Source organism: Vigna umbellata, chromosome 3, assembly GCF_029865625.1.
Source record: "Vigna umbellata cultivar VRB3 chromosome 3, Vumbellata_1.0, whole genome shotgun sequence".
Lineage (NCBI taxonomy): Eukaryota > Viridiplantae > Streptophyta > Magnoliopsida > Fabales > Fabaceae > Vigna > Vigna umbellata.
Window position 1 is genome coordinate 9,324,963 of NC_142167.1, and position 144,179 is coordinate 9,469,141.

At 34.6% G+C, this 144,179-nt stretch overlaps 10 protein-coding genes, 1 long non-coding RNA gene, 2 other non-coding genes and 3 pseudogenes across 17 annotated transcripts; 7 read left to right on the forward strand and 9 right to left on the reverse strand.

Moving 5' to 3' along the window:
- Positions 1-7,152: 7,152 nt before the first annotated feature.
- Positions 7,153-8,950, forward strand: LOC148201588 (uncharacterized). Of its 2 annotated transcripts, none has more exons than XR_015785298.1 (3): positions 7,153-7,338; positions 7,891-7,950; positions 8,541-8,950. It is a non-coding gene; the product is annotated as an uncharacterized LOC148201588 (long non-coding RNA). The 2 variants fall into 2 exon arrangements; XR_015785297.1 differs by having other exon boundaries at positions 7,153-7,300.
- A 7,716-nt stretch (positions 8,951-16,666) lies between these two features.
- LOC148201589 (RNase MRP) lies at positions 16,667-16,915 on the reverse strand. Its single transcript, XR_015785358.1, has one exon.
- Positions 16,916-18,984: 2,069 nt separating this feature from the next.
- On the forward strand, positions 18,985-34,825 carry LOC124822154 (protein ZINC INDUCED FACILITATOR-LIKE 1-like). The gene is made up of 17 exons (XM_047294120.2): positions 18,985-19,272; positions 19,596-19,636; positions 20,057-20,117; positions 20,203-20,305; positions 20,419-20,521; positions 21,220-21,273; positions 21,363-21,425; positions 31,544-31,593; positions 31,690-31,768; positions 32,667-32,846; positions 32,932-33,019; positions 33,268-33,353; positions 33,748-33,855; positions 33,992-34,036; positions 34,117-34,205; positions 34,386-34,429; positions 34,614-34,825. The coding sequence occupies exons 1-17, from the start codon at positions 19,122-19,124 to the stop codon at positions 34,715-34,717; spliced, it is 1,449 nt and encodes a 482-aa protein (XP_047150076.1). The 5' UTR covers positions 18,985-19,121; the 3' UTR covers positions 34,718-34,825.
- A 1,484-nt stretch (positions 34,826-36,309) lies between these two features.
- Positions 36,310-36,536, reverse strand: LOC148201590 (RNase MRP). Its single transcript, XR_015785359.1, has one exon.
- Positions 36,537-36,986: 450 nt separating this feature from the next.
- On the reverse strand, positions 36,987-40,054 carry LOC124822153 (uncharacterized). Its single transcript, XM_047294119.2, has 2 exons — positions 39,450-40,054; positions 36,987-38,785 (listed from the first exon to the last, which is right to left on the reverse strand). The coding sequence occupies exons 1-2, from the start codon at positions 39,961-39,963 to the stop codon at positions 37,266-37,268; spliced, it is 2,034 nt and encodes a 677-aa protein (XP_047150075.2). The 5' UTR covers positions 39,964-40,054; the 3' UTR covers positions 36,987-37,265.
- Positions 40,055-41,965: 1,911 nt separating this feature from the next.
- Positions 41,966-45,136, forward strand: LOC148201591 (uncharacterized). Its single transcript, XM_088110677.1, has 10 exons — positions 41,966-42,705; positions 42,790-42,915; positions 42,998-43,671; positions 43,745-43,826; positions 43,901-43,990; positions 44,080-44,202; positions 44,281-44,409; positions 44,501-44,604; positions 44,689-44,779; positions 44,852-45,136. The coding sequence occupies exons 1-10, from the start codon at positions 42,094-42,096 to the stop codon at positions 44,951-44,953; spliced, it is 2,133 nt and encodes a 710-aa protein (XP_087966803.1). The 5' UTR covers positions 41,966-42,093; the 3' UTR covers positions 44,954-45,136.
- A 6,594-nt stretch (positions 45,137-51,730) lies between these two features.
- LOC148201592 (protein FAR1-RELATED SEQUENCE 5-like) lies at positions 51,731-54,273 on the forward strand. Its single transcript, XM_088108445.1, has 2 exons — positions 51,731-54,035; positions 54,121-54,273. Exons 1-2 carry the CDS (start codon positions 51,849-51,851, stop codon positions 54,271-54,273), a joined length of 2,340 nt encoding a protein of 779 aa, XP_087964571.1. The 5' UTR covers positions 51,731-51,848.
- Positions 54,274-58,433: 4,160 nt separating this feature from the next.
- On the reverse strand, positions 58,434-60,182 carry LOC148201593 (uncharacterized). The gene is made up of 4 exons (XM_088110689.1): positions 60,003-60,182; positions 59,211-59,840; positions 59,005-59,127; positions 58,434-58,919 (listed from the first exon to the last, which is right to left on the reverse strand). Exons 1-4 carry the CDS (start codon positions 60,036-60,038, stop codon positions 58,497-58,499), a joined length of 1,212 nt encoding a protein of 403 aa, XP_087966815.1. The 5' UTR covers positions 60,039-60,182; the 3' UTR covers positions 58,434-58,496.
- A 2,017-nt stretch (positions 60,183-62,199) lies between these two features.
- On the reverse strand, positions 62,200-63,291 carry LOC124838608 (histone-lysine N-methyltransferase, H3 lysine-9 specific SUVH1-like; annotated as a pseudogene).
- Positions 63,292-63,566: 275 nt separating this feature from the next.
- Positions 63,567-66,019, reverse strand: LOC124838617 (nuclear intron maturase 3, mitochondrial-like). The gene has a single exon (XM_088108207.1). The coding sequence runs from the start codon at positions 65,883-65,885 to the stop codon at positions 63,567-63,569; it is 2,319 nt and encodes a 772-aa protein (XP_087964333.1). The 5' UTR covers positions 65,886-66,019.
- Positions 66,020-71,414: 5,395 nt separating this feature from the next.
- Positions 71,415-75,686, forward strand: LOC148201594 (cyanogenic beta-glucosidase-like). Of its 2 annotated transcripts, XM_088110035.1 has the most exons (13): positions 71,415-71,589; positions 72,357-72,426; positions 72,660-72,718; positions 72,816-72,891; positions 72,990-73,067; positions 73,177-73,264; positions 73,441-73,696; positions 73,797-73,912; positions 74,514-74,722; positions 74,810-74,841; positions 74,926-75,028; positions 75,189-75,297; positions 75,375-75,686. In XM_088110035.1, exons 1-13 carry the CDS (start codon positions 71,422-71,424, stop codon positions 75,544-75,546), a joined length of 1,536 nt encoding a protein of 511 aa, XP_087966161.1. In that variant the 5' UTR covers positions 71,415-71,421; the 3' UTR covers positions 75,547-75,686. The 2 variants fall into 2 exon arrangements, with proteins under 2 accessions (XP_087966161.1, XP_087966160.1); XM_088110034.1 differs by having other exon boundaries at positions 74,810-75,028.
- A 15,035-nt stretch (positions 75,687-90,721) lies between these two features.
- Positions 90,722-94,297, reverse strand: LOC124844202 (histone-lysine N-methyltransferase, H3 lysine-9 specific SUVH1-like). Of its 2 annotated transcripts, none has more exons than XM_088108593.1 (3): positions 94,124-94,297; positions 91,691-93,845; positions 90,722-91,090 (listed from the first exon to the last, which is right to left on the reverse strand). In XM_088108593.1, the coding sequence occupies exon 2, from the start codon at positions 93,716-93,718 to the stop codon at positions 91,718-91,720; it is 2,001 nt and encodes a 666-aa protein (XP_087964719.1). In that variant the 5' UTR covers positions 93,719-93,845; positions 94,124-94,297; the 3' UTR covers positions 90,722-91,090; positions 91,691-91,717. The 2 variants fall into 2 exon arrangements, with proteins under 2 accessions (XP_087964719.1, XP_087964720.1); XM_088108594.1 differs by having other exon boundaries at positions 91,691-93,909.
- Positions 94,298-104,235: 9,938 nt separating this feature from the next.
- U11/U12-31K (RNA recognition motif and CCHC-type zinc finger domains containing protein) lies at positions 104,236-105,351 on the forward strand. The gene has a single exon (XM_047308885.2). The coding sequence runs from the start codon at positions 104,322-104,324 to the stop codon at positions 105,120-105,122; it is 801 nt and encodes a 266-aa protein (XP_047164841.2). The 5' UTR covers positions 104,236-104,321; the 3' UTR covers positions 105,123-105,351.
- A 1,889-nt stretch (positions 105,352-107,240) lies between these two features.
- LOC124834232 (zinc ion binding protein) lies at positions 107,241-114,604 on the reverse strand. The gene is made up of 8 exons (XM_047308884.2): positions 114,447-114,604; positions 113,281-113,565; positions 112,967-113,195; positions 112,512-112,657; positions 109,614-109,701; positions 109,369-109,515; positions 108,851-109,000; positions 107,241-107,758 (listed from the first exon to the last, which is right to left on the reverse strand). The coding sequence occupies exons 2-8, from the start codon at positions 113,550-113,552 to the stop codon at positions 107,687-107,689; spliced, it is 1,104 nt and encodes a 367-aa protein (XP_047164840.2). The 5' UTR covers positions 113,553-113,565; positions 114,447-114,604; the 3' UTR covers positions 107,241-107,686.
- A 14,272-nt stretch (positions 114,605-128,876) lies between these two features.
- Positions 128,877-129,705, reverse strand: LOC148201595 (ethylene-responsive transcription factor 5-like; annotated as a pseudogene).
- A 6,420-nt stretch (positions 129,706-136,125) lies between these two features.
- On the forward strand, positions 136,126-142,294 carry LOC148201596 (transcription factor MYB33-like; annotated as a pseudogene). The gene is made up of 4 exons (XR_015785007.1): positions 136,126-136,615; positions 137,446-137,813; positions 140,416-141,412; positions 141,702-142,294. The product of XR_015785007.1 is annotated as a transcription factor MYB33-like (transcript).
- Positions 142,295-144,179: the final 1,885 nt, after the last annotated feature.

Consider the following 144,179-nt stretch of genomic DNA (forward strand, 5'->3'; position numbering starts at 1 on the left):
TCAGGCATTGAATATCACATTGATTATGACATTAATTTTTAAGTGAACCAATTTTTTTTAAGACTTATTGGACATACAAGTGTTGTTCATGCATTGATTATCACATTTATATCAAACGTCATGCCCCAAGGAACCATTCTTTGTAAAACTCATTGTGCAGAAACAACACTGGAGCAAAGGCCAAATTAGTGGGGAGTTCAGGCAAATGTTATGCACATAGGGGTCAACTTTGAAAATGGCATATATTTTTAAGTGCACCAATTTTTTTTAAGACTTATTGGACATACAAGTGATGTTCAGGCATTGATTATCACATTTATATCGAACTTCATGCCCAAGGAACCATTCTTTGTAAAACTCATTGTGCAAAAACAACACTAGAAGCAAAGGCCAAATAAGTGGAGAGTTCAGGCAAAGGTTCTGCACATGTGAAAATAACATTGATTTTAAGTGAACCAATTTTTTTGAAGACTTATTGGACATATAAATGATGTTCAGACATTGGTTTCACATTTATGTCGAACTTCATGCCCAAAGAACCATTCTTTTTAAAACTCATTGTGAAGAAACAACATTGGGAGAGCAAAGGCCAAATAAGTGGGGAGTTTAGGTAAAAGGTTCTGCACATAGGAATCAACAGTGAAAATGGCATTGTTTTTTTATTATCACATTTATATCGAACTCCATGCCCAAGGAACCATTATTTATAAAACTCATTGTGTAGAAACAACACCGGGAGTAAAGGCCAAATAAGTGGGGAGTTCAGGCACAGGTTCTGCACACAGGGGTCAACAGTGAAAATGACATTGATTTTTAAGTGAACCAATTTTTTTTAAGACTTATTAGACATACAAGTGATGTTCATGCATTGATTATCACATTTATATCGAACTTCATCCCCAAGATACCATTCTTTGTAAAACTCATTGTGTAGAAACAACATTGGTAGCAAAGGCCAAATGAGTTCAGACAAAGTTTTTGCATAGACATGTCAACTTTCAAAATGACATTGATTTTTTAATGAACAATTTTTTTAACACTTATTGGACATGCAAATGATCTTCAGCCATTGATTATGACATTTATATCCAACTCCATCCCCAATGAACCATTTTTTGTAAAACTTTGAAATTGTCATTCATTTTCAAGTTCATAATTTAATTATTTGTTACGACTTACTGGACATTCAAGTCCTGTTGACCCAATTAATATGACACTTAAGGCAAGTATTTTGCACATGTTCATCAACATAGTCCATGCCATTTAGCGCTTAAGTTCAAAAAAAAAATTCAATATTTAATCAACACACAACCCTGTACATACCACATTGAACACATATAATGAGATACATTTCATGTGGACTGCAGTACAAACTTCCTACACAATACATGGTCATTGTTCTATTCAACCCTGTCATAATGAACACCAAATATAACACATTGATCATTCTTAACTTCAAATTTCTTTGATGATTTGTAACAAAAAATATGCACATTCAAACATAATCATTACAATTTCAAATAGTGATAAAAAAAACCATAAATGACATTCGTACAATCCGTTTTGTAACAACCCTAAATGTTGCAACACTTCATTCCTCCACACATTGTCAACATTCAAAATCCAATCACAAACATACTTCTCCCTAATCTCTTGTAGTTCCTCTTGCAAAGAAAAAAATTGCACACAATATCAATATAATGCCAATGTTCAATCAAAGGGACACACCATCAAAATTTTGATAACTTACACTAGTGTAATTGGACATTGTTTTGCCTTCATATTTCTGAACACCATCCCACAACTCCATAAATTTCAAAACAATAACTCTACAATTATATCTAGATCAAACAAAGTCCAAAATACAAATAATGAAATGCTACTTCTATGAACCAAACAAATATTATAATTAAAAAAACAAGATTAAAAACTTACGAGTTCGGTTGGATTAGAGTATGCACCTGTTGGACCTGCAAGGGCGGTTTGTTGTCATGGTAACAATTAAACAAATGTCCAAAAAACAATTCAAGATTATGGGCCTGCAAAAAGCCAAAATGAACTTTACTTTCCAAACTACTAAATCAATTTATAAATACAAAGTACACATCAATTACAAGACTTACAATTAGAGTGTCAATGAGATTTAGAACACCTTACCATAATTTCTCTCTCTCTAAGATAGTTAAGAGCAGCAAATAGATCATTCTCTCTAACAATAAACAATTACTATATTTAAAGTTTGAACTGATACCATGATATCAAAATATAATATTGGTTAAGAAATAAGGCATTAAAATTGAGAAATATTGAATTTGTGCACCGAAGATAAACTTGTAGGTTACCTCATGGACCACGGATCCAATAAATGCATATGAAACAGCTTTCCGATCAGCAGTAGCATAGTGATACTCCAATGTTTTCCAATTGACTGCATCTCTATTAGACAGAGTAAAATCATGTATGACTCTTGGTCGAAGATCAAGAGACAAAGTTTAAAGATGCTGCATCATTTGAAATGGGTTCCTCAATACAAGGCCTAAGCTCCATGGTGTGAGTATGAGGGGTTTTGATTCCATCTCTAGATAAACAAACAGAAAAGTATGGGTGAGTTAACGTTTACCGCCTATACACAAAGCATATACCATATCAAAATACAATAATTAAAGCATTAAAATCAATATCATTCATCTAAAATTTAAACATAATATCATCATTTAATTAAGAACACTTGAATATTCTTATCTTATAATATTAAATTAAGACCCCTATTTTACTTCTTAACAATTACTTTTGGATCAGACACTTATACATATAGCATAGTTTTAATTAAGATTGCACCAAATCCATTTTAAAACATTAATTATTATATTATTATTTTTTATTACGTTTCATTTCTTGCAAAGAAAACCAAAATATAATATATATTAAGATGACTTTCCAATATTAGTAAAATATATAATAATACTGGTGACATCAAACAAATTTTTCCTTATTTCTAATGTATACCATCAAGTAGCTCCAAACTCTATTAATGTGTACCCATAGTAATTGATAAGTACTGCGGTAATACTTGATCAAGACATCTGACTTGCACCTTCTATTTACGTAAGATAAATTGGTACTACTAACACTGCATCTAAAATAAGACAAATCTTCCTCCAACTAAAGTTAACCCCTCATGAAATATAGATGCAACCAACACTGTCTATCAATCTTTTAATTTAAAGAAAACTTACAAAAGTCTAACCCTTACCCTCAGACAACTCAATTACAGTTTAGGAATAAACTTGACTGTGAAATGGTTACAGATCAATTTGAATTCATTACTAAAATCAAATATCACCGAAAGTCAATGAAAAATATATTTAAGATCATTTGTTGAGTATATAGGAACAATGCATCATGTACACCATATGCACAATTCTCTTTTAACCGATTATAGTCTTAACTTATATATGTTACATGCATCATATAATCTTAACAACAAGACATGATAGCAGCATCATAAAGATGAAACCTTAAATTTACATGTTCAGCGATACAAAAGGAAAACTCATCTACACAATTGTACGGTGTGCTTCTCAAGAGTGACTCACGGTTTTATTACAAACAATCACTTACTTCTTCATTTTCCACGACCACTACATCATATAGGTAAATTAACCATCAAGGAAAAACTAGAAAAATCTAAAGAGAATGAGGATTTTAAAAGAACAATTACATTCCTTGTTGCCAATGATTTTGTAATTTCTGATTGAGATCAATGGATCTGTTTTGGCTTCATCAACTTAATATCACATCAGATTGAAGTATAAGTGAGTAAATCTTCCTTTGGTGCTAAACTAATTCTATCACACAACCATGCTCACAAGGCTATGGTATACATAAGAAAAGGAGTGGAGCAAGCATTTGGTTTTCATGTAAATACATCTGCAAAGTAGGATAGACAAAGGGTGATATTTCTCTTAGTTATTATACGAATTAATAAGTGATCAAGAAATGTAGGCTAAGATGAAGCAAGGTTGGTCTACTAACGTCAAAACATGGTAGCTGGTTACGGTTCTGTCCACAAATATCAAGTCCTTTCCTCTTAAATTGATGGCGTGATGAAGGGAAAAGGGAATATGGTTCTCTCAGTTTTTGACTTTTATTAGCAACACGCCTAAACATGGTCAAAAGGGAATATGGTTACCCATCAATCTATCTAGTTTCTTCCCCTTCCTTTCACTCTTAATAAAAACACAAATCATAGGATATAACATAAAACATAATTAAGTAAAACACTCTTTAGACTTTTGTCAGGAAAACATTTGTAGTAAAGGAAATTCACAAACTCAAAATCAGAATGCTAAATGTGACAAATTATGCTCTGACATCACTGGTTGAGTAGCTCTCCCAACTCGCTACCACAGCAGCTAAATGGAACTAACTGAGCACGGAGATAGAAAACAGATAAAAAAAAGACAATCCTTAACTTTAAATGAAAAAAAAAGTTTTCGGTCACAATCTTTCCCTAAGAGAGATAAAAAAGAAGTAGTTTTGTCCACCAATGATGACTGCAACATGTCCAGGAATTGATAATTTTTATTTGGTGAAAGTTGACTCTAGATCCTAGCATGTTAATGTTGGGTACAAACAAAGTGCCACATCGGATAAAATAAGAGATGGACATGGCTTTTTATACACATAAGATAACTCCATTGATAAGAGACCTTTTGGAATGGTACCAAAAACAAATCCGTGAGGGCTTGGCCCAAAACGGACAATAATAAATGGAACCAACCTAAGTCGGAGACAGTAATAGATGGAACCAAACATAATACAAAACCTAAGTCAAAATAACCAAACAGTTTCGATCCAAATGAATCTCCCAAAAACAAAACCCTCTTGTACTTCAATTCCCACCTCATTTTCAATTTTTTAAATCATTTTCCACATGGACCAATAGGAGAACGACACGTGTCCAGTGTCAATATGTTGTCAAATTTTGATGTCAAAATATCATTATTCGTAACCTTTTACTTGATTTTTTAAAGGGAAAATGATATTTTAACAAGTTTTGACAACATTTTGACACGGGACACGTGTCAAAATGAGAGTGGTGCACGTGGAAAATGATTTCAAAAATTAAAATGACGTGGAAAGAGAGTTGGGAGAAGAGGTTTCAAGTTTTGGGGGTTCAATTCCAATATTCAGATTTTGAATCTGAGACTTTAGTTGAGAGAGAACAGAAGCGACCTCCAACTTCAAGAATGGAGTGGCTTCTCGGTCCACAAGTGGCAGCGGAATGGAGTTTACGGATGAAGTTGGCGGTGCTTGCAAGGTGTTCGATGAAATGTCTGGCAGTGTTTGGATGTGGTGTGAAGTGAGTTTCTAACTCAGACGGCCTTCCAAAGGGGAAAGGAGCTAGAGGGAGACAAGCTAAAACAGCTTTAAGCAATGAACTTGAGAGAATGGCTGGATTTCAGCAGCATTTCATTATCAAACTCAAGTTGTTTTTACAAGAATAAGGAGCTCTCTTTTATAGAGTAAGAGAAGCATGGCTATCAAGCTAAAATATGCATGAAGCTACTGGACGTGTGCAGGAAATGCTTCCGGGCCGTGTGTTCCATGTGCACGTTATTGAAAACATGTTGAAATAGGAGAGCTACACGGTTGGCTTGTGTCTCACGTGATACATTTGTAAAATGTGCTTCAAAGGCAAGAAGATGCACGACTTGGCTGAAACATGCACTCATACTTGCTTCCTTTTCTCTCCTTTGCTCGGCAAACCTTCTAAGATGTATATGCATGGGCTCCCACCTTTACTGGTAACCTACAAAATAAGGTAAAGATATTTAGTTAAAGAAGAACATGCTAAGACTTAGAAAGAAAAGATTAAGTCCTTATTTAACTTTCCTTTCTTAGTCCTAGAGTGAAGTTGATACTTCTTTGGATAGAAAGTCCCTAAAGGGGTTGCCATCAATTTTGACACGGGACACGTGTCAAAATGAGAGTGGTGCACGTGGAAAATGATTTGAAAAATTAAAATAACGTGGAAAGAGAGTTAGGAGAAGGGGTTTCAAGTTTTGGGGTTTCATTTCCAATATTCAGATTTTGAATCTGAGACTTTAGTAGAGAGAGAACAAAAGCTTGGGAGAGAGCGCGAACCCTAGAGAGAAAATGTTCCCCCACACAACCTTTGCCTAAGCAGTTGCCTGAGCAGAAGCGGTCATTCACTGAATTTGTACCGTTCACCAGACCGTCGTCGTTCATCGAAGTCTTGTTTGTTGTCGTTCCACCGTCGTTCCACGGTTTCGAAGCCAACGAAAGCACTCTGTATTAGGTCATAGTAGATAACGCTTCTTAAGATAAGCACTATGACTATCGTGTTTCTTTCTCGTTTCGCTTTTTAGTGGTTCTTATTCATTTCTCTCCTTCGTGTTTCTTTTTCGTTTTGCTCATTCATGCTTCTCTTTGCTCCTTCGTGCTACTTTCGACGGCATTGCCTCAAGCACTATATGTATAGTGTTTCGTTCGTCTACTGGGATTCAAGTATCCATGTTCCTTCGTTCCCTCCTTTTCTTCTTTGTTTCTCCTTTGCCCTTTTTCATACCCTAAAAAAGCATTTTTTCTAAGTTTTCGAAGGTTAATTCAATTATTCTCTTCTTTTCTCTTCATTCTTTTTTCTTTTCTTTTTGCCCAAAATCGAAAATACCTAGGGTTAGCCAAAATACTTAGGGTTAGTCAAATTCGAGAATTAGTGTTGTGAACACGAGAAAGAGGAGGAGGGATCCTTCAATACCAAATCCCTAACAAGCGTGTTTGAGTGGTTTGCAATCCCGACCATCAAACTAACCTAGAAAGGCAATAGCGAGAAGTTCCAATATGCTGCAAGTTGCAATCTTCAATGACAACTAAAATTTTTCAATCTACAGTAGATGAAATCTCACAAACAAGGGAGAAGATCACGATAGCCTTACATGTCAAACTGTGATTTTGACTACAATGATTATTATTGTTTAATTTTTCCTGTCTGTTCATATTATCACCCTTGTTTTTTTGTTCATTTCCATTTTATATTAATTTGACAAAGCAACAACTTTTTAGAAACTGAACTACAATATAATTTGGAAATGCTTTAATTAAGTGGGGCATTACTATGACTGTGGTTTCCAGGTTAAAGTTTTCATTATACAAATACATCATACTTTATGATTTTCGGGATAGAGGATTCAATGTACAAATTAATTATGCTGAAGAACCTGTCCAAGACTACGTTTAGGCTGTTGTTTCAACGACACTCTTGATCCACGAGCGGGTATTTTAATCCCTTATAATGAGATGGAATAAATTCAAGTAATGCATTTTATATTTGAGGCATTTTAATTACTTCAGTTTAATTACATGTTTTGTTGCTAAGTGATTACATTAGACTTGATCATGGATTTTAAACTGAGTGTTTATTTGATACATATCATAGTAACTGTAATATAAATTTTGAAGAATATCCCTTGTATTTTCTCAAAATGTTAAACAAGTTTCATCAATTTTTATGTCACTTATTGTCTTTTTTTAAATTTTATACAAGTTGTTGTTTGTTTATGAAGAATTTAAAACATTAAAATTTTCAATATTTATTGGGTTGATAGTTTCCTAGTCATGGTACTGTATGAATTTTAAATTAACACGCTTTTATGTATTTTCTTCACTATTTCAGTTTATTATAATTTTCCAAGTCATTGTGGTTGATTCTAGCTGCCATCCTAGTAATTTTATTTTTAGAACTGTTCCCTTCACTCTTTTTTTCCACGTTACGCTGATTTCTTAGATGTCTTCAAGTGTAATTTTCTTTCATGCTTAGTAACAGATTTCTTATATTGAAAATTTGGTTGTGGCTCCAATATGTAGGGCCTCTGCTAAACAAAGAGCTGGTAGGGGTCGGTGAGTTTGACTAGGAAAGTGTTACAGGTGTTGTTTCAACTATTTACTAAAAATGTTTTCCTATAAAATATGATTTGTTATCCTAGTTGCCTCTTGCTTATGATATAAGAGATTGACTCTTATATCGAGTTATGGAATGTGACTCTGTTGATCTATAATCATCTTTTGATCTATGTAATGACAACATGCTTAACATTCCCCTTTTAAAACATTTTTATTATATATATTTGTTATTGTTGACTCATCATTATTCCTTCATGATTCATTCCCTGATTAAGTCCCATCTTCTTGCTATGTTATTTTTTCTAGATTTTCAGTTTGGTTGTTGTTTTAACTTTACATGAGATGTTTGCATTATATCATGTCCTTACTTGAGGTTATACACTTGGTCTTATGTTCTAATGTGTTACTAACACAACAATTAGTTGCCTGATTAGTGATCGACACAGTGGCTTCATATTACTTTATGTTCACATATTTATGATTTAATTGCCTTTTTTTCTCTTAGTAATTAGAAAAGTGCTTAATATGGTGTATTGACCAATCTCTTAACCACTCTTGTTTACAAAATCTTTCTTTATATAAATGATTATGTTAAAATTTTCAATTATTTTCAGGTGTGATCGTATTCTTTCGTACTACTTGGGAATGAAATTTCTTACATATGAAAGGAGTGAACTCAAATTTTCATACCACAGACCAGTGACGGTCACATACATGGTAGAGGTTGAGATTGAAAGTCCTGAATTTGATTGATGTAGAGATTGAAAACGAATAAGTCATGACAAATTTAGTTATAGTTGAAATTTGAACATATGCGAGGAAAATTTGAAGGGAAAATTTATGTATCCTTATAAAAATAAACAGAATGGAGATATATGTTAGATAAGTGACAAGTATTTTCCATATTTAGTTGTATGGAGAGATGATTGCAATTGCAACACACAAATAGGTGATACATATGTAGAATGCATAAGATAAACTTTCTTGTGTTATCTTGTTGTTAGTAAAAAAGATTTTAGTATAATTGTGAGAAAATTTTATAGTTTTTTGTTGTTATCAAATATGAGTATGATATTGATGAATTATAATACCTAAATATTGTAGTAAATTTTAATTTTTTAATACATCCTTTAACAATTTAATTAGGCATAACATTTTCATTGAGGTGTCAATATCAAGAGTTATAGATGACTAATTGAATACCGATTTGTAATTGTCATATTTTATTCATACACTAAAGTAATGAATATTTTTTTTAAACATTTGTTTGTCATATTTTTCTTAATATTTTACATGTTTTTTTATATAATAGAACTAATAAATATTATAGGTTTGTACGTAATAAAACTAATATTTTATATATTTTTTTTCAAAAACATATTTTATATTTTTTGAAATATTTTATTGAAATATTAATTTTGAACTACAAATTTTTTTTAACACTTATTTCACATATAAGTGATGTTCATGCAATGATTATGACATTTATATCAAACTTCAATCCCAAAAATAATTTTTTTAGAACCCTTGATGAAAAAACTACTTTAAAGACTAAATAAATAGAGAATTTAGGCAAAGATGTTGAACATGCAGGTCACCTTTCAAAATGGCATTGATTTTGAAGTGCATAATTTTTTAACACTTATTTCACATACGTGTGATGTTGAGGCAATGATTATGACAAGGCACTCCAAAATGAGTGGTTGACCCTCTATGCTAAACTTTAGCCTGAAGTACCCACTTATTTTGCCTCTGCTACCAATGTTTTTTATGCACCATGAGTTTTACTAAATATGGTTCCTTACCCATGAAATTCTATATAAATGGCATAATAATTGGTTCTAGATCACTTTTAAGTTGAAAAAATTATGAGAGATATATTAGGCACTCCAAAATGAGGGTTATCTTCGTAGTTGACCCTCTTGTGCAAAACTTTAACCTCAAGTACCCACTTATTTTGCCTTTGCTACCAGTGCTTTTTATGCACCATGAGTTTTACTAAATATGCTTCCTTGCCCATGGAATTCTATATAAATGGCATAATAATTGGTTCCAAATCACTTTTAAGTTGAAAAAATTATGAGAAATATATTAGGTACTCCAAAATGAGAGTCATCTTCGTAGTTGACCCTCCTGTGCAAAACTTTAGCCCAAAATACCCACTTATTTTGGCTTTGCTACCACTGCTTTTTATGCACCATGAGTTTTACTAAATATGGTTCTTTGTCCATGGAATTCTATATAAAGGACATAATAATTGGTTCCACGTCACTTTTAAGTTGAAAAAATGATAAGAAATATATTAGGCACTCCAAAATGAGTGTCATCTTCGTAATTTACCCTCATGTGCAAAACTTTAGCCTATAGTACCCACTTATTTTGCCTTCGCTACCACTGTTTTTTATGCATCATGAGTTTTACTTCCTTACCCACGGAATTCTATATAAATGGCATAATAATTGGTTTCATATCACTTTTAAGTTGAAAAAATTATGAGAAATATATTAGGCACTCCAAAATTAGTGTCATTTTCGTAGTTGACCCTCCTATGCAAAACTTTAGCCTTAAGTACCCACTTATTTTGTCTTTGCTACCACTATTGTTTCTGCACCGCGAGTTTTGCTAAATATGGTTCTTTGTCCTTGAAATTCTATATAAATGGCATAATAATTGGTTCCACGTCACTTTTAAGTTGAAAAAATGATGCGAAATATATTAGACACTCCAAAATGAGTGTCATCTTCGTAATTTACCCTCATGTGCAAAACTTTAGCCTAAAGTACCCACTTATTTTTTCTTTGCTACCAGTGCTTTTTATGCACCATGAGTTTTACTAAATATGGTTCCTTGCCCATGGAATTCTATATAAATGGCATAATAATTGGTTTCAGATCACTTTTAAGTTGAAAAAATGATGAGAAATATATTAGGGACTCCAAAATTAGTGTCATTTTCGTAGTTGACCCTCCTGTGCAAAACTTCAGCCTGAAGTACCCACTTATTTTGCCTTTGCTACCATTGTTTTTCATTTAATTTGATTATTGTAATAAAAAATAAAATTAATTACACAAATTTAATATATTTATAATAACACCGAATAGTTATTAGTGTATATATATAATCCTATGTTTATAAAATCTCATTTATAATCTTTTTGTATGTTTATAATAATACTTCAATTATTTTTACCAATACATAATATATATTGATGATACAAATTGATAAATGGTCTGAAAATATTTACTTCCCACAATAATGATGATCAATGTTACAAGAAAAATATAGTAGACAAGGTTAAAATTTTCATCAAGTAGAATGTACATTGTCAATCATACATAACTTTTGTTGATCAGTCATATGCAACTGGTCTTCAAAGTAGTAACTTGGTACATATATGAAGGAGAAGGTAGATTTGACACGTATTTGAACTGTTCAAGTGTACAAATTTTATCACTCAATTTGCCATGAGAGAATGAAAATATATTATAACAAAAGAAATGCCAAAATAAACACTTTGTGCTGCTTTTATTTCTCCCAAACAACTTTGAATGATTATGCCTTTCTTGACAAATGCAAATCATGGAAGATGAGAACACACTCTTTCAACTCAACTGGTTTGTAACCCGAACATTCAAACAAGAAAGAAGTCTGCAAAATGTTCTCAAAATTGAGTACTTGAAGAGCATTTAGATTATTCTTTTTAAATTAAAATTCTATCACCATCCATTATATATACTTACCTAAGGATGCACTTTAGGATCTATAAAAAAATCTGGCTAGAAATAAAGAGGAAGCTGCTACAACAGAGGGCAAGAATCTTATACAATCATCATCCTAGAAACTTAGCTCAAAAAAATACCAACCCAGAAATTCAATCTTCCAATTTGGAGTCTGAAATATAAAAAGAAAATGTAAAAACACAAAGCTTTTGTGACAATAAAAAAGAATGAGAAAACCAATTCAACTCACTTCTTGATAATTAGAAGTAGCACCAGAGAAAAACCTGAAACAATAATCACACCTGAGTTAAGCAAATTATATGAAGGTTAGATATTCATATTTGCATATAAAACTCCCACCTCAAAAATGTGATTGCAGTAGTCTAAGCATGAGGGACAACGTCAAATCAAAATATTGATAAATTCGGTAGGACTTGAGTTTCAAACTTGATTTATTGGTAGAGTTAAGAGAAAAAATAAATAAAATAAATAACAAGTCAAGTGAACAAACAAAGCCAATTTGGATTTACCTAAAAGCTAGATGATGATACCAAATCATGCATGCAACAGTCATCCAAATGGTTGTGTAATAGTTTTTCAATTGAATGCACAACCATAAAAGAGGACACAAATTAAATCTTTTTTTTAGGGAATTAGACTAAAAGCTCAACAACTTATAATTTAGTTAAAGTCTTTTCTTCTTCTTTATTATACCAATAGTTTCCATGGAAGAGGAACCATCTTCTTCTTTATTATACCAATAGCCTTATTTAATCTCTTTCACTCACTGTAATTTCATTTGATCTCTCCTTATCTCTGTGTGGATTGTAAGACTCAAACACGCTTGTTAGGGATTTGGTATTGAAGGATCCCTCCTCCTCTCTCTCATGTTCACAATGTTATTTCCCCCAATTTGGCTAACCCTAGGTATTTTTGATTTTGGGCAAAAAGAAAAGAAAAATAAAGAATGAAGAGAGAAGAAGAGAATAATTGAATTAACCTTCGAAAACTTAGGAAAAATGCGTTTTTAGGGTATGAAAAAGGGCAAAGGAGAAACAAAGAAGAGAAGGAGGGAACGAAGGAACATGGATACCTGAATCCTAATAGACGAACGAAACACTATACATCTAGTGCTTGAGGCAATGCCGCTGAAAGTAGCACGAAGGAGCAAAGAGAAGCATGAATGAGCGCAACGAAAAAGAAACACGAGGAGCGAAATGAAAAAGAAGCACTAAAAAGCGAAACAAAAAAGAAACACGGTAGTCATAGTGCTTATCTTAAGAGGCGTTATCTACCGTGTCCTAATACAGAGCGCTTTCGTTGGCTTCGAAACTGCGGAACGACGGTGGAATGACAGCAGACAAGACTCTGATGAACAACGACGATCCGGTGAAAGGTACAAATTCCATGAATGGTCGCTTCTGCATAAGCAACTGCTTAGGCGAAGGTTGTGTGAGGGAACACTTTCTCTCTAGGGTTCGCGCTCTCTCACAAGCTTCTGTTCTCTCTTTACCAAAGTCTCAGATTCAAAATCTGAATATTGGAAATGAACCCCCAAAACTTGAAACCCCTTCTTCCAACTCTCTTTCCACGTCATTTTAATTTTTCAAATCATTTTCCACGTGAACCACTCTCATTTTGACACGTGTCCCGTGTCAAAATGTTGTCAAAACTTGTTGTTAAAGTATCATTTTCCTTTTTGAAGTTCGTTTAAAGTTCCCTCAATACAGTAGTACTCTCTTTTAAACTGACACAGCTTTTCTTTGCTCTAAGCAGTGGTTCTCCTGCTTGTATATTGCATGTGCACAAGCATCTTTTCTTTCAAAGGTTCTCCACCATTATTTGATTGTGATTTTATGGGGATTCTTGATATAGTCTAAACTAATTTTCAAATAATTTATTGTGATATTTTAGTGCAAACTGAGACGTTACAGAAAAAGAATCAACAGTAAGTGTTAGAACTCATAAAATAGCCTGTTAAGAGTAGATAGATGTATTAAAGTAATGAGACCGAGAATTTGTGTTAAAATAAGCCAACCTTATAAATAGAAATTTAAAACACTCGGTTCATTAATACTTTTTATCTCTCTAAAAACACTATTATCTACTCTTCCTCTCCCTTCCCTCTAGATTTTTCTCACTAGAGATTCATCTAATCGACGATTAGAAGCTTCCTAAACGATCCAGTCGTCAAGAGCTTTCTATCCCACCGATCAATTTCGTGTTTAGAGTTGGTAAGTTTCGTTTCCCTAGAGTCTTGTGAAATTATGAAACTGTTAGCACATGCAAGCAACATTTCGGTTTGCATGTGTTCATCAGCTTTCTCTCCTCAATTCTGACTTCTTTCTTGGTCCTTTGGTTGGTCTCTTCTCACAAATCAGTGAGCTATAAGTGTTCTTAAGATTTTTTGCTGTTGTGAGCAAATTTTCTAGAAGGATAGAAGTTGTTCGGTTTGGCTAAGAGGTAAGGAAAGCTAATTAATTTAATTATGATTTTCTGTATATGAGATTGTTGTTTGGATGGTTACATGTGTGGGAAATTGCATGATTGATTGTTCTGCATTGCTTTTATGCTTGCTGAAATCTGTGAACTGGTTAGGAGTCTTCTGAGGTGTATTCTGTCATTGTTCGGTTCTGGTTTTAAGGAAATGGAGAGGTGAAAAGGAGACTTTGGGGTCGGGAGAGAATTTAGTCAGTGGGGAAAATCTAGGCAAGTTTCTTTAGACCTGTTAGAACCATTAAGCCTCTCTAAAATGTGTCAAAAGTGAAAAATGGATGTTTGGTCATTGAGTGGTGATTTTGCATAATTTGGAGTTTAATATGATACGAATTTCTTTAGGATGATGTTAGAAAGGTTGAGGTATCCTTGGATAGGTGTAATTTGGTATATGAATCATGTTTGGAGGATTAGAAGTTGGGAAGTGGTAGGAATTGGTGAAGATAGTGGTTGATATAACTATGCAGCTATTCTGCAGAATTATGCAGATCGCCGAGTGTCATTCATTGACCGCTTGACTTTCTTCTTGTGTTCGGTCTTAACTGAGTTCTACTTCTGTAGAGCTTTAGTTAATGACCGATCAGTCTTGTACTCGTATTCTGTTTGAGTCATAGCGATCGTTCTTAGTGAGGTGTGTGGTCTCTTACTAGCGATTGGTCTTAGTGGGTTGTGGGATCTCTTAGTAGCGATCAGTCTTAGTGGGTGTGTGGTCTCTTAGTAGCGATCGGTATTAGTGGGTTGTTGGTCTCTTAGTAGCGCTCGGTCTTAGTGGGTTGTGTGGTCTCTTAGTAGCAATCGGTCTTAGTGGATTGTGTGGTCTCTTAGTAGTGCTCATTCTTGTCATAGTGCTCGACTTGGTACTTATATTTGGTCTTAAATGCGTTCGGCCTAAGTTATATGTGTTCGTCTTAAGCCATAAGCGTTCGGTCTAAAGTTAGTATTTGGACTAGTGGTAGTATTCGGTCATGATGTGGTACTCGGAATCCTCTAGTTTTCGGTCATTAATAGCGCTCAGTTTTCTCTTCAGCTGTAGCTATTATTGACCGTTCGGTCTCCAACATTCACAGGGTGTTCGGTCTTGTTCCTATATGTTGATGATTTCTATTTGACCTATATTCTTAGTTATTCCAGTGTGTTATTTTAATTAATTGATCAAATTGCTTTGATAGCTTATGTATGCATTATCATAATGGTGTAAAAAGGAAAAGTATGGTTGATGGACATAATTCCATGATCCTCACGAAGAGGTTACATGGTGGTTCCTTTGTTGTGATTGACCGTATGAATGGCTGGAGTGTCTTAATGGGGTTTATCCTAACATTCTAATGATCATTCATGCTCAAGTAGAGAGTTATGAGTCATGTGGTGAGAATAGCAAAAGGTCCTAGCCTATAGGGTATCATAAGTGATTTATAATGGACTAACCTGGTGTGGCAACTGATGGGTTTCCAGTTACTTCACCACACCGGTGCATAAACCCCTGAAACTTGACATTTCATACAATCCGGATGGTCAAGTCACGTGGCCAGTCATTAATTGTATGATGTATTCGATCATTACCTGTATTGTGTGGTTATTCCTTGCATGCTTGAAATGTTCTGTTGTTACATGCTTATGAATTGGTTTAATCAGTATGAGTAGTATGATCAATTAAATTACTTTAGCTTACCCTTGTTTTTTTGTGGTTTGTCTTTGTATGTTATTTCTCTTTTGCGATGATCACCTTAATGGTATGAGCTTAGGGATGCGATCTTTTCAGTGGAGCAGCTGAAGGGGGGAAAAGCAAAGCTTGTAGAATAGGTAGTTATTTTTGTTCTTCAGGTAAAATTTTTATTCACCAAATATGTAGTTATTATTATATCATTATCCATAAAATGTTTTATTTTAGTAGTTTTATATTACTAAATTGGGATTTTTCATTAAAAATTTGTTTTGGATATGTATGTACAGGAGAATTATGATAAAATGTATGCTTATTTGAATTATTAGAAAGATGGCGTGAGTTTCTTGCTTAATTTATGAGGTAGCATTTCTTATAAAGTATATGCTGAGTTTCTGATATAGTGATTTTTTTGCACATATTGTTGGAAATAATATTTGTTAATGCACTTAAGAACCAGTATGTTCATGTATTGCTTAATAAAACCAGATATGAAAGTCCCATGCTTGGTATGAAATTTACTTATATACTGTTTTAATAATTTTTAATATCTCATTCTGTCATTGAAATGTGTTGTTATATATGTTCTAAGCTAATAAAAAACTTGCTTGGTGAACTTAGGACATTTTTGTTATATTCAAATTATCTTTAGCAAATGAAATAGTTTTTCCACTGTACTTTAAAGTCTTCAAGCTTGTTTCTTTTGAATCAAATACGATGCATGATTCTCATAATTGATTATATGTTATTACGTGTAACATAATATAAAATTGGACATCTTAAAAAAATTATATTTAATTTGCGGTGATTTATTGGTAATATTTATAAGTGAGAAATTAATTTATCAACTGAAAAAATTAAAAATTGGATTATGGGAGAGTAAGCCCCGTTCTGTTAGTCAAGATAGACCATGTGAATGACTGTGAAAGTGGCCAAATTCTACGGCAGGACAAGCAAAGGCTCCACACGTGTCTCAGCCCCTTGGCCCAGCGGACCAAGTCAAGTCCAGCTCGTAGTTACCCTATAAAGGGCCTGCATTTCTGCAGAGGAGGGCCCGGGGACTTTCCTAAGCCCAGCTATTAGCAAGGGCCAAATCACATCACCCCATATCCAAGAACTGACGTAATAGGGAGGCTACAGGTATATAAACATATTTAAACTTCTAATTTCTATCGATGTGGGACTTAACAATGCAAATCATATAACGAAAAAGATCTTTTGACAACGCTAAAAAAAGTTTTCTCTTTGTTTCTTGTTGCCATTGGTGTCATTTTGTGATATGATCTGCTCTCAAACTCTTCCTTCTTCATCATCCACTGCATGAAATTTTCAACGGCTTATAAATATGAAAACTTTGTAAACATTCTTATATGCAATGTTCTTAATTAGGTCAATTTTGTACACTTAATTACTTCGTAAAAGTAAGTTATTATCTTAGTCATGTATTTTCATTTTTGTTAAACTATTTCGTTTTGTAAAAGTTACTTCAAAATATAATTTTTAATTGATTAATTAGAATATAGATTTTTATATTGGCTAAAAGTTAAATTCAAAACATTATGGACTTTTTCCTATTTTTTGTCGTCACGTTGGTTAAAATTTTGTTGATTGCCTTGATTCGTGTATCATGATTGGAATCACTTTTCTGACGTGCTTTTAGCTTCATTATAGATGACATATGGAGCCAAGCCAAAGTCTTCGTTCATGCATTTGTCTATTTTCATATAAAGTGATGTTCAAATAAAAAATTATAAATATGTAGATTCCCTGGCAAAGACACGTCATCAATTTTGTTTTTTTACAATATAATTATGGCATATGAATATATTAAAAGAAATAATGAGTGTTATTAGAATTATATGGTTTCTTGAGAAAGAGAACGAAAGAAGAATTATTACATGCTAAAGTGTGTTTTTGCTGAAAATTTTCGAAGTTAGGTTTTTGTTTTATTATTGTCCTTCTAATTTTAAAATTCATTATTTCTAACTAAAGAAAATATAAATACTGTTGCAAATGTAGCTCAACATTTTTTTTTTCTAATTTTTGTTTCATAGTTAAAATATAATGTTTATATTAATTTTAATTTCATATATCTTTTGAAATAAAGTATATGTATCACTCATGTAAAAAAAATAAAGTAGACTGTATAATTACTTTTTTTTAGATTATTTTCATTTCTTTTTCTTCACTAATGTTCAACATAATATTTTTTTTTATTTTATATGGCAGTCATCCTTCGTTATAAGAATATTAAGATTAATTACGGAAAATGTCTCACTTTTGTTTACGTACTTCATACACTTTTGTGATAATTTTATAGGTTATGTTGGAGAGTGAAACATAGTTGGTTAGTAAAAATAAAATTTTGTCATTTTAAAATACAACTAAAGTTGAAATGAAAGAAATAATTTGTATAAAGATAATTATGAATAATGTAATTAAGAAAAACAAATTTGATTATAAAAAAAATTGTAGCACATCCATTTATATATTATATAATCTATCCTTATATTAGAGATCTTTAGCCATTGAAATGATAATTCTAAAATAGTTGGTAACATTGTTATTTATGAAAAATTGTGATTTTACAAAAGCTTAAAATAAAATAAAATATTATATTTAATTGAACAAAAACTTAAAATAAAATAACAATATTCATGGTTGTTAAATAATAATATAAAAAGACTAAAATTAAAATCAATATAATAAATATTAACATATTTTATTTTTAATATAACGGAAAAACTATAATTTAGTTCTTATCGAAATTTAGAGCATGGTTGTCTAAAAATTTATCTACAAAAAATTACTATAAAAAGTGATAGAGAAAAGATACTTTCATACTCTTTAGATTATATTCCATTTGACAATCTTTTAAACTTGTTAAATAATTTATAAAATAATAATAAGATGATAAATATTTACATTATTTTTGACATATATTAAAAAAATAAAATAGTTATAAAAGAGTAAATTTTATATTTTAAAAAAATAATAAAAAATAATAAAAATAATATCAAATAAATATAAAGTATTAATTGTTAAATAAATTAATATATGTAAAATATCATTTCGTAATTTATAGCATAGAAAGAAAATGTAAAAATAGTCTTTTTTTTCCAAGGTGGTAGGGTAAGGTAAAAAGATAGAAATTTTGAGCAGATTTTCTCAAGTGTGTGGTGATTCACTGTAGTGTTTGGCTTTAACTCTCACCCTTAATCATTGCCATTGTCAGGATCATGTTGTCTGCATAATATACTCATCATTTGGGGTGGTAGCAGTGATCTGTGTGAAAGAAGAAGTGAGGTTGTATCACAAAGATGGAAGAGGAGAGACTTCAAACTTCACCATTGTTGAAGAAAAAGTATCATGAGAACTGTCCTGGTTGTAAGGTGGATCAAGCCAAGGAGAACAAAAAGGATGTTTCCTTTATAAATCTTTCTTTCATATGGTTGGCTGTGTTGAGTGGCAGTAAGAACTTTATTTCTCTTCTAAATTTCACTTCTGGGGTGCTTTTGTTTCTCAGTGCTATAAAAATGGCTACAAATTTATCAAAACTCAACTTTTCTGCAACAAGTTAGAGTTTTCACCCTTTTCATCCCAAGTTTAAACTCTAGTTAGTGTTTTTCAAACTGTATTATTCTATTTTGGAAGATGACAAAACGATCTGAGTTAATCATTCTCTTGAAGAAACTGGTCGAACTCAATGATATGGTTTCTGATCTTTCTCTTGAATATCTGAAAATGGAGTGATTATATTTCTCACTGATATTTCTCTTTTTTACCAATTACAGCGTTGCCTGTGGCATCACTCTTTCCCTTTGTTTATTTCATGGTGAGTTTAAATTCCTATCAATCTTAATTTTTTCAATATATCAGGTTTTGCAAGTGGTGATTTGAATCCAAGACTAGGATATTATTATCACTGTTACCTCCTCCCATATGATGAAGATCTGATTTTAATGATACTGTTTTTTCTAAGAAGTTTCTCTGATTATGCAGGACATGTTTCTGTTTTCAATTTCAGCCTCTTAATAATGATTTGAACTTTGACTAAAAATGCAGCTTGAGCATCACTTTCTGAAAATAATAGCTTTTGTTGGTTTGATTTGCTATAAACTTCAGGTTGATCTTTTTTACCATTTCAAGAATAAACTCTGACCCCAATTCAGAGAACAGTAATTTTTCATTATATATTTTGAGTAAAAGAATGAGAATTCCTATATTGATAACAAGAAAAAATCTTTAATTTCAGGTGAAAGATTTTAACATTGCAGAAACAGAGGAAGATATAAGTACATATGCTGGTTATGTGGGTAAGATTTTTGTTTGTAGTTGAATCATGTGATGAAATACTTACATATTCTTGGTGGTCATCATGTGACGGTGGAAACGTTGTAGGATCATCAATGATGTTTGGTAGGGCTTTGACATCAATATTGTGGGGTATGATTTCTGATCGCTATGGTAGAAAACCTGTTATCATTATTGGGATCATCACTGTGTAAGTATGCATTTCACTGAGGTTGATAGATACTTTCTTTCATGAATCACGCTATTGTTCTACAATTATGTTTTTTTCTGCTAACTATTCTCATCCTTATTCCTTCATTTCAGTGTTATTTTCAACACACTATTTGGTCTCAGCACCAGTTTTTGGATGGCTATTAGCATGAGATTTCTTCTTGGAAGTTTAAATGGCTTACTTGGACCAATAAAGGTGTTGTTTTCTATAGCTATATGCATATAGTAATTAGTAAATAGGCTTAGTTACTCGCATGGTTTCACTTTGAAGTGCTGTGTTAATTGGCTTCTCATTTTAAAAGTTTCAATTTTGTTTCCAAATTCCTTAAAATGCATCATAAGTATTTCTTTTTGTTCATATCTTTGACTCATTAGACGTGCTTTCGCAATAAAGAACAATTAGCCGAGTTATCCAAATATTTTGTTCTTCTTCCACTTCTAATAAATCAAAAGGTAATATTTCACATTTTACTAAAGAAGAGATTAGAAAAATGAGTAAATCCATAGGTCGATGCCTCACATTTCACATTTTTTTTCAAACAGCTCTCAATTAGAACCATTGAATTCTGTTTGTTCTAAAAAAAATTAAATCAAAACACACTTATTTAAAAAATAAAAAATTTAATATTTATTTAATTTTTTAAAATAAATAAAAAATACAAAAAGTACTTCTAATTTGATTTTATCTTTATCTTTTGTGACTTCCTCACACTCTTAAAGTTTGTGAAAAACTAACCATAAAAACTTGATTAATAGACATTAACTAATTTGTGCATGAAATAAATTTTTTTTTTAAAGTGATAATCCAATCGATGCACGATTACTAAAATGGAGACCATCTAAATAATTAAGTCAGATATGTATATGATCTAACAGAACATTTTCGATCAACAGGCTTATGCAACTGAAATTTTTAGAGAAGAAGATCAAGCTCTAGGACTCTCAACAGTAATCAAGTCTCATAAACTTTTGTACAATATTCCTTTAAGAAATTATTGATTTTCAATGAGCAATTATTCAGTGTAATCTGATTTCAGGTGGTTGCTGCTTGGGGTGTAGGGTTAGTCATCGGTCCAGCGTTGGGAGGTTATTTGGCTCAGGTAACTTTTGTTGAGCTTTAAAATATTGTAAAATCCTTGATACTTCTTTTCATCACATGGGTATAAAGTTTCTTGTCAAATAAAATATATGAACATGAGTTTATATACACATAAAATATTTTTATTGGTAGGAGATTTTTTAAAGTGACACTGTCACGCCCCATTAATCTTTCTGCTGACTCACCTCTCTACTTTCATAAATGCACCTTGCCACGCTTACACCTCCATTGACACGCCCACCCTTCATTTAAAACGCACTCACGTTCACGATGCATGCATGCTGACAAGTGTCATTTTGGAACGTTCTAAAAACGTTAATGGAATCCAAGTGGCAGCAGACGATTGGACGATCGTCCTGCGTGGGGAAAGAAATGATTTTCTGGAAAACTCTTTCCTTTCTCTGTGCATTTCATCTTCTTCCTCAAATTTCTGATCTCCTAAATTCTCCATTCTCTCTCTAAAACCTTTCTTTCTTCTCTCTTTGGTAACTCACCATCCCTTGCTCCGTTCACGTTTCAGCACCGTGAGAAGCATCCCTGTACCGTGAGTTTCCCATCAAACCGATCGGTTTTGGATTCTGAAACGGGTAAGTTTCACGTCCTCAACCACTCTTCATTTTCAACATGCAAGCTTCGTTTTAATCTGCATGCACCTTCTCTGAACCAGTATTGGTTTTCTGTAATTTTAGTTGGAAGAGTTTTGGGGTTTTGAACGTTAAGGGTAGAAGAATATACTGGAATCTTGTGTTCTTTTTGAAGAACGAAAGCACGCTACTTAATCCGGGTAAGGGAAGCTTGTTAGAATTTAATTCACATGATCTCTGTACTGCATGCGCGTTACGTAATGTTTGAAAGTATGATTTATGATATTTGACTTTGGAGTTTAGGAATATGATTCTGAGATGATATATGAAAATGTTGCATGTATGTACTGGGAATTATATGCTGAGTGTATGAATGGTCTGTGACGTTGTACGTGGATGATTTTGATATTTGAATGTTAGTATATGATGTTGATTAAAAGCATGAGAAGCATGGAAAAATACTATGTTAAGATTGATTTAATGCATGAAAGTTTATACTGGAAAATGAGTTACTGTAAAAGAAGATTTATATGAAAAGTGCATGAAATTGAACGTTCGTATTGATACGGTCATTGACCGTTCGGTATTATCAGTAAATTCTTGTATTAGTCGGACCCTTTCATTTGGAAAGGACTCCCTTCGAGAACGAACGCCCTCTAATATATTTTTACGTTGTGCTTTCGGCCAGACGTAAACATCACGAGTGTTGTGTGAGAATTGAGAATTTTGATAATATCCCAGTGAACTTTTAGTCAAATTATTGAAACATAAACTTTAAATATCTCATCTTATATAAATCCCAATTTCTATGATTTTGAATTCAGCCAAGAGTCTCGATCTAAAAAAACGTACGTCCTAAGTAGCATTCGGTCTTAGACCGAACGTTCGTTCAAAAAGGCAAACGATTAGTAGCGCTCTTTCTTTTGTCGAGCGTTCGTCTTTGGTGGCGTTCGACCTTATGTCGAGCGTCCGTTCGTGATAGCGCTCGTTCTTTTGTCGAGCGTTTGTATTTGATAGTGTTCGACCCTTGTCGAGCGTACATCCTTAATAGCGTTCGTCTTCTGTCGAGCGTTGGTCTTTAAATAGCGTTCGTTCTGATCTTAAATAGCGTTCGTCCAAACAGTGAAATAACGTTCGTCTTTTTATGGAAGTGTAATTAAGAATGAAAATGTGATGTTGAGGGAAGTATAAATTGTGCGAACCATATATGATATGATATTATGATTTTGGAATTTGAACGAGCGTTCCAGGGTGGAACGACTCTTGACTGGATATTGATATTTGTAGTATGAACGTGGTAAGCTTAGATGGTGATCCATCCTGATATTCCGTGAGTGCTCGTTCTCAAGTAGAGAGGAGTAGGTCATGCGTGGGAATGGCAGGAGGTCTAGACCATAACTGTAACTTGGCAAAAAGACTAACCTCAGGTGGATACTGATGAGCATTCCAGTTACCCCACCTGAGTGCATGGACGCCTTAGCTACACAGGTTTCATACAGTCCGGACAGTCGGTCTAGTATCAGGGATTTGGTTGAATTAATGTATGATTTGAATGTATGTGTTATGAATAAATTGATATGTTTGATATGTATGAACTGTATGTTTGACTTGAATTAAATTCAATAAGCTTACCCTTGCAATTCCTTTGTGTTGTCTTGTCTATGTATATCCGTCTTGTCAAATGCAATGATCATCCGTGTGGATGTGAGCAGAGGGAGATATGTCTTTGGAGCAAACACTTGAAGGAGAACTCTTTGCTGAAGAAAACTTAGTGGACGTCGAGGTGAAGGCCGAACAGTAAAAGCGTTCGGTTTTAGTTAGTGTAGATAGGATGTCGAGCGGCTGTGAGCGAGCGCTCTTTTATCGTTTGTTATAGTTTGACGTGCGGTATTTATTTTGTAAACCGTTCGTCCTTATTTTTGTAAACGCTCGTTAATTTTTATATAACAGGCCGTTCGGCCATTTGTTTAATCTGTTCCTTTACGTTTAAAACTGTTTTGGATTATTAATACGTGTAATTATTCTAAGTATATAGTTGATGACTGTATAATTTTGGGATGTTACATTATTGGTATCAGAGCAGTTTTGTTCTAATAAAGGACACTGTAGGGTTATGAGTGCACTGTGTTTTGCTGTGTGCTTATTGCATGTTTAATGAGTTATCACTATTTTAACTCTTAGACATTACTAACGTTCGTTTGTTTTCTCTGTATCCAGAGAACAAATGGCACCTAGATTGCCTCCTCCTCCTCAACCGAATGAGTCCGAGACGTCCAGCAATGCTAGATTGTTGGAAACCGTGGTGGAAAGATTGCATCAACAGAACACCACGTTGCTGGAGCAAAACGCCACTCTGATGCAGCAAAACCAAGCTGCTATGCAAGGTTTGGAGGCCTCGCGTGTCAACTCTGAAAACACGCAGAGGAAGTTGATGGAGATCTTGGCTGCAACTAGAGGTGCGCCTGGAGCATCTTCTTCCAACGCTGCCCCGCCTACTGCCGAATGGAGCTTGGAGAGTTTCCTCCAACACCATCCTGCTAAATTCAATGGGAAGGGTCTCCCAGACGAAGCGGATCAGTGGTTGAGGGATATAGAGAAGATATTTAATGCTAAACGATGCCCTGATGAGAACAGGTTGGCGTACGCTGAGTATTTACTGACTGGAGAAGCGAGCCATTGGTGGTCGAGCGCTAGGGCTATTCTTACGGACGCGCAGCAACCGATCACCTGGGAAGTATTTAGAAACAAATTTTATGAGGAATACTTCCCTGACAGCGTGCGGTTTGCAAAGGAGGTGGAATTCCTACAATTGGTTCAAGGAAATATGTCCGTCTCGGAGTACACCAACAAATTCAAACATCTCGTCAGGTTCAATACTATGGCCACAAGTGAAGTGTGGCAGTGTAGAAAATTCGAGAATGGATTAAGGAGTGATCTCAAGGTGTTGATTTCCAGTCTATGTATCCGGACGTTCCCAGCCATGGTTGAAAGGGCTAAAGTACTTGAGAAAAATATGGCTGAGGTGGAACAACATAAGAAACAACAGGCGTCGAGAGGACCAGTTATGTCGAGACCTAATGTAAATCGGAACCGGACCCCATACGCTCGTCCAGCCCAGTCGAGTGGTTCACAAACTATGGTAGTTGCTGGACAAGCAAATCAACAAGGGCCGGTCAGATGTTTTCAGTGCGGAGGACCTCACTTTAGATCATCATGCCCTCAATTGGTTGGAGGGAAATATTGCACTCGTTGTAGAAGAAACGGTCACCTGGAGAACGAGTGTAATATGGGCGGACGTACAGTGATGAGGCCGCCGAACGCTGGAAGGACTCAGCAAGGAAGAGGTGGACGAGCCCAAGCTGTAGGGCGAGTATATGCGATCACTGGTGCAGAAGCAGCGAGCTCAGGTACGCTCGTTACTGGTACCTGCTTAGTTCATGGAATTCCTTGCTGTGTGTTGTATGATTCTGGGGCAACACACTCCTTCATCTCGAAGGCGTGCGTTGATAAGTTGGGGTTAACCGAGAGTGAGATGCAGTTCGACTTAGTGGTGTCAACCCCAGCTGCTGGAGAGGTTAGGACGTCTACCATGTGCGTCAGATGTTCTGTTGAAGTAGAGGGGCGTAGATACAAGGTAAACTTGATATGTTTGCCTCTCAAGGACTTAGAAGTGATTCTGGGAATGGATTGGCTGAATACCAATCGCATCCTCATAGATTGTGGGGCTAAAGAGTTGATTTTTCCTGAGGAATGTGAAGAAGAGTTAGGAGTGACGCTCAGTCAAGTTAAAGAAGATATCATGGAGGGCGCCAGTTGCTTCTTGATCATGACGCATGAAGACCGAGAGTTGGCGGATAAGAGTTGTGAACGTTCGTTCAAAAAGTACGCTGAAGGACGAACGGTTGTGGGTGAATTCTCGGATGTTTTCCCGGATGAAGTGCCTGGTTTGCCTCCCGTTCGTGAAGTTGAATTTACCATAGATTTGGTAACTACTGCGGCCCCTATATCAGTTCAACCGTATAGAATGGCACCCGCTGAATTGGTGGAGCTTAAAAAGCAAATAGAAGAGTTGATGGACAAGAGGTTTATCCGTCCAAGCGTGTCACCTTGGGGAGCGCCCGTGTTATTGGTGAAGAAGAAGGATGGCAGCTCTCGGCTTTGTATTGATTACCGTCAGTTGAATAAGCTGACCATCAAGAATAAATACCCACTGCCTCGCATTGACGATCTACTAGACCAGTTGCATGGAGCGAGCGTTTTCTCTAAGATAGACTTGAGGTCAGGCTATCACCAGATTCGGGTCAAGGAAGGAGACATCCAGAAGACGGCCTTCCGTTCGCGTTATGGACATTATGAGTACGTGGTCATGCCGTTCGGTGTGACGAACGCTCCAGCAGTATTCATGGACTATATGAACCGCATCTTCAGGCCGTATTTGGACAAGTTTGTGGTGGTGTTTATTGATGATATTCTCATCTACTCCAAGAGTTGTGAAGAGCATGAGGAACACTTAAGGGTGGTACTTGGAGTGTTGAGAGAAAAGGAGTTGTACGCTAAGTTGTCTAAGTGCGAATTCTGGATGAAAGAAGTACAATTTTTGGGTCACGTCGTGTCCGCTGGAGGAATTTCAGTTGATCCAGCCAAGGTACGAGCGGTCTTGGAATGGGAGAGTCCGCGTTCGGTTACAGAAGTTAGAAGTTTTGTAGGGCTCGCGGGCTACTATAGGCGTTTTATAGAAGGATTTTCTAAGATAGTAGCACCGTTAACCCAGCTGACTAGGAAGGATCACCCATTCGCTTGGACCGATAGGTGTGAATCCAGCTTTCAAGAGTTGAAGCAGAAGCTGACGAGCGCTCCAGTATTGGTAATTCCGGACACCGCCAAACCTTTCGAAGTTTACTGTGACGCATCTCACCAAGGTTTGGGGTGCGTTCTTATGCAAGAGAAACGAGCAGTGGCGTATGCATCACGGCAGTTGAAGATACATGAGAAGAATTACCCAACGCACGACCTAGAGCTAGCAGCGGTCGTTTTTGCTCTAAAGATTTGGAGACACTACTTGTATGGATCCGTCTTCCAAGTCTTTAGTGATCATAAGAGCCTCAAGTACCTCTTTGATCAAAAAGAATTGAATATGAGACAGCGGAGGTGGCTTGAGTTCCTAAAGGATTATGAGTTCGAGTTGCTTTATCATCCTGGTAAAGCGAACGTTGTGGCGGATGCTCTAAGTAGAAAGGCGGTTCATGTCTCGGTAATGATGGTGAAAGAGCTAAGTTTGGTGGAGAGTTTCCGAGACCTAAGGTTACAGTTCGAGCTGGGAACGAACGTTATCAAATGCTGTAACCTTAGTATTTCGAGCAGCGTGTTTGATCGTATTTGGATGAAACAACGAGAGGACGAAGAATTGGTGAAAATTTTTAGTGCGCTAGGTACGGATCAAGCCAAACATTTTAACGCTGGAACGGACGGCATGTTACGTTACATGGGACGTACGTGCATTCCGAATGATGGCGAGCTGAAGAGAATTATCTTAGAAGAAGGCCATCACAGCCGTCTTAGCATGCATCCAGGCATGACTAAGATGTATCACGATCTCAAACAGTCGTTCTGGTGGCCAGGGATGAAGAATGACGTTGCACGTTTTGTGGCATCATGCCTAACATGTCAACGTGCTAAAGCTGAATATCAAAGACCGGGTGGTTTACTACAACCTTTGGAGATTCCCGAATGGAAGTGGGACAGCATTTCAATGGACTTCGTGACTCACTTGCCTCGCACGGTCAAGAATCACGATTCCATTTGGGTAGTAGTGGATCGTCTAACCAAAAGTGCTCACTTCCTAGCGGTCAACTTGAAGATGTCCATGACCAACTTGGCCAAGCTCTACATCAAAGAGATCGTTCGTCTGCATGGAGTGCCGTCCAGCATCATCTCTGACCGAGACACAAGGTTCACCTCTCGGTTTTGGCAGTCGTTGCAAAGCGAGCTGGGCAGCAAACTCCAAATGAGTTCAGCGTACCATCCTCAGACGGACGGTCAATCCGAGAGAACAATCCAGACGCTCGAGGATTTATTAAGGACGTGCGTACTCGATCACATGGGCGTTTGGGATGAGGTACTGCCGTTAATAGAGTTCACCTACAACAACAGCTTCCAGTCCAGCATTGGGATGGCTCCTTTCGAAGCACTATACGGACGCAAATGTCGCACGCCACTTTGTTGGTTTCAAGAAGGAGAACACATATTGACTGGACCAGAGCTCGTTCAACAGACAACGGATAAGGTGAAATTGATACAAGAAAGATTGAGAACGTCCAGAAGCAGGCAGAAGTCATACGCCGATAGGAGAAGACGACCACTGGAGTTCAAAGCTGGCGATCATGTTTTTCTCAGGATGAATCCGACTACTGGAGTGGGCAGAGCGTTGCGTTCAAAGAAATTATCTCCTAAATTCGTGGGACCTTATCAGATTTTGAAAAGGATCGGACCTGTTGCATACGAGCTAGCCCTACCTCCACAATTGTCCAACCTTCATCCGGTATTTCACGTGTCTCAACTCCGGAAGTACGTATCTGATCCCTCGCACATATTGGAGCTGGAGAACGTTCGTCTTCGACAAGACCGAGCGATAGAAATGAAGCCGATACGCATTGAAGACGAACGCTCTAAATTATATAAAGGGAAGGACGTTCGACTGGTGAAAGTGTTGTGGGACGACAAGACTGGCGATTCTACGTGGGAAGTTGAAGATGCCATGAAGGACTTATACCCTCATTTATTTCCTGGTAAGTCTTCAATTTTCGAGGACGAAAATTTTTGTAGTTAGGGGGATTGTCACGCCCCATTAATCTTTCTGCTGACTCACCTCTCTACTTTCATAAATGCACCTTGCCACGCTTACACCTCCATTGACACGCCCACCCTTCATTTAAAACGCACTCACGTTCACGATGCATGCATGCTGACAAGTGTCATTTTGGAACGTTCTAAAAACGTTAATGGAATCCAAGTGGCAGCAGACGATTGGACGATCGTCCTGCGTGGGGAAAGAAATGATTTTCTGGAAAACTCTTTCCTTTCTCTGTGCATTTCATCTTCTTCCTCAAATTTCTGATCTCCTAAATTCTCCATTCTCTCTCTAAAACCTTTCTTTCTTCTCTCTTTGGTAACTCACCATCCCTTGCTCCGTTCACGTTTCAGCACCGTGAGAAGCATCCCTGTACCGTGAGTTTCCCATCAAACCGATCGGTTTTGGATTCTGAAACGGGTAAGTTTCACGTCCTCAACCACTCTTCATTTTCAACATGCAAGCTTCGTTTTAATCTGCATGCACCTTCTCTGAACCAGTATTGGTTTTCTGTAATTTTAGTTGGAAGAGTTTTGGGGTTTTGAACGTTAAGGGTAGAAGAATATACTGGAATCTTGTGTTCTTTTTGAAGAACGAAAGCACGCTACTTAATCCGGGTAAGGGAAGCTTGTTAGAATTTAATTCACATGATCTCTGTACTGCATGCGCGTTACGTAATGTTTGAAAGTATGATTTATGATATTTGACTTTGGAGTTTAGGAATATGATTCTGAGATGATATATGAAAATGTTGCATGTATGTACTGGGAATTATATGCTGAGTGTATGAATGGTCTGTGACGTTGTACGTGGATGATTTTGATATTTGAATGTTAGTATATGATGTTGATTAAAAGCATGAGAAGCATGGAAAAATACTATGTTAAGATTGATTTAATGCATGAAAGTTTATACTGGAAAATGAGTTACTGTAAAAGAAGATTTATATGAAAAGTGCATGAAATTGAACGTTCGTATTGATACGGTCATTGACCGTTCGGTATTATCAGTAAATTCTTGTATTAGTCGGACCCTTTCATTTGGAAAGGACTCCCTTCGAGAACGAACGCCCTCTAATATATTTTTACGTTGTGCTTTCGGCCAGACGTAAACATCACGAGTGTTGTGTGAGAATTGAGAATTTTGATAATATCCCAGTGAACTTTTAGTCAAATTATTGAAACATAAACTTTAAATATCTCATCTTATATAAATCCCAATTTCTATGATTTTGAATTCAGCCAAGAGTCTCGATCTAAAAAAACGTACGTCCTAAGTAGCATTCGGTCTTAGACCGAACGTTCGTTCAAAAAGGCAAACGATTAGTAGCGCTCTTTCTTTTGTCGAGCGTTCGTCTTTGGTGGCGTTCGACCTTATGTCGAGCGTCCGTTCGTGATAGCGCTCGTTCTTTTGTCGAGCGTTTGTATTTGATAGTGTTCGACCCTTGTCGAGCGTACATCCTTAATAGCGTTCGTCTTCTGTCGAGCGTTGGTCTTTAAATAGCGTTCGTTCTGATCTTAAATAGCGTTCGTCCAAACAGTGAAATAACGTTCGTCTTTTTATGGAAGTGTAATTAAGAATGAAAATGTGATGTTGAGGGAAGTATAAATTGTGCGAACCATATATGATATGATATTATGATTTTGGAATTTGAACGAGCGTTCCAGGGTGGAACGACTCTTGACTGGATATTGATATTTGTAGTATGAACGTGGTAAGCTTAGATGGTGATCCATCCTGATATTCCGTGAGTGCTCGTTCTCAAGTAGAGAGGAGTAGGTCATGCGTGGGAATGGCAGGAGGTCTAGACCATAACTGTAACTTGGCAAAAAGACTAACCTCAGGTGGATACTGATGAGCATTCCAGTTACCCCACCTGAGTGCATGGACGCCTTAGCTACACAGGTTTCATACAGTCCGGACAGTCGGTCTAGTATCAGGGATTTGGTTGAATTAATGTATGATTTGAATGTATGTGTTATGAATAAATTGATATGTTTGATATGTATGAACTGTATGTTTGACTTGAATTAAATTCAATAAGCTTACCCTTGCAATTCCTTTGTGTTGTCTTGTCTATGTATATCCGTCTTGTCAAATGCAATGATCATCCGTGTGGATGTGAGCAGAGGGAGATATGTCTTTGGAGCAAACACTTGAAGGAGAACTCTTTGCTGAAGAAAACTTAGTGGACGTCGAGGTGAAGGCCGAACAGTAAAAGCGTTCGGTTTTAGTTAGTGTAGATAGGATGTCGAGCGGCTGTGAGCGAGCGCTCTTTTATCGTTTGTTATAGTTTGACGTGCGGTATTTATTTTGTAAACCGTTCGTCCTTATTTTTGTAAACGCTCGTTAATTTTTATATAACAGGCCGTTCGGCCATTTGTTTAATCTGTTCCTTTACGTTTAAAACTGTTTTGGATTATTAATACGTGTAATTATTCTAAGTATATAGTTGATGACTGTATAATTTTGGGATGTTACAGACACCAAAAGTAAATCCGTGAGAACTTAATCGTAGACAATATTTTATCAGTATGGAAATATGTGTATGTTTGTTGAATCTTCCTACATTTATAATAATAAATTAATGCTTTTTTTAATTTATATGAATAATTCTATAGCAAGAATTTTAATTTTTTAATACTTTGGTATGGAAAGGAGAAAAAATAAGTTTATGTTTTATTACAGCCAGTGTTGAAATACCCAAATGTATTTCCAGCGGATTCATTCTGGGATAGGTATGTTCACTTTTGTTGTTTGGTAATTTTGTAGAACATTTAATGTTTCTGTCTATTCATTTTGGTTGTTTTGGCAAAACGTGAATCTCTGTGCAGGTTTCCATACTTCTTGCCGTGCTTCGTAATATCAGCTTTTGCGTTTGCATCAGCAATTGCTTGCATTATTTGGCTGCCAGTAAGTATTGCAAATCATCCCATATAACTTCATCAATTACTTCAATATTTTTTTTCTTATAAAATGAATGTTTTGCATAAAAAAACTAAAATACTAAGAATAAGTATGAATATATTTATTTTTAATATAATAAAAAGATTACAGTTATGGTATAAAAAAATTAATTTCATTATTTTTATTTAAATTAATATTAATATATAATTAATTTTAAATATTTTGAGAATTTTAAATTTACAAAACAAAATATGATCTAAGTAAATTTAATTTTTAATTTAAACGAATAATTAACATAAATTCAAAATTTTAAAAGAACAATTATATGATAATACAGATTTTTTTTTTCAATATTTTAACACAAGTATTATTTTTTATTTGATTTAGAATACATCGTTACAATATCAAATAAATAATGAATTAGTAAAACAATAAGATATAAATTGTTGACAGCTGCAAAGTTAATAATCCAAGTATTAATCTGGATTTTTGCTTCCTATACTTTTTAGTCGGAGAATTGCGAACTGTGTTAGCTGGGATTTGCATTTGTCACATGTACATGCTGATAAAAAAAATTATCTCTTCAAGTGTAATAAATATTTTTCATACATTTATCCAAATTCATATTTTAAGATGAAATTTAAGTTAGATTAAGTTAAATTAAACTTTGGTTAAATTAAGATAAGCTAGACTAAATTCCAACTCAAATCGAGTAAGATTAGATAAACTGTAAGTTAAGTTGAGTTAAATTAAATATAGATAATTAATTGAAGCTAGGTCATAAGTTAAATCACATTAGAATTAAGTCAAACCGATTAAATTATCTTATATATATATAGTATTAATTAATATATATATTAAGAAGGAATTTATTATTTATTGTAAAATGTTTGCATGATCGCAGGAGACCCTTCATAATCACAATGAATCCAGCAACAGTGGTGAAGTTTTGGAAATAGAAAGTTGTGGGACAGACAAAGATAAGATGATGCAGAAAAATAAAAGCATCTTTCAAAATTGGCCCTTAATGTCATCTATAATTGTATATTGTGTTTTTTCACTGCATGATGTTGCTTATCAAGAGGTAGTAGTATTTCCACTATAGGATTTTACCATTTTAACCTTCTCCCATGATACTACTAATAATACCATTCATGACTACCCTATAGGTTTTCTCATTGTGGGCACTCAGTCCTACAAGATTAGGTGGTTTAAACTTCACTAGTGATGACGTTGGTATTGTTCTCGCAATTTCAGGTACATTCTTCTTCTTATATATAAAAAATAATTCTGATACATAAATTCTTTATATTTACTTGATATTATTTTTTTTCTTCTTTATAAAAATACAAAAATTTATATTTTTATGACTATTATATTTTTTTTGTAATGTGTAAAATAAATATAAAAATATATGATGACAGTCCTCATGTATATATATATCTGTCACTAACATCTTTTAACATACATTTTGCTTAATTACTAACATCTTTTAACTTCATTAGGTGTTGCTATTACAATCTACCAGCTTAGCCTTTATCGATTAGTGCAGAAAGCTTGTGGACCTGTTACTCTGGTGCAAATAACTGGGGTTAGTTTTTAACTTTTATCAGTCAATTAATTTGAATTTCGATTTCATGTTCTTGAGTATATTCAGATAAACATAAGAGCAGACTCGTTAAAAACACTCATTTGACACGTCAAAGTGTCATTAAATTTTAAAATCGTGCATTGTAATAATATAAAAATTCAGCAAAAATGAGTCCGTATCAAATAAATATTAAAAATTAAACTGTGTCAAAATATTATTACTGAAAACATAATACCAACAAGACATAAGTCTAACTTGTAAGATATTATAGTGATATTATTTTCAATCTAAAATCTTAAGATAATAGATTTATGAATGTTTTTGTTATTGGATGTAAAACTTGAACTCTTTCTTCAATTTGGTTGGATGATTGAAATTTTGCATTATGTTTTAGGTTTTATCCATACCTCTCTTGCAATGTTATCCTTTGATGGAAATGTTGTCTGGCTTCACACTACAACTAGTGATCAATGTTGCGTCCATTCTGAAGAATGTAATGATTGTAAGTGCAAAACTCATTTATCAGGATGCAAGTGAACTGAAATGGCTTCACCAAACCTCAAGAAATCATTTTGGTTTTTGGGGGTTGGGTTATTTCATTGCAAAGTTTTTGATTGTATTGTTGTTGCTGGATTTAGGAGACAATTGCAACTAGTTTGTTCCTTCTGCAAAACAAAGCAGTGGTAAATCTTTGACACATTTTCTTTCAATTATTTCCAAAAGTTAAGATTGTTCTTTATGGATGCTTTGATTTGGAAAACAGGAACAACATCAAAGAGGGACAGCTAATAGTATTGCCATGACTGGTATGTCAGCATTCAAAACAATTGGTCCTGCTAGTGCTGGTGCCTTGTGAGTGTCCATTTCATTTCAAATCCTAATTCTCTTGCATATCAAATTTAATCCTATGTTCATATGGGACATGCTTCTGTCATCCATTGATTCTAGGTTTCTGAAATTCATGTTTTCTGATTTACATACTTCTATAGATAAATCTACTAGATTTCTAATTTTTTATTTTGGTCAATGTAGATTATCTTGGTCACAAAAGCATGTTAATGGTTCTTTTCTTCCAGGTATGCTTCTTATTCCAAATGTCAAATGTGAAATCCTTGGTTATTTTTGTTTCATTTATTTTTTTTTCTTAACTAAAGCAAGAACATAATATGCCATAGAAGCAAAGTCTACTCTAACATTTTTATTTGTGCTTAGTATTTTTGGACAATGCAATAGAAACTCACTTTCTACATTTAACTACAGGCACCCACATAGTGTTCCTGGCCCTGAATGTTGTTGAAGGACTTGGGATACTGTTAATGTTCAAACCATTTTTGAGTGTGAAGAATGAAACACCATCAGAGTAATAACCCTAATATTAATAAATTTTATATAAGGGGTCAAACATTTAGGAATAAATTCTATTAATTGATTTTTGAGAGATCGTATATGTATGATGAAATGATTCTGGATGATTGTGTGTTAATATCTTAATTTGCATAATGATTATTGAGATTTTAGTACGGATGGTTTAATTTGTATTCAAAACAAGTCTCTTGTCTCGTGCATATACACACAATAAATATGATCAAACTCAAAAGTGTATTCAATATACACTACACATTGTAACGTCATTCTGTCCAAAACTCATTCTCATGAACAGTCCCCATGACATATTTATCTCATGATAAACTTTAAAATACAATCTAATTAACACGATAAGTACTAAAAGAATTCAACACCTAATCACAATAACATGATAATCATATCAAACACCACATAGAACATTTATAATAACTCGACCAACAACTAACCAAGTTTATACAACAAATATGCCAATCCACCACCACAACTCATATCACATGACATCATATAAAATAACACGACAATAAATAGAACAGCTTTATAGAGAAACATCAAAACCTCAAATAAAAATACTATAATTTTCTATAAAAACACTATTATTACAACTTCACATCTTATAAAAATATTACGACATCCTACATATCATCACGACAACATATAAAAAAACATTAAAATTTACAAGCAATCAATGTGAATTCGGTTCAATTTGTTTGCATTCTTAAGCTAAATTTAACAAAACTTACCAATTTGACGTGATATACATATAATGATATAACTAAATATGGCAACAGGTCGGGTCGATCACGGATAGTGCCTACCCGCAACCCAACTCGCAAAATAAAATTTGTCCCGCAATCCGCACGGATACCGCTTAGAAAATACCTACGGATATTTTAAAACCCGTAGATACCCGCGAATATCAACAAAAAATTAAAAAAATATATTTTATATATTTTAAATAAAATTATAAAAAATATATATATAATATAATATAAAATAAATTAAATATATAGTAAAATTTAATTTTAATTAAATTTAACCTAATCAAATATAAATTAATTTTATTTTTAACTAAATTTAATTTAAAAAATAAAAATTAATATTTTTTTTTTACTTTTTGCAGATAGCAAATATCCGCATGAGAGCTTGTTTAATATTTGTATCCGATCCGTTTAGAAGCAGATATTAAAATATCTGTTTTTGCCATCTAGATATAACCATACTATCATATAGCCGATTAACAAAAGTCTCAATAGCCACCAGAAAAAATCAACATACCCAATTATCTTTTTTGGAACATTTTTTCAAACACCTATGACTCACCTGTTCTATGTTTTATCACCACTTTCACCATGAAAATGTTTCACACCGATTTTTTCTTCAAATTTTCAGTTCCGTTTCCCAATTTCATATTAATTAGCTTATAGGGAGGGAATTGTTCCTGCACCTTCACGTTCACCCAGCTACCACGTCCTCCATTCAATTTACTTTATGAATTTTTTATAAAGGCCACTATCTTCATAAATAAACTTATTTTTATCTTAATTAATTTTGATAATATATAATATTATTATAATCAACCAAATTAAAATAGGGATTAGGAGGGAGTAAGCCCCGTTCTGTTAGTCATGATGACCATGTGGATGACTGTGAAAATTGGCCAATTACTACGGCAGAACAAGCATAGGCTCCACACATGTCTCAGCCGCAAGTTCCAGCTCGTAGTGACCCTTTACAGGGCCTGCATTTCTGCAGTAAGGGCCCGGGGACTTTCCTAAGCCCAGCCAGAAGCATAGGCCCAATCACATCTCCCCTAATCCAGAGATACTAGTGAGTCAGGCGTAAAACCTTATATACATATTTTAACTTTCAATTTCTATCGATGTGGGACTTCGGCAATGCAAATCGTAGGTAATTTATTAGAATCATGTTCCCTACATATTAATAGATATTTTTTAACCGGATCTTAATTAAAAAGAATTCGCGATCAATTTTACTTCAAAAATACAAAGAAAAATAATAGTAAAAGTATTAAGAAAACAATTTTTTTTAGTTTATATATAAATGTTTCAAGTTTTACTAACTAACAAAATGTACGAGGTGCATGGTTGCAGTTTCATCATAAATTTGATTGTGCATGAAATATGAAAAATATTGCATTTATTTGAGTTTTTATTCATACAGCAACCCTATGATTGAGAATCCTATTCATTTTGATTTTGGTTTTTTTAGAATGGTGTTGATCACATCATGTGAACATTTATATGTCAGTGTATATAAAACAATATCTCTAGTTAAGAACAAATTCAACCATTAAGTCACCTTCTGATAATCCATTTGATAACATTTTTACAGCTGTAAAGATTCAACATACAGATCTTTGATATTTACCAAATTAACATTTTCGCCTTGCATTTAAATGCTCGGTTTTTCTTTTTCTTTTTCGTCACTTCCATGAGAAAATGCCATGTTGAAAGAAGAAACAAAGAAGAGCCAACAGAAGATAGTTAAATACGTTATGACATTCTTCATTCAGTAAATTCATGTCAACTAAGTAACTATTGTGAATCTTACTCTGCGTTGTTTCTTTATGCTACCCTTGTCTATGGTACTGGAATTTTTCAGACATGATTTCAGTGGCGGTCCTGTTTGTTTACTAGCTAATGGGGGCATATGAGCACAGCACTCAAATCTTACTCTGCGTTCTTTCTTTCGGCTTTCCTTTCTCAATGTATTGGATTTTTTCAGACATGATTTCAGTAAGGGCACGTGAGCAGAACGCTGGAACCCTCTTCTTTTGGGCTCAAAAGGGTCAAGCCAAAACTGGACTTTAGCCATACCAAACAAGGCCTTCCTTTTGGCATATTTATATGCAGCAACTGCAACACCTTCTTGTAAAAAGCACACCTGAGCCGAGCCACAGTAGAAAAAGACTCTTGTTTTAGAGGAATCTACCGAACCAACTACACTAAACTTTTTTAGTAACTCTTCCTTGGATGGAAGGTTGAAATTCTTGGGGAACTTCATGTGAAGGGATTTACAACAAGAGGGGACATGCGTTCTTGATAACTGTCCAGCTTTTGAATTGAATTTCGAAGAAGCAACACCTTGGAAGCGGTCCTTACCCTCTACCAAACAACCCTCAGAAAATAGTTCCGTTCCTTCAGACTTTTCTGAACTGGGAGTCGTTGTAACACTATCGCAACTCATTTGCAGACTTTCTTGGTAAAGAGATGAGTCAGATCCTAGAATACCTTTACCTTTTGCTGCACCAGCATCAACCTCACAATTATCAGAATGGAAGTCAAACGCCAAGTTAGACAATGATTCACAGTTTTGACTTCTTGTAGAATCCACTTTCTGAGCCTTGTAAGTGAAGTTCACATTTGTTTCACAAACGTACGTTGAGGCCTGAATGCCTTTCTGGATACTTCCTTCTGGTTCAAGCATCTTAATGTCTGAGATCCGTGGTCTGGTATGTTTTAGAATGTATGCATCCCTTTCACTTTCTTGAACTCCACTAGTTTGAGGCAAAACATGACATGAAGCTGATTTATCTAGTCGCCTTCTTTTCCTGTTAAGGTATACAATGATGTCTTTGTCAGGCAATCTCCAGCAAAGCTCCTGGCCATTGTCTTCTCTTTCATCAATATAGTTTCTCAAATGAATCATAAAATTGGAAGGAACTAAGATGTGAGTTTTACTCATAGTATCAATGTTTTCAAAGGAGATATCAACTAAGCCCCGGTCTGATATCTTTTTGAATCCCAGAAGGCTCTGCCTTGAAGATTTTAGTCTTTCTAGCACCATGTAAAGTGGCTCTAAAGAAGGACAGTCTATAAAACTCTCTGAAATAATCGGATGTCTATTAAAAAACAAGTGTGCAGAATTTACTTCCCAAACTGGAACCGTTGAGATCAATCTCTTCATAGCACCAAGAACTTTCTTTGACTGTTGGTTTTTGGATACGATCTGACATTTTACCAGGGATTCCAAAGCAACAGATTCTTGAGTAACTAAATGCCTCTTCTGACCCAAAATTGAACTTCGAATCAGCTTCAATTTATCACCTACAAAAAGCATACTGAAAAACATTATAACATGACGGGATAAAATCAATACACAGCCTCTGCAGTTCACTACAATGTATACTAAAGTCAGAAACATGACATTGGAGTATCAGATAACAACAAAACTGGAAAATCCAACATAGTTATCTCAACAGAAGTTTCTAAATTCAAGATGCCATTCACCATACGGGACCAGCAGCTTAGTTATGTCAAGAAAAATGGTAAACCTCAACTTATCAAGGCGTATAAATGTTACAAATTTTTTTCTCAACTCACAATAATCAATAGAGCCACATTGAGAAGTCGTCAATTTACAGCCAGAAACCTGGCTCGTACATTCAAAGCTTAGTCCAAAATACAACAGAATAACACAGAAATAGGAACTAAAATCAACAACTAGAAATTTTTCAAAAATAAAATAGACCAAAATTAAAACAAACCCTGCCAAAAAAGTTTAGTATCACACCTTTTCATACCTTCCTTCTAGCACAATCAATAAAATTTGTTGAAAATACTAAAGAAAATTACACCCACAGTCTAGATTTTTTTTCTTTATAATAATTTTTATTTTACATGCACCCCTTTAAAGTATAATTTGACCAAGAACTATTAAAATACTGAGACGAAATTGAAACAAAACTGCTATTAAACTAAACAGAACTACCTGCGACTTTAGTTTCTTTGTAAAGTTTCTTGTGCTTTAAAGAACAACAGCTCCGATAAGCGTGAACCTGAGCAACGACTCTAACAGCACGTGCGAAAGATGGGAGTTCGACCGACGGCGAAACGGCGGCGTCCAAAACAAAGCCCAAAACCTCAGTCGGGTCAAACCCGGAAGAACAGTCCGGCCCGTCAAGGCCCGTCAGACACCGACAACGCAGCCCGGAAATGATTCTCCGGCCGAAGAAGCGTAGCGCGGAATGAAGCAGCGGCAAATCAACTTCGTCGCGCTTAGCGATAAAGGGGAACGCTTCCTCGAAGGGGAGAATCTCGGAGTGGGAGACGTAGGAGGAGGGGAAAACGGTGTCTTTTTTGGTGTAGGAGAAAGAACAGGTGACATTGAGGCCAAGGTTGTCGGAAGAAAGAACCAACGCGGGAAGCCATTTGCGAGGGCAGAAGGGGAATCTGACCCACACCATGTCTCCTCTCTTCATCTTCTTCTTCTTCACACTCTCCATCGCAAACAAACGCTTCCTTAGTTTTCTGGAATCAAGCAAGAAGCTTGAGAATGATGATTCTCTCTGAGATGAACCACCTCTTAGGTTATGACAATTCTGGGGAATTTTCCCGCTATAAAAACTGGTCTTTGCAACTCTCAAAATTGATTGTTTAACCCCTTTGTTTTCAATAATTTTTTAAAAAAAGAGTTTAAAAAGTTACGAAAGTTGTCAATTTTTTTTATATGTGATTTCTCTCTTTCTTGTTCTCTTACCACTTATTCACTTGAATGAATTTCACTTGAATGAATTTAGAAAGGAAGATGAATTTTACTTGAATGAATTTAGAAAGGAAGATTGATTGAATAGATTTAAGAAAATTTGAAGATAAATATTTTGTTGTTTATTTGAATGGAAGATTATCTTAAATGAGAGTGGATTTGAAATTTTTTTTTTAATTTATTATATCAATCAAATTTTAACATTAATTTTCATAAACTTTACTTTTAAATCTATTCTCACTCACCTCAAAAATTTACTCAAATAAACAATAAAAAATTTACTTCTAAATCTTTTTAAATTCATTCGATCACTCTTTCTCAAATTCATTAGTTATTAGAAAGAAACCAAAAATTTCATAATATTATATCTCCTGCATTCTTAAATATCTTTAGTTAAACAAAAAGCTTATTGAAAGGTAATTAGAAATGAAGAATAAAAAAAATATTATCTTATTTATTAAAAGATGGAGTATTTGAAAATGTTTGTGAAATAATTTTGTTGATTTAAGTTAAAATACATATACAAATAGCAATAAGAACGTAAAGACATTGTCTTTTACATTGATATAATACTCTGAAAAAAAAAGAGGAAAAAAGTATGGTAGTGTTTATCTGTTTGTATTTTTTATTTTAAATTTTGAAGGCTTTATTTTTCATGTTTAATGGTAATAAAGTTGGATTTCTGTGATAGCTTTTTAATTATATATTAAAAAATTTATTAATTAAAAAGTAAAAGACTATTTTTTTTACAGAATTAAAAAGCGGTAGTAAAAATATGGATATTTCTACCTAAATCATTATTTTTTAAAGTTTGTTGCACTCATTCTATACAATATTTGGGTTAAATTATAACTATGTTGCCAGCTCTACAATTTTTTAATGCCAACATTAAGGTAAATTTAGGAGTGTCAAATATTATCTTTTTACAGTATTTTTTCCATTTCAATATTAAAAATAGGAAATGACAACATTTTATTAGCTAAATCATTTATTACTTGAATTTTATTTTATTTATATTAAATTTTATACTAAATGTGTGACGGTTTGTCTTTTGAATGTTAATACGATTAAAGTTTAGTCTGACTTTAATCAAAGTATTATTTATCACTTATTACTTATTCTTTGTTGCCAAGAATTAAAATGATAAAAAGCCACATAATATTATAAGGAAAATGTTATTTGGACAACAAAAGTTTGACACAGTTTTGACAACGGCCACGTGGCAGCTGTGCATTGGCTCAGTGAATTGAAAATAAACCAGAGAAAGGGAACCGGGGCGAGGGGTATTTTGGGTTTTCTAGATTAAATTTTTAAGATTTGGGACTTGGCGGTTTAGGGTGCGAAAGATGTTCGTTCAAGCCTTGCTTCTTCTCCTTCGTTCAAGCCTTCTATCTCGTCCGTCTTCTCTCTCGCTGTGTCGTCCTTCTTCTCGTTCGTTCAAGCCTTCGTTCTCTTTCCGTCTTCGAAGCTTCCATCCTCGGTTTCGTTCTCTCCTCCTTCTTCAAAACGTGCGTTGAAACCTTGGAGGATCTCTGTGGCTGTGTGTTCCATCTTTACCCTACCCACAGCGGTCAACCCTTCCATCCTTTGTGTGGGTCTGTCGTCCAAAGAGAAACCCTTACATTTTGGTGTAAGTAAAAATGGGCGAGCCCTGACATTGTGTTTTACTCTGTGTTTTTGGTTTTCATTAAGTTGAATGATATAACTGAGTGTGGAATGTTGTCTTGTTAGGGCCGTTGCAATGGAAGGGAAAAAAGCAAGTGTAAGAAAAAAATTAAATTTTTTGTTTATATATTATTTAATTATCTTACGGATTGTAGTTAGTAATAAATTTTTATGATTTTTTTTGTAGTGGCGACTTCTTATCTCGATGGATTCATCGATAATTATTGAAATGAATCGTTTACTCCGACAGTGTCATGTGGATCGGATTAGGATGACACCATTTATGTGGTGTTTGAATATTAATAACCCTGTGGAGGTGAATTTAAAATTATTGAAGGTTATGGTTAGCAAGTGGGTTGGAAATGATAACAGTTTTAGAGTTAGTCAAAAGTTGGTGCCCTTTAGAGTTGTTGATGTGTTGATGAGCTTAGGTTTAGAAATAGGTGGTTTAGAGATTCCCTTTGATGAAGTAGTTGGTGGATTGGTTGGTGAAAGTTTCAAATCAAAAACCATCAGTTTGAAGGACTTGACAGACATGTTTAATGTCATTGTTGATGATAAAAACATTGAAGTCGATGTAGTGTGTAGGTTATATATATTAGTTTGTTTGGTTGTTTTCTATTTCCCTAGGAAATCAAGGCATGTTTGTAACATGCCTTTTGGAGTGTTAGATGACTTAGATCGTTTGTGTCTATATGATTGGTGCACCGGTGTACATAAACACATTGTAGAGAATTTAAATAAATGTAAGAAGAAAATTATGGGAGCAGGTATCCCCCAGTCAGTCACTCTCAGTGGCAATGTGGCAGTGTTGCAGGTAATATGATATGTAGTTCACTATTTTGATGTAGTGCAGAACATTGTGAATTATGTTTGATGAAATAATTTTACGATATTTTAGGCTTGGGCGGTTGAGAGACTTTCTTTGCATGGTCATCCTTCGCACCGGTTTTTCCCGCGCATAATGAGATGGTTCCCGTTTAAATCAAGGACCGAAAAAATTGAAAATATTTTTATGACCGGAGATGTAAGTGTTTTGTTTTTCGTTATTTTGTATGTTAAAATGGATTGTCTATTTTGTCTGAATTTGTTGTGTGCTATTGGTGCAGTTAAATATGGAGTGGTATATACGAAATGAAGATCGTCATAGGCCGGAAATCCGTGCAGCTTTCAACATGGATGACGGAGGAATGAGTGAAGGATCCTTTGGTGAAGGATCCAAGGTTGACAAAGACGATGATGAAGAGGAAAGCTCTGATGACGGGGCATGGGAAGCAGGTGCGGAGGAGAGATTGAGGAAAAATAACGAACATATCAGAGCATTGAATGCCAAGATTGGAGTTCTGACTAGGGAGCTATTTGAAATTTATCAAACTCCAATCTTTCATGAAGAAGATGCATGTGGCACTGATGAAGAGGTTGGGGGTGGAGTTGATGAAGGACATGGAGTTGGAGGTGAGGAGAATGCTGAAGTTGGGGGAGATGAAGAAGGTGATGGACATGGAGTTGGAGGTGAGGAGAATGCTGAAGTTGGGGGAGAAGAAGAAGGTGATGGAAATGAAGTTGATGACCCCCTAGGTGCACATGCTGAAGTAAGAGGGGATGATGAAACTGTTGGTAACATTAATTTTATTGAAATAGATGATGATGCTGATGAAGAAGAACGGGAGGTCGTGCCATTGGCTATACCCCCATTGCGGAGTTTTGTTGGTGATCCAAGCACTAGTGTTGATGTAAACCAATTGTATACAGCAGTCAGCATCAGAGAGATTTACGTACACAGGTATATGGTATGAATTGTAGTTGTGGTTGAGGAATATGTATTGTTTGTGATTGACTAATATTTGTATGTTTAGGGTTGTAAGCGAAATAATTGGCCAAAGCTTGAGCACGACTTCAATTTATACTTTGGCCCCAATGAAACACGTTGATAACATGGTTAGTATTGTCACATTTGGTTGTGTTTCATGTTTTAGTCTATGTTAGTAATGTGAAATTTTTTTATTGTCTAGGTGGTGTTGTTTGCTTCTACGATCTTTATGTACTTTGAGAGAAGGTTGTGCGGTGTTGTTAAGAGGATTCATTTTAGTCCGTTATACTCGGTAAATAGAACTTGATATTGTATCATATTTATGATTGAAGAAAGTATTTTTGATCGATTTTTTATTGATGATTTTGAAATTGTCCACAGCACCATATTCTTACAGATTATAGGAGACGTCCACAGAATCACCATGTATTCACGCTTCATAACTATAACAGTTATTTGCGTTCCGATCATTTTCGACTTGAAGAATTACCCACAGCGGACTTTGTGAGTAACCTTGAATTTCCAAATTTTGTCGACTTTTGGTTGTAAATGTGTTACTGAAATTGTTTAAATTTTTTGTAGTTGTTTCTGCCATTTGTCCACGATGATCATTGGTGGTGTTATTCAGTGAAATTGAGGTCAATGGAGATTTTTGTGATTGATTCATTGGGGAAGGGGATTAGAGACCGCAAAAGGATAGACACAGCCGTTGTAAGATTCGACATCTTTCATTGTTGATTACCATGTGATTATGACATAACCCTGTATTGTTTAACTATTTATTGTATTTGTTAACTGGTAGGCTGAAAATATGGCACGGTTATTTTGCATCCTGATGAATACACCGGAAGGTAGTATTGGTCCTTTGACAGTTAAACAAGCAAATATCCCATCCCAACCAAACTTGTAAGTTTCTTCAACTGTACTGCCGGATTATATTGTGATGTATATGGGCAAAAGTAATCTGATGTTGTCGGTATATTATTTCAGACATGATTGTGGAGTAATAATGTTGAAAGCAATGGAAATCTGGGATGGAGATGAAAAATACAACGGGAAAAGCATGCCTGAATATACAAATGTAAGTTGGAACTGTGTGTTTGATAATATTCTTGTATGTCCTGGTTTCTAATGTGGAAAATGTTGGTTTCAGGAGGAGCTGCTTGGGATTAGAAAGAAATATGTGTGTGACTGGATCCTGGACAACGACAACATTAGAAGAATGGAAGCCCTACAGCTATACGGCATTGTCTAGGATTGCTAAGAAATTATCAAATTTTGACATGTATAAGATGTTCAAATATGTACCTAATGTTATTTGACAATTTTGACATGTATAAGCTGTTCAAATATGTACCTAATGTTATTTGACAATGTACAGTATGTGTTTGTAATAAGATTAGTGGTTGGATTTCGAAATGAATTGTTTTTACTTTGCGTTTGTGTTTGTTATAATGACAAAATTAGGGATTGAAAAATGAACGCAGCATTATAATAAAAATTTGAAAAGTACGAGACCATTTTGACTAAAATTAATGGTAATTAATGGGAAGGATTTGATCAACTTCTGAGTAGGGAGATGGGTGTTGGTCATTGATGTGAACGCAAGAAGCGTGGAGTGACCCGTGATGAGTAGGGGGACCAAGTAGTGCAAGGAATGAGTGAGAGTGCTGAAAAAATGCTCTGGTAATCGTTTACAGCACCCCTGTAAACGATTACCCGAGAGAAATTGGGAATTTGTACAAAAAGTACAACACAGGTACTCAGTCAGGTGAACAGGGGTCACCATTGGGAAAAAAACTGACTTTTATGCTAATCTGCACCTGTCTGAGGCATGTGCAGGTGTTCCAGTTGTGGGAGAGGGTGGCTGGTGATGTGATGTGAGTCCAAGGAGGGTGGGGAGACCCCTCATGAGTTGGAGGAGCAAGCTGTGCAAGGAATGAGTAAGAGTGCTGAAAAAAGGGTCTTGTAATCGTTTACAGCACCCCTGTAAACGATTACCCGAGAGAAATTGGGAATTTGTACAGAAAGTCCAACACATGTACTCAGTCAGGTGAACAGGGGTCACCATTGGGAAAAAAACTGACTTTTATGCTAATTTGCACCTGTCTGAGGCATGTGCAGGTGTTCCAGTGGTGGGAGAGGGTGGCTGGTGATGTGATGTGAGTCCAAGGAGGGTGGGGAGACCCCTCATGAGTTGGAGGAGCAAGCTGTGCAAGGAATGAGTGAGAGTGCTGAAAAAAGGGTCTTGTAATCGTTTACAGCACCCCTGTAAACGATTACCCGAGAGAAATTGGGAATTTGTACAGAAAGTCCAACACAGGTACTCAGTCAGGTGAACAGGGGTCACCATTGGGAAAAAAACTGACTTTTATGCTAATCTGCACCTGTCTGAGGCATGTGCAGGTGTTCCAGTGGTGGGAGAGGGTGGCTGGTGATGTGATGTGAGTCCAAGGAGGGTGGGGAGACCCCTCATGAGTTGGAGGAGCAAGCTGTGCAAGAAATGAGTGAGAGTGCTGAAAAAAGGGTCTTGTAATCGTTTACAGCACCCCTGTAAACGATTACCCGAGAGAAATTGGGAATTTGTACAGAAAGTCCAACACAGGTACTCAGTCAGGTGAACAGGGGTCACCATTGGGAAAAAACTGACTTTTATGCTAATCTGCACCTGTCTGAGGCATGTGCAGGTGTTCCAGTGGTGGGAGAGGGTGGCTGGTGATGTGATGTGAGTCCAAGGAGGGTGGGGAGACCCCTCATGAGTTGGAGGAGCAAGCTGTGCAAGGAATAAGTGAGAGTGCTGAAAAAAGGTGTCTTGTAATCGTTTACAGCACCCCTGTAAACGATTACCCGAGAGAAAATGCCAATTTGTACAGAAAGTCCAACACAGGTACTCAGTCAGGTGAACAGGGGTCACCATTGGGAAAAAAACTGACTTTTATGCTAATCTGCACCTGTCTGAGGCATGTGCAGGTGTTCCAGTGGTGGGAGAGGATGGCTGGTGATGTGATGTGAGTCCAAGGAGGGTGGGGAGACCCCTCATGAGTTGGAGGAGCAAGCTGTGCAAGAAATGAGTGAGAGTGCTGAAAAAAGGGTCTTGTAATCGTTTACAGCACCCCTGTAAACGATTACCCGAGAGAAATTGGGAATTTGTACAGAAAGTCCAACACAGGTACTCAGTCAGGTGAACAGGGGTCACCATTGGGAAAAAACTGACTTTTATGCTAATCTGCACCTGTCTGAGGCATGTGCAGGTGTTCCAGTGGTGGGAGAGGGTGGCTGGTGATGTGATGTGAGTCCAAGGAGGGTGGGGAGACCCCTCATGAGTTGGAGGAGCAAGCTGTGCAAGAAATGAGTGAGAGTGCTGAAAAAAGGGTCTTGTAATCGTTTACAGCACCCCTGTAAACGATTACCCGAGAGAAATTGGGAATTTGTACAGAAAGTCCAACACAGGTACTCAGTCAGGTGAACAGGGGTCACCATTGGGAAAAAACTGACTTTTATACTAATCTGCACCTGTCTGAGGCATGTGCAGGTGTTCCAGTGGTGGGAGAGGGTGGCTGGTGATGTGATGTGAGTCCAAGGAGGGTGGGGAGACCCCTCATGAGTTGGAGGAGCAAGCTTTGCAAGGAATGAGTGAGAGTGCTGAAAAAAGGTGTCTTGTAATCGTTTACAGCACCCCTGTAAACGATTACCCGAGAGAAAATGCCAATTTGTACAGAAAGTCCAACACAGGTACTCAGTCAGGTGAACAGGGGTCACCATTGGGAAAAAAACTGACTTTTATGCTAATCTGCACCTGTCTGAGGAATGTGCAGGTGTTCCAGTGGTGGGAGAGGGTGGCTGGTGATGTGATGTGAGTCCAAGGAGGGTGGGGAGACCCCTCATGAGTTGGAGGAGCAAGTTGTGCAAGGAATGATTGAGAGTGCTGAAAAAAGGTGTCTGGTAATCGTTTACAGCACCCCTGTAAACGATTACCCGAGAGAAAATGCCAATTTGTACAGAAAGTCCAACACAGGTACTCAGTCAGGTGAACAGGGGTCACCATTTGGAAAAAACTGACTTTTATGCTAATCTGCACCTGTCTGAGGCATGTGCAGGTGTTCCAGTGGTGGGAGAGGGTGGCTGGTGATGTGATGTGAGTCCAAGAGGGTGGGGAGACCCCTCATGAGTTGGAGGAGCAAGCTGTGCAAGGAATGAGTGAGAGTGCTGAAAAAAGGGTCTTGTAATCGTTTACAGCACCCCTGTAAACGATTACCCGAGAGAAATTGGGAATTTGTACAGAAAGTCGAACACAGGTACTCAGTCAGGTGAACAAGGGTCACCATTGGGAAAAAAACTGACTTTTATGCTAATCTGTACCTGTCTGAGGCATGTGCAGGTGTTCCAGTGGTGGGAGAGGGTGGCTTGTGATGTTATGTGAGTCCAAGGAGGGTGGGGAGACCCCTCATGAGTTGGAGGAGCAAGCTGTGCAAGGAATGAGTGAGAGTGCTGAAAAAAGGGTCTTGTAATCGTTTACAGCACCCCTGTAAACGATTACCCGAGAGAAATTGGGAATTTGTACAGAAAGTCCAACACAGGTACTCAGTCAGGTGAACAGGGGTCACCATTGGGAAAAAACTGACTTTTATACTAATCTGCACCTGTCTGAGGCATGTGCAGGTGTTCCAGTGGTGGGAGAGGGTGGCTGGTGATGTGATGTGAGTCCAAGGAGGGTGGGGAGACCCCTCATGAGTTGGAGGAGCAAGCTGTGCAAGGAATGAGTGAGAGTGCTGAAAAAAGGTGTCTGGTAATCGTTTACAGCACCCCTGTAAACGATTACCCGAGAGAAAATGCCAATTTGTACAGAAAGTCCAACACAGGTACTCAGTCAGGTGAACAGGGGTCACCATTTGGAAAAAAGTGACTTTTATGCTAATCTGCACCTGTCTGAGGCATGTGCAGGTGTTCCAGTGGTGGGAGAGGGTGGCTGGTGATGTGATGTGAGTCCAAGAGGGTGGGGAGACCCCTCATGAGTTGGAGGAGCAAGCTGTGCAAGGAATGAGTGAGAGTGTTGAAAAAAGGGTCTTGTAATCGTTTACAGCACCCCTGTAAACGATTACCCGAGAGAAATTGGGAATTTGTACAGAAAGTCTAACACAGGTACTCAGTCAGGTGAACAGGGGTCACCATTGGGAAAAAAACTGACTTTTATGCTAATCTGTACCTGTCTGAGGCATGTGCAGGTGTTCCAGTGGTGGGAGAGGGTGGCTGGTGATGTGATGTGAGTCCAAGGAGGGTGGGGAGACCCCTCATGAGTTGGAGGAGCAAGCTGTGCAAGGAATGAGTGAGAGTGCTGAAAAAAGGGTCTTGTAATCGTTTACAGCACCCCTGTAAACGATTACCCGAGAGAAATTGGGAATTTGTACAGAAAGTCCAACACAGGTACTCAGTCAGGTGAAGAGGGGTCACCATTGGAAAAAAAACTGAATTTTAGGCACTTCTGCACCTCTCTGAGGCTGGTGCAGGTGTTCCAGTGGTGGGAGAGGGTGGCTGGTGATGTGATGTGAGTCCAAGGCGGGTGGGGAGACCCCTCATGAGTTGGAGGAGCAAGCTGTGCAAGGAATGAGTGAGAGTGCTGAAAAAAGGGGTCTAGTAATCGTTTACAGCACCCCTGTAAACGATTACCCGAGAGAAATTGGGAATTTATACAGAAAGTCCAACACAGGTACTCAGTCAGCTGAACAGGGGTCACCATTGGTAAAAAAATTGACTTTTATGGTAATCTGCACCTGTCTGAGGCTTGTGCAGGTGTTCTAGTGGTGGGAGAGGGTGGATGGTGATGTGATGTGAGGCCAAGGAGTGTGGGGTGACCCCTCATGAGTTGGAGGAGCAAGCTGTGCAAGGAATGAGTGAGAGTGTTCAAAAAAGAGTCTGGTAATCGTTTACAGCACCCCTGTAAAGGATTACCCGAGAGAAAATGCCAATTTGTACAGAAAGTCCAACACAGGTACTCAGTCAGGTGAACAGGGGTCACCATTTGGAAAAAAACTGACTTTTATGCTAATCTGCACCTGTCAGAGGCTGGTGCAGGTGTTCCAGTGGTGGGAGAGGGTGGCTGGTGATGTGATGTGAGTCCAAGAGGGTGGGGAGACCTCTCATGAGTTGGAGGAGCAAGCTGTGCAAGGAATGAGTGAGAGTGCTGAAAAAAGGGGTCTGGTAATCGTTTACAGCACCCCTGTAAACGATTACCCGAGAGAAATTGGGAATTTGTACAGAAAGTCCAACACAGGTACTCAGTCAGATGAACAGGGGTCACCATTGGTAAAAAAATTGAGTTTTAGGCACCATTTTGTATGACATAAATAAATTCATTATAACACACCATTAATAGAGATTCAGTTACACAACATACAGAACAAAATGATACATTGTACGTTTCAAATATTACAGTTATCCATGAAATACTTATAATGGTGTTCATATAAAATTACAGTTATCCTAAACCCACTATTGGTTGTCTGCTTGATTGGACGTTGACGGTTGGTCAGATGGATGGACAAATTTGCGGAGGATGTCATCCACATTGAGTTCCTTCTCTGCCCACATAGGAAGTCGAATGACAGGTTTTGGTGTCTCCTTGACAAGGTCAATTGTAGGAGGAGAAACTTCAGCTGGAAATACCTTCACTATAGAGCGATGCGTAATATTGAGGTAGTGGTTTTGCCTAAATGCAGTGAAGGGGTGGACCTAAATGTACAAACGGAATTTGTAAGAAGAACACTTAAATACCAATAAAATAATTATGGTAGTTAAGTACAAATTTGATGGCTTACAAGATTGAGTATGATAACGGAACCAACTGCGATATTTTCTGCAATTTCAGGATCTTCAAGAGCTTTCTTGTGCAAGGAAGCCTTCATCGTGGCAGTTGGGTCCTTAAGAGTCAACTGCATATCTCCCAACCCATTGGGCTTGCACTCTTTCAATATGCAAACCACCAATGGAAGGACCTCAGCTGATTTTGCCTCTTGGAGGGAGTTAACGTTCTCGAATTTTCCATCCTTTACGAGACCTATGATAACAAAATATTAAAACAAATTACAAGTATTAAAGGTAATAATGTTGTTCGAAGCGTGTATGAGATTGAGTGTACCGTGGTGTTCAATAAACATATGTGCCCATTTCCAAGCATTGGAGTTGAAATCTCGTTCATAGGTTGCGTCAGCAACATCACGAGCAAATTCTTGTGTCGATTTCGGTTGTTCTGTTCCCGTTCTATTCATGAAAGCTGCTTGGATGTTACCTGCAGGACCAGGAATAAGCGTTGCGGAAGCATCGCATTTTTTCAAAAACGATTCAAGGACATCATCATCATAAACAAGGTCTTCCCATGCATCCATGATTATGCAGAAATTTCCTGTCCACATAAAAATTGTAGGTTAAGGACGATACATCAGTGGGATGATTAAAGAAGTCACTCACAACTAAACAATGGTAAACGGGTTACTGTCACCTGATTCAAGCCAACAGAATTGGTTTCTCCCCGAATTTGAAATACAAGTACGTGAACGATGAAATTATATGAAATCAATGTAACGAAAAAAATATTAATATTATATCTATTTCCATTAACTTAACTTATTCAAATGAAGTTACATTAATTGTGGGGAGATAGTCTGATTTGATGGGTAGCCTTTAAAAGTGAAAAGCATTGATTGGGGGTTAGGAGAGAGAAACTTTTTGCTGACAACCATCAATGCATGCTTTCACAAGATAACCAAAGACGTGTATGACAAGGCAAAAATATGACCTTTGGCGGGAATACACAGCTGCGTCAACAACCAACTTTAGAATCCAACGTTCACACTTATTTCCATTGACCAAGCACTTCCAGACAACTTACCCGGGTGTTCATTAAAGAGAAGGGCCAAAACGAAGTTCGGAGGGTTGGTGAGAAGCACATAAGGATCATTTATGGTGGACTTAAATGTAGAAGATGAGGTTGGTTAGGACCACTGACCTTCATTAAAGGGCACACCATTTTTCACCAGGGTACGTTTTAATAAGTTCTTCGAAAAGATTTTATTTTCATTATTTTTGTAGTTGCCAGTGGTCATAGGGGTAAGTGTGATTAGTGAATATAATTTGCTTTATCTCTAAAGGTGGGTTTAATGTCAACGCACACAATGGATGGGGATCAAGGGAATGACTATAATGACAATGTTGATGAGCCCAATGAAAGTTTAATGGAGATTGACCCAACAGTGCATATGTGTTTTGACTCAATGGTTGAAGCAAAAACTTTTTACACAAACTACGCCATTAGACGTGGGTTTGGCGTGCGGACTAGAACTTCTAAAAAAGATAAAGACAACAACGTCTACTACCTCAGAATAGTTTGTTCAAGGGAGGGAAAATATGTGTCTTCGGTCAAACCAGTGGTAAAAACACTTCCAAGTCAAATTAACCAATGTGGTGCTGGGATAACCATTGCAAAGAAGGAGGACAAGTGGTTTATAAGGACCGTTGTTCTGGACCACAACCATGATCTTTGTCCAAATAACTCCAAACTATTTGCAGCCAATAGAAAGTTAAGCATGCATGCAAAACACACGTTGCAGGTAAACCACGATGCTGGAGTTAGGTTAAATAAGAGTTTCCTTAGCATTGTGAACGATGCGGGGGGATATGAAAACATGGACTTTGTGGAGCGGGACGCTCGAAACTACATTGGCCAACACAGAAGATCTTTATGTAAGGATGGTGATGGTCAGGCACTCCTACGACACTTTTCGTCAATGAAAGATAGAAATAACGAGTTCTTCTATGACATTGCTCTGGATGAAGGGAATAAAATCTGTAGTGTGTTTTGGGCTGATGCAAGAAGTCGTGCTGCATGTGAAGAATTCGGTGATGTTGTTTCCTTTGACACCACTTACTTAACAAATAAGTACGACATGCCATTTGCGCCTTTTGTTGGAGTTAACCATCATGGACACTCGATTTTACTTGGTTGTGGATTGTTGTCTTCGGAAGACACTGTCTCATTTGTCTGGTTGTTCCAATGTTGGCTAAGATGCATGCGTAATAAGACTCCTGAAGGTATTATTACTGACCAATGCAGAGCAATGGCCAACGCTATTGAACAAGTGTTTCCTCATACGAGGCACAGGTGGTGTTTATGGCACATCCTTAAGAAGTTGCCTGAAAAATTGCACGGGTATAGAAATAATCCCGTTATCAAAACCAAACTACATGCGCTTATATATGATTGTATTTGTCCATCAGAATTTGAAAATGGTTGGAAGGAACTACTTACCAAACATGGATTGGAGGAAAATGAATGGCTATGTAATTTGTACGAAGAGAGACATAAATGGGTCCCGTGTTACTTGAAAAAAGATTTTTGGGCAAGCATGTCTACCACTCTGAGAAGTGAGGGAATGAATGCCTTTTTTGATGGATTTATCAATTCTACAACAACACTTCAACAGTTTGTGGTCCAATACGACAATGCACTTAGGGTAAAGGCGCAGAAGGAAATAGAAGCCCACTTCTCCTCCATGAACACCACTATTGCATGTGGTTCTCAGTCACCAATTGAGAGACAATTTCAAGTGGAATACACACATGCAAAGTTTGAGGAGGTCCAAACTGAATTCCGTTCAAGGATGAATTGTTTCATCAAAGACACCTTAAAGGAGGACTTGTGGAACACTTACACTGTAAAACAGGAACGAATGTGGGAGGGTAATCGTGTACCGGATAAATTTTACAAAGTTCAATTTGATCCGATCACACAGACAATCACTTGCTCTTGCCACCTCTTTGAGTTTAGAGGAATTATATGTCGCCATTCCCTGTTGGTATTTGGCCAAGAAGATGTTTACAGGGTTCCCTCACAATACATTTTGAGGCGCTGGAGCAAAAACATTCGAAGAAGACACACACTAATAACAGCATCGTATAGTAATTCGACAAATGAACCACGGATGCAAAGATACAAACTGTTGTGCAAACGTTTTTATGAAATTGCTGAAGTTGCATGTGAGTCTGAGGAAGCTAGTACTGAATTGGAAAAAGAACTTAATTGTTTGGGTACAAAATTTGGATTCAGTTCTTCCATGACAAATAACATCATCAGTGATGCAGGCCAACTAAGATACGATACTGGTGCATGCACGTCAATACCACTTACTCCAGTTGGAACATCTGATGTCCTTGTACACAGTCCTGCAACTGTTAAGCGAAAAGGACGTCCACGCACAAATAGGTTGAAGTCCACTGTTGAGAAAAAAACCAAAAGAAGAAAGTCAACTTCATTGACAAACACTTCAACACCACCCACCGAACAATGCGTGAGTCATTATTTACGGTCAAAATATTTATTAAATAGTTTTTAGTCTATCAATTATGTTTAACTTAGTAGTTTTGTTGTTTCAGGGCGAAAGACCAAGTAATGTTGTTGAATGTGATCACCGTGAACAATTTGAAGCGGACACTATCCAACTATCACAAGATACCGAAATCGGTCATTTTGGATTTATGTCGTTGTTGTCAGCTGTACATAACAATTTCGATAACAACATCAACTGATATATACAACTTGTTTGCTGCTTATTTTGTATCTTTTTTCTGCTTTTGAAAGTTAAAATGGTCTTCCATGAAATTCCTTTAATGAATGTATGTAATGCATATGACCACACCAGTATTTGTTATTGTAATCGATTACGGGGCTCTGGTAATCGATTACGAGCATCGTATTGTAATCGATTACGAGGCTCTGGTAATCGATTACTGTGTTCAGTTAATTAAACCAAATTATCCCACTTCATAACGTGTATAACTTGCAATCGTGTTCATAACCGCCCAAAACACATCCTTCCTCAAATTCGTTTCGAAAACCTCTCTTCTGTCAGTGCAAAACCCTAAACGAAATACAATGGCTGATCATGGAACGAAGAAACAAAAGGCATCTTCTTCCGTTGGTGGACGTCGCAGTCGGCGGAGTCCAAGCCCATCACCATCGTCATCCCCTCCAACGCCTACCAATGATCTCTTCTCGTCGGATGAGCAACAGGAGAAATATGCCCAACATTTCGTAAATCGGGAAATTTTGGAGAGTAAGTATGTAGAGGAGGAATACTTTCAACGAAAAAATTTTCAATTCTATGACATATTACACGAAGCTGGGCTGACTAAATTTGTGTGTTTAAGAAGACATTACCACCCACAATTAGTCAGAGTGTTCTATAGCAACATGTCAATATCGGATACGGGGGTTATTCGAAGCGAAGTTAGAGGGGTCAAAATTAGGGTGAGCCCTAATCTTTTTCAACAACTGACTACTCTCCCATCTGATGGTGTTTGTTACGAACGCAAAGTTGTAGATGAGTGGAAAGAACAATACGATTATGTCACTGCAAGGCAACTAGTGTGTAGAGATGATGCAGCCATACAATCTAGAATACTAGCGGGGCAAATGAAGGTTCAACCAAGGATACTTCATTACGTTCTCACTAGAGTATTAATTCCTCGTGCAACCAATATTGGTCAGGCATCCGAAGAGGATATTATGCTGCTATGGGCATTTTTCAATTCCATTCAAATTAACTGGGGACATCTTATTAGATATAAGATGAAAAGAGCATTAAGGGAGAACGCAAAGTTGCCGTATCCACATCTGATAACCATCTTCATGGAACACTTTGAAGTGCCTACTGAAAGTTATCCCATTTCAGAACTGAAGTTCAAGCAAAGAATTGGTTGTGAAGTTGTAGCATCATTTGGTTATATGCAAAATGATGAAGGAGAATGGGTTCCCAAAGGCAACGCCCCCCATCCCCCCTTACAAGAAGGTCAACAGAATCAAGGACAAGATGATGAACAAGGCAGTTCATGTACAACACTAGATAATGTAATCAACCGCATAGAACAACTTCAAACCTTTGTTGGTACAAGATTTGATGCCTTTGAAACTCGATTTGATGCCCTTGAAACAAGATTTGGAAACATGGACATGGTCATCACTACAAGGTTTGATGAGTTGCAATCGCGCGTTGGGAACATTGAAGAACAACTGCAACACTTGCCAAGTGCTTCTGGAAACAATCCTCAGACTTAAAATTGCTTGTTTAGGCTTTCTTTACTGCATTTTAAAGAACTATGTACTCTAGTTCCTGCTTTGATCATTTCAAGTATTTAATAAAATGAAGTTGTTTAGTTTCAAAATGGTTCCTCAATTCTCGACATTTATTATGTAATGTTCAATTTATGATACACTTAATACCATGGCAGTTGTGAGTAAAACACCAATAAGAATAACCAATACCACTTAATAACACTGCAGTTGTCTGTAAAACTAAAACTCAGTTTTTTTCCCAATGGTGACCCCTGTTCATCTGACTGAGTACCTGTGTTGGACTTTCTGTACAAATTGGCATTTTCTCTCGGGTAATCGTTTACAGGGGTGCTGTAAACGATTACCAGACCCCTTTTTTCAGCACTCTCACTCATTCCTTGCACAGCTTGCTCCTCCAACTCATGAGGGGTCTCCCCACCCTCCTTGGACTCACATCACATCACCAGCCACCCTCTCCCACCACTGGAACACCTGCACCAGCCTCAGACAGGTGCACAAGTGCCTAAAACTCAGTTTTTTTTCCAATGGTGACCCCTGTTCATTTTACTGAGTACCTGTGTTGGACTTTCTGTACAAATTCTCATTTTCTCTCGGGTAATCGTTTACAGGGGTGTTGTAAACGATTACCAGACCCTTTTTTCAGCACTCTCACTCATTCCTTGCACAGCTTGCTCCTCCAACTCATGAGGGGTCTCCCCACCCTCCTTGGACTCACATCACATCACCAGCCACCCTCTCCCACCACTGGAACACCTGCACCAGCATCAGACAGGTGCACAAGTGCCTAAAACTCAGTTTTTTTTTCCAATGGTGACCCCTGTTCATTTTACTGAGTACCTGTGTTGGACTTTCTGTACAAATTCTCATTTTCTCTCGGGTAATCATTTACAGGGGTGCTGTAAACGATTACCAGAGCCTTTTTTCAGCACTCTCACTCATTCCTTGCACAGCTTGCTCCTCCAACTCATGAGGGGTCACCCCACACTCCTTGGCGTCACATCACATCACCATCCACCCTCTCCCACCACTGGAACACCTGCACAAGCCTCAGACAGGTGCACAAGTGCCTAAAACTCAGTTTTTTTTCCAATGGTGACCCCTGTTCATTTTACTGAGTACCTGTGTTGGACTTTCTGTACAAATTCTCATTTTCTCTCGGGTAATCGTTTACAGGGGTGCTGTAAACGATTACTAGACCCCTTTTTTCAGCACTCTCACTCATTCCTTGCACAGCTTGCTCCTCCAACTCATGAGGGGTCTCCCCACCCTCCTTGGACTCACATCACATCACCAGCCACCCTCTCCCACCACTGGAACACCTGCACCAGCCTCAGACAGGTGCAGAAGTGCCTAAAACTCAGTTTTTTTTCCAATGGTGACCCCGGTTCATTTTACTGAGTACCTGTGTTGGACTTTCTGTACAAATTCTCATTTTCTCTCGGGTAATCGTTTACAGGGGTGCTGTAAACGATTACTAGACCCCTTTTTTCAGCACTCTCACTCATTCCTTGCACAGCTTGCTCCTCCAACTCATGAGGGGTCTCCCCACCCTCCTTGGACTCACATCACATCACCAGCCACCCTCTCCCACCACTGGAACACCTGCACCAGCCTCAGACAGGTGCAGAAGTGCCTAAAACTCAGTTTTTTTTCCAATGGTGACCCCGGTTCATTTTACTGAGTACCTGTGTTGGACTTTCTGTACAAATTCTCATTTTCTCTCGGGTAATCGTTTACAGGGGTGCTGTAAACGATTACCAGAGCCTTTTTTCAGCACTCTCACTCATTCCTTGCACAGCTTGCTCCTCCAACTCATGAGGGGTCACCCCACACTCCTTGGCCTCACATCACATCACCAGCCACCCTCTCCCACCACTGGAACACCTGCACCAGCCTCACATAGCTACAGAAGTGCCTAAAACTCAGTTTTTTTTCCAATGGTGACCCTTGTTCATTTTACTGAGTACCTGTGTTGGACTTTCTGTACAAATTCTCATTTTCTCTCGGGTAATCGTTTACAGGGGTGCTGTAAACGATTACCAGACTCTTTTTTGAACACTCTCACTCATTCCTTGCACAGGTTGCTCCTCCAACTCATGAGGGGTCACTCCACACTCCTTGGCCTCACATCACATCTCCATCCACCCTCTCCCACCACTGGAACACCTGCACAAGCCTCAGACAGGTGCACAAGTGCCTAAAACTCAGTTTTTTTTCCAATGGTGACCCCTGATCATTTTACTGAGTACCTGTGTTGGACTTTCTGTACAAATTCTCATTTTCTCTCGGGTAATCGTTTACAGGGGTGCTGTAAACGATTACCAGACCCTTTTTTCAGCACTCTCACTCATTCCTTGCACAGCTTGCTCCTCCAACTCATGAGGGGTCACCCCACACTCCTTGGCCTCACATCACATCACATGTTACTCAAAATGACCACTCAAAAACCAACACCTTACAAACAGGCCTGCAACTTAGGAGACAAAAAAAATTACGACATTCTAAAATCGATAATGGTATTGAATACATATAATATGAGACCAATTCAAACCAAAACTCAAATTTTATTTCATTGAACCAAATTGGATACATTAAACATTGTTATCTTAATCTATTTACAATGATTACAATTTTCATTACTTTCCAAATAACATTTTCAATCAACTAAATACACAGATCACTCATTTTTTATTCTAAGCACTACGGTCCCGGTGTATGGAGTCCTAAGTGCTCTTCCCTTGTAACGCCTTCGTGATCCAACCCTAACATACGTCTTCAAAGGTTGTTCATTTCCGTCAATGTCAGTAGGGGATACAAAACCAGTGTTCACAGATGGTTCTGTACGAGGCACACTTTGTCCAACGTCATATTTGTTTTGCCTTCTTGCCTTCTCTTCAGCCAATTGTGCCTCCAAAGTTGCAACCCTCCTTTTAAGTTCTTCAATTAGAAATTCTTGTTCCTCTAAGGCACGCATAAAAGTTTCTCTGCGAATTCTTTTTTGTTTCTTCTTTCCTCTTGGTTTAGCATCATTTCTTTTAGGTGTTGGTCTGTATTCCTCCTTATCCTTCGTTGAAGGACCACCATAAACATCGTCAACAACCTGAAATTTAACAACACATTACAGATTACACAACTTTGGTCAATATATGAAAACATAACAAAACTTTCGATAACAAACAGCTTACCAAACCTGTCTCCATACACCGTTTAACGAACTTGTCTCCAACACTTATATTCATCCAATGCAATATTCGTGGAAATTTATCAATAGGACCTTTTGGTGGAACAAAGAGCTCAAAAAACCATACCTAAGACAAATAAATCATCTTAACTTGTAAGAAACTTAATTCAAATAACAATTTAAGTAAGTACATCAAATACTATTAATTACCTGCATCATGTACACACAACCGTCGACGTAAACGTTTGAAATACCTTTGCCTTTCTTCAAGCCTTTTGAAGCTTTGCACAAACTATGTAACAGATAACGATAAACTACACTACCCCAACAATAACTACCCAAAGCACTTAAGTTGTCAACAAGATTAAACATTACGGGAAACACTTTCCCGCTACGTTTTGGAAATAAAATCTCACGTATCCCTACCAGGAGGTAAAGGCTACAAAAATGAGAACAAGGAATCTTCTTCTTTTGTTTTCGCATTAGAATTTTGTATATTGAATTCAATTCCTTTGTTCCTTTGCCTATGTATTTCACACATTCACTATTGCCCAACTCTTCCTTTAAGTTAATGTTTGCACCATCTGTACTCAGTCCCAACCCTAAATATATATCATTTTCATTTATATTCAAAACTTTATTCCCAACTAAAAAACCACTACTACAGTCGTCCCACTTACCCAATAACTCACTCAGTATATTTCTACCTACTTTAACATTGACATTGACATCTAAAAACCAAGCAAATGGAGTTGTCGCAATCAATGATCGATGCTCCTTTGTTAAGCGTTCGTTCAAAGTACATATATACTTTGTCGAAAAAGAGTGACGAACACTCAACTGCATAAACCAAAATCAAATCATCAAAACAACGAAACCCAATAACCCAAGCACCACAACCCAACGATACGAACCCCAAACATTAACCCAAATCAAATAACCATGCTACGAGATGCCCAAACCGAATAACCAAGCTACGACATGGAATGGAAAACCACTTACCTTAGTCGTCGGACAATCGTCACCGGAACTTGCCATTCCGCACGATAACAGGACACCAAACTGGCCGGAGACAACACGATGCAAATGGAACGAAGCGAGACGAAACGCGACCTTCGGCCTATCAAGAGAACGGACCTTCGTTTGCAATGGAACAGAGAAAGGGAAAGGGGTATTTTAGGATTTTCACTCAAAATAAGGGTTACGGTCATAGGTTTTAAAAAAAAATAATTTTAAACGAACCAATGAGGTGGCGACACGTGGCGTTGTCAAAATAGTGTTAAGAATCCGTTGTTGGAATATCGCGGTCCATATTATAATATTATCTTACACATATATAAGTTTAAAATATTATAATAGAATGATTTTAAAATATTAAAATTAAATATTTCAAGTTTAAATGTTAAATTAAAAAATAAATAGATTTTAAAAAAGGATTAGAGCAGAATGAAAAGGCTAGAACATTATCTTACAATATAATTGGACATAAGATGAAATTGAGAGATAATAAATAAAGATGGAAAAACAGAAAAAGATTTTTAAGAGAAAATTAATATATTAGGATTGATTATTTTCTAATATTATTACATAAAAAATGAGATAAAAAAAAACAGACTATTTCACTTCTTCAAAAGATGTCTTCTACTTCCTCTTCCAACAAATAATTACCTGCTTTATATTCCTCTCATTTTGACTCTTCATTTCTTTCCTTCTCATTTTGCATGAAAGAAATCAAATGTTAGAAAAGGAAAATGAAAAAAACAAACAAACTAACTACAAAACAAAGCAATTAGAATTGAATGATAAAGTATTATGAATAATAATTTTCACAGTTTTCAAAGTTGACTGTCATATAGTAGAGAAAGAAATTATTGCAAGACATGCTAGTTCCCTTCATAAATTTTTTTATGGAACTCTTTCATAGAAAAGAAGATTCCAATGCTCAAATCAATTCCATTCCTAATCATATAAAATTATCCATGAAATTTGTAAATTGAAACTTCTTCAAGATATTTTTGTTCATTTGATGAATTTAATCAGAAAAAAAAAACTTGTTATAATGACTCTCATTATTGTAATTAAATAGAAAAGAAAAATTTTAATAAAAAAGAAATGAATATTATAATACCATATACCTATATGACAAAATTTGTCATCTTTTTCTCTTGTTTGCATACCAGTCTTCTGCACCAGTACAATATCCTCCAGTTCTTGTGAAGTTCACCTTTTTCTTTTGCTGGTTGCAGATGTACTGGAAACTTACTGGTTTCTAAAAAGTATAACATTGCAGAAACTAGTCTCCAGAAAGCAGAATTTTGCTAAAGAAGAAAGAACCACAAAATAAATTGGTTGTAAACAGAACCTTTCCCATCTAACTCAAACACACAAAACCTTATTAGTTTCATCAAGCAACCTACTCAATACCCTGCAAGTGACAATAGAGGAGTAATCAAAGATTCAAATATGACATGATGAGATAACATGGTTATTAGACACCCTGCACTTACAGGTTAAGCAGACTATCTATGTTAAATCAAGTATAATCAAAGATTCAAGTGAGATCAGTCTCTAACATAGTGAACTTGAAAAAACCAGTGGTAGGACAAAAATAAATACTCAAAACATGAGTGAGAGCAATTGATGTGTTCAAGAGCAATTGATGTGTTTAAGCATAGTCCTTCACACATCATATTTATGAGTTCTAAATAAAAAAACTATTAGCCTTTACTGCTCCCTAAGGCAGGTTTTTAGATGGTATTGTTGGGTTGAGCTCCTATCTGTGTATCTAAAAAGTCTAAACTTAACAAGTTGTGCTACTTATCCCAAGTGGAGATGAGTCTTCTGGGTTAATAGAGTCTTAATTTTGCACCATTTGGGGAAAAAAAGTACAAAAATTGGTTCACTTATTTACCAAGTAACTTCGGTCAAATTACGATTCCCGCTTTATTTACCATTGGATGAGGCTGAAAATTAGACACAAGGTTCACGGCAACCAATTGCTTACCATTAGCCAATACATCACAGTAGTAATGCTTTCCCAGACGAAGAACAAAGAAAAAGAAACCTAAAACAAGAACAACAGTGCAGAACTGATTTCTCCAACTAATCTATCCAATCCACGATCCCAACAGTCCAAAGAAAGAACGATATGACACGAACCTGGTGTCCAATTTTCAGCCTCATCCAAACGAAGTAAGAATCATAGTTCTACCGAAACTGCTGACCAAATATGCCAACCAATTCTTGTGCTCTCTTTCTCTCTCCCACCACCTTTTGTTTTTCCAATCAATGAATCCTGAATTTTATACAAATCATCATAGACATAGACTTTCAAATTTGGATTCACATCATCCCTAATCCCCCGGATGACTCTTATTTCATTGAGTTGTCGCAAACTCCTATCCAAAGGAAGATTTCCCCTTTTAAGCTTCTTGTCAATGGTGAGCTTATCTTTCTTGAAGAAGTTCCCTCCCTGACCAGTATACGTTATAACATCAATATCCTCAGCATCATCATCATATTCTCCTGATGAAACAATGCTCACAGCCAAAGTTTCCTCCTCTAACTCACCCCTAATATGCAAGGCATCAATACCACCCATGGAGTGAACATGCAAACCCACAACACACATTTCGTTTCTGAAAAAGAAAATGTCACCAATCTCAACCCCAGGAACTGATCCTATTATCTACCTCATGTTTGTCTGGATTCCTTTCGTCATCAAAGTATTGCAGGCTTTGAAATCTGCACGCTTGATTGGACCCAAGCTCAATTCCTTGGCCTCTTCAAGTTGGCAGAGCCTTCTTCTAAGAGCATCAAACGCCATGAGCACAAAATTAACCACTTCGCGGCTAGCATCTTCTTTTTGAGCAGGGGTAATACCAACTAAAACACCTAAATCAATAGGGGGCTCTTGAGTTTTCTTAGGCTTATCTAAGGATGATTTAGCGCTGCTCGACTTTGGTGATCCACGTTTTTTCTTTCCAGAAGTATGTTGATCACTGAACCCATCCATTGTTGAACTGGAGTCTCCTGGCCCTGGTGGACTCCTATATACCCTTATTGGAGTAGGTATGGAAGCACCCTTTGGGGTCACCTCAGTTGGAGTTTGCTGAGGTGCACAAAAGGGGAAAAATGGTGAAAACCCAGAAGGATACTGGCCAGGAGGTGGAGCTTGAGAAGACATAGAGAAAATAAGAATCAAACTTTTCAGAGGTTTAACATCCAGAATCCTAGACTTATCAATGGAACCATGAAGAGGAACTGAGTTCTGCCTTGTCCCTCCTTCCATTACAGATCCCCTTTCAATCAACCATCACTAGATGAAAATTTCCCCCACCAATCCCGCTGCAAAACCTATGAGACTTTATCTCCTCCAAACACATGCTGAAACCGATTCACCACCACAAGAACTACTTGCAAATTGAATCACATAAGGAGGTAAACATATTGAATTAAAATAACCGAAGGACAAACTGCAAACATGCCAAAAAATTTTAAATTCATGAAGGTATAAAGGACTCATCATTTATTCTAGCTGAAGTAAATATATATTAGCAGCAAAAGTCAGTCCACATCCACACAATAAGGAAAGTCAATATCTTGAAGTGTGATTCTCCCCATGTACAAATCATTTACATGATCGGTGCAGAGAGGGAGGCACTTACGGTTTAGGCTTTCATGAATTACACCCATCCCTTGCACCCATTTTTCTTTCTCTGATGAGTTCACATTCAATCTGTTGTGCAGCAAATAGACCCGATATAAGATTGTGGTTGTCTTGTCACAAAAATGGGCTATGCATTGTGATGGAGGCTCATCGGATGCCAACCTTACTACAGCCAAAGATAAAGCCCCATCGACTGGTTTTGGATCAGAAAGATTTCTATCTCCCATCATCTTAACCTCTCTTTCTGTTGGAAAATGCACTTCATAATTTCCATTCATATCATAGACCTTCAAATCTTTGCTAAAATGTTTTATCACTTCACGCTTGGTGGATTCATGCTTCTCTGCTAAAGTCAAGATACAAGAGAACCTCAAATGATACGATACAACAGTTTTGACCATCTTGAAGTTGTGGCAGCAGCAGAAATAATCGAGCCACCTTCTTGCTATGCCAGCATACCACTTGATAATATCAGTATCCTCAAGTGCAACCAGAAATTCAATTGGCCTTGGTCGACCCATATGATTTGTAAACCCAACCAACTTCACAGCCTTTCTTATGAGTATCTCTGGTGCCTCAACTTTTATACAGAGGCTTGTCAAATCCTCAACTGTTCCTTTGGAATAACTTTGTTCTTCTTCTTCCTTTACTCTTCTTTCCTCTTCCTCAATCGCCTTCCTAGCTTTTGTAGGATTCAAATGTTTATCAACCTGCTCCTGAAACTTATCGTAAGCATCAACAAGTTCAGGTGGCAATTGATTTCTGATGTGTCTCAACTTAAGAAAATCACCAGCAGATAGACTTCGATGCCATTCTTGACACTCGTCTATATTCCCCAAGAACTCCTGCACTACTTCATCAGCCCAAGATCTAAAAATATCTCGGACCTCGCTTTCAATACTAAAATCAAATTTAAATCCATCACTCTGCTTGATCTTTTTATAAACATGACTAAATATCTTTAAACCCAAATTCCTTCGATTCCTAGCCCTGGCATTTCTCAATTCAAGAGCCCTAACTTCTTTCTGCCTGAGGTACTTCTTTCGTGCTCTGATTGCTTTCTCTGACATAGGTGGGCGTAAAACTGAAGGCCTAACAGCTTGCAACTCCATCCCAAGAAACACAATCTTCTCCGACCCAGCGCTATGAATTGCAGTATTCACCTTATCAACACGTAAACCCAAACCAAGTTCCAAACTCTTGACAACTGCCGTCCTCAACTCCATGGCCAACATCTTCGACCCTGATGTGGAAACAAGTATCTCATCCAAGTACCTCACCGCATACACCTTCACAGGCTTGTAAAACACATCAGAATCCAAACCTGAACCAATCATCTTCGGATCCAATTCCCGATTCTCTCGATTCTCCCGCAGTCGCATCTCTTGAATCTCTTTATCAAAGCCATCAAAGTAAACATTCATCAAAATCGAACACAAACCACATTCCTGAGGAAGCCCCCTTCCCAGCCAATCCCCACCCAATTCAATAACCAAAGCCTTGCATTGAAACAGCCTCTTTATCAAATCAATGAAAACGACGTCGTTCACTTTGCGTTCAATAACAGAACACAGCTTCTCCACATGGAAATGTTCAAACCCGTGAGGCTTGAACCTCACGGTGAACCACCAACTAGGGTTCTCGACGGAGTTTTTCAAGTACCTTATGGCAGTGTGTCGTCCCATTCCGACGCGGCCACCGTAGCAAAATGTGACGAAGCGTTCGTCGTACACGATTTCCAACACCATCCGAATGGCCTCAACCACAGCTTTGAGCTTCAAATTGGGCAAAACCAAAGGCGAAGAAGAAGAAGTTTTACTGGAGGGCGTTAGTGTGACGCAACATGCTTCGACGTTGAAACGGTTTTCGCGGAGCTCCCGGGACGTGGTCTCGATGCTGAAGCGGCCCTGAAGCGAGGCCGGGCGTAAGGGAGCGGCTGCGAGATTTTGGCATGCGGTGAAGAGGACGACGGGTGAAGCGACGACGTTTTTGATGAGGTTGGTGAAGCTTCCATGGGCGTACTGGTTGAGAACGAGGGTCTTGAGTTGGGATTTGGTGAGAGGTTCCCACTCTAAGGATTGGAGTTGGAGCGGCAATGTTGAGAAAAGTTTGGATTTTGGAGAGAATGGAAAGCCATGCGCGTTGATGCAGGTGATGATGATTCTTCTTATGGGCAACAGTGCCACCATGGAAGACACCGAGAGACAGAAACACATGATAGATTTCTGGAATCAAGCAAGAAGCTTGAGAATAATGATTCTCTCTGAGATGAACCAGTTCTACCTGAATTCTGAATTCTGGGAATTTTCCCGCTATAAAAAACTGGTCTTTGCAACTCTCAAAATTGATTATTTACCCCCTTTGTTTTCAATATTTTTTTTTTAAAAGAATTTAAATTTTTCAATAATTTTCATTAAAAAAGTTTAAATTCAATGAAAAAATTATGAAAGTTGTCAATTTTTTTATGTGATTTCTCTCTTTCTCTCTCTTAATATGGCGAAGTTATTAGAAAGAAACAAAAAGTTGCATATTATATCTCCTCCATTCTTAAATATCTTTAATTAAAAAAAATAACTGATCGAAATATAATTAGAAATGAGGAATAAAAAGAAATCAAAAAGTTATCTTATTTATTAAAAGATGGAGTATTTGAAAATGTTTGTGAAATAATTTTGTTGATTTAAAAGTTAAAATACACAGACAAATAGCAATAAGAACAAAAAGGCATTGTTTTTTAATTGATTAGTTAAATGCCAAAATCATCTAATACATTGATATGATACTCTCTGAAAAAAAAAAGGAAAAAAGTATAGTAGTGTTTAACTGTTTGTATTTTTTATTTTAAATTTTGAAGGCTTTATTTTTCATGTTTAATGGTAATAAAGTTGGATATTCTGCGGTAGCTTTTTAATTATATATTGTTATGTAGTAAGGATATTTATGTAATAACATAAATATCTTAGATATTTTAGACAGTTAAAGCCACTAACCACATTTTTAGGTAAGGTGGTTATTTTTATTTTGGCTTATAAATACAATGACAGGGTCAAAGTCCAGGTACGTTCTCTTTATGCTCTAGAGACTCTAGAATAATATTTCAGAGCAGTCTCCTTTGGCAAGTATGAAGAGCAATAATTGGAGAAGAGCAAGCGTCCCAGACAGCCAGGAGCAATAAAGACACACCGGACAAATGTACACCGAAACATATATTAAAACTATTTTATTAATTAAAAAGTAAGACACAATTCTTTTACAGAATTAAAAAGTAAGACACAATTCTCTTACAGAATTAAAAAGTGGTAGTAACAATATGTTATTTCTACCTAAATCTACAATTTTTTTAATGTCAACATTAAGGTAAATTTAGGAGTGTAAAATATTATCTTTTTACAGTATTATTTTCTATTTCAATATTAAAAATAGTAAATGAAAACATTTTATTAGTTAAATAATGTGTTACTTGAATTTTATTTTATTTATATTAAATTTTATACTATATGTGTGACGTTCTACCTTTTGAATGTTAACTAATATGATTAGAGTTTAGTATGACTTTAATCAAAGTATTATTTATTACTTATTATTTATTATTTGTTACCAAGAATTAAAATGATAAAAATCCAGGTAAATATTATCTTACATATAAGTTAAAATGATTAGAGTTAAATATGTTTTTAGTCTTTTAACTATCAAACGTTGTTAGGTTTAATCTTTTTTTTCAAACTTTTTGTTTCATCTTGATCATTTTCCTTAATGAAACTATATAATTTAGTCTTCCGAAAACAATGACGTTAAATTTTGTCTGAGGTGACTAACGTTATGTCATGTTTAATGTTGCGTTTCATGGTAGCATTGTGCCACGTTCCTATTTTTTAATGGAAACTCAGTATAGGGGTTTATTAACTTGAACCGAATGTGAAATCTTAGATTACAAGTGTGCTTTGTATGCAGTTGCCCAGAGACAAAATCATCTTTTAAGCTTGAAAGAAAGTTGAAGAGCAAAAGGTTGGAGTTGGTCTTCTTCGAGAGGTAAGTTTATTTTCATGGGAACAGAGGGATGGATTGAGGATATAGGATTTTGGTAGGAATAGAGGGAACTAAGTTGATTTAGATTATTTACTTTGGAAGTGGAGGATTTGGTTGCACATGAAGGAACATTGGTTCGAGAATGTCGCTAACATATGAATCCTCTTCTCAATTAGTATCAAAATTTTGTGGTTGTTGGGAAAAATTGTTATGGTTGAAGGTACTACTTTGAAGAACAAAAGGAATACTATTTTTTAGATGTAGAAATTGGACAGTAAGTAAGAAAATGTTTTACTTATTAATTGTTTGTAATTTATATTGCAGAGTAATTCAAATTGTAACTACTTTGAATGGATTGATGAAGGAGAATCTGAAATTCAAGGAACCTTACAAAGAAAACTTGAAGAAGTTGAAGTTTGTTTGGAAAAGGAAAAGGTTGTACCGAATCTAAAGAAGAAAAATGAGAAGTTGAAGAGAAAATTAGAGCAACAGAAAAAAGTTGGGAAAATTATATTGTTGTTATTTGTTTTGTCATGGATATTAACTTTAATTTTTTCTATTATGTTTTTATTGAAGATAAATTTAATTAATATTGTAATTTTTTGTTGCTGCAGTACTGTTAAGTGTTTAATTGAATAAAATTTGTGTAATTGAGTTTGACTCCAAATTATGGTTTATCCTGTTAATGTTGTGATTATAAGTTTTGAGTGTGAGAAAGTGTTGATTTTAAGTTTTGTTATCTGACTAACAAAAGACAATGAATAGAATGTTCTAATGTTAAAAAATAAAAATGGGTGTCATGTAAGGAATTGCTTGTTGGGAAAAAGTTTGGTTGTTGGACACGCAATTTCATGATGAAAATACAATTGAATGTCAAAATAAGAATTGGTATTTTTGAGTTGAATGGAATATGATGTAGGATTAGACCCGTCAATTTGGCCCCCCATACATGGTTTGTCCCTAACCCACATGGGTTGGGGCCAGAAAAATCCACAGGGCAGAAAATCCTCTTGTAGAAAAAGCCCACAGGACCAAAATTTCTTCAAAAGCCCTGTAGGCCAGGACCAACCCATGGGCCTTTTTTTTAGAAAAAATATTCATTTTGAATACAAGAAAAAACATAATTAACTTCTAATTTGTTACAAAAATAGTTACTATAGAAAATAAATTGAAATTTTAATAGGACGAGGGTTCTATAATCAAGAAACAAAAGCAAATTGACAATATTTATTGAGTTAGATTCTCTAAGTATATAATTAAAGGATCATTTTATAAATTTGAAATTTAAATATTTAATTTCGCTTTTTGTTAGGTTATAAGTCAGAAATTTAACTTTCTATCTAAAATTATCCTAATTGAAATTTAAGAGAAGATTTTCTATAATTGAAGCTCTTAATTTTAAAAAAAATAAGGCTTCTTTATTTTCTTAGAAAGCTATTGAAAAAGAAATTAAATATAAATGATTTTATTTTTCATTTTATACTCGACAAATCATGTTCATAACATAAATAATAAGTAAAAAGAAAAAACTCATAAACATTGTGCAACCTACAGATGTATTTGCCCATAGGATTCAATCTCGTCGTACTACTCACTCAAAATGTGTACATTTTAAATGTCATAAACATAAACATACATTTATCTTATGTGTTCTAATTTAAAGTTAAAAATAAATTATTTAATGTGTTAGTTAAAGAATTGAAACACTATAACATTGTCATTCTTTAGTACTTTACGTCTATTTAAAATTTTCTATGTTTTATAAATTTTTCAGAAATTAATTTTCTTTTTATAATATATCTTATGGTGATTTTGAGAAAAGATTATCAGAGAGAAAAAAACAAAATAAAACATAAGTTTAATTTACACATAAAATATTAATATTATTTTTGATCCAAAAATTTTAGATAATAAATTTTTGAATTAAATTTTAAATAATTAAAAACCGATTGAGTGATATTTTAGAAGTCGATTTTTAAGAAATGTAAAAGGAGTGCAAATATTAAATTAATTTAATATGTTATTATCTCTCTTTGGGGTTATTTTGATATTACTAATTATATATAATTTTATAATAATTGGTGTTTGCAATATAAGACATAATTGTATTAAAATTGACAACAAAATAAAACATCTTTATAATATTTTAGAAAAAAAAATTTGTAATACTATTTAGTTGTATAAAATTAAGTGTGTGGTTTGTAATTGTTTTTAATTATTTAAAAAAGTAGTTATTTTGAATATTAAATATTCTTTTATACTATAATTAATTAGTTTTATTTAATAATTTGAAATAAGAAATCAATTTCATGAATATAAAATTTAGTACTTTTATTATGAGAATGTTGAAGTTTAGTTTCCAAAAATCTTTTAGTGGGCTAAACCCACCTTAACACTGACCCTAACCTCCTTAACAGGTGGCTTTTGGGGATTGGGGCTTTTTTGTGGCCCCCATTTGAGCGGCTTCTTAAGAGGGGGCTTTTTCAAGAGTGGGTTAGGGCTAGCCCCGGGGTCATGGGTCAAATTGACAGCTCTACTTATTCATCTAAAAGATACACATTTGAAGCAATCTCTTGCAGAAATGATGTGTTAATATCTTTAAGTAGCCTTCTAGAGTTCCTCTAAAGTTTTTCATTCAACGAACATCTATCATGCGTTGAGCGAAAAGTCAGCTTCTGATGTCTTAACTGACCCCATTCGCTGAGCGAATGCTGCTGGTGCGCTAAGCGAATAATCTTCCTTGTAGCTGAGCACATGATGATTGGCTTAGCGAGAACTGTTGATAACACTCCAATGATGTATACAATTCTTGTACAAAGAACTACACCACTTTCCTACTAACTATTACATCTTTTCTATGAGGAAAACACATAATTCATGAATAATCACAACTTTGAGCTAATGAGATAATTAATAAATATGAAAACAAGTATTTTTCACACTTATCAATTTTTATTATATATTTTTAACAAAATTAAATTCATTTATATTTATATTTTACATTGAATTATATTTAAAATTGTTTTAAAGTTGTTAATAGAAAGTAATGTTATCAAAATTTATTTTAACTAAAAAATATGTTAAACTTATTTATCAATTGCATTTCATAAAATAAAATAAATTCAATTCTTTTAAATCATTGTATATTTTTAAAATGTATAAAATTCAATCATTTCTATACAAATGTCTTAATTGATTTAAAAATAATTTTTTTTATAAATTTAAATGTAAATTGTTAAAATAATTTTAAATAAGTTTATAACATTTAAAAGAAATAAACTTAAAATTTAAAAATAATTTTAAATAAAGTTCAATGTAAAATATAAATATGAATAAACTTAAATAATTTTGTCAAAAATATTTAATAAAACTATTTCTATACATCTCTTTCTCTTGATCTTTTCCTAATATAGATGTTTTGTATGAGCTTCTTAGATTTTATTACATAAAAAAAAAGTAATAAAATCCTAACTTTGACTGAGTGGTGAGTTACAATTTTTTTAGATTTGATTTATAGATTTATTTTTCATCCAGAATAATTCCAAACTGCACTAAATCTTGTAGATTAAATTAGTAGTATTGACCAGTACAGTTTGAGTATACGGCTGAGCTTCATTTTAAATTACTTATAAAGCTATATTTAGCTATAACTTTATGTTCTTCTTCTCTCTATAAAATGGAATATTACACATCATAACTTCAGTAAGCAGAATCTAAGATTCAGCAATGAACATGGCATGCAATCACTTTATTCTCCTTCTCTTCTTCGCCCTTCCTCTCACATCACAATCAATTACTTTCACTGGTCCTGCATCTATTGTCGATGTTTCTTCACTCAATCGAAGTAGTTTTCCGACAGGCTTCGTTTTTGGAACAGCATCAGCAACATACCAGGTATACATATTTCGGTTTCATTTTTGTATTACATTGAAATTTTTTTCTAATATTAACTAGTCAGATTTGGAACTACATCTCTTGCAGTTTAATTAGCAACCAACGTCACACAGTGTTGTTATCACTTATTTTAAAAAATAACTATTCAAATTTGAATGAAGAAAGAGAGCATATAGTTATAGATGTATTTATCATTCTATTCATTGTACAAAGTAAATAAAGATGACATTATTTATCCTATTGGCAGAAACCTTGTGACAAATCTTATATCAACTATAAATAAAGTAATTTTACAATATTTACAAATATCACCTTACCATATAAAGTATATGCAAATTTCACTATCTTTAATGGACTTTTGATACAAAAACATTACATATGTAAAATCATGAATTATTGTACCTGAGTTGACACAAGTGTCTTATGTATATATACACATATAGATATTCTGCTGATAAAAAAAGTAAATTGATTTTATAAAATTGAATTAAATTTAAACTAATTTTATAAGTTGAATTAGGTTATTTTTTTATAAATAAATGTAAGTTGTTAGTATATTGTTCATAAAAAGAGTTAAACTCGTAACTTTTTTCACTCTCTTTTTTCAAACTCTTCAAACCAACTTTATATCTCTCAATGTTAATGCAAAAAAGTTGAATTAGGATTAAAATTTACTTGTTAGTAATGCTCATAATTCATTCCTAACAAGAAGTTAACCTTTAAAATTTGAATCTAAACTCACATAATTTTATATGTTCATGCTGTAGTACGAAGGTGCTGCAAAAGAAGATGGAAGAGGACTAAGTATGTGGGATGTATTCACCCACAAATATCCAGGTATATTTTGTTGGAGTTTCATATTCATTAAACATAAGAAGATTTCTTAATATATAAGTAAGTTGAAATTTTATCTTAAAAAGTTAATTTTATAAGATTCAGTTAAATTTAAAACTTACATTTTAATATTTTTTATGTTTTCATCTTTAACAATCTAACAATCTATAAAGTAATTTTATGAGCTCAGTGTAACGTTTTAAAATAGCCTGATTATACATGTATAATACTTTCAGAGAAAATAAAGGATAAAAGTAATGGAGACGTAGCAGTTGATCAGTATCATCGCTACAAGGTAAAGTCCAAATTCTCAGTCAATGATAAAACCAAGTATCACTCTCCCTCAAAGTAATTAATAATTTTTCTAGTGTTGTTTTCTGTTTATATAACAGGGAGATATTCATATAATGAAGAATATGAATCTGGATGCTTACAGATTCTCCATCTCTTGGTCCAGAATCCTACCAAGTGAGATCAAAGTTCATCAACAATTATTAATTATTTTCGTAATTATTGTATTTGTACCTTTCATGTTAATGATTTCAATCTTTGTAAATCATAAATAGAAGGAAAGCTGAGTGGAGGTATAAATCACGAGGGAATCAATTATTACCACAACCTCATCGATCATTTGCTACTCAACGGTCAACATTAATTCTTTACTCTTTTTTTTTTCTTAATTAAAAAGTTTACATTTTATAATAGATTTTTAAGTAAGTGACAATATTTATATGCGAAATATTAATATTTCAGGTATACAACCATATGTGACACTTTTTCACTGGGATATTCCTCAAGCTTTACAAGAAGACTACGGTGGTTTCTTAAGTCCTCTCATTGTGTAAGTTTTACAAAATTTATCTTTTATGTCATAACTAAAAATAAAAATACGAATGATATGTAAGATAACTTAGTAATCTAATTTCCATAAATAGTTACTTCCTTGATGTTAACTTTACACTAATTTATTATCATTATAACTACCATGAATATAATTCATCCACCACTGATTTTCAGAAATGACTTTCAAGACTATGCGGAACTTTGTTTCGAAGAATTTGGAGATAAGGTGAAACATTGGATTACTTTAAACGAGCCATGGTCTTTTAGTAGGGGTGGTTATGCACTTGGGAGCTTTGCACCAGGTCGATGTTCCCAATGGTTAAATCCAGAATGCACTGGTGGTGATTCAGGAACAGAACCTTATGTAATTTCACATTATCAACTACTTTCTCATGCAGCAGCTGTTCAAGTGTACAAGAAAAAGTATCAGGTTTTTTAGTCTTCACCAAAAGCTATACTTCAGCATTGCTATAAGGGTTAAACTATTTTTGTACAACTCTTGTACTTAACATTTGGAACACTTTGCTTAGGAATCTCAAAGGGGAGTGATAGGCATAACACATGTGTCTCATTGGTTTGAGCCATTTTCAAATACCACATCAGATAAAGAAGCTGCTCAACGAGCTCTTGACTTTATGTATGGATGGTAAGTACTTCACTCTCCATTTAAATATTACCACTCTTAAAAATAAAATTATGTTAGAATATAAAATTTAAGATTAACTCAACCTTGTAAAACCGACTTATAACATGATGTTTATACTTATTTATATACTGTGAACGGTCTTATTGTCCGTCTATTCGAAACTTTCAACACATGTCCTTCATACTGAGAAATATATATATATATATTGAGTTTAGGGACAAAACATTAATTATTGGTATGATAATGTTGTACAATAGGCTGGACAAACAAAAAATCTCGTTATGATAGACTTTAAATTATAGTTATGATATTATATTAAGAAGTGAATTTTAAACTTATACAATCATATAAGATTGTACTCACTTATATATTATAAATTTATCTTATAACTATAACTGATGTGGAATATCTTGAGTTATGTAGAGTCACTAATTAAAGTTGTTATTACGTGTTATATTGTTCTTCTATTTTCAAGAGTAAAATATTGTAAGTTTTGGATTTGTACTATATTATATTATTTTGGTAGTAGGTATGTGAATAATTTGGAGTTATTCAACAGAGAAAAGTCTGAAATTTTGATATTTTGTAATAATAATTATAGGTACATGGAACCATTGACATCAGGAAAGTATCCAGAGAGCATGCGTTCCTTAGTTGGTAAAAGATTACCAGAATTCACTAAAGAAGAAGCAAAACTTCTTGTTGGTTCATTTGATTTTCTTGGATTAAACTATTACACAACTTACTATGCTGCCGATGCACCCAAAACCAAACCTAATTATGAAACAGATTGCAAGGCCAATCTTTCATGTAAGTAGAACTTTAACTATCACTTATTTAAATAACATATCTTATAATTTCATAATATCACATTTTGTTTTTTGTTTTGTGGGCTAGCTATTCGTAATGGCGTTCCAATAGGTCCATCGGTATGTATGCAATCATTTGAAATTTTATGTTCATATTATTATTGGTTTATTTGGTTTTGTATAACTTCATATTTATATTTGCAGAGCGGTTCTAGTTGGTTATACGTTTATCCTAAAGGAATTAGAGAATTGTTGCTCTATACAAAAGAAAAGTACAACATTCCTTTGATTTACATAACTGAAAATGGTAATTAAATCAAATCATCATTTTATTATCTTTGAAATATCTCATTAAGTAATTATTTAGACAAAATTATTTAAAATATGTAGCCTTAATATAACTTTTTGCATGTTTATAAGGAATCTTTCTTCTATCACTTTTAACGTATATTGCTTTTAATTTGAAGGTGTAAGTGAATTGGACGAACCGACAGTATCGTTAAGGAAATCCCTTTACGATAAACATAGAGTTCACTACTATTATCACCATCTCTATTATATAAATTCGGCAATTAGGTAATTAATGATTTCTTTATTGCTCAAAAATTATTTTATTTGCAAATTTAATTTATTTATTTTATTGACTTTACTAGGGATGGCGTAAACATAAAAGGATATTTTGCATGGTCATTGTTGGACAACTTCGAATGGAATGATGGTTATGCAGTACGCTTTGGAATTCACTTTGTGGATTATAAGAATGGCTTAAAACGATATGAAAAACTCTCTGCAAAATGGTTTAAGAACTTTCTTAAAAGGTCTTAGATTATATAGTTAGTTCTTAATATTTAAGGCACTCTACTATTAGAATAAATATTGATAGAGTAAGGATTCTTGCAAAGCTCATGTAATAGATATAGGGTTAAATGATTCCATTGGTTTCCATTTTTGTAGAAAAAATTGTAATCGGTCCTGGATTTTTATTGGTTCCGATTTGGTCCTTAATATGAAAAAATTGATTCAATTAGTTTTTTCGTTAATAATGTACTAACATTATTAAAGAGGTGTCACATGTTACTTATTTTTTTTTCAATTTTTTAAAAAATAAAAATTTGTCACATGTTAAAGTAACATCATGTCATATGATAGAGATAATGTGAAGTTACTGTGTTAGTGTCACATATTACTCTCATGCTTGGTGTCATTGTTTAGTTTTAATTTGGTCTTTATATTTTTATTTTATCTCAATTCAGTCATAATATTTTTAAAATTAAACAATATTGTCACTCTTCAAATAGTAACGAAATTTAATTTTTATATAAATGTTATGCAATAGTATAATGCTAAGTATTTTCGAATGCACGTGGACGACCCGGGCTTGATCCGCGACAACGACGCCAAAAACTTGATAACATTTTGTCAAGTATACCAAATCGTTTCAATTGGTAAAAGTAAATACAAAGTATTGTTCTCCCAAGGGAATTGAGTTACGTTATCTAATTGGACTCATTTACTGGTTTCATGAATCACATGAAAATAAAACCTTGCACAACATATCATTATTTCATTCAAACATTCACATCAAGACATACGAGTCCTAATTCCTTAGCAACTAGTTCTAAATTCGTATATCAAAGTGTTAATCTCTTAGTCAATTTAATATACAATTTGCATTAAATCAGATGCTAAGAATGACTAAGTTATTGAGTCTATCCCTAGATCCCAAATCACTTAAATGCTCTATCTATGTCCATGTTCAAAGTTACTTTCTAGTAAGCAGAGACATTCAAATAACATTATATTTCCATATAATGAAAATAAATTCAAGAAAGAGCATATGAACGAACAACGATATATTACACAAGAATTTTACATCATAGTGAAGTCATTACATCCAATTTCAACGGAAGAGAAATCTAGCTACTCTTATTGATAGACCCGTCAATTTGGCCCCCCTTACATGGTTTGGCCTAACCCACGTGGGTTGGGGCAAGAAAAATCCACAGGGGCAAAAATCCCCTTGTAGAAAAAGCCCACAGGGCCAAAATTTCTTCAAAAGCCCTGTGGGCCAAGGCCAACCCATGGGCCTTTTTTTTAGAAAAAATATTCATTTTGAATACAAGAAAAAACATAATTAACTCCTAATTTGTTACAAAAATAGTTACTATAGAAAATAAATTGAAATTTTTATAGGACGAGGGTTCTAGAATGAAGAAACAAAAGCAAATTGACAATATTTATTGAGTTAGATTCTCTAAGTATATAGTTAAAGGATCATTTTATAAATTTGAAATTTAAATATTTAATTTCGCTTTTTTTTAGGTTATAAGTCAAAAATTAACTTTCTATCTAAAATTGTCCTAATTGAAATTTAAGAGAAGATTTTCTATAATTGAAGCTCTTAATTTTAAAAAAAATAAGGCTTCTTTATTTTCTTAGAAAGCTATTGAAAAAGAAATTAAATATAAATGATTTTATTTTTCATTTTATACTCGACAAATCATGTTCATAACATAAATAATAAGTAAAAAGAAAAAACTCATAAACATTGTGCAACCTACAGTTGTATTTGCACGCAGGATTCAATCTCGTCGTACTACTCACTCAAAATGTTTACATTTTAAATGTCATAAACATAAACATACATTTATGTTATGTGTTCTAATTGAAAGTTAAAAATAAATTATTTAATGTGTTAGTTAAAGAATTGAAACACTATAACATTGTCATTCTTTAGTACTTTACGTCTATTTAAAATTTTCTTTGTTTTATAATTTTTTCAGAAATTAATTTTCTTTTTAGGTTTAATGTCTCAATAGGTCCCTATTTTTGTTCAGAATTTGAAATAGGTCCCTTTATTTTTTGGCGTCTCAATTGGGTCCTTATTTTTGTTAATTTGATGCAAATAAATCCTTTCCGTCAATTTCATCAAACGGCATTAATGAATGTGTGACGTGGCCTTACACGTGTCAATACTGTCCTCAGGCCACGTCACACATTCATTAACGCCGTTTGATGAAATTGACGGAAAGGATTTATTTGCATCAAATTAACAAAAATAAGGACCCAATTGAGACGCCAAAAAATAAAGGGACCTATTTCAAATTCTGAACAAAAATAGGGACCTATTGAGACATTAAACCTTCTTTTTATAATATATCTTATCGTGATTTTGAGAAAAGATTATCAGAGAGAAAAAAACAAAATAAAACATAAGTTTAATTTACACATAAAATATTAATATTATTTTTGATCCAAAAATTTTAGATAATAAATTTTTGAATTAAATTTTAAATAATTAAAAACCAATTGAGTGATATTTTAGAAGTCGAGGAAAAAAAAGAGTGATTCTTTTTAAGAGCTATAAAAGCACTGCAAATATTAAATTAATTTAATATGTTATTATCTCTCTTTTTGGGGTTATTTTGATATTACTAATTATATATAATTTTCTAATAATGGGTGTTTGCAATATAAGACATAATTGTATTGACAACAAAACAAAACATCTTTATAATATTTTAGCAAAAATAAATTTGTAATACTATATAGTTGTATAAAATTAAGTGTGTGGTTTGCAATTGTTTTTAATTATTTAAAAAAGTAGTTATTTTTAATATTAAATATTCTATTATACTATAATTAATTATTTTTATTTAATAATTTGAAATAAGAAATCAATTTCATGAATATAAAATTTAGTACTTTTATTATGAGAATGGTGAAGTTTAGTTTCCAAAAATCTTTTAGTGGGCTAAACCCACCTTAACACTGACCCTAACCTCCTTAACAGGTGGCTTTTGGGGTTGGAGCTTTTTTGTGTCCCCCATTTGAGGGGCTTCTTAAAAGGGGGCTTTTTCAAGAGTGAGTTAGGGCTAGCCCGGGGTCATGGGTCAAATTGACAGCTCTATGTAGGATATCCTTGCCGTAAAGAAATAACAGTCCATGATATCCTTGCTATAAAGAAGGGGAAGGAAACATGATTTAGTTTGTAAAATCCGAAGAAAAATAGTGGAAATTGATAAAATAAAATAAATTAGTTTTTTTTTATGTTGGTCGGATGTTAGATTGTTGGTTACTAAATAATTGATTTATAATTTTGATTATTTATTTATTTATTATTTTATTTTATTTTATTTTTATGGGTATATTAATTATTGTGGGTATGAGTTATATATGCTTTTTGTGCATTACTTTAGCAGAAAAGATTCTGGCATGGTTGTCACGAGTGTTGTGAATGTTGAGAGGGCATATGAGAAGGTTTATAAAGGAAATTTTTGGTGCAGTTTTTTTTCTAGGTTTGGGGCACACGTATTTTGGTAAAGAATAGCCCATGAAAATAAAAAATAATATTAGGGTTTTGGAATGAATTAAAGAAAAAGGGGAAGAGGATCGAAAAGGAAGGGACGTTGGTTATTTTGGAGTTGAAATATTTTAGGATTTGATGGTAGAGGAGGAGGGGAGTTATATAGATATAACAGAAAAAGGAAGCAGCAGAGAAGAGATAACGGTGAGGAAGTTCTGTGTGTACCGCGGGAAGCCATTAGAGAGGAAGGGAAAGCTTGAAGAGGGAGGAGACTTTTGGACTGCAAGTGAGACAAAAGGCAAAGCTTGGATCTTTTGAGGTAGGAGGAGTTAGCTTGAGTTTCTTTCTAGTATGTGTTACTATTTATGAGTTTGTATACCATTGTTTTGGTTCCTTGAGATGTTGGTGATAATGAACAGATTGTATGGATGCTAACCTGGGTTTTGTTTGGGTTTTGTTTTCTATACGAGTGTTGTCTTGGTGCAATCTCACTGTTTGTTTCGGTTTTTATGAGTATATATATATATATATATATATATATATATATCATGCAGCCATTAAATGCTTGTGCATATATATAAACAGAAAAGGTAAGAAGGGTTTTTGAAAATTGATTGCAAATGGCATTAAAGATAATATAATTGTCCTCTGTTTTCTTATGTTGGCGAAAGAATGAATGCAGTGGTTTTATTATATTAAACTTATAAGGAATGAGATTAGTCTACGTGAAAGTGGAGTTGATGCAATTTGATAGTACATTGGTGGGGCCACTTAGGATAAAAGAAGATGGAATAATGTTAAATTAAATAAGAACCACAGGGAAAGAGATAAATGAGTTACGTTAGTAAAATAAATAAATAAATAAATAAAATGTGAAGAAACTTTTGAAATAGCATGGGACCCATTTTGTGGTTAACTAGGAATGAGATTAATTAAATAAGGGGTGTGTTAAGTAAAGATTTAATTAAGTGTTTATGTCACGTTCCAAAATATATAGAAAAACATATATAATAAAGACGTCATCATGTATAATATAGGAAAACAGTCAAGAGTAATTAAGGATTACAGTCATTCTCAAAGTAACTTCAGAAATTAAACTTCAACTCCAAACAGATCTGAACTGTAAACTTAAAGGGAAACAATATTTCAAACTACAGACAATAATTCGATAACATCCTAAGGAGACTAGGCAGCAACATTGTCCTCAACTTCCAAGGCCGTCTCTAAAAGAACCTCCTCGTCATCTGCTCTCACCCAAGTGGATGATCATCGCAAAAGAAACATACACAAGCAACAACAAACAAGCAAGGGTGAGCTACATATAAAAAGCATGTTATTCCACCTTACACGACATGCAAAAGTCACTCAAACATGGTAAAATGACATCACAAGACTTGTTACTTTATAAACCGACTCGTCCGGACTAGAATGATTGCCAAGCTATGGCGGGTTATCACTCGTGGTGGCCTCTATTGCTTTGCAAATCCATTGCCAATGGGTTTCACCCTACCACACTCACGAGGTTAGTCCGTTATCACTCACCTTGGGCCATATTGGAAGCACCCAAGACTAGGACCTCCTGCTACTCCTCACCACATGAATCAATCCTCTCTACTTGAGAATGAAAGACCATTGGAGTGTCAGGAAAACCCCCAAGACTGGGTTACCATGTATTCATTCCAAACACTGAGGGCACCACCATGAATCCTCACCTTGAGACCATGGACTTACGTCCATTACACATAGGGCACCACCATGGACCTCCCTTGAGATCCATGGAATTACGTCCATTACACATACTTGTTACATTCAACCACCAAACATGTCTCATACATTCACATACTTTCAGTATAATGACATTACCACGATCATACTATGCATTTCAATCATTCCGCACACTTAATTCAAACCAAAACAAGAGCAAATGAGCTTGAACATAATGCTATGAGCTTTGGCCGAGCATTGAGAACTTTGGCCGAGCATTGAGAACTTTGGCCGAACACCTAGAGCTTTGGTCGAACACTCAAAACCGAACGCTTAGAGTCTTGGCTGAACTCTTAGAGCCTTGGCCGAACGCTTAGAGCCTTGGCCGAACGCTTAGAGCCCTACTTGAAGGCTTAAAGCCTTGGCCGAACGCTTAGAGCCTTGGCCGAACACCTAGAGCCTTGGCCGAACACCTAGAGCCCTGACCGAACGCTTAGAGCCTCGGCCGAACGCTTAGAGCCTTGGCCGAACACCTAGAGCCTTGGCGAACACCTTGAGCCCTGGTCGAATGCTCAGAGCCTCGGCCGAACGCTTAGAGCCTTGGCCGAACACCTAGAGCCTTGGCCGAACGCCTAGAGCCCTGGCCGAACGCTTAGAGTCGCCGCTTAGAGCCTTGGCCGAACACCTAGAGCCCTGGCCGAACGCTTAGAGCCTCGGTCGAACGCTTAGAGTCTGGGCCGAACACCTAGAGCCTTGACCGAATGCTACTTAGACCACGTACCACTAAGACCCAACAATATCAAGACCGAGCACCATCAAGACCGAACGCTACCAAATCAACACATGACCGAACGATACCAAATAATCACCTGATCGAACAGTAACAACTCAACACCTGACCGAACAGTAACAACTCAACATCTGACCGAACGGGAACAACTCGACACCTGACCGAACGGTACCAATTGAACACCTGACCGAACGGTACCAAATCAACACTTAATCGAACGGTACAAATTGAACACTTGACCGAACGAACCGTAACAACTAAACATTTGACCGAACGGTACCAAATAAACACCTAACCGAACGATACCAGATCAACACCTAACCGAACGGTACCAAATCAACACCTAACCGAACGGTACCAGATCAACACCTAACCGAACGATACCAAATCAACACCTAACCGAACGGTACCAAATCAAGGCATGGCGGAACGCTATGTGTCGCGTTCTGCAGAATTATGCAGAATTGCAACCAGACTCCAGAGTACCATTTCTAGCCATTTTCCCGAGATCCATTTACAACAACAATTTTCAGTTCCACATTCACTCATATAGATCCATACAAAACAAGGTCACTCTAAACACAAAGTTGTTCATCAAACAACAGAATATTACATATTTCAGCACATGTATTGTTCATACAACCCATAGAAAAGAATCTAGCTCCCCTTATCTTGAAACTTCTTTGCTCAGCTCAAAGACCCGCAGCTACCGTACCCAGTTATAGAACGCGAAACCGATCGGTTCAAGTCAAAGCTCTCGACTCCGGGAACGCAGAATCACCACTTAAATGACAATACACCGGTTCAATTTCAAGATTTGGTAAAGAGAAGGCAGAGAAAGTTAGGGCTGAAGTTTTAGAGAGAGGATGTGGCTTTGAAGAAAATGTGCAGAGTTTGGTAAAGTTGATATGGTTTATACATTAATAAAATAAAGGAAAAAGCCTCCCCTTAATTAAATTTCTTTTCTTTCTTATTTAATATATATATACCTCTATATTTATATATAATTACAAGTCCTTACAGTTTCTATTAATTTAATCTTGTTATGATATTAGCAAATATATGTTTGATTGTTTGATATTTTTGGTTGATTTGAAATAGTTATAATAATTGTTTGATTATTGGCTTGTGAATACCATTATGTGATGGATAATTTTCGGAGTGTTTGTGAGACAACATAGTTCCAGGTATGAAGCTGAGTACGAGAGACTTGTCGTGTGGTGGTATGCGGGTGAAAATAAGATAGGGTGTTGTAGGATCATTGCACCTTACCCAGTAAATCCAAGACGACTCTTTTGGTCGTGGATGCAGGAAAGAGATTCTCTTTGGTCGTGGATGCAGGAAGAGGATAGGTCCGGTGACGAATGGGGGGATGACTCGAACTGGTTGGTTTTGATGAACGAGAAGTATGGTAGGGTACAAGGGGATAAACTCTACTGATTTGTGATGATGATGAGTAACCATGTTGACATTGTAGGCGTGTTGTTGTTGTTTTTATATATTTGTGAGGAATATCTAACATGTATGTGTGCTATGTTATTTGTTTATGATTGATTCTTAGTTAGCTCATTCCTATGTTTGTGGTTGTGGTTTCCACCTGCAATGACCAATTATTTCGGGAGCAGGTGATTGTGCAGATATTTTAGTTGCGTTACAACACGGCGAGCAAATTGAGAAAGAGTTGGGAAATTTATGAGTTATTTTAAATAAATTATTTTATGGGAATTCTATTTTTGTGATCAATTGGAATTATGGTTTATTTTTGGTTAATTGTAAAAATTTATTAAATCTGGATTTTCTGCAATGATATTATGGTTTACATTTTGTTTTTAAATTTTACTTGTAATCGTGACATCCGATAAAAAAACGAGGTCTTACATAGTTATTCCCAATTACTTTAACTTAGATCAAAATTTAAGCATAATTCACAGAGCAGCAGAATTGTCTTAGTGTATGGTTATTTTCATGGAATAGAAACTGAACACAATTCACAAAGTCGACTGTATGCGCAAGCTACTCGACTTAGTTAGTTATGTTTTGAAATTCTGTTAATGCTTGTGATGTCTAACGACTATATTTTATATCTTTGACTAAGCATTGATTGTGAGTCAACTGTATTAAATACGAAATCAATTAAGTTGGTTTGACTGCTACTAACTGTTATAACTATCTGAGTATAATTGACTCTATTATTAGCATAGTCGACTTAGGAGCATCAGTTTTGTAAAAAAACTATATATAAACGCGAATTTGATTTCTACAGAGACTTTTGTGAATCTAACATTTTGATTGAATTGTTTCAGATTATTGATTTCTGGTATAACGTGCTAAAGCTCCAAGAATCCATCAAGAAAGACCGAGGTATTCATTCTTTGGTGATTGCTTGACGAGCAAGAATCTGTGCGCATTAACTGATTGATCAACCTGCACTTGAGGTGTCTGATACGTGATCAACTTCTTCTCTCAATCTTGTGAAGATTATGGCTTCCCTATTATGACTACAGAAAGAGAACGTGCGACGTTCTGGACTTTGAGGATTGTTCAAAGTGATTAAAGACTACAGGAGAGGGGACATCTTGTTGTTTTCTTTGTTTGTATATGTCTATATTTTGATTAGAGGGTTAAAGATGTGTTTTATATTTTGACGTAAAGGTCGCTATAAAAGCCTTATTGTAAAAACCTTTATCATTATATTGCATTTGCTTCCTGGGATTGGAAGGACATTGGATGTAGGCAGTTTGACCGAACTAGTATAAAAACTTGCGTTTGAATTCTCTATCCCTGCACTTTTAATTTTCTAAGTCGACTTTACTTTTCACACAGTCAACTATTTACGCTGCACTTAAAAAATCTTATTCCTTGCGATTCAAGAAACTTTTGAAAGATCATCCTTTTGTGAAAAAGATTTTTAAAAGACTCTGATTTTTGTGTTTCACCAATTCACCCCTCCCCCCTCTTGGTATTGAAACTAAGCCATTCTTTTTCAATAGATTGGAATAATTTGAGGGCCATAACAAGTTTTATAAGCATGTTTCTTGTAATAATGATGAACATAATATTTAGGGTTCTCTAATTTATAATGAATGGTAGCTACAACATGCCTGCAAGGTATTCCTACGAAATCCCAAAAGTAACAACTACATGTATGGTTACTTAGGTCAACTACCAACTTGTCCATCGTAAAGTCGTGAGTGACTTCAAATTTTGCAGCCCCTGCCCAAACAAGATTCCAATTCTCACTCTTTTTAACTTCCATGTCAAGCTTTTTTCTTGGTTTAGGCATAACATCTCCTGGATATGTCTTTACTTTTTCTCTTAATGTTGCAAACCTACTTATAATGTATGACCTAATTCATTCCATCATAGTAATGATAGGTTTGTCTCTTGCTAGTAAAATTGTACTATTAAATGACTCAGACAAATTATCGATCAAGAAATCATATCTACGATAATTATTGAATGCATGTTTACACCAACATTTAGTTGGAATTGCAAGTAACCAATTATAAGTATCAGTATTAACTTTCTTCAACTCACCCATTTTTTTTCCACTCCTGAAAAAATGTTGTCTTCGCAGGCCTCATTATAAGGTCTCTAATTAGCACTCCACCAAATTTCTTCTTATAATTGTTGTACAAATGCCTTAAATACTACTTGTGCTCCACTCCATTCAAAATCTCCTCAAACACTGTCATTAATCCTTGAAAAAAAGAACATTAACCTTTTATTAAATAATGAAAATTATACCAAATGAAATTAGGTAATAAAACAAACAAATTAATTTTTGTTGATCTGAAATAAATACCCAACGTTGACAATCTACGTCCCCAATATAAGCCAGCAGTAGTGTCAAAAACCACCTCCTAGTGTCTTTGCATTCACTTTCAACTACAACAAAAGCTAGTGGGAAATATCAGTCATTAGGGTCTTTAGCCACTGCCACTAACAACTGATCATCATATGTTGTCTTCAGATGACAACCATCTACCCCAATGAAGGGCCTACAACTACCTAAGAAGCCCTTTTTACAGCTCTCTAAACACATGTAAAATGACCCAAACCTTGGTGTCAAAGTAGGTTGGGGTTGATTGACCTTAATCTTGAAGGTTCCAACCTTAACTCTTAAAAATTCAGCCACATAATCATATAGATGAGCATATTATCGTTATCCATCACCCACTAAAGAATCCATTGCAATTTGCTTTGCTTTTCCAGCTTTCCAGGAGTTATTCCAACATTGTATGACTTCTTAAACTCGTCAATGATTTGGTTCACTGTGATGTTACCCACATTTATAAATTTGTCTACTAATACTTGTGCAATCTATTGTACACTTGCACTTTTGTTTCCAAAAACCCTTCCACATCTGTGACGCCCAACCAGAGTTTTCACCCAAAACGTTTGGCCATAATTACAAAACCACATTTCTTTTTACACACTGCCTTAACTCTCTTCAAATCATTCTTCACAAACTAAACTTTTTTTCCATTTAAAACGCTATGCTCCATTAGCGCATTTTTAAAATCTTTCAATCAACAAAACTCCATCCCCAATTTAAATTTGAAGGTCTTATTCGTATCATCCGCTTTATACTTCATAAATTTCCTCCTATTCAAACTCACACTATCATCACTATCTACATTCGAAGACAATTCATCAGTATTGTATTCTTCATTTATGTCATGGTCTCCAACTTCTTCATTAATGATAAATGACCTTTCAACAACATTGCTTCTTCTCCTCACAATTTTCTTCTTCCTTTTCATTCTACTTCACCTATCCAATACAAGATTAATATTTCTACGATCTTGCTCCACCCTCTCATTCTCAATCCCAAACTCATAATCATCATTTGTCATTCTTTCTTCTTCACTGTCATCCAGATTTCTTCAGCTGAAGCTTCCCCTTTCCCATCAACCATATTCCCCTCTACGCCATCAACATATAGTTTTTCGTCAACCACATTTTCCTCTTCCTCTTCCTCAGCAACATAAGCATCTTCCTCAGCCATGTGGACCTCTTCTACATCCACATTCCCCTCTTCCTGTTCATCAGCAGCATAAACCTCTTCCTCAGCCATGTAGACCTCTTCTACATCCACATTCCCCTCTTCTTGGACCATTTGGACCTCTTCCTCATCCACAGTAACCTCTTGGTGACCCATATTTACCTCTTCTTCCATGTCATGTATGTGTCCTAGCTCTGCCTCTTCACTAAAAGTAATAAAGTTAACTTCAATTGTCTCACTACGAACATGTTGCACATAGATTTCAACATCTTCGTTATTTTCCTCCACATAATTAGCCAAGTAAATTGCTTCCCTGTCATCAATCAGTATTTTGAGATTTTTCAGCAGCCTTTGTTTGGACTCCTTCCACCATAGCTTGAACTCTTGCATCATATTTGAATTCTTTAATAATTCTCACTACTTCAAAGTACGACCACCAATCGAGATCAACTCCTTTTATAACGTGTACATCTCCTTCAACATATTGGAGTCCGTTATTCTTAACAAATTTTCCCATGTGATGCAAAGAAATGTCGAAAACCATTTGTACACCTACATTGTAACATCAACACTTTACGCCCAAGTAACGCCAACTCTAAACGAAAAACAAAAGGAAAAATTTACCTTGCTTGCTTACACGTTTCTTTCACACCAACCACCACAACCACATCAAGCACTACTACCACAATTGATGGAAGAAAAAACTTAATTTTGCTTCGCATAAACATAATTTTGCTTGATTGCAGATTAAATTAGAGAACCCTAATTTTGCTTCGTTGAAGATAAAACTAAAGAACCCTAATTTTGCTTTGCTAATTGATTGATAAACCCTTATTCTAAGTTTCATTCAAAAATAGGAATGTGGTACACAGCTACCATAAAACGTGACATCAAACGTGACACATCGTTAGTTACCTCAGACAAAATTTAACGTCGTTACTTTTGAAAGACTAAATATTATAGTTTCATTACGAAAAATGATCATAGTGAAACAAAGTTTGAAAGAGGGACTAAACCCAAAAACACTTGATAATTTAGGGATTAAAAACTTATTTAACCCAAATTATTATAATAGAAAGTTTTTAAATTCAAAATATTAAAATTAAATATTTAAAGTTTAAATGTTAAATTAAAAAATTAATAGACTTTGAAAAAGGATTTTAGCAAAATGAAAAGGCTAGAACATATTTAACATTATCTTCCAATATACTTGGACATAAGATGAAATTGAGAGATAATAAATAAAGATGTAAAAACAGAAAAAGATTTTAAGAGAAAATTAATATATTAGGATTTTTATTATTTTCTAATATTATTACATAAAAAATGAGATTGAAAAAAAACAGACTATTTCACTTCTTGAAAACATGTCTTCTACTTCCTCTTCCAACAAATAATGACTTGCTTTATATTCCTCTCATTTTGACTCTTTCTTTCTTTCCTTCTCATTTTGCATGAAAGAAATCAAATGTTAGAAAAAGAAAATGAAAAAAAAACAAACAAACTACAAAACAAAGCAGTTAAAATTGACTGATAAAGTATTATGAATAGTAATTTTCACACTTTTGAAAGTTGACATGTCATACAGTAGAGGCAGAAATTATTGCAAGACATGCCATTCACTTCATAATTTTTTTATATAACTCTCTCATAGAAAAGAAGATTCCAATACTCAAATCAATTCCATTCCTAATCGTAAGAGATGATGATCCATGAAACTTTTAACTAGAACTTCTTTAAGGTATTTTTGTTCATTTGATGAATTTAATCAGAGAAGAAAACTTGTTAATGGCTTTCATTAATATAATTAAATATAAAAGAAAATTTAAATAAAAAAGGAATCAATATTATAATACCATATACCTATATGAAAAAATTTGTCATCTTTTTCTCTTGTTTGCATACCATTCTTCTACACCAGCACAATATTCTCCAGTTCTTGTGAAGTTTCACCTTTTTCTTTTGCTGGTTGCAGATGTACTGCAAACTAACTGGTTTCTAAAAAGTATAACATTGCAGAAACTAATCTCCAGAAAGCAGAATTTTGCTAAAGAAGAAAGAACCACAAAATAAATTGGTTGTAAACAGAACCTTCTCAATCTAACTCAAACACACAAAACCTTATTAGTTTCATCAAGCAACCTACTCAATACCCTGCAAGGGACAATAGAGGAGTAATCAAAGACTCAAAGTATGACATGATGAGATAACATGGTTATTAGACACCCAACACTTACAGGTTAAGCAGACTATCTATGTTAAATCAAGTATAATCAAAGACTCAAGTGAGATCAGTCTCTAACATAGTAAACTTGAAAAAACCAGTGGTAGGACAAAAAAAAAGTACTCCAAACATGAGTGAGAGCAATTGATGTGTTCAAGCATAGTCCTTCACACATCATATTCATTAGTTCGAAATAAAAAAACTATTAGCCTTTACTGCTCCCTAAAGCAGGTTTTTAGATGGTATTGTTGGGTTGAGCTCCTATCTGTGTATCTAAAAAGTCTAAACTTAAAAAGTTGTGCTACTTAACCCAAGTGGAGAAGAGTCTTCTGGGTTAATAGAGTCTTAATTTTGCACCATTTGGGGAAAAAAAGTACAAAAATTGGTTCACTTTTTACCAAGCCACTTCGGTCAAATTATGATTCCCGCTTTATTTACTATTGGATGAGGCTGAAAATTGGACAGGAGGTTCACGGCAACCAAGTGCTTACAATTAGCCAATACATCACAGCAGTAATGCTTTCCCAGATGAAGAACAAAGAAAAAGAAACCTAAAACAGAACAACAATGCAGAACTGATTTCTCCAACCACAGTGTCCAATCCACGATTCCAACCGTCCAAAGAAAGAACAATATGACGCGAACTTGATGTCCAATTTTCAGTCTCATCCAAACAAAGTAGGAATCATAGTTCTACCGAAACTGCTCAATAAATATGCCAACCAGTTCTTGTGCTCTCTTTCTCTCTCCCAAAGGTTGAGAAATTAGCACTCTCTATTAACCAAAAAAACCTCCCCCTCCACTAGGGTTAAGTGAGACAAAAATGAATTTGACAAGTTTGAATTTTTAAGAGACACAATTGGGAGCCCAACCCAACAGGTATCCCAAGCATATGTTTGGTTGTGATTGTTTTATAGGATATAATTGCTTCTTCTATTTTTCAAAGTTTAAAGTTACATAATGCAATGAGAAACAATTTACAAACACAATGGCTTTGTTCGAAATGCAGTAGTGAGATAATGAACAAATGTGATTGATGATACATTTAGACATGCTTAGAAGCTGATCTCATATTAGAGGAACGAAGCCCCAAAAACCATTATGCAGTAACCAATGACAAGTTAGAGGTAACTGTCATTACATTGAATTCCAGTATGCAAACTATTTGCACAGAACCTATGCCAGCAGATACTAAAGAACCAAATTCAAAGATCATTGTTTCCTCCAAGTTAAAGAGTGATGATATCAAGTATTGGATTTGCATATTGTTTGACATTCTACATGGCTTATCCAAAAACTGGTAAGAAACAATTATTTATCTAAAATAAGTTAAAACTATCATGGGCTAAAATGAACATGCTCTAGATGGTTAAAGATTTGGTCGAGAAAGAAACCAATAATATTGTAACTGCTCATAATCATTTTTGGTCTATTGATATTCAATATGCTAGTAAATGTCAACTAAAGTTCAACAATATGATACACCATACGGGTTAACAAAGTAAAGAGCTGACTTAGGCTCAGATTGGTTAACTTTTTAATAATAGATATGAAAAGAAAAAAAAAAATCAACTTATCCAACAAGTTAAAATTAACTTATGTATAAGTTAAAATCAACTTTTGGAAGAGTTAACTTATGGGTTACTTCAAATAGAGGTACTTATAGAGAAGTTTACTTCAATAAGACCTTATCTAAATAAACTTCTATGGAAACTTTTGTCAATTGATCTATCTTGATTCTCCTACGTTTCCATGGGTGAGTGAGTTAAGTTTTATTAGGTGACAGTATACAGTTTGACATTGACAAAAATCTCCTTATTCTACCCACCCAACTTGCCAAAATCACAAGTTAATGGGGAAGGTTCTTAGAGTAGAAACCATAGATGGAAAAAGAGATTCCAAATACCCCTCAGCCAACAAGCAATTGCAGATATCAAGCTGTCCCTAATAATTAATAAATAACATAACTAGAGGAAGATGATTTCATACAAATGCAATTAGCATAGGATATGATCCATGCCATTACTTCTACAATAAAAAATGAAGAAGAATATTCTAATCTTCTTATACATAACTAACAACAAAACATACCCACATCCAAAGGAAAAAGGCAGGGATAAACAAGTGAATTCATAGCTAGTTATATACTTGTCTGGGGCATCCCATTTCCAACTTTAACATTACACATAACCGATAATTCATGATATTATTGGATCCAAAAGAAGGCCAGGTCCAGAGAGTCACATTTTTTATAGTCAAACACACTTACACTTGATTTAGAACCACACATTCACTAAACTCGAACTCCTAAAGTGGCTCCCAACATAACATCATCCTCTGTTAAAAAAATAAGAAAGATGAAAATAACAATTAGTTATTTAGCTTTCCTGGGTCAGATAACGTATACACATATACACATGTAAATAGAGGAAACATACATAACACTATTAATCAACATCTATTATGTATATAATATCATATAAAGAAACCCCATACCACCTGAAGAGAATTCAAGAGATTATGAACTTACATGCCTATTGAATTTGAAGTCAAACAGGAAATGTAGATTGCCAACAACACCAGAGAAGCACAACAAAAATTTGAAGTAATAGTACCTTTATGCAAAAAATCCAGAAAATAGGAGGAACAAAAATTGACAGTGAACCATGATGCATGTTTCTGTTTTAGAACTCAAGTGTATTGGTAAATTGAAAGCTAAGAGATCTAATCTATATTGCATACCTAAGTTTGAGAAATCATAAAATTCTTGCTTACACTAAATTTAGGATAACAAGAGAAAGAAACAAAACAAGGGTAAATTTCAAAAGTGAATTTTTAAAAAGGTTATATATATAGGGCAACAATGTCACACATCACAATGTTGAATCTGGGTGACAGTTTTGAAATGAAAGAGAACTAAAAATGTAAAAGTATTACCTGTTACCATGCTGTTCTTGAGCGACTTTAACCATAAGAACCTCGGCATTTCGATGATCGGCATAAACATTTCTTTCTCCCTTTGACTGCACGGATACCCTCAGCATGATCAGATCGGGCAACTCCATAGTCATATGTTAACTCTGTCATTGGTGGAATGTGTCTGAGAGCAAAGAAGGCAACATGGACGTACGATTGGTTGTTTTCTTCATATACCACAGGCTGCCAAAAAACATTTGGGGAGCAACTATGATTCATGAATCTAGCCACATTCCCAAAATTCTTGGCACTTATGGTCAAAGGATACGGCATGGCATAATGCTCACTAGATTCATTGGGATTGACTTCTTCCAAAAGCTTAGGCTCATAATTCCACTTGAATTGACCATATATCCGGGTTGAATCAAAAACATACTCATTTCCTTCCCTCACAAGCTGACTTACTTTGGCCCTATCAACAACTTCTCCAGCATATTCACAAACGAAGGTACCAGAGCGAATAGGATCCAGAGACCGAAGACCCCACCCTCTATCCTTCGTTTTGAACACTTCCATGGGGTGCATTAAACCGGTTTGGGATACTCTATTTTTGCAGTTAGGAAAACACTGACATGTAGGGCCACATTCATGAACCAATTGCATCCGGCTCACCAGAACACCTTTTCCAATATAAGGGAAATCACCTTCATTTCTCCTAATGCAAGAGCAGTTCAAATCACCAGGAACACATGATTTAGTACAGGTGCATCCATTTGAAGGCTGCATCAAACTGAATGATTTAGGGTGTCTAAGAGAATGGAAATAATTGAAATAAGTAGGCGCCTTCACATTATCAACTTCATTGACAAGTGATACAGGAATGTTCTCAGCTCCATTGGAAATGTCTGCAAGAATAAGTCCCATCCTTGAAGTGCCAGATTTCCACTTCTGAACTGATTTCCAAACAGCATAGGCACTAGGTTGTCCAGGCATTCTAACCAACTTATACTTAAATACATCACCACCACCTTTTGCTTTTCCAATCCATGAATCCTGAATTTTATACAAACCATCATAGACATAGACTTTTAAATTTGGATTCACATCATCCCTAATCCCCCGGATGACTCTTATTTCATTGAGTTGTCGCGAACTCCTATCCAAAGCAAGATTGCCCCTTTTAAGCTTCTGGTCAATGGCGTGCTTATCTTTCTTGAAGAAGTTCCCTCCCTGACCAGTATACGTTATAACATCAATATCCTCAGCATCGTCATCATATTCTCCTGATGAAACAATGCTCACAGCCAAAGTTTCCTCCTCAAACTCACCCCTAACATGCAAGGCATCAATTCCACCCATGGACTGAGCATGCAAACCCACAACACACATTTCGGTTCTGAAAAAGAAAATGTCACCAATCTCAACCCCAGGAGCTGATCCTATTCTCTTCCTCATGTTTGTCCGGATTCCTTTGGTCATCAAAGTATTGCAGGCTTTCAAATCTGCACGCTTGATCGGACCCAAGCTCAATTCCTTGGCCCCTTCAAGTTGGCAGAGCTTTCTTCTAAGAGCATCAAACGTCATGAGCACAAAATTAACCACTTCACGGCTACCATCTTCTTTTTGAGCAGGGGTAATACCAACTAAAACACTTAAATCAACAGGGGGCTCTTGAGTTTTCTTAGGCTTATCTAAGGATGATTTGGCGCTGCTCGACTTTGGTGATCCACGTTTTTTCTTCCCAGAAGTACGTTGATCACTGAACCCCTCCATTGTTGAACTGGAGTCTCCTGCCCCTGGGGAACTGCTATATACCCTTATTGGAGTAGGTATGGAAGCACCATTTGGTGTCACCTCAGTTGGAGTTTGCTGAGGTGCACCAAAGGGGAAAAATGGTGAAAACCCAGAAGGATACTGGCCAGGAGGTGAAGCTTGAGAAGACATAGAGAAAATAGGAATCAAACTCTTCAGAGGTTTAACATCCAGAATCCTAGACTTATCAATGGAACCATGAAGAGGAACTGAAGTCTGCCTTGTCCCTCCTTCCATTACAGAACCCCTTTCAATCAACCTTCACTAGATGAAAATTTCCTCCCTTTTCTTTCACAAACTTCCCCCTTTTCACCCTCAAACATAATTCATCTTAGCCTTTGTTTCTCTTTCCCTTCAGTCCACCCTACACACAATTATCAAAGTCACTACTTCATTTCAAAACCCAAATTGAAAAGTTTCATCATTTTCTGCAGAAGTGCAAACAAGGGACATGCATTTACAAGGATCTCAAGAAAAATTATTTGCAGATAAAACCCAGAAAGAAAATGAGATTAAGTACGCATTTTTCACTCAAAATAAACATACCAAACAGTCTGCCACTAAGGGAAAAGGACAAACACAGGATCCTTAAAACAAAAAGGACGACAACTTTGCATGAAAAGAAGAACTTGTTGTGGTTACCTTGTGGGGTGCTTGATTCTTGAAGCTTGAAAGACACAAGAAAGTAGGTGGATGAAGAAGCTCCAAGTGAAAAAAGTGAGGAAAACGAGGCAGAGCTTCTGAGTACAAAGAAGAGTGAGGAAAATGGCTGATAAATAGGCAATGCTCTGTGTTGTAGCATAGGAACACGTGCAGTAAACTTACTGTGCATGTTTCGTGTGTCAGGGTGACGATAATAAGAAAATGTGTTGAGAAGAACACATTATCTATAAACATAATTCTTGTTAGTTTTATATACTTGATATCATTTTTGTTTCTTATATAAAAAATTTAATTAGGTCTCTTTTGTTGGATAATTTTAATATCATTTAAAGATAATAAAATAATATTTGTTAATACAATCATTCATTTTATTTTATATATTTATTTTTTAGTCTTAAAGATAAAATGGACAAAAATAGAAGTAATGTTAAATTAAGGGATCATATTTAAAAATATATATATATATATATATATATATATATATATATATAAAGATCATATTGAATATAAATAAATAAAAGAAAAATATTGAATTATTATTATAAATATATAAATCAAAAATATTATTAAGCCTTTTATATTCTTATTTTTAAATAATTCGTTTAATATAATAAGTAAGCCATGTTTCAATGTTTTATTTTGGATATAAAATAATAAAACTTCAGTTTTATTACAACAAATTTAATGATTTTGTTTGTTTTGGTTTGTTAACACTTAATGTAATTAATAATATGTTTGGGTATTTAATAAGTGTCATGTGTTTATTAAAATAAAAATCAGCGTTAATATATATAATTAAGGTAGTTAACATATAAATTATGATTAAAATCCTAAAGAGTTCATAAATTTAATCGTAACTAATGTAATCGTAACTCAAATTATATATTTTACATTCTAAATATGTACGCGTATTTATATATATAAACACATAATCAATAAAAAAAAACTTTTTTTTGATGTTTTTATGCCATATCTAATTGAATTTGAGTGAATTGATAAATATGCTCGAAACCAATACAAATTACGTTAATAGAAGATATATGTTTGTAAGTTATTATAAATTTTTCAATTGAAGTTTTATTTTAATTAAAACTCATTCCATCAATAAAGCTGAGGGTGGATAAAAGATGCTCTTAATTTTAATAAGGATTTGAATTTTATTTTAATTGTAGATTTTACTTTATATATATATATATATATATATATTAAAAATATATTAAAACTCAATTAAGTTAAGAAAATATAAATATAAAATTGAATCATATAATTAAATATATGTACTAAATTATTAATTAATTATTTACTATAAAATAAACAAACTTAAGTTACTTAATATGTTTCATTTTGTAACTTGTTTTAATTATATTTTATTTAAATGTATATTAAAAGTCGTTCTGATCAAGATTAAATCATAATTAATGGATGATTCAAATATATTGTACTCACTATTTTTACAGGTTAAAAATATAGGCATTAATTAATTATTTTACATATTAACTTATTTTTCAGTTCTTTATCTTTAACTAATATTCATTTATTGTTAATATTTAATATTTTTCATTTCATAGTTTAATTTTAATGTACGTATGTAAAAGTTTTCTTGTAAAATTTATTAAAATCTTAATGACTATGATTAAATCCTAATGAATCAATAAATGATAAATATATTATATTCAATATCCTTAGAGTTAAAAATATACGCATTGAATAATCTTTTATATATATATATATATATATATATATATATATATATATATATATATATATATATATATATATATATATATATATATATGGGGTTTACTAACGCGCGTACGCCTGTTTTTCAGTTGGTACATTTTAACAATGTGTACCGGGTTTTAGTAGACAAAAATATCCTTACATATAATAGATTCTAAGTTTTAAGGTTAAGGGTATTTTAATAATTTTCATTCTCAAAACTAAAAAAAAAAAAAAGAAACCCAAACCCTTATTCACCTCTCTCATTCCTCTCAACCCTTTCTCTTTCATCTTTCTCACTCTAATCTTTTCTCTGTCATTTCTACTGTAGCCCCAATTGAAAAAATCAAAAACACTTACCGTTAAACAATCTTACAAAAAAAATGATTTTATAATGAGTTTTCATCTTATAATTTTTGTCTTATATAATTTTATCCAATTTTCACAACCATAAAGGAATTGGTAATTGACCTGAAAAAAATCAGAAATACTCGCTGTTAAACAATTTCTTACAAAAAATGATTTTATAATGAGTTTTTATTTTATAATTTTTGTCTTTATCTAATTTTATCTAATTTTCACAAGCATAATGACATCAAAGGAATTGGTAATTGGCCTGAAAAAAATCAGAAACATTCGTTCTTAAACAATTTCTTACAAAAAATGACTTTATAATGAGTTTTCATTTTATAATTTTTGTCGTATATAATTTTATCTAATTATCACAAGCATAATGACATCCAAAAGAATTGGTAATTGGTCTGGAGGGTTTTTTAGAGATGTTGATTCAACATATGCAGATGATGAAATTAGAGAGCTTAGTGAAGATGGTGAAATTGAAGAGATCTTGAACAAATTGTTTAAAGACAAGTGTTTCTGATTTTTTTCAATTGGAGCTATAGTAGGAATGACAGAGAAAAGGTTCGAGTGAGAGAGAGGAAAGAGAAAGGATTGAAAGGAATGAGAGAGGTGACTAAGGGTTTGGGGGGTTTCTTTTTTTTTTTTTTAAGTTTTGAGAATGAAAATTATTAAAATACCCTTAACCTTAAAACTTAGAATCCATGATATATAAGGGTATTTTTGTCTACTAAAATCCGGTACACATTGCTAAAATGTACCAACTGAAAAACAGGCGTACGCGCGTTAGCAAACCCCTATATATATTATGATTTAATTTTGATTTACTGTGTTTATTAAATACTTACTAATAAAGATTAAACCACGTTTAATTAATTGACATTAAATATATTGTACTTGATATTTTTACAGTTCAAAATACAAGGATTAAATATTCCTTTATATATTTAGTAATTTAAGTTTTTAATCAGTATTATATTAATGCTATCATTTAATTAATTGACCTTACATATACTGAATTGAATATTTCACAGTTTAAAAGAAATAAGTAATCAATATTCCTTTATATGTTAATTAATATTTTAAGTTTATAACTTTAATCGGTATTCTTTTAATGTTAGCATTTAATATTTTCATTTTAAAGTTTAATTCTTATGTACAATATTTAAAATTCTATCATATAAAATTTATTCAAAGTATTCTCGAGATTAATTCATGATTAGTAAATGAATATTAAATATATCTTATTTAATATTTTTACTGTGAAACTCCAGAAAATGGTATTTTTAGAAGTGAGAGTAGTCTAAAAATAGTGAGACTCGATTATTTTAATATTAAATGATTTTATTATAAATAGTTTTATTATAGAGAAGTTTCATTATTTTAAAATGTATCATCTCTCTAAAAACCACTTTTCTAGAGTTCTCTACCTTCTCTCTACACTTTCTTCCCCTCTCAAGGAAGTTCCTATGTGATCACCGCTGAGTTGTCTTCATTATCCACCAATAAATTTCTGCAATAGAGCAAGTAAGTTTCTACCCCTTTTTCTCGGTCTATCTTAGTCTTTGATTATACGTATCAAATTTATCCTGCATGTATAAAGTGTGTTTCTTCTTTGATTCTTGGTTAATTATGGGTCCTAAGATTTAATCTCAACTATCATTCCATCAATTGTGGACGTTTACCTAAAATTCTTCATGGTGGGAGCGTCACTCGAGTAATTTTTGGATTGTCCTAGTTTTCCCTAAGGTAAGGGAAGCTAGTTTGCTTTAATAATTGTAGTAAGATGTTTGTAATCTGTCATTTGGTGTGCATGTGATTATATGATTGTTAATGGTGTGAAATTTGAAAAAATATGAGTAATTACCCTTTATGATGTGTTTTTGAAAATTGTGAATGTATGATTGTTGTATAACTTATAGTATGATGAGATGGAGATGTTGTTGATATAAATCTGTGTTATTATTGATAGTTGGAAGAATTGAGGATTTGATGTATAAATTGAAAATTTAAAGTGATGGGTGTTAGCATGTCAAATTTTGGATTAGTGAGTTTAAAGGGAATTTTGTAGTTTGGTAAAGGTCTTCAGGGTATATTATATTTGGTTTAAATCCTAAAATAGTTATAGTATGAAGTTGAAATTGAGAAGTAACACTTGAGTGCATTCTATACCATTTTAGAGTGAAATTGGGGGGTTTTAAGAGGTGAATTTTAGAGGGAATGATGGTTTAACAGCAGTAGCAGTTTGGAGACTATTTTTGAGTTATTTTAGACTTGTTGGAACTCCTAAAATAGTAAAATCTAATCTATATTGGAGTAGAGGTCTTATGAGAGTGTATGTGCATGGTTTTTAGTCAAAAAGAGGGTGTTGAGTAGTGAAATGGTGATGAGGTTAGAGGTCTGCATTGTTTTGGAAGGTTAGAGGTATGTTATCACACCTATTAGGACTTGTCTAGATGACTAAACCAATAAAATCTGTTCTGAAATGGAAAATAGCTTCATAGGTTGAGTTTTTAGCCCATTTTAGGGGTTCTAAGGGGTGAAAATGAGAAATAGGACTGTTGGGAGTATTCTGTGCTTTTGGAGAATCCTAGCAAGTGCAATTGGACTTGTTTATGTAGGTTACAAACTAGTTTGAGGGTTTTAAAGGATATAAATGAAATTGGATAGCCTGTAGGAGTGAAAAGTGAGTTTTCAAGTGTCAAATTGAGTGACAACAGGGTTCTCTATGTTTTCTCAAGTTCTGGAGGGTCCTAGGGGTCTTTAGAAGTTGAAGGTAGGATCTCTAAGGTCCAATTCGAAGTGGTTTTGCTACTGTCATGGGGCTTGGCGCCCCTGTGGAGGCGCTGGGCACCACTTGGCAATTCTACAACATTTTTGGGGAGTTTTCAGGGTTATGGATGTCCGTTTTGGACGTTTTTTGTATCGTATTGGGGGGTTTTAGATCCTTTTGGAGTTATTGATGAGGGTTTCAGAGCTGTTTTCCTTACCTAAATATGAGTATCTTTATGTCATGAATAAATTGTGTTATTGGGTGATTTCTGATGACTTGTAATTGTGTTTCTATTTCTTTAATGCATGATCAATAGTCTCAAGTATTTGTGTACTATGTGAATCTGAATTAATATCAATGGTTTCAAAGGTATGGAAGAGAGTTCCAAGGAGGAACTTCTTAGTGGTGGTTTTAAGTATTGTAAGTATGAATATGGGAAGCTCAGTCTTGGAGTTCATCTTAACATTCTAATGATTACTCATTCTCAAGTAGAGAAGGGTGAGGCATGTCGTGAGAATAGTAGGAGGTCCTAGTCTAGGAGCTTTACCTTGGCCTAAGGCGAGTGATAACGGACTAACCTTGTGTGGTAGCTTGGGGTAGGCCAGCTGTTTCACCACAACAAGTGCATGAACTGCCATAGCTCAATATTCATACTAATTCGGATAGTCAAGTCTAACATCTTTACAGGTTAAGATGTTTGGAATGATGTATGTGATATAAATGATTTATGTATGTTATGTTATAAATATGATATGATTTCTTTGGTATCTAGCTTACCCTTGCTTCTGTGTTGTATGTTGTGTGTTGCATTTTTCTTTTACAACGATCACCTTAATCGGTGTGAGCTTAGGGAGGACATCTTTCAGGGGATTCAACGTTTGGTTGAGAGAGAAAACCAACATGATAGATAGTCTTTGGTCCGTTAAGGATAAGATCTCTTGTCCTAGTAGCCTCAAGTTACTTGTAAGTTCTCATTTATGTACGTCTTATTTTAGTAGTTTTATACTACTAAAATGATATGTTACATTTAAAGTTTAAAAATATCATTCTTAAGTAATACTTTTATTTAATATCTAATTAATTTTCAATTAAGGTTACACTTGGATAATTTTCAACTTATAATTTAAATTTAAAATATTTTTTTTAAATTTACTTTATAAAACTTATTAAAAGTTTTGTCTCTAAGGATTAAAAATAGTTAAAGAATAATAGTGGTTTTAATGATGATACTCAATTATTTTATTTATAAATTTTTTAATTATAAATAAAATTAATCGAGTTTTATTTTATAATAATCACCATTTCTTTAAAACTCTTTTTTAAACTTTTTTCAGCATTTTCTTTAGATATTTGACGTCATGTTTATCTATTTGTAGATTTATGAACACTGTATGATTCTTGGGCTTGATGTTTGCAATCCTATCTAATCGTAATATTGAACAAAGTCAGATCATCTTTTGTTCTTTTTTTTTTTGTTTTTTAAGAAATTTGTTGCGTTTGGTGTGTTTTGGGCTTGCATGTGATATTTAAAGGCTCGTGATGAATGTTTATTCTGTTAGAATTTTTAGGATGTGTTTTTATTGTTGATAAGAGTTTTTTCTGTGCAAATAGAGTAACTTGTGGGAGGTAAAGTTTGTGGAGAACACCTTTTGATTATAGGAGCATTTATTTAGGTAAGGGAAGTTGGTAGTAATTTTATACTTGTTGTATCTATGTTTTAACTTGTGTATTGGTTTCAGTTGAGATGATGTGATTGTTTGATTTTGATTTTGTTTGATTTTGATTTTGTTTGATTTGAAACTAATATGTGATGAGCAATGTGGAGTTCTAAATTCTATGATATGAGTTGATTTGTCTAATATTGAATTGTATTGGTAAATTGTTTGAGTAAAATGATAAGATTGAGTGGTGCTTTTATTTCATGTTCCATTATTTTTGGGTTATTTAATATGTTGTATGTGGGGTCGAATTAATTTACTCGATGGTTATTTTAGAACTAAAATAAGGTGTTTTAAACTAAGAAGGAACTAAAATTACACAAATAGTCAAGTTGGACAACTAATCAAGTCAATTTGGGAGTTAAAACTTTGATACAACTTTGGGCAGTACAACAATATTGTCAGGTGCCATATGAAAAACACAAGTTAGGGAGTTTTAGAGGTCCAAGGCGTCGAGTGCCACTTCTGGATCACTAGACAATTCTAAGTTAATTGTTCCAAGAGTCTAGGGCGTTGGGCACTACATTGGGACCTTTGTTCTTTACAATGAGCACATGGGCATTTGGCATTGGGCACCAATTGTAGGGCATTGGGTGCCACCCTATTTTTGGTTTTAGGAATTCTCGGTAAAAAAATTATTTTTTTCTCGTTAACTGTTGGATCAAGCTAAGTTTTTTTTAGTTTTTTCTAAATACATGATTCTTCACTTTGATCATTGAGATTTTTTATTAGATTTTTGGGGTTAAAGTAATATTACTCAGCATTTTGATGTACTTAATGTAAATATTGTAAGTGAATATTATAATAATGCAATAGAAATAAATGATGTATTATTAATGTTTTAGTTGAATTAAATGATATGTGATGAGTTTGGATGGAAATAGGAAACATATGTATGATAGTGGGTTAATTTAAGATTGTGTGAGAATATGATGTATGAACAAGGTGTGAATGTTGAATGTGCTTTTAAGTAGTTGTACATTTACTTTGGGTTAATATGAATCGTGTGGATTTGAGTAAGGGTTCATAATCTTTATGGTGGAAATGCTAATTATATGAATGATTTGTGAAATGTATTGATGAAATGACTCAAGGTAAAACTATCTTATCTTGACTAGGTATTACACTCATATAGAGGTGGAGAAAGTCATCATATGTAGATTTGGCTTATGGTGAAATCTACATATGAATAATTCACCATGTTATACATGTTGGTTTAAGGTATGAATAACTCACACGTCTCTCAACAACACAAAACGGTTCACCCAGCGAACCTGCATACCTAGAAACATTCCAAAGCGTAAGCCTAATATTTTTACCCTCTTCCTTTACTTCATCTCAATGTCCTTACACTCAACGATTACCATCACCTTAAGGCCTTGTTCTTTTGAGTGGATTTGAGGGGATTTGAAGATAAATTTTTTTGTCGTTTATTTGAGTGAATTTGGAGGTAAATGAGAGTGAATTTGGAAATAAAATTTGTGAGAATTAGTATAGAATTGTATTGACGTGACAAATTAAAAAAATTTATTTTCAAATTCACTCTCATTTACCTCCAAATTCACTCAAATAAACGGCAAAAAAATTTATCTTCAAATCCTCTCAAATCCCCTCAAATCCACTCAAAAGAATAAGGCCTAAAATATCTTGAAACAGTCCCAAATATTAAAAATAAATCAATATCATATAATTAAACTATGTATTTATTTCACTTAATTGAAAAAATCAGAAACACTCGCCTAACCCTAATCTACCTTCGTTACTTATCCAATTTGTTTCTCTCTCATCTCCATATTTTCCCTCACCCACACACAACAACCTGCGACACCACAATTTGTTGCTCTTCTATGTTCGTTCATTTGTTTTCCAGTTTAATAACAAAATAATTGATGATATTGATTTTTGATTAGAGAGCTCTGTTATATATTTTCCCTTCTGATTATTATTAAATTTGTAAAAAACTAAAGTCTACAATAATTTCAATAATTTGGAAAACTCGTTTTCATTAGAGGATTATGATACTTTTGACGCATTCTCGCCTCTTCTCCAGCTTGATTTCTAATGTTCAAAGCAACTCCAACCTTAAAAAAAGGAAATGTGAAAAACTTATAAGTTGATTATAAAAAAGGAAGAAGAAAAAAACTTCTAGCATCAAACAATAATATATTCTTACTTATAAGGTTGTAGTTTTGAAATTATTGTAGATTTTAGTTTTTTACAAATTTAATAATAATTAGAAGGGAAAATATAGAACACAACTCTCTAATAAAAAATCAACATCAACATCATCAATTATTTTGTTATTAAACTAGAAAACAAATGAACAAACAGAGAAGAACAACAAATTGTGGTGTCACAGGTTATTGTGTGTGGGTGAGGGAAAGTATGGAGATGAGAGAGAAACAAATTGGATAAGTGAGGAAGGTAGATTAGGGTTAGGCGAGTGTTTCTGATTTTTTCAATTAGGACTAGCGTAGGAATGACAAAGAAAATGTTGGAATGAGAGAGATGAAAGAAAAATGGTTGAGAGAAATGAAGAGGTGAGCAAAGGTTTTTACTTTTTAGTTTTGAGAATGAAAATTATTAAAATACTCTTAACCTTAAAACTTAGAATCCATGATAGGGTATTTTTGTCTATTAAAACCCAGTACACATTTCTAAAATGTATCAACTGAAAAATAGGCGTACACAAGTTAACAAACCCCAAATATTAATTTCTTTTAAAATTTAAAGTTTTTGTATCAATCTTTTAAAATGTGAATTATGTCTTAGGTTCTGTTTTTAATCAAATTAAATATACATGAACTTATGATAAGAAAGCTTAGCGATTTCTAAATTAACTTGAAAAACCCTTTAATTATCTCCATGTTGTTTTTTAATAATGATATTTCTCACTTATAATAATATAAAAAAATGTAATGTGACGTAACCAACTCATTTACCAATAAATTGAATTTTCCTTTAGTTTCTTTTATTTATCTATCAAAAAAATAAAATTGTCCATTTTCTATAATCTTGTATATACATAATTGTTAAAATATAATTACTTCTAATCTAACATAAGTCTAATAAATGGAATCTTACACCTTATAAAATTAAATATATTGTTCGAATATAACTAGCATTATTTTATTTTCTTAAATAGTTCTTGTAAATTTGTACATCTACTAAAATTCTCTCATTTAAATATGTCTTTTTACTAGAACTCTTCTCGTAACTACTAAATAAAAATGTCAATAATTTTGAAATATTATTTCTCTGTTTTAAAATTAAATTACCATTTTCCTTTTAATTTGAAACACAATTACCATTTTATAATTTTAAGTGCTAGATTTTTGTTCACACATTTATAAGTTCTTTCACAACTGGTTTTAATTCACTTCATTTTATCTCAAATTTTAAATTAAATTACACTATAATACGTTTATAATTATAAAAAAAATTAAAAGTATTTATTATGATATTTGATTTACAGAAAAAAAAAACCCTTATCCTCCCTGCAATAAAATATTAATAATTCAACAACTAAGCAAAGTGAGAAAGAAGTGAGTTAGAGCAGCAGAAGAAGAAACAAGTTCGAAAGGAAACAGAAAGAAGCATTCATCGAATCATGTCCAAAAACAAAGGGAAGAAGAAGAAAAAGAGCGAAAGCGACGAAGACGACGACGTTTTCTACTACCGCTATAGCAGCGTAAACCCTAACCCTACTCAACACAATCCCAATTCAAATCCAAATCCCAATTCAAATCCCAAAACCAATAACAAAGGATCCTCGTCGTTGGCACCGTCCAAATCAACGTTGTACGTTTCAAACCTCGATTACTCCCTAACCAATTCCGATCTCCACACGCTCTTCTCCAAATTTGGCCGAATCGCGCGCGTCACGGTCCTCAAGGACCGCCACACGCGCCTAAGCCGCGGCGTCGCATTCATCCAGTTCGTTTCCCCCGACGACGCGCGCAACGCCGCCGCGCAGACGCACCGGATGGTCCTCAAAGATCGCACCCTCACCGCCTCTATCGCCGCCGACAACGGCCGCGCGCCCGAGTTCATCCGCAAGCGCGTCTACCGCGACACTGCCCGCTGCTTCGAGTGCGGCGCCGACGGGCACCTCTCCTACGATTGCCCGCGGAATCATTTAGGCCCCCGCCAGCGCCCCGAGCCCAAACGCCCCCGTCGTGTGCCCCACCACCGCGATGATGACAACAACGACGGCGGGGAGGATTCTGACGGTGGCGGAGCCGGTGCCCGGTTCGAAGATGATAATTGGGCGTCCGTCGTGGATGACGGCGCCGATGAGAGGCTATTGACGGGAAAGCGTGACGACGATGTTGTGGCTGCGAAGAGTAAGAAGAAGAAGAAAGCCGGGTACTTCAGTGATGAGAGTGATGATGATGACTTTGATGGTTGAGTTGGTGCAATGGAAACTTAGAAGCAATTTTTTTTATGCCTTTGGTGCTCTAATCCAATCACACTTGAAGTATCATTTTGAAGGTTAATGTGAACTTTTATTCTGTAGATTGTTGATATGGAACTCTAATTTTGATTAGAAAACAACACTGGAAACGCCAAATAAACTACATGGTGTTACCTATTTGTTTGATGTTGATGAGAATTGAATGGTGTTTATTTATGGTGTTGATACTGTTCTCCTATCTCAATTGAAGATTTCCTTCAATAATGTACTTTGACTTTTTAATTTAAATCTTTCTTACACAGATTTTCTTGGTGAAATTATAATTTAGATTGGGAAACAATGCCAAAAGTGCCTGAGAATTACGTCTAAGTTTCATCCTTGAATATGCTGTTGCCTGTTGTTTTTATGTTGATGAAAATGGAAGGTGTGTAATTTGTTCCAAGTTTGGAATTTGATAACCACTAATAGTTTGAAACAAAAATGAGGTTCCCTTCTGTTATTGATTGACAACCTTCTCTTTTAAGTATATTAGATTGAGATGGTTTTTCTGTTAGGAGATTCAATACCTCTATTCTGGTTTCTAGTGAAATTTGGAACATAAAATTGAGCATGCTTCATTTATGTTTGTTTCTTCAATGTATTTCTATAGCAATATGCTTGTCTGAGCGTGCCAAATTATTCTACATAAACTGATAATTTATGAAAATATATTTTTAATAAAGATATCAATAGGATTTGGCTCTTCTAAAGTGAGATGCCTACTTTAAAAGCTAAAGCCATTGATAACAAAATCACCGGTTGACATTACATGTGTATGTGTATGCATAACAGTTGCAAAATGTTGGATTATCAGTAGTTGGTTTTCTTATCCATTACCGAGATTTTACAGTGATAGAGTTTTATATACACCCTCTTGTACGTATTTTTCGTCAACTCAATTTAATCATACATTTGCTTTTCAAATATTTAAGTATTCCTTTCTTTTCTCCAGTTGGTATCAAAGTATCTTATTCCTTGTCACCTTAGTTATAAGCCATTTTTTCTTTTTTTGCTTTAAGTGCACCAATTTCTTCTTTCTATGATATCTGAAGTGCTCCCAAGTTGTTTTGTCACTCTTTTTCCATATTCATCATTTTTGTTATTGTCACTCCATTGTTGTATGTGAAATCGTGGAATCGTTATATGAGAAAATTATCTTGGAATCCAAAATTCCACCTTCGAATATTGCATGTTTAGGTAGACACTTGATGACTTGAAGAAGAAATAAAATGTTTTACAAGATATGGTGCGAAGGCTAAATCTTGAACTGTGGAACAAGGTGTGTAAATTGTTATGAATGAAAATTACTTTGAGTGATCTTAAAATGAAGTGTGAAGAACCTATAACCCTTTATTGTAATAATAAATCAACTATCAGTATGACTCTCAAGCTAGTTAGCATGATGGCACAAAACCAATAAGGATAACCAATACTTCATTAAAGAAAAATTGAATGATGGTCTTATCGTTACTTCCCACATTCCATCAAGACATCAATTAACATATTTGATTATAAAGTCTTCCGACAAAACCTATAAAGATAGCTAATAATTCCTCGAAGAAAAATTGGATAATGACCATATCTTCTTACGTTCCGTCAAAATGTCAACAATTTTGTTTATAAAAGTTTTCTCATATAACGATTCCACCATTTTACATAATAAGCTCAGAAATTCATCCACCAACTTGAGTTATGAACAGATTTTGTTGAATAGCAAAAGATATAATCAATTGTTGTAATTATGACAATTAATACTGAGGAGATATTTTGGTAATTATCCCAGAGCTATGTGTATACCCTTGTGGACTGGTTTACTATCAATTCAATTGAATCATATTTTTTTCTCTTCAAATACTTTAGTATTCTCTTCAAACAAGCTCAAGATCTATCCATGCAATCAATTCACCTCTATTTATAACAAAGGTAAATTGATCGAGTTACTTTTAATTCATAGTAAAATTTATACTTGTGCCTCCACCCGGATAAATTATCTTCTATTTACTACTTGTAAGAAAAATTCTAATGCATGGAATTATGAAATCAGAATGCACAAGAGTATTTGGCACCATCAAGTATAAAGAAATATGGTAATGAAAAATATTCTATAAATTTCACTTTTCACAGTATGGAATGTATTCATCAAGTTCTAACTCAAAATGCACAACCTATAGCACATGTTTCTTCGTTTCCAGTTTATTATATACTTAGTTACAATGATGCAAGGAACACCCCAGTACAACTGTTACAATGCACCAAGATATAAGCAAGGAAGGAGGTGGAAACAAAAAATAAGAGTGGTGCATAAGAAAGCACAGACAGAATCGCTGCATAATCTTTGGTATAGGAAGGTACTGCAGTGTCAGAAATGACTAAAATATTCATTACTCTGAGATCTCCTCTTCCTCCAATTGTAATGCCTTTGTTAAGCTGAGCCTATTTTACAAACTTGTCCCGTGGCATACAGAAACATTTATTTGCATCTGAATTCATGTTGCCTTTCTTCATGTGGACCATCAATCTCAGACTGTTGCCTCAGCTTGTTCTTGTTTATCTGGAAGTTGGCCTCTAAGGAAGTCTAGAACTGATTGCCGCTGTGCAGAAGGATTCAAATTGAAATTAATTCCAGATTTGATAAGGAAATCCAGCATAAAACAAACATTTGTTTGTGTGTGTGTTCATATATACTCTTTTTTTACTTGGAATATGCTGGAAAGTTATAACTAGGAATTATTGAAAAAAAAGAGAGTAATGTAGCTTACAATGTACTTCAACTAAAAAATCATTAACTATACCTTAACAAATGTTTGTAGGGTTTGTTATTGTATGTTCACATTTTTGAAATTAGAAATAGCGTACGTCACACAATTTATAACTAATAACTGCTGTCTAAAATTATTAGTCACAATGTGTGTGTGTGTGTGTGTGTGTGTGTGTGTGAGAGAGAGAGAGAGAGAGAGAGAGAGAGAGAGAGAGAGAGAGAGAGAGAGTTAGGATGTACGTTAACTTTGTAAATTTATCTTAAAAACAATTGAATTAAGTCACTTAATATGCATATACATATATACAAGTCATACTTCAAGAATTGAGATAACCGATGTGGAACAAGCGCTACCTAATCAGAATCTATAGTTCATCTTGGTAATTGTCTATTCTAGTGGGCTTGCTAGTTTAACAAGTATATGTGGAGGGAGTGTTGGGAAGTTTCACATTCTCTGTCTCAACTCTTAAGTACAACTTATATACTTGTTATTTCGTCTAATGTTAGTTAGTTTTCAAATGAAATCTGACATGGTATTAGAACTAAGCTCATCTAAGTAAATAGTCTATTCTAAAAGTTTAGTTCTATCAAATCTGATACTTGAGACCTGTTCTCATATATGGTTGTTGAATATTGAACAAAAAAAAAAATTAAATTGACACATCTACAGGATTATCATAAAGTCAACTACAACGTCTATATAAGAGACATGAAATAAGAAAACATTTTAATTTGAGAGAAGAAGCTCATCTCAACCCCTACATCTCCCATGAATGGTTAAGATTAACATATAATCTTCATTTAACTTCTAATTTTTCACTAGTATAGTTTATGATCAATATTTGCTTCAGTCATTGAAATAAAAATGGTCCCTTCACTTGTTATATCTCTTATATATACAGTCTCCTTTGTTTAAGCATCTTACCCGTTGTTCAAGCCCACTAGCTTCAGATTTCAACGTTAGTGATTCCAGTAAGTCTATGGCTTCTTGAAACCCATCAGTAGCTAACTTTTCCTCCCCAAGATTTCTGTCCACATCCGCAACTTTTGCAAGAGAAACAGCAACATCTAGAACCTATAAAGTTTTTAAAAACAATGAAAAAGAGAACCAGTTAATTATCAAAATTACGGTTGAGTTGTTTCAGAAGAAAATCAAAATAAAACTGCAAAGTATCAATAGTCATAAAAAAACTCATGGCAGACTGTAAAGCTGGGAACATAAAGGGTGAATTTTGCCTGAGATTTAATTTCATAAATTTCTTCCATATCTCTCCAAACTTTTAATAAATCGTCTTAGGTGGTCAACTTATGACATTTTACATCAATCTACAAACCAACATAGTAAAGCTTGCACCAGACCCAAAGAAAAGTAAGAGACTTGAATGATTACATAAAATAAAATAAAAGGTTCAAACAAACTGCATTTAGATAGTAATATCCAACCTGGGATGGAACTTTAGAATTCTGGTTGACAACATCCCGGCGAACATCCAAAGATTTAAAATAGTAAGATCTTGCAGCTTGAAGATCTCCATCATAATATTTAAGATCTCCAATTTTGTTAAGCGAAACAGAAAGTGTATGTGTAATCTGTAGGACAAGGAATTTAAAATATTAAATTAACAAACAATCAAACGAGAAAAGTGTTATGTTGAAGTTTGAAAAAAGCAATGTTCAGATGAAAAGACCTCCATATCATCTTTTGGCAACTTGGACAGAAATTGAACACTTTCTTCAAAATAAGAAACTGCAGAACTGGCATCACCCATTGCTCGGCTGCAAAAAAAGAATGTAGGTCGGTCACAATCTACCTCCATTAAACATGTCACAGAACAATATGCTTTCACCATTTTGTTATAGAGTAAAAAATATTATTAGAGAAGAAACAAGTGAAGATAAGGCATAGAAAAAGATAACTGGAAAAGAAAACAAAATGACAGACAAGAAAGTGTAAATAAGACAATAAAAATCTCTTTAAACGTCAACTTTCAAAACCTCTCTAAAATAATGATTAGCTAAGCACCAAAAAAAAACACACAGCCATAAAACAAAGCAAGGCTATAGTTCTCTAAATGTATTAAACCAGGCAATTATTTAAAAATACAAATTTGCAACCATGCAATAAGTTCAAGGACCTTTTGTCACACATATAACCCAGAGTAATGATGAAGCACAAACACTAGAAAAAAAAAAGAAAAATTAGAACTCCATCTGATTGTAGTAATTTACACTAGACACCAAAACACCTACGCTAGCAAATACAAGGCAAACAATTCTAATACGCATAAATAGTCAAAACTGAAAATTTCTCAAAATTTAAGATACATTTATCACTAATAATTAGTTTGATTTGTACTTGATTATTATAATTCAATATTTCCAATTTATCTTAAAATCACGAAAGGAAGATAATAGTGACAAAGTTATTTAGATCATAATTAGTCACATTAAAACCTCAAGTTTTTGTAGATAATTATTAAATTTTATAAGCAATATGTTTCTTTTACACTAAAATGATGTCACATTGATTTCAATAGCAGATCTAGGATTTACATACATTTATTTAAGTATAGATTTCTATCAGAGATACTAAACTAAACTTGCCTTTAAGATGATTGGTCCTCAATACTTTCATAACCACCTTGATTAAGTATTCAGATTTATTCTTGCAGCCCTTAATCTTCAAGGAACGTTGAATTTTAGCACATCAAAAAATATGTATGTGTTTTGAACATGTGGATTGGAGATGTTAGCAATATAAAACTAATTTAGAGTCTTAACATAAGGGTGTAAGTAATATCAGTCACCTTGACTGTTTTAATTTCTAACTAATCTCCTGAACTTTGATTGAGTTTCAACTGAAGCTCATGACATGATGTCATCATCAAAAAGTCACCTTGACTGTTTTCATCCCTAATCCTGCCTTAATTGAAGGTTACCAAAGTTGGTTGTCAATGTCTCAGAAAAAAGCTACCTACAAAGAGATTGACCAGGAAGGTTGAATGCAGCAACTTAGTGTGTAGCCACCGAAACAACAACTCTTAGGGATAGAAATTCTACATCACTATAGATAAGGTCTAAACAGTGCTTATAAAGCTTGGAAATCCTTACTGTACAAGTCATGAAGTAGAGTCAGTTCCTAAGCTCAACTCCTAAAATGGTATTAGAGATTGTCCTAGATCCATTGTTGGACCACCTGCATTGTCATGCTCCAAGCTCATAACCTTCGGTGTGAGGGTATACTTTCGAAAGCTGCCTTAATCAATGTCACTCTTAGTCCACCTTAAATGCAGCTTGTAAAAGTTGGTAGCTAATGTCTAAGGAAGGGCTACCTATGATGCTGCTGACTAGAAAGGTTGAGTGAGACACTGTTGTGTGCAGCCACTGGAGCATCCATTCTCGGGAGCTTGAAATCCCATATTGACCAAAGATGTGGCCTCAATAGTGCTTATGAAAATTGATTTACCATACAAGCTGATTGAGAGGTTGAGTTAGACCCTAAAGCCCAAATTCCAAGACTCATAATTTTCTTGATCACTTCAGCAACTCAAATAAAGATCATGAGTGTTGTTGATTATATGTTAAACCCATCAGATAAACTATATCATAAATGACAATCTCCAACATCTTGTTGGATAAAAGCATATTTATTTGGTATCTACTTCTATAATAATTTAAATAGACAAGTCAATCCTAGGAATTATCGTCCATTTGCCTTTTCTGAGATAATTTGTGTACAACTTGGTCCTTAACTTTACAAAAATCATATTAAATTAGTCCTCTCAAGGATTATAGTGAGACAAATAATGGTTAACATGATACAACCTGTACATATTTAGCGACTAACTCTTGCACAAACAAATTCGAGGCTTTGTACAACTAATTCATACACAGACACATATCAGGACTAAACTATGAGATGGGAATAATTCCAAGTACTAAGTTACCTGTTCACTCTTTAAGTCAGAGCTGACTAATTAAATACAGAAATTTCAGGGATTTTATTGAGTCACCTTGACAAAAAAAAAAAGTGAAATGTTTTCCTTCTCGTTTGCTTAAAACACATATAATTCCTTCATTTTAGTGAATTATAGAAAAGAAAATAGAAAACAACTTAGCCATAACCCAAGTACTTAGGATCATCACTCAAGGACCATTTCCATAAACAGTCAGGAGTTTGCACATTAATTTTCCATCTGTACTTATGCCAGGTGTTCCTATTTCTTCTGTCATTCTTTTGTGATCTCTGTTTAGTTATATTCAGGTTCCCTTACTATTTTGCTCCAATGCCTTTGTATCTAGTAGATAACTGGTAGATAATTCTATACTCAATAAATAAAACTCATGACAGATATATATAGTTGTGCCAAAAGTTCTTCATTTTTCTTCAAGCACAAATCATTTACGCAAATAATATCTAATCAGTTGTGCATCTGTAACAATAATATTCTACATACAGTAAAACTATCAAATACAAGAGAACAGAGTGTGGTAATGAGAATACTGGAATGAACAGGAAATAAGAGTAACAGACTTATTAATCAGATGCTCTGTGAGTGGTAGGGAAAGAAAGCATGAACACATACCAGCAGTCACCAAGCATACCCAAGACTGCTCCAAGCTGGGAACATAACTCTGAAGTGTTACCAACTTTTTCTAATTGATCACGAATGTCTTCAGCACAGAGGTTGAGTCTTGATTTGGCACTTTCTAAGTTCTGAGCACGGAATGCCTGTTTTGCATTGCATATAGCAAAATACTCACTATCAAGTGGTAGTACAAACTCAACAAAGTTTAAATTGTAATTTAGTAAAACAGAAGGTAGTAGCTTCTCCAGAGAAACAGCTATTGACACCAATGTCTCTTCCAGATAAAAATATTTTCCAACCCATCCAATCATATATAACAGTTTAGTATCTATCAAAAGTTATTAGCATCAACGCCAATTAAATTAAGGGCATGCAATTTCAAGAATCTTACACCATTTAATCGTTCATATATAATAAGATCCAACATTAATATTTGAAAAGGCCATACATACCCTCATGGCTTGTTGCACTAAGAAAGAACCTCTTTCCAAAGAAACATCCTCGTAGATGACCTGTTTACTCTCTGTAGCTTCTTCTCCTTTGTCTGAACTAACAGACCTTTTGATCCTAGCATGACCTTCAATAAAGCGATCAACTACACCTTGAAGATCAGCATCAGGCTCAATCTTCACAATGTCAGCCCCACATAATGGACAGTCCTTAAAGCGGGATATGCATGATCTAGTTTCAGACAAGTAGAATATAAGAGATGAGCGTATGCTATTCATCATAGATTCAAGATATAAACACTGGACAAGGTACATACTTGCAGAAAACATGAGAACAAGGCACACATTTGCTGGTGTCAAATAAAAGAGCCTGGCACACTGTACAGCTAAGAGGACCAATCTTAAACGATTGTGAATCATATCCAAAAGGGCACTTTGGTGACGCACTAGCTGAGTCATTAGCCTCTTTCTTCACCTTACTATCAGACTCAACCTGATGTTTCATAGAGTTTTCACCCGATTTTTTGGAAGCATTGTTATCATCAGGGCGAGCAGCTTTGACAAATGGGCAAACTGGTGTCATATTCATCAAGAACAAGAGCCTGCCAAAACATAAAAACAAAGAGGCATTGTTATCATCCTTTTACTCTATTTATTTTAAGTAAAACTTTCTAAACAAATAACAGGTTTCCCAACCATTATCCTAAGAATAATAGTTAAGGAAACAATATAGTTTTTTTTATAAGAAATCACAGAACAGGCATTGTTTACATTAAATTCTACACATTTCAATTAAACTTTTCACTTGTGATTCCTTCTGATGCATTTGGTAAAAAGGTAAAAAATAGGATGGATCAAATGAAGAGAAAGAGTAAAAACAAGAGTATTTGGTTTAAGAGAAATATAAAATTTCCAGATAATTGATTCATTCAATAGTTGATTTTGCTCAACTTTATAACAGGTATCTTATATATGCAAGGTCTTCAACCCTATGTCTAAATAAAAGCTGCAGTTCAAATGATAATAATAATAATAAAAAAAAAAAACAACGTTAACAATCCGTCGACCTTATTTCTTCACCATATTTCCTTGAGCAATCGAAGCCTTGAATAAAAAAATAAATGTAAAACAAAAGTCATATTGGAAAAACAAATGCACCAATCCTCGTCAATTAGACATACATTTAAATCCTATCAATGATTTACACGGTGAACTTAATAATTCAATATAAACTCTCTTTTTTACTGCAAAGACAACATCTAAGGAAGAGTTCCTCAAACCTAGGAAGTAGCAATAACGCGAAAAATTGCATCACAGATGAACTTTTAAAATTTGCAAACCCCCTTGTGCCCCAATTATTTTAGAATCATCCACTTCCCAACTGGGTACATTGAATCAAAAACAAGATTCAATTTTTATCAAAAAAAGTAAAATAGAAATCCCTTTCCTTAATTTGCAGATTTAAAAAGGATGAAAATATTACAGTATCCAGGGAAGCGAAGAAACTAGATGTTGCAGAGAACGACGTCGTTGCAGCTGCTATGGTGTTCTTCTTCCTTCGTCTTTGTTTGTGTGAGGCAGATAATCGTTCGATGGTTCTCAGAAAATGTGGATGACGATGATGATGAAGTTGAAAGAACCTGTACTTTATATTTTGGTTTTTGGTCCCTAATTTGTTGCGTATTTCTAAAGTGACCACATATTTACGTTTTACTAATAATTAATTTAATTTAATTTAATTCAAATACTGTTTATCTCCCTGTAATATGTTTGTTAAGACTTAAATTAAAAATTATATTTATTCTCTTGTAAGAGTTAATTTATAATATCCCATACATTATTAAGGTCCTAAATTTAACTAAGTTTTGTGTTCGTTCAATCAAAAATAAATACATACCCACATGTCTAAATGATTTCTAAAACATAAGAGAAAAATTAAGAAGAACTTGCATTTATACCCTTTAATTTTAATTTTGAAGTAAACACTCATTTGGTTAGTTTTAAAATACTTTAACATATATTTATATATTAATTAATGGTTCTCACCTTAGGGATAGTGTGTCAATTAGATTTTCATTTTTAAAAAAGTTTAAATTTTAATTTTAAATTTATTAATGAATATCAATAAAGTTCTTTTATGTTGACGTCATTTAAATAATTAATATTGAATGATTAAACATGTTTTTATGACAAATTATATAGACGTTTTATATGAGAATTTTGTGTGCAACTAAATTTTATTTTAAAATTCATTAATGAAAATCATCAAAGTTCTTTTATGTTGGCGTCATTTAAATAGTTAATATTAAATGATTAAACATGTTTTTGTGACAATTTATATAGAGTTTCACATGAGAATTGAGAATTTTATGTGCAACTAATTTATTGGTATCTGAATTCTCAATAAAGATATTGGTCAAAAAGAGTTAAAAATATAACTAAAAAGAAAGGAAGAAAAATTGATCAAAGTTAAAAAAAATGAAAAAAACAAAAAGTGCGTGATAGTTTAGAAAACAAAATCATATTTAATTCATAATTATAGTAACATTATTAGTTTTAAATAAAAAGTACTTATATTTAGTATACATTATCATAAAAAAATTAAATTTAACATTTAAATTTTATTCAAAACAATTAAAGTTATTTTTTAAATTTCAATTTTTATATTATACAAAATTAATTTATTATATACGTAATAATATATCTCCAAAAAAGTAAATTTAATAATTTAAAATGAAAATTTTGTGAAATTTTTTGAATAGAAATGTGATATATAAATTTGCAAGAGAATAGCTTGGATATTACTTTGGCTTAATACATTTTTTGTCCCTCTTTAGGGAGGCAATGTTCAAGTCCGTCCTACCTTTTTTAAAAAGTTTAATTTGATCCCAAGTTGTGAAAAAGGTGTACAATTAAATCTTTTTTTGTCACGGCGTTAAATATTTAACGACCCAGCTGACAGCGTGGAATGATGTGTGCAACGTGACTTTTTAGGTTCATTTCAGTCTGACAGACCCAGTACAAGTGTTATTCATTTCAGTTTTCCAGCAGCTTATTATTAACATATTGTTTCCACACAATAAACCCTTTTCCAAACAAAGTTATTAGCACAAAAATTTACGGAATAGATTTATGAGTTCTTGCTTTCAGAAATTGGTTCCTTAGGAAACAACTTTTATTCTTCACTTTGGTGAAATAGAAAATAGGCTGAAATTTATTTTATAATAACTTCAACTCTTTTTCAGAATAAAATATTCATATAAATTACTAAACTGAACTAATTACATTATTTCAATAATTATTATACATTTTTATTTTTAATAAATTTATAAAGTTAATAAAGTTAATCATTATTGATATTAGTGATTAAATTTTATTTGAATATAAACTAATAATTTAATATTTTAATAAAAAATTAATATTAATTGCTGAAAAGTTATTTAAATAAAAAATGTTATTTAATATTTTAATAAAATTTTAACATTATTATTTAAATTTTATTTAAATTGAAAATGTTAATTTAATTATTTTTCAAATTAAAAAGCAACTTTTTAAATAACATAAATGATTTTACTATTAAATTTTATATATAAATAGGTTCTGTAGTTCTTTATTTGGATCCACAAATATATTCTGAATAAAGAAAATAAACAAATAAAAGTAAGAATATTAAATTTGGATTGAAATATTTAAACAAGAATGATGAGATGGAAAAGGAAAAAGAAGGGAAAAATATAAGTGAAAAAAAGACAATTTGATATTTTCTATGACATGGATATTTAATAATCCTTTTCATAGTTGTCCAATAAGGTAACAGTTAAAATTAAAGTTTGTAAAAAATAATTAAATTAAGTTAATTGAAGAACTCCTATGTATGTTAGAAGAAATAGGTGCTTTCTTTGAGTCTCAGCACCAAAACGACGGTTTTGTATTGCGTTTTGAGAAATCCGCGACACTGCAGCCATCAAAGAAGAGAAAGGAAAGGAACAATGTATTTGCGAAAGAGAAGGAGAATGATGATGGGGTTAAGGTGAAGGAGTATGGTCGTAACAGTGACGTTCACTGTTTTTGTGTTGTGGTTTGGAACACTTCACGTCCAAGCCTCTAATTCTGTTTCCGCCTTCGTTCAAAACGCCATCTACTCCAACAGAATCACCGATTTCAGCTTCAAGATCACCCAATTTGGAAGGCAGCTCCTCCAAAATGCTTAACCCCAAATCGCGATTTCTGCAATCCAAACCCTAACTCACAATTTTTTTACCACTGCCACGTCAACTTTAATGAAAATTACATGTGTTACCCCTTATGCAGTCACGTTATGAACCTAAACAGCCACGTTGCATACATCACTCCACGCTGTCAGCTGGGTCGTTAAATATTTAACGCCGTGACCAAAAAGAATTTAATTTTACACTTTTTTCACAACTTAGAACTATATTTAACTTTTTAAAAAAGATAGGACGGACTTGAACATTGCCCCCTAAAGAGGGACCAAAAGAGGTATTAAGTCTATTTTCCTATAATTAATGACAAAATTATTTCATAGCTAAAAATTATTTCATATTAATGATATATAGTGATGTAAAACATACATGTATCAAATCATAACTAATTAACTATAATATTTTTCGTCGTTATTTCTTCACTAAATAGCAAGATATTAATGAGAAATAATTTTTCTCGCTAATTTTCCTAGCTAATTACCAATTTTGTTACCGTGTTTAAAATAATAAAATACTACTAAGTTTCATGTCATAGTAATTAATTATCCCTCATCTACATATTGTATCCTCTCTAACTCACTTATTATATTATCCCTACTCTTGCATAGACTACTTAGCTTGACAGCATAACATCTTATGCATTCATCACCACAATGTCTAATACTACATCCATACATGATGCCTCATTTGTATAATACGTCTACTTTATATAATTACACATATAGTCTATTTCGTGTAATTAGTTACTGTCTACTTTCTGCAATTACACAACATCAATGTAATTGCACCTAACATTCATTGCTTTCAATGTTTATCACACTGTATATTAGCCTCTCTATCAAGGCATCATCTAACCATAACCTCTACATCTTTAATTTATTCCTACACTTAGCATTTTCCATGTCCTTACAATGATAATACTAAATAATAAAAAATAATAGGTGGATAAAAAAATAATACTAAAAAAAAAATTTTTAAACAACTTTTAAACAAATTTTTTTAAGTAAAAGAATTATATTTTATCTAATTTAAACAACTTTTTGTTGAAAGGGAGAATTGTGAAACTCCAAGTCTTTGGTTTTTGATGCACATACATCAATTAAGTTTAGATAAGTAAATTAAGTCTAAAAAATGTTATAAGTAAAATGGCGATAAAATCAAATTAATTTCAACTAAGATAAGTTTTGATACGAAAAATATTTATTTCAAAACATGTACTAGTCACTAATTTTTGTATTATCCGATTAACTTACTAATATAATAAATTAAAACAAAACACATTTATAGGATTTCAAAACTAAAGATCATTAATTGATTAAGTTAATTTCATAATCAATTAATATCATCGGTGAATAAATCTGTCTTTAAAATCAGCTCCTTACGCATTTTGAAAATACGAGTTTTGATATAAAAAAAGCTAATATTATGAGATGGAGGTCGAAAACACGAATTTTGATATAAAAAAGCTAATATTATGAGATAGAGGCCTTCTTGTGTTCTTGGAGAAAGCATTGTTGTGTTTCTTTTAACTCTATTAGGTTGCTTAACATTAGGAATGTCTTGTAATATCTGCTTTTTCATGTATACTCATTTCATTATAACTTTATGCATTTTTCAATTTTTTATATTGTTATCCCTGTGTAGGTGGTAGTCTTCCAACAATTATGTGAAACATTGCATTTTTAGTATGGTTCTTGATAAGTACATCAAGTTCTTGATGTCTTAGTGTTTATAATTATTAAAGTGCATTTGTAATTTAGTAAATTCTTTTAATATAGTGGAAATCTTCTAAGCTCAGGTTGTTTAGAAAAAAAAAACTAGATGCAGATTCTAATTGATTTGAACCGATATAAATTGGCATGCTTCCTCCTTTCTTCAATCTCTCTTTTCTTGATAATTGAAAATTTTCAACATCTCAATATACTTGAAAATTGATAAAATAAAACATTTAAAGTTTTGGAAAACCAATTCACTCTCCCCTCTCTTCGTTGGTGAATACTAGCTATGACAATATTAACTATTTTAAATTTTAAATTTTCTTATTTTGTATCACACCATCTATGTAAATTATAAATGTTAACTATGGTAAGTATAAGGGTTTAAGATATAAGTAAAGTGTTAAATCTTAAGTTTAAATCAAGTAGTAGAAACATATGATTAATTGATATTTATTATGCATATTTAAGTGAAAAGAAGAAGTTAAAGAATGCATTATCAAGAACTTTTCATATGTAACATTTGTAACTACTTAAGGCTTTATGACTTTAACAACTCATTATGTTGATCAATCTCTTAAAAATTAAGTTATCTATATTTTATTAACAAGATAGTTCAAGCTTGTATGCTTGTATATAGAGTTGTTGTATTGATTATGATATGGCAATAAGAGGAAAGATATTTTTTTCTCAAGTTAGACAACATTTTTTCTAATGATATATGATGAATTTTGTTTTTTAAAAAAATAAAGACTTAATTTGGAAAATGCTTTGTTGTGTAAAGATGAATATTTTCATATAAAGTATGTACACATTTATTTAACCTTATAGTTTAAGAATTGTCAAAGGCATTGGATAATAATGTTTTGCTTAAAATTAGAAAAAAATGTTAAGTATGTGAAGGAATCAGAGAAGAGGTTGAAAGAATTTCAAAAATGTGTTAAATAAGTGAGTTTAAGTTATGTATGTTAAATTATAATTCAACTCCCACACATTTATAGAAATACAATATGCTATTTACAAAACAAAACTTATGTTACACCTACCTTCAAGAAAACTCTATAAATTATAGAGATTAAAAATTCAACATATCTTATTTTCATTATTTTAGATGTCAAACTACAATATTCTTTATTCTAAGTCATACTTTGTCTACAAGTATAAAATTGTTGTCCAAGCATAGAAAAGGTCACGATTTATAAGCGTACTTAAAGATTATCAAAGGCAACGATTTTAAAAATATAAATACTTTATGTCACATTTATTTAATTGTTGTCTTTTAAAAATGTAGCATAAACAAATCAAACATGGATTAAAATGAGATTTGAAAAAAATCTAAACTTATCTGTTATGTAGTAAGGATATTTATGTAATAACATAAATATCTTAGATATTTGTCAAAGCCACTAACCACATTTTTAGGTAAGGTGGTTATTTTTATTTTGCTTATAAATACAGTGACAGGACCAAAGTCCAGGTACGTTCTCTTTATGCTCTAGAGACCCTAAATATTATTTCAGAGTAATATCCAATTACTCTCTTGAGAGCTTCAGCTCCATAACTCACATCTGACTTGAGCGTCGGAGTATCTTTGCAGGTACCTCCCCCTCCTTTGGCAAGTATGAAGAAGTATGAAGAACAACAATGATTGGAGAAAAGCACGCGTCCCAGATAACCAGCAAGCAACCCAGACACACAGGAAAATGTACACCGAAACATTTTGGCGCCCACCGTGGGGCCGAGGGCCATCCCAATGAAACCACAAGAGGAGCCTCGGCCTCTACCAAGCATTCCTTCGGATAAAACTACTCCATCAAGATGAAGCTGCCGCATCACTCCAGGATTCTCCTCCGTGAGCCATTGGCTCCCCCACGAGCACCTCTACGAAAACGCTGATCCTGCGACAGTGGTGGAAACCACCGAACCGATGCATCTCAACAGGAACAACCCACACCAGCACCTCCATTGACGCCACTCCTCAAACCCCAAAGCGCGCAATCAAACCCAACCCAGATCACGAGTTTCACGAGCTCGTTCATCATTTTCCTCGGAGACCTTCATTCATATCTGCAAAGAGGAAACGGTGCAAATCAGAACTCATTCATTTCCGCCTTCACCACGGAAAGACCATCCTTACTCCCTCACCCTTTAATCATCAGCTATTTTTTCCATAACTACTTTGAAATCCCAAATCTGTGAACCCCTCATGCGGGTCTCGTAGCAGAAGCCACCAAACTCATCTTCCATCAGCGAAATCACACCCCTTGAAATCACACCCCTTGGTGGGTCAGAACCAACGCCCACAAACCCAGTCATGCACACTCGCCAATATCTCCGCCCAAACCGGCCGTCACCGGAGCTCTTCCCCTTCTCCTCTCTCGCGTGCGAGGTTCTCTCCTTGCCGCGTCTTCGCTGTCTGAAGGAGGCCTACCATCACAAGTCGCGGCTGAAGCCACCAAACCAGGGCCGCCGCCATTCGTCAAGGTCGTCACCGGCCGCGGAATCAGGCTCCCCTTTTTCTCTTCTCGTTACGTGCGAGAGGGATAGTCTTCTCCTCCATGAATCGCCTCTTGGGCAAGCTCAACCACCGTGCCGGCCAGGGTCGCCGCTCTCCCTCAACCAACCCCAATTCGTAAGAACGGGAACAATCTTCTACAGTTGGTGATGAGCCTAGTCCGCAAAGAAGACCACCACTACCGTCACTCACGTTCTGAGCACAGGGTCACGGTTCATCCACCAGACTTCAGTTCCTGCCTCCTTAGAACTTAAGGATAAAGAGGTACATCAGAAATCCCTAATTTCCCAATTTCCACAAACCGCAATCCCCAAAATCGGAGAACAGAAACCCTAAATCCCCAAATTGAACTCAGTTCCAGCCACATCAGCAGACTCGCCGTTTGCGCGGAAGATTCCCACCCGAAAGATCGCCAAACTGATCGCAGACCCATTCTCCACGTCTTCCGCAAGACTCGCTCCACCCACGCGTCATTCAGTTTGGCCTCCACGTCATCCAACCTAATTTTTATTCCTCAAATACTCCAGCGTTCGACCTCGACTTTCAGCTTCGAGGACGCTCGACAATCACTATGTACGAGCGTCCAAACAGTCGGCATCACATCCCACTTGAACGCTCGAAAAATCGCTGTGTATGAGCGTCTGTCGGTCGTTCGGCCTCGTAACGAGCGCGCTGAAATTCGAGAGTCGCGATCGTTCGAACCAACTGATGATAAGCCATCCGGCGACAAAGACGTTCGTCCTCAAACATCCAACAATCATTGTGAACGAGCGTTCAAGCAATCGGCCGTTCGGCCTCGACCATTGGATTACAACGCTCGACAATCAATGTGGACGAGCGTTCAAACAGTAGATCACTCGGCCTCGCCTTCGTAGACGAACGCTCGACAATCAATATGTGGACGAGCGTTCGTCAATCCATTTCAACGAGCCCTCGTCCATCCACTTCAACGAGCGCTCGTCAATCCATTTCAACGAGCGCTCGTCCATCCATTTCAACGAGCGCTCGTCCATCCATTTCAACGAGCGCTCGTCCATCCATTTCAGCGAGCGCTCGTCCATCCATTTCAGCGAGCGCTCTTCCATCCACTTCAACTAGCACTCGTCCATTCACTTCAACGAGCGCTCGCCCATCCATTTCAACGAGCGCTCGTCAAACCCATGTCAACGAGCGGTCAAACACTGCTCGATACCCCACTTGGTTTAGGCCGCTCGGCAAGCAATGGGACGAACGTACAAACCATCCCCGACGTTCGTCGACTCGGTCATCAACGTTCGTTCACTCCGTCACCAACGTTTGGCCATCCATGGCCTCTCCACTCGGTTCCAAGCGTTCGTCCACTCGAATAAATAACGTTCGTCCAATAACGTTCGTTAACTAATGGAGTGTCGGCGACCCGCCTCAATAACGTTCGTCCAATCGACGTTTCAGCATTCGTTCTGACGCCCGTTCAGCATTCTCTCAACACGAGCACGTCAACGTTCGAACGTCACTGTCGTTCAAAACCGCTCGACAAGCCATGTGACGAGCGTTCAAACCGTCCACGAGGTCAACCTACGTGTCGAGCGTCCAGACCGCTCCCACGTTCAACCGCTCGGCATTCCATTTGGATTCGCCCATCCTTCCATCTCTTTGACGATCGGCATCTAGCGTTCGGTCATGCACGATCCAACACTCAATCGTTCGGCCACACTCTCGTTCAGTCTCCGTACGTTCGTCCTCAAACGTCCCGCTCTCGTCCTCGGGTACGTTCGGCCTTTCGGCTACGAGGACGCTCGAGCACTCGACCACACGTACCACACGAATGTTTAAGGAATCAGACGTTCGACTTCAACAGCGTTCGCCATTTAGTTTCAACAGCCCGACCATCAATATCAACCAACGTTCAAAGAGTCGGCCGTTCGGCCTCAAATGCGTTCGTCATTTCGTTCAGCGAGCGTTCTCAAATTCGTGTGTACGAGCGTTCAAATACCTCTCGACCGCTCGTCAATTCATGTGTACTTCCAACACCGCTCGACTATCTTGGTGTACGAGCGTCCAAGACAATCTGTGTGTGACAGTTCAAACAATCGGCTGTTCGGCCTCACTTTAGTTTCAACCACACGAAATTCTATATGTACGAGCGTTCAAAAAAGTATGTGTCGAGCGTGCAAGCAATCCTCACGCTCAAGGGACGAACGTTCAAACGGTCCACGACGTTCGTCCACTCGATCTCCAACGCTCGTCCACTCTGTCCCCTGACGCTCGGCCACCCGCCTCCACAACGTTCGTCCATTCGGGTCCACAAGCGTTCGCCCATTCGACTAAACCCTGATGCTCACGCACTAGTCCTCAATGACGTTAGGCGTGTTGGTTTCAACCGTTCGGCATCTTTGCATCAACGTTCGGCCATTACATTTCTCGGACGTTCGTCACTTCGCTCATCATCGACGTTCGGTCTCTACCGCAGGAAGCGTTCGGTCATTCGGACTCACCGGCGTTCGGTCAATGGATCTCTTTGACGTACGGCCTCAAGCATCCAGCATTCGGCCTAATGAACGTTCGGTCACCAGGTTTGCAACTTGACCAAACGGTCTCACCTATATGTTTAATATTATTTCTTACAGTGCAGATAAGCATATCTTGTACGTAAAAGCGGACATCTGAGCGACGTTCATCCTGAAGCACTCTTAAACCCGGTAGATGTTCGCCCAAGAACACCCGGTTGCATAAAGGGATACACTCCCGCTGGTAGATGTTCGCCCTAGAACACCCAGGTGCATCGAACAAAGGGACACACTCCCGCCGGTAGATGTTCGCCCAAGAACACCCGGTTGCATAAAGGGATACACTCCCGCTGGTAGATGTTCGCCCTAGAACACCCAGGTGCATCGAACAAAGGGACACACTCCCGCTGGTAGATGTTCGCCCTAGAACACCCAGACCATCAAACCTAGGGGACCATCCCCATAGCCTAGCTTATGTTCACCCAAGAACATCGTTCGGCTTCAACGCTCGACATTCAATTGTCAACGAACGTCCACTCAGTCAGTCGTTCGGCTTCAACGCTCGACATTCAATTGTCAACGAGCGTCCACTCAGTCAGTCATTCGGCCTCAACGCTCGACATTCAATTGTCAACGAGCGTCCACTCAGTCAGTCATTCGGCCTCAACGCTCGACATTCAATTGTCAACGAGCGTCCACTCAGTCAGTCATTCGGCCTCAACGCTCGACATTCAATTGTCAACGAGTGTCCACTCAGTCAGTCCTCCGGCCTCAACGCTCGACATTCAATTGTCAACGAGCGTCCACTCAGTCAGTCGTTCGGCTTCAACGCTCGACATTCAATTGTCAACGAGCGTCCACTCAGTCAGTCATTCGGCCTCAACGCTCGACATTCAATTGTCAACGAGCGTCCACGCAGTCAGTCGTTCGGCTTCAACGCTCGACATTCAATTGTCAACGAGCGTCCACTCAGTCAGTCGTTCAGCTCCAACGCTCGACATTCAATTGTCAACGAGCGTCCACTCAGTCAGTGGTTCGGCCTCAACGCTCGACATTCAATTGTCAACGAGCGTCCACTCAGTCAGTCCTCCGGCCTCAACGCTCGACATTCAATTGTCAACGAGCGTCCACTCAGTCAGTCGTTCGGCTTCAACGCTCGACATTCAATTGTCAACGAGCGTCCACTCAGTCAGTCATTCGGCCTCAACGCTCGACATTCAATTGTCAACGAGCGTCCACTCAGTCAGTCATTCGGCCTCAACGCTCGACATTCAATTGTCAACGAGCGTCCACTCAGTCAGTCCTTCGGCCTCAACGCTCGACATTCAATTGTCAACGAGCGTCCACTCAGTCAGTCGTTCGGCTTCAACGCTCGACATTCAATTGTCAACGAGCGTCCACTCAGTCAGTCGTTCAGCTCCAACGCTCGACATTCAATTGTCAACGAGCGTCCACTCAGTCAGTGGTTCGGCCTCAACGCTCAACATTCAATTGTCAACGAGCGTCCTCATGATCGGCCTCGCATCCCACTCGGCCTCTACCGCTCGGTCATACGTATCCTCACGTTCGGCCTCACTTGCTCCAGCTTTTTGCCGTTTGACTTTGCCTCCTTTTGGTCCATCAAATTCAACCACTCGGTCACGTTCAATCCACACATGAGCAATAACCAGGAACACGCTCTCTAAATTACAGCAAAGACAGCCTCCCTCAAACTCATAAGTCCTATAGTTACCACGTCCATAAAACGGAACGGTTAACTCGGACTTGGGGGGCATGTTATGTAGTAAGGATATTTATGTAATAACATAAATATCTTAGATATTTGTCAAAGCCACTAACCACATTTTTAGGTAAGGTGGTTATTTTTATTTTGCTTATAAATACAGTGACAGGACCAAAGTCCAGGTACGTTCTCTTTATGCTCTAGAGACCCTAAATATTATTTCAGAGTAATATCCAATTACTCTCTTGAGAGCTTCAGCTCCATAACTCACATCTGACTTGAGCGTCGGAGTATCTTTGCAGGTACCTCCCACTCCTTTGGCAAGTATGAAGAAGTATGAAGAACAACAATGATTGGAGAAAAGCACGCGTCCCAGATAACCAGCAAGCAACCCAGACACACAGGAAAATGTACACCGAAACATTATCCTTGAAGGATTTGTCGAAAATAATTTGGGTCTTCCTCCCTTGAAGGATTGCAATGTGTTATAACATCCTGCTTTAGTCCTTTATTGCCTTTATGTGCTTCATATATCTATGATATTTTATTACATTAAAATACTTACATGAAATTATTAATTCATTAAAATTAAATATTATTTAAGCATATAAGATGAATGTATCTCATCAATTGTTTTAAACATTTAATAATAGAGTGTTAATAATACACTTATTAACAACAGATTGTAAGTCTAAGAAAAAATAAATTACTCCATAAGTTAAAATTAATTTACAAATAAAACCAATTTGTTTAAATATATTTAAATTAATAATTATTGACGAATTTTTTATTGGTGAAATTTATGGTGAACATTTTATTAACAAATTTTTAGATGTTAGTAATTTGTCAATATAAACTTAAATTATCGTCGAATTTTTATTATTGTTAACAAATATTATCAACTATAATTAATATTTTTTTGTAATAATAATTGTTTAGAAAATTGATTCATGATAATATAATAATATGTTAGGAAGAAAATATTTGATTTAATATCTTATACATGAGAAAAAAAACTATAAACTTTTATATAATCACATCTCATCACAAAAGAGATAATATAAACTCAAATTATATTTCAGTATTATTTGTGCGCTAGTTATTTATTTTCAAATTCTCCTATTAGTTTGAGATAAAGATTTTAATGATGATTATCTCACTAATCTACTCTTGATAATCAATGTAAAAAGATATATTTATGGCATTTAATATATTGTTTAATTTTGATAAGATAAAAAATTTATAGATAAGACAGTAATTCAAGGTGATTTTGGAAGTATTACATGTAGAGTAGGATATAGGATAAAGATGGTGTTTTTACTCACTTATATGAATTTATTTGTGACTAATTGATTATCATCTCCCTGTTATCTTTCTTCAAAAAGTTTAGTAATAACCACAGTCATTAATTTTACTGAGAAGAAAAAGATAATTTTTATATACTAATAAAAATAATTTTATATTAAAATTTGAATATGCACATTAATTTGTTTAAGACACATACATATCAAAATTCCGAATACTTTACCTGCTGTCTTTAAAATATTCACATCTAATAAAATGACACAAAATTATATAATGTTATTCCTATATATAAAAATATAGAATACTTTTGATGATAATAGTATATAATATTTATCTAGATAACGTGTGTTTTTAATTTGGATTTGTGGAATTATAATTACATATTTATCATGTTTTAATAATATATATATATAATAATTGATAATTATCAATGGTTTTAAAACTGTTAGTAAATATTTATCAATAAAATTCATCTATAAAATTCATAATTAGGTTTTTTTTTCTTTCTATTTTTTCCTCTTCTCATTTGTTTATGACTCCTGTATTGTCTTTACCCTTATCGTGTTAGCAGCCTCCAATTCCACTTTCAAAGCTACCTCATCTTTTTCTTTTATTTTCTTAACTTCCTCTTCCTCCTCCTCTTCATTTTTATTTTCCTCCTCTACATTACCTCATCTTTTTCTTCTTTCTTCTTAACTTTCTCTTCCTCCTCCTCTCCATTTTTATTTTCCTCCTCCTCTCCATTTTTATTTTCCTCCTCCACTATCTGTTGTCACAGTTGTAATGGTCATCATTACTCCATTACTAACCATCGTTGTGTCACCAATGCACCTTTGTTACTAACAACACTTTTTCTCCTCCTCCTACTACTTTTATTCTCCTCATTTTCTCTTCGTTTTCTTTCACCAATATCACTTAATTTATAAAATAAATATCATCAAACTTGGTGAGAAATTTGATGTTTTTTATTGACGAATTAATTGACAAAAAAATATATTTATAATAAGAATTATATATTATTGATGAATTTTATGATATAATTATCCAAGGATTTTATTGATGAATTTTATAAAAATTGCTTAAAATCCATAACGGGAAGTGTGTGCTCTTTTCATCGACAGACAAATGCATCAATAATAAAAAGGTTTAATAGCTTATTTTGTCTCTAGTTTTGGTGAATTGTGTCAATTAGATCCCTCCTTTTAAAAAATGTCAATTGCATCCTTACTTGGTAAAAATTGCCTCAATCAAGTCCATTCCGTTAAATACTCATATACGACGTTAGCTTTTTATTCTCTCTCCATTGTTTCACTGCAATGCAGCAGAAAGTTATGTCAATGCTATCTTGTCATCCTTTTATGCAGTTATACTTCCAATTCCAATACAAAAAGTCAAACGCACAATCTCCATTTTTCCACCTCCATTACTCTGATTTAGATAACTCATTCGTTGATTATCCAACCCCAAACACTCTTTTATTCTCTCCCACTCATTCTTCACCTCCATTGTCACCAATCAATTCATCCATCATATCTTTTATTCTTAACATCGTTGCCATCAATTAACACAATACACACAAATCAGAGAGAAAAAAAAATGGGAAGAAGAAATTGATTGGGGTTACAAGGTCATTGTGCTCCACAAGCATACACATATCTTTATTTCTTTCCTAGATGATTAAGGTTTATGTTGCACAAGTCCATGCCTTTCCCATGTTCATTTAGGTCCAATGTTGCGTCTAGTTCTCCAGACTTCCATCCAGCGGTATTCTGAACCGTCCAACCCTATTAATTAATCAATGTTAAGTAAACCATAAGTCACTCTTATGCATTATGATCTTTCCACAATCTAAGGCTAAGATATCCAAATATCAATTGGTATCGGGCTCCATCCTCACCCTAAGGTACCCTGTTCTCACCAAATCTGGAAACAACTTCACAAACTCCTTATCCCTCACATAGGGTGCGCAGTGAATCAGACCCCAACGAGTCATTGCACACGAACTTCCCCACCGTTTCCAGCATATTAGGGTCAATCAAAATTTCCCCCTTCTGCATCTCCGTTAGACACACCACCCTCCCGTTGCCAAGCTTAACCACGCCGGTGTTCGCGTTGTCTGTTAGCGCCAGAGAACAGGCTTGCCAACTCCTTCACATACGAAAGAAAATTCGCCACCTTTGGCACTTCCGAAAACAGTTCACCTCCTGGTCCGTTGTTTTCTCCTTCTTCACAACCGGCTTGACTTCTTCTACCTCCTCCTCCTCCCGATGCTGCTTCCTTTCGCCTTCGGCGTCGGCGGCCTCCTCCGCTACGCCTGCTTCAAGCGAGAAGTTGAAGATAGCCTTTGAGCCGCAAAGCCTAAAGACAACACGGTCGTAGGCCTTGGTGGTGTCAAAGGTTCCAAGCCACACTCTCGACGCGCTCTTGTTCGGGTCACAAATCTCGGTGGCGAACTTTCCCCAAGGCCATTGGCGGACTCCTTTGTAGTGCTTCTTCTCCAGTTGGTTCTCCGACAATACCACAGGCGGGTTGGGATCCTGTTACCCAAATTGGATCCACTCGGTCTTCTTGGGAGAGAGATTTGTAGAGAAGGTTTCTTATTTAATTGAGGTTTCTTGTGAAGCAATGTGAGGGGTTAGGGGTGTCAAGGTCAATTATTTGGGGTTTGGAGTCGAACTCGGAAAAGGGTCATTGAATTTCAGGGTGGAGGAGCTCAGTGAGGTAGTCATCGAAGGAGAGGCAAGAGTCAGAGGAAGAAGATTGAGAAGGTTTCATTTGGATTCATAAAAAAGTTTACGTGTCAAGTGTGTCAGAAATGTCTGCTGCATTGCAGTGAAACAGTGGAGAGAGAATAAAAAGTTAACGTCGTATATGAGTATCTAACGGAATGGACTTGATTGTGGCAAATTTTACCAAGTAAGGATGCAATTGATACTTTTTTAAAAGAATGGATCTAATTGACCAAACTCACCAAAACTGGGGACAAAATAAACTATTAAGCCTAATAAAAAATATAATTTACTGACAGATATGTTATTAATATAAATTTTCGTTACTAACTATTTTTTCGACAGATATTTCTATTAGTAATTTAAATTGTAAAATATGTCGATAAAATTCACTGATATAGTGATTTTATCGACGAAATTATTTTCATTGATAAATTTTCATTAGTAATTATGAAAATTGTTGTAGTATATGTTTACTTCTAATTCATTGTATTGGAGTTGTAAATAAATTTGTGTAAGTCACTCAAATGATATTTCAATTTACCTTAAATTATAAATAGATTAGAATTTTTTTTTATAAAATGGTTATCTATAAATAATTTATCAAATTCATATTAGAAATACGATTTACCAAATGAAGAGTGTTTGGCTTTCAATTAATAGAAACATTGGTAAAAATTAATAAGAAATTGAAAATGAAAACGATTTAGAAACCAAAATAAAAATATTCAAATGGACTAATACTTCTTTTATATTCAATGATTAATTATAACGTAATAATCTAGGAAATTGTATTTTAGATTTGATAATGTGTTTATAATGATGAGACTTAATTATTTTAATAATAAAAGTTTAAATTACAAATATAATTTTTTAACGAATTTTATTATTTAAAAGTACATCATCTCTCTAAAACCTTTTTCCTTCTAGAGCTATCCTCCTTTTGTCTAAGTTTTTTATTGTTTGCGCATTTGTTTGAAAATCGAAGACCGTTAAGGTGATCCTTGAGACAAGCTCTCCACTTATATCCAATAAGTTTCTTAAATAGAATAAGTTGGTTTTCTACTCCTTTTTATGTTCTTTTGGCACATGTCAGCTACCTTGGCTCGCATGTAGTGTCTGAGTCTTCTATAAGAATCTTTGTTGATCAGTGGTCCTAATGGTGTGCTTTGATCATGTTTGTGTTGTTCATATTAGTATATAGGGTTTCTTGTGCATTTGGAGGAGTCTATAGGATTCCTTGAGTGTTTGGTTCATCTATCAGATAAGGAAAACTAATTTCATTATTTTTAACTGATATATAACTTATAATTGTTGAAAATATGCTTGTGCGATAATTGGTTTGTGTAATTGAGTTGTTTGATGAAATATGACACGTGGAGTTGAGTACGATTTTGGTTTGTCACTTATGCTTGATATGTTGAAATTTGGTATACTATGTGGTTGATATTACTAGGGATGGCAAAAAAATCCGCGCCCGCGGATATCCGCGGATAAAATCCGCGACGGATAGTTGATACCCGCGGATATTTACTACCCGCAACCCGTGGGTAGCGGATATTTTAATACCCGCTTATAATCGGGTCGGGTGCGGATATTATACTATCCATACCCGCGGATACCCACTACCCGCAAAAAATAAAAATAAAAATTTAATTTATATTTTATTAAGTTAAATTTAATTAAAATTAACATTAATTTATATTTTACAATATTAAATTTAATTAAAATTTATATTTAATTTAATTTATATTATATTTTATATATTTTTTATAATTTTATTTAAATTTTATTTTAATAATTTATTAAAATATATTTTTTTTAATATTTGCGGGTATCCGCGGATATCCGCAGGTTTTAAAATACCCGCGGATATTTTTTAAGCGGGTATCCGTGCGGGTAGCGGGTCGGGTAGCGGGTGGATTTTTTTTTGTCGGGTCGGGTTGCGGGTAGGCACTATCCGTGCCCGACCCGACCCGTTGCCATCCCTAGATATTACATTTGAGGTTAATTGAATGATTGAGTCATGTATAATTTGATGGGTGATATATTTTTCTATTTATGGTTGTTGTTGGATTGAATTGTCAAGGCTTGAATGACATAAAAATCTATATAATTATGCAGACTCATTGGACGAACATATACTCGTTAGGTGAATTCAAAGTCAGAGAGTTATGGACTTGGTTGTCGTTGAGAATGAGTATACTCGTTGGGCAATGCCAAAGTCAAAGAGCTCACTGACTTGACTTTCGTTAGGTGAGAATATATTCGTTGGATGAGTTGAAAGTCAGATAGCTACTTACTTAGTGGCCGTTGGACGAGAATAATTTTGCTGCACATAATAAAAGTCAAAGAGCTTACTAACTTGACAATGACAGGGCAAGACAAGTCTCACTGGGCGACTTTCATGAAATTCTAAGCCTCTAGGTTCCAGTGATGACTCGTTGGACAAGCTATTAGGTCACTGAGTGAGATTACTTTTAGGTACTACTCGTTGAGGGAGTAGATATTCTCCTTGAGCGAGATTAACAGAGTTTAACTTTATTTCATATGAGTCACTTTTGATATATGTTTTTAATGTGGGATTTTGTGAATTTTAATATGATGGTTAGTTTATGATGTTTATGTGAGAATGGTTAGAACCAATCCAAGGAGGATTGATTGTGGTTTTGTTTAGAGTGTGTTTTGACATATTAGAGTTGAGAAAGGAGGTATCTTGATATACTACCAACCATTTAACTCATGTAGAGAGAAATGAGGTGGATGAGAGAATGACAGGAGGTCCTAGCTCTAGACTTTTGGTCTTAAGCATGAAAGAGACTAATCTTACGAGTAGTAGGGTAATAACCCCTATGTTTATGACTTTGCAGAGCATAAATGCCACTAGAAGTGCACACCTACAGTAAAATCATATGTCAAAGACATATATCTAGATAATTGAGTCTAATGTTTATTGTTTGTGTCTGTTTACATGAATTATGACACTTTATCAATGTTTAGTTGGAAATTGATATGATTTAACTGCCGTATGATGTTTATTTTGTACATTAACTTATCTTGTCTTTTTTTTTTTGCGCTTTGCTATGATAGTTTTTAATGTGAATAGATAATGAGTTAGGTTTTGATATGCCTTTGGTGAAAGACAATTACACATAGTTGTATAGTTTTATCTAATTAGTTATATAAGAGTTTATCTCTTTTAGAACAACTCTTATAGTTTCTTTTGGTATATATATATATATATATATATATATATATATATATATATATATATATATATATATATATATATATATATATATATATATTAATATTTTGTATTAATATTTTATATGCTTTCAAACTATTTATTATATATTATCAAACTTTATTTAATATTCATATTAAATGAGATGTTACGTATAATCACTTTATAAATTTAAAATAGATTAATATAATACTGAATAAAGTTTTCTATGATAAATAACTTATTAAATTGGGTTAAGTCGAAGAACTTAATTTCTTTTGACATAAATCAATTATTAAAATGTGGATTTTATTAATAAATAAATGTAAGCGATATAATATTTAACCTCAAATTAATGATAGAAATGTAACATGATCGTTATTAATTATAAGACTATGATAATGAATAATGCACAAAAAATAGAAAAACAGAGATAGGATAAAAAGAAGAAAACTCTCAAATTTAATAATTAAAAGAAATAAGAGATCATAGATAAAGCTTGCTTATTTATTTATAAGCTCTAATTAGTGATACAATAGTCTTCGATCCCATATATTTACTATAGTCGTGGGCCCAATTACGAATACTTTGACATTAAAACTCATAAGATTTAAACAAAACTACCTTAACTAAAAAAATATTAAAAAACAGTAGAAAATTTCAAACCTAGTGGATTCTATTTTCATTTTAAATATCAGAAAACGAATACTTCAATGCAAAAAGAATTGGAAAAAAAATTGCAGATAACTTAAGCTATAGCCCAAACATCCCACATATTTAATATAATTGAAAATACAGATTTAAAATGTTTATATTAAGCAAACCTAATTTATTATTATGGATTAGAAATTTTAAAAAATTTAGAGAATAAATAAAATATTTAAATCTAAAACAAAACACGAGTATATCATTCATCAAATTTGAATAATAAATACAATAATTAAAATTAATTTTTTAAATAAAACCATAAATTTTTAAAAATATAAGAACAAAAAAGTTATTATGACAAAAATTAGACATTAGATTTGAAATCCTAAAGAAGAGTTTAAAGGTAATGATGGTTTAAAAATAATGACACTAATATTTTAATATTAAAAAGTTTAAACAATAAAAGATATTAAATAACTTTAAGTTAGTTATTATAAAATCATTATCGCTTCATAAAACATACCTTTAAGTTCTGTCCATGATATTGATCACTATTTTTATCTTCTTGAACAACAAAGATAGTATAAAAAATTATAATGAAAAACTTTACATAATTATTCGATCAAAGAGTTAAACAAAATAAGTTTTATTTTTTTTAGGTATTTTTGTTTCATGAGATGCATGTGAGACCTAGGTTGTGCATGTAACTTAAGAAAGCTCTTGATCAATCTTTGTTGCTCTATAAATTATGTGTTTAGGTTTATGACTGGGGTCATTAATATTAAATTAGGTCTTCGTATGTGAATAGAGCTTTAGAGAACACCTTTGAAAGCAAATATAATTTAAACAAGACAAGGGAAGTTAATTGTAATTTCTTATCATGTGAATTGCATTTTGAATGGTTGATGTTGTTGTAATTTGAGTTTGATTGTTGAATCATGTTTGCTATGATTAACTTGGTGTGTATAATATGTGTAAATTTGAAAGCTGGAATAAGTATATAGTACATAGTGATGAGATGCAGATCGTTCAATTATATATGTGAAAGTGGTATGTTTGTTTGATACTAAGTTAATTTGATTGAATTGAGTATGTTGGTGTGTTGATTGAATCATAAGATGATTTATATGAGTGTTTGATATTGCTTGAAATGTAGAATTATGTGTATGCACTATACAAACTCACTAGGCGAGTCATTTTCTCGTTGAGCAACAATCAATTTTGAATTTGACAAAGAGTCAGGAGAAGTCTACGTGTTGGACGAACAAATTCTTGCTAAGTAACGACCAAATTCAAATTTGACAAATAATTAGGAAATGAATATTGTTAGGCGAGTCTACATCGCTAGGTGAATAAATATATATTTTAGTTTTAGTGCTCCACTTACTAAATTAGACCGTTAGTTCTTGAATAAAAATTCTACAAAAAAACTCACTAAGCTAGTAATTGATCTTGCTGAACGAGACTATCAATTTCCATAATATTTTTGGTTAATAGTAAGAAATTGATTATGAAACTTCAACTAATATTATAAAAGAAGTAATTTGTAATAAAAATTTATATAAATTATTTAATAATTAACACAATAAATAATTTATAATATTTTCTAAGTCTAAGTTAATTGTATAATAATTGATGTAAAAAGTATTATTTATCATTAATTCATATTTACGTTGTAACTGATGTTGAATGATTTTTTTATATTGGTTATCATATAATATCATGTAGAAAGTGTTTAAAATCATCTTACAATTTTTATTTATCGTAAAATTGTTGTTAAGTATAAAAGAAAATTCATATAAGTAGACACAAGTTTAATTTTAAGAGTTTTACATAATATATATGTGATTTTGATGATGACAAATGAACATGTTTTGATTTTTCTATCAAAATTACATGGTATATGCAAAAGTTTAAAAACTGTATAATGATTGAACAATCAAATATGAATCTTTGACAAACTATAAAAAAAAACATTAGATGCATACACAACTTAAATTTAGTCTTCTCACATTCTTTTACTCATGTGAAATTAGATTCTATAAGAAGAAATATTTAGACTTTATATATCTTGTTGGTGAAAAAACTTTTCTTGTCAACACAAAACAACCTTTATTATATAGTCAAAAGTGACTCTATGTTGTTAACCTAATGACATAATAAATAAAGTAAATTAAAAACATATCATAGCCAAGTCAAACATTAAAGCACATAATTATATAAAATGTTTGATAAAAAATAGTAAAAGTTGACAATCTTCAAGTCAACTCCATGTTTTTTTTTATTAAAATAAGTAAAAGTGTATTTATACAATTTGTTTATTTCTTAACTAGTAAATCTGTTAACAATATCACTTCACTGAAAAATATTAAAAAAACCATGTCAATATATTTGATTATAATTAAGGCGAATTAAGGTGTATTGGAAGAAGCTTATATAAAAACATTTTAACATAAAAAATGATATAATTTTGTATAAATTAAAGTTTATTTATGAATAAACTAATTTTTGTAGGTTTTAACTCAAAAAAAAAATAAAAAATCATACCCTGCAGCACTATATATATTTCTCTCTTCACTTGATGTTTTTTTCTTCACTTCTTCTCACTCTCTACATTTTTGTTTTCTCTAACCCTTTTATTTTTCTGTCTCTCTGCATGAGACTGCGAATGTTTGAGGCTTTGATCTCATGTTCTTCTCTCTCTTCGCTCTGATCCTCTTCCAACCACGGTTGTACTCCCATTCCCATTTCTCTCTTTTCGTTCTCTCTGTGAATCTGAATTCTCAATTCAATTTTATTATTTTTATGATTGGATAGATTGAAATTCCGAAACCAATTCATCGTTATACTGTGTACACAAATGTTGTATGGAATTCACTTTATTGGGTCTAATTATTAGTTGTTTATTTAAATTTCTTTATTTTGCTTTTCATCTGTGAATTTCAGGGACGCGGTTTTCCTTCAGTTTTTAACTCAGGTTCAGCTTCTCTGCTAGCAACAATAAGATTCATGTTTATTGGGAATTTGAACTAAAATCCTTGGGTTTTAGATTTTAGCTTGAGTACTCTCACGTCCTGTTTAGGTATTATTATTAATAATATTACGATTATTTATTATTATTATTATTATCCCTACTTTTATTTACTAATAAGTTCCTTTCCTTTGAAAGAATTTTGGACGTGTTAAGATGTGAAGTCGCTGTTAATTTTGTTGAAGTGTTGAAAGTGAAATTTGCTCTTTTAATCATGTTTTTTTTTTTTTGTAATAATTATATATTGCTGTAAGCAGCACCAGGCTTGTGGGGATATTGAATTCTGTATTGTGGGTATGGTCTGTTGGAGAAATTTTTTGTTTTTCCATCTCCAAGAGAAAAAGACTTATGTTCCTCTTTGTATTTACTTTCTGTTTGGGTAAGAATGGTGAATATGATTTGAAACTGTGACAATTGTACTTGGTTTTATTTTGGAGTCTGCTTTCCTGGTTTAGAGAAGATCATCGTAGTTTTGTGTTTAGGCAGAAACTTGTATTGTTAAAACTTATATGCATAATGCTTTACTTGTTCTATGCGATCTACAATTTTATAAAAGGATCTCCTTGGATTTTATGGTGCTTTTAGTTTTGATTATTTCCCTTACCGTTTAAGGATTATGGCATCTCTGTTTGTTTCTGAGGCACCTTATAAAGTTCTTTTCTGGTTTTCTTCCTTATTGTCTCGATCATCGAATATCATTCTACTTGTGTATTGATGTGGAATATTACAATGTGGTCCACCACACAAAAGTAACATCCGAGGGGAGTAACAGAATGAGAGGGAATTTAGTGGACAGCTCCAATTTTATTTTTTTTAATTTTTTGGCTTTTCCGTTTTTCATTTTCTAGTACTTTAATACGTGATTCACAAACTCATTGCAGAGACTATTATTTAAGAGATGGGTCAAATGACACATGAGATTGATGATACTGTGCATGGTAAGAATCAGACTGGGTCACGGTTGAATGACGGTGGTATTGGAGGAGGTGTTGTTCTTCTGAAGAAAGGGCCATGGACAGCTGCTGAAGATGTTATTTTGGTGGACTATGTCAATACGCATGGAGAGGGGAATTGGAATGCTGTTCAGAAGTATTCAGGACTTTCTCGTTGTGGAAAAAGTTGCAGATTGCGATGGGCCAATCACCTAAGGCCAAACTTAAAGAAAGGCGCATTTACTGCAGAAGAGGAGCAGATGATCACTGAACTCCATGCCAAAATGGGAAACAAATGGGCACGCATGGCGGCACATGTAAGCAGACTGCACAATTTTTGTTGACTTACGTATTTAATTTTGTTTCATTTTGCTATTTCTTTCACTTTTATTTATTTTAAATGTATGAATTCTTTTTGCCATTGATGTCAGTGTTGCGTACGCCATCCTATCTTCAAACAGTGAACATCATATGACAACCATGTCTTCTTTTTTATTGGACTTGTCCCTTACAGTATGAAATCAGCTTGTTAGATTTATGAATTTCAATGCCATTCAATAATATATGTCATCATTATAGTGTGTCAAGGGTTACCCTATTTATCATGATTATATTGTGTCTAGGATTACCCTATTTATCATGATTATATTGTGTCTAGGGTCACCCTATTTATCATGTACTTGTGTATCAATTTATTCTTATAAATAGAAGATTGTGAGAGGGATCAATTAAGCCCTCTAGAATTATTTTACAGTTTCAATCTTAAGTTGGTATCAGAGCGGGAACCGCTCTGGTTTCTGTCTCGTAATATATATCTGTCCGGCGCCACAGTTCTTTGTCGCCCGCCACCGTCCACCGTCGTCCGTCGCCAGCCATCGTCCGGCCATCGTCTGGCCACAGTTGCCGCCGGCCACCGCCCGCCGTTGCTGGCTACCGTCGTCCATCACTGTCACAGGTCTAAACCCTTAGGGTTTTCTTATTCCTCGCTAGTACTATTCGTCTTCTTCAGAAATGGCGTCTGGCAGTACTCTTTCCTTCTCTGGAAGTCCATCAATTACCTCCGAGAAGCTAAATGGAAAAAATTATCTATCATGGTCTGCTTCCGTTGAAATGTGGTTCCTTGGCCAAGGGCATTATGACCACCTTGAGCGAAATGGAAGCCATGTGCCTACTGAAAAAGCTGATAAGTGGAAACAAGAGATTTCCAGTTGTGTGCCCTGTTATGGCAATTAGTGGAACCCAAACTTCTTGTATCTTTGAGGGCTTTCAAAACTTGTCACTCCTTCTGGAAGAAAGCCCAAAGCATTTATGCCAACGACATTCAACGTCTTTATGACACTACGAACAAGCTTGCATCTCTTAAAATGGCAGACCATGATATGCCCAATCTGATGTCGAAGAACTTAGGATGTTTTTGGAAGTAGATCCATTAGAGGATATCAAAAAGAAACTAGACAAATTTTACATGGTGTTGATCCTTCGTGCCCTACATCCTGATTTTGATCATCTCAGAGATCAACTTCTAACTAGTCATGAGGTCCCCTCTATGGAAACATTGACCACTCGCCTTCTGCGTGTCCCGGTATCTCAAACTCAAGAAGCGCATGAACTAGTGGAACCATCTGTCATGGTTGCCACACGAGGAAGAGGAGGACGTGACACTAGAGGAGGAGGACGAGGAGGTCGGGGACGTCTTCAATGCACATACGGGTCATACTCAAGAGAATTGCTAATCCTTACATGGTTTCCTTTCCAAAACCGCCAATATTTCGAAGGCTGAAACTTCCACTTCGAAGACTGAAACCTCCACTTCTATGTTTTCTGAGGATGAATATCAAGAGTATTTAAGGTTAAAGTCTAACAGCTTGACACACTATAATGATGATAAAATAGGATAAATATCCTAACAATATATACACAGTCTAATTGGCATAATATACTTTAGTTGCCATTTAATAATATTCTGAATTTAACATAAAACATTATGCATAACTTTCATTGAATACTGCTAACAGTTAAGTGTGACAAATCTTTGACAGTATACAGCCTTGTAACTTTTTTCTCGATTGTTCTTGACATCATCATGTCTATCTTAGGAATGTAACCAGTATTATGGTACTGTGTTCTTGATGCGACTTGTCTCTGAGCATCTATTTGAATTTTTTTCTGTCTGTAAATCATTTTTAGTTCTCTCTTAGATATGAAGATAGACTAACATATTACTTTATTATCTTAATCATAATTTTAGACCATTAAAGTTAGAAAATAGCACGAAAAGGAAAACTGCTTACGCTTGTTATGAAAAAGGTAACCTATGTCACGTTCTTTTTTTTTGTGCTTGTTTCCTGTCTGATAAAATATGGCACATGGTAATGTGCCAAACTGGGGAAATGAAAGTTACATCCATTTTAAAATGCATTCAGAGTTTTTGAGATTGCATTTATTGCGAACCAACTTGTGTAATTCTTTTCCTTGCATATCGCAAAAGATTGACAGCGAAATTCAGTTTCTTCCTTCCACCACCTTTTCATTGTGTCCAAAGAACCATCATTCTCTCTTTTAAAAAGGATATGTAATCAGTGAGTCTTTGTTTAAGATCACAATGCTGCTGTTGCCAGGGGTGGAAGAGGGAGATTACAATACTGGTATTTCTACCCGACACCACCCACCCAAAGAAAAAGAAATCAGTTAGTGACAGAAAAGATGTGTGAGAGATTAAAGCCAATGAGTAAAAAGAGGAGAGCAATAAAACAAATGAGAACATATTTTTGTCAGAATTAGAAGCTGGAATTACCCCTTACAAATGGAAGAGTATGCTTGCAATCACTGCACACTTAATTTCTTTTTCTGTTATCATTATGATGTATTCATTTTCTCTATCAATGGAGATTTAGAATGATTGATTTCTTTTGTTTTCAGTTGCCTGGTCGTACAGATAACGAAATAAAAAACTACTGGAACACCCGGATGAAGAGGCGTCAACGGGCTGGCTTGCCACTTTATCCTCCGGAAGTAGTACTGCAAGCATTTCAAGATAATAAGCATGACCAAGGTACTGCTGAAATCAGCGATGGAGATGGAGGCCACCAGGATTTCATGGAGAAAAACAATTACGAGATACATGATGCAATATATGACAGTCTGAAGGAAAATCAGGGAATCTTACCTTTTGTGCCTCAGCTTCCTGATATTTCTGCTAATAGCATTCTGCCAAATGTTCTTGGTTCTCCTCCATACTGTAATTTCCTGCCATCGACGTTACCTAACCATGATCATCTTCAAGAGTCATCCGTGTCTTTTATTGGTTCCAATGAATTGAACAGTAATGGGTTTTATCCATTTGACCACTTTAAGGATAATACTTCTGATAAGATTGCAGAATCATTTGGATTGCATTCTCCCCTTGATCATGGTGCCTCCTCATATGGCTCAATCTGTTACAGCCATTCAATATCGAATGACAATTACTCTACTTCTAAGCTAGCTTCTGAGGCTGTGAAGTCAGAGCTCCCTTCACTCCAATATCCAGAAACTGAATTTGGTAGCTGGGGTACCTCTCCCCCGCCTCCATTGAATGATTCTACTGATGTTTTCATCCATTCTCCTCAACCACCTTATGCACTAGACTCAGGTTCTTCTTCATCACTCACTCGTTGCTTTCTTAATGAATTTCTTTATCAGCAGGCGAAGACTCTTGGTTATTCAAATAATAATTGGCCTGAGAGTTCAAATTCATCCATTGCAACTCCCGTTGATGGAGCTGAGAGTTCAGCTTTGAATATGTACGAGACAGAGTGGGAGGATTATGCTGACCCTGTATCTTCCTTTGGTGCAACTTCAATCCTGAATGAGCATCCTGTTGTTGGCACCAACGGAAAGCCATGGGATGGGTGGGAACCTTTTCAGACCTTTAGTGGTTAGTACCTTCTAATGTGGTATGATAAGGATGATATTTGGAAAGCATTCATTATTTTCTGCACACATCCACATATATCTTTGACACTACAAAACTTATTTAAAAGTAAGATTACCTATTTTACTTAAGAAAGCTTTATTATGTCCTGTCATGCACATTCTGGATCATAAAAATGTTGATTTGTCTTAAATAAATTAAGTAAAAAATTTTATTTCCTCTGAAGTTGTCTCATTGGAAATTGATTATGAATCTTGATGAAAATAAACTCCATGACTTGAAAACTCTACAGGCAACAATGTGAAATTGCAGTCAGTTGATCAGGTTTCGGCTCCTAAGAGTGAAAATCAATCCATGTCTCTGTTGAATCTCACTTGGCCAGATGTCTTGCTGGCCTCAGATTGGCACGAGCTGTATTCTGAGCACAACAATATGAACCAAGCTGATATGATTGATGCTAGTGATAATTTCACGAGACAGTAAGCATGTGGTGACTAATGGAGATCATTTTTCAAGTACAGGATCTTGTTTCTTTCGTGTGGATTAAGATGACTCTTTTTGCAATTGGCTGATATTAATTCAGAAAACTGCTCAGTATGTGATTCAAACTTTCTATTATCCATTTATGTTTGGGTAGTGTGTGTAACATCTACTGTTCTGAGAGTCTATATGGGTGTGACCTGTGTTATCAAATACCCAGGTAGAGAAACTTGTTTCTTTCTCATAGCTTTATATACTCCCTTTTTCTTTGTTACATTTATTGTGCATCGTCTTTAAACACTTAAAGACAAATTGCTTTTGCAGGGTTTTGAATAATTTGTGGAATAACACTGCACTTGAAACTTTGGACAACATGTAGCTCAATGGAATGACAATTGTCTTGCATTTTCTTTTTGGTTCCATTTGAAAGTGCATGAAGGTTGGGTAGCTTTTGGATATTTTAGAAAGAATGTGTTTTTGATAAAAACAGCATTAAAAATAGGCTCGGTTAACTCCCGATGTAAATTTAGGATATTAATCATTTTCAAGGGAAGAATTGGTCACCAACTAAGCAATCTTATTGATTTTACTGTTTTAGAAAGGTTAAGAATCAACCCAAAACTTAAACCACAAGACACCTCTCCAAAAAAAAATCTAAGAAAAACCTTTCACTTAGGCCATCAGTTAGCTCACGGCCTTTAGGCGTTTCATCATCACCCATTCACTAAACCAAGCTCAATCCCTTCCCCTAATGCGCAGCAAACCCCAACAAAGAGTCTACCAAAAAAACCCTAGAAAATCAACCAAGAACGTCATTTCCCCCAACCTCTTGTTTCTATCTATCATCAAAGTTCTCTTAAGAACTCACTAAGAACCTATCCTGAATCACTTCTAACCTTCCCAAAACTGTCCTATCCCATAATAAACCCCTTAAATCTTTTAATCTTGGCCTAACCGCAGACTTAACCACCGTTTTTCAGCCTTAAATGCCACCAAGACTTACCTTGAAGCTTAGTATTTTGTGAGTTGTGCTTCAAAATCTAGGACATGAGGATACAAATCTATTTATGAATTATTTAATTTAAAACCAATATTTATATACTCAAATCATGTATGTACAAGGTTAGTCGAATATAATGATCTAAACATATTGTCACCTAATACAAAAATCAATCTAAGTGAAAAGTAGTAATAATTTAAGATTTTTTTTCTTATTTTTATAATCATAATAGAAACTTATACAATAAGGGTTTATAAGTTTATAAGCTTTTAGAAAACCATTGTATTTGTTCTCAATGACATTGTGTTAGAATCATGTTAAAATCATGTCTTGAGACAAACAAAATGTGTTTCAAATTAGACACTTACCGATACATGTCATATGCGTGTCATGGTCCTCTACGGGTTGGACGTATTTGAGCCTTAGAAAAGATGTTCACCTCTGAATAAATTAACCAGAAACACTTTTTCTGGCTGATGCTGATTCGAGTTTGGTTTTTGTTGAACAACAATACTGGTTGAATTTATTAGACTTTTATTACAAATTAGATTGAAATAAGTGTTTTGTTATGTCCCTTTTAAAACAGTGTTTCAAATTCATTTACATTCATATTTTAAGAAAGCTTTTACAATTGGTCTAAGTTTTCCCGAACATGATACCCCTTTCAAATTATTTGAGTTTTCATATTTTGAAAATCAATTTATTTAGGTTTTCATTTTCGTTTATCCCATCAAATAATTTCAAAATGCATTTTATGATTTTGAAATACTTATTCTAGAAATTATGTTTTAAAAATCATATTGTTGAAATTATATTCTAGAATATTTTAAAAACAAATAATCCAAAAATTACTTTTACAAATCGAAATGATAAGGTGTGACTAATCTCCAATTTGAAATTTGATGAAATTTTTTTTTTTATATCAAATTTTGAAATTTGATAAGATTTTGGAAATTTCTTCTTTAAATATAGAATTTGATGAAAAAAAAAATCTGAAATCAAATTTTGAAATTCGAGAAAAAAAAAATGAAGTGAAGAATTTTTTTGAATGGTAGATGATAATTTTTGAATTTAAAAGAATTTAGAATACAGAATAAAATGATTGGAGGGAAATGAAATGATGGGAAGTATAAGGTAAAATAGAATGATACTCAAAGTGGTTTTCTTGACAATTTCGGTTTATTTATTTATATATTATGTTATAAAAAAACTACCGAGTTGACTTCCACTCACTTAAAATAAATTTCCTCTCCTCTCTATGAAAATTTAAAGAAACAAAATCTAAAATTC

Excerpts from the sequence above, each read along its gene's own strand:
- LOC148201591 (XM_088110677.1), top strand. The coding sequence starts at position 42,094 with ATGGATTCATCGATAATTATTGAAATGAATCGTTTACTCCGACAGTGT. Across the intron at positions 43,672-43,744 it reads AGAGAGATTTACGTACACAG|GGTTGTAAGCGAAATAATTG; the intron begins GTATATGGTATG and ends TTGTATGTTTAG. Across the intron at positions 44,780-44,851 it reads GCATGCCTGAATATACAAAT|GAGGAGCTGCTTGGGATTAG; the intron begins GTAAGTTGGAAC and ends TGTTGGTTTCAG.
- LOC124838617 (XM_088108207.1), bottom strand. The coding sequence starts at position 65,885 with ATGTGTTTCTGTCTCTCGGTGTCTTCCATGGTGGCACTGTTGCCCATA.
- LOC148201594 (XM_088110034.1), top strand. The coding sequence starts at position 71,422 with ATGAACATGGCATGCAATCACTTTATTCTCCTTCTCTTCTTCGCCCTT. Across the intron at positions 72,719-72,815 it reads ATCAGTATCATCGCTACAAG|GGAGATATTCATATAATGAA; the intron begins GTAAAGTCCAAA and ends TTTATATAACAG. Across the intron at positions 75,029-75,188 it reads GATTTACATAACTGAAAATG|GTGTAAGTGAATTGGACGAA; the intron begins GTAATTAAATCA and ends TTTAATTTGAAG.
- LOC124822153 (XM_047294119.2), bottom strand. The coding sequence starts at position 39,963 with ATGGAGAGTGTGAAGAAGAAGAAGATGAAGAGAGGAGACATGGTGTGG. Across the intron at positions 38,786-39,449 it reads CAAAGAAACTAAAGTCGCAG|GTGATAAATTGAAGCTGATT; the intron begins GTAGTTCTGTTT and ends TGCTTTTTGTAG.
- LOC124834232 (XM_047308884.2), bottom strand. The coding sequence starts at position 113,552 with ATGAATATGACACCAGTTTGCCCATTTGTCAAAGCTGCTCGCCCTGAT. Across the intron at positions 109,001-109,368 it reads ATTCTAAAGTTCCATCCCAG|GTTCTAGATGTTGCTGTTTC; the intron begins GTTGGATATTAC and ends AAAACTTTATAG. Across the intron at positions 107,759-108,850 it reads CTAGTGGGCTTGAACAACGG|CGGCAATCAGTTCTAGACTT; the intron begins GTAAGATGCTTA and ends CCTTCTGCACAG.
- LOC124822154 (XM_047294120.2), top strand. The coding sequence starts at position 19,122 with ATGGAAGAGGAGAGACTTCAAACTTCACCATTGTTGAAGAAAAAGTAT. Across the intron at positions 20,522-21,219 it reads GCTTACTTGGACCAATAAAG|GCTTATGCAACTGAAATTTT; the intron begins GTGTTGTTTTCT and ends TTCGATCAACAG. Across the intron at positions 21,274-21,362 it reads AAGCTCTAGGACTCTCAACA|GTGGTTGCTGCTTGGGGTGT; the intron begins GTAATCAAGTCT and ends ATCTGATTTCAG.
- LOC148201593 (XM_088110689.1), bottom strand. The coding sequence starts at position 60,038 with ATGGCAAGTTCCGGTGACGATTGTCCGACGACTAAG. Across the intron at positions 59,128-59,210 it reads GTTGTGTGTACATGATGCAG|GTATGGTTTTTTGAGCTCTT; the intron begins GTAATTAATAGT and ends TATTTGTCTTAG. Across the intron at positions 58,920-59,004 it reads GGTGTATGGAGACAGGTTTG|GTTGTTGACGATGTTTATGG; the intron begins GTAAGCTGTTTG and ends GTTAAATTTCAG.
- LOC124844202 (XM_088108593.1), bottom strand. The coding sequence starts at position 93,718 with ATGGAAGGAGGGACAAGGCAGACTTCAGTTCCTCTTCATGGTTCCATT.
- LOC148201592 (XM_088108445.1), top strand. The coding sequence starts at position 51,849 with ATGTCAACGCACACAATGGATGGGGATCAAGGGAATGACTATAATGAC. Across the intron at positions 54,036-54,120 it reads CACCACCCACCGAACAATGC|GGCGAAAGACCAAGTAATGT; the intron begins GTGAGTCATTAT and ends TTGTTGTTTCAG.
- U11/U12-31K (XM_047308885.2), top strand. The coding sequence starts at position 104,322 with ATGTCCAAAAACAAAGGGAAGAAGAAGAAAAAGAGCGAAAGCGACGAA.